The sequence below is a fragment of the Lytechinus pictus genome, chromosome 11 (genome assembly GCF_037042905.1).
Source record: "Lytechinus pictus isolate F3 Inbred chromosome 11, Lp3.0, whole genome shotgun sequence".
NCBI lineage: Eukaryota > Metazoa > Echinodermata > Echinoidea > Temnopleuroida > Toxopneustidae > Lytechinus > Lytechinus pictus.
This window is the reverse complement of record NC_087255.1, coordinates 25217602-25361780: the sequence shown is the minus strand read 5'-3', so window position 1 is coordinate 25361780 and position 144179 is coordinate 25217602. Positions and strand designations below refer to the sequence as shown.

General features: G+C 36.5%; 3 protein-coding genes across 6 annotated transcripts in view; 1 reads left to right on the top strand and 2 right to left on the bottom strand.

Moving 5' to 3' along the window:
- Positions 1-34094, top strand: part of LOC129271070 (lysine-specific demethylase 4A-like) — a 35323-nt gene extending 1229 nt beyond the window's left edge. For 2 of the 4 annotated variants that reach the window (XM_054908423.2, XM_064106204.1), the window contains exons 2-19: positions 1827-1980; positions 4775-4947; positions 6695-6873; positions 7272-7401; positions 8027-8076; positions 14619-14722; positions 16458-16595; positions 16937-17109; positions 17487-18307; positions 19701-19823; positions 22235-22398; positions 23895-24099; positions 25108-25184; positions 27146-27310; positions 28368-28562; positions 29381-29554; positions 30101-30313; positions 30949-34094. In XM_054908423.2, coding sequence (XP_054764398.2) covers positions 1846-1980; positions 4775-4947; positions 6695-6873; positions 7272-7401; positions 8027-8076; positions 14619-14722; positions 16458-16595; positions 16937-17109; positions 17487-18307; positions 19701-19823; positions 22235-22398; positions 23895-24099; positions 25108-25184; positions 27146-27310; positions 28368-28562; positions 29381-29554; positions 30101-30313; positions 30949-31545 — 3816 coding nt within the window. In that variant the 5' untranslated portion in view covers positions 1827-1845 and the 3' untranslated portion in view covers positions 31546-34094. Of the gene's footprint in view, positions 1-1826; positions 1981-4774; positions 4948-6694; positions 6874-7271; positions 7402-8026; positions 8077-8646; positions 8697-14618; positions 14723-16457; positions 16596-16936; positions 17110-17486; positions 18308-19700; positions 19824-22234; positions 22399-23894; positions 24100-25107; positions 25185-27145; positions 27311-28367; positions 28563-29380; positions 29555-30100; positions 30314-30948 lie in introns of all 4 variants that reach the window. The other 2 variants (XM_054908424.2, XM_054908425.2) reach the window with 2 other exon arrangements.
- An 18217-nt stretch (positions 34095-52311) lies between these two features.
- LOC129272025 (uncharacterized) lies at positions 52312-90559 on the bottom strand. Its single transcript, XM_054909265.2, has 4 exons — positions 90223-90559; positions 66964-67299; positions 59673-59750; positions 52312-56342 (listed from the first exon to the last, which is right to left on the bottom strand). Exons 1-4 carry the CDS (start codon positions 90557-90559, stop codon positions 53635-53637), a joined length of 3459 nt encoding a protein of 1152 aa, XP_054765240.2. The 3' UTR covers positions 52312-53634.
- A 12468-nt stretch (positions 90560-103027) lies between these two features.
- On the bottom strand, positions 103028-109476 carry LOC129271069 (uncharacterized). Its single transcript, XM_054908422.2, has 3 exons — positions 109323-109476; positions 108304-108382; positions 103028-106260 (listed from the first exon to the last, which is right to left on the bottom strand). The coding sequence occupies exons 1-3, from the start codon at positions 109435-109437 to the stop codon at positions 105168-105170; spliced, it is 1287 nt and encodes a 428-aa protein (XP_054764397.2). The 5' UTR covers positions 109438-109476; the 3' UTR covers positions 103028-105167.
- Between the last annotated feature and the right edge of the window lie 34703 nt (positions 109477-144179).

The window sequence follows — 144179 nt, the reverse complement described above, 5'->3', positions numbered from 1 at the left end:
TGTTAAGGGAATAATTTCACTCCTCACATTTGATTCATATTGTTTTGGTTGAAAGATATATACATGTATTTCACAGTTTTTGAGAACTGAATTCTGATGTACATACTACATGTAAAGTATTGCTACATAAAATTCAAAAGCAGTCATAATGTCTGACTTAATGTGGAGCAAACTGCGATGGGATGCCAAGAGAATTATTCTGGATACAAGAAGATGAAAGTCCATGGAAATCCATATTTTATTGTTCGAAATAGACATGAAATTAAATGCTCCAAAAATTTGTTTTGCCCAAATGATCGTGGGCAGGCAGCCGCTGTGCAATGTTAGATTGACGAGGCTCTATCCCTTTAATCTTGGAACGCCAAACAGGGTAGCAGCAACACCCATCTTTTAACGCCTTTTGGTCTGATGCGGCTGGTGTTTGAACTCCCAACCTACTGGTTGTGAGATGGACGCTCTGTTGTTTGATTTAAATCATGTCGATTTAAATCATGATTTAAATCGCGATTTAAATCACTTGATTTTTTTCAAAAAAATCACTGATTTAAATCAACTTTTATGAAAAAAATTAGTTTTCTCTATTTTCTCTTCTTCTTAACAGATACTTTCAATGTAATCATTTTCATTTCTGTTCCACATGCTTTAGAGATACTTTAAAAGAATGATACACCCTCATGGAGTCTGATTTAACACCACTGTTTTATTTTCAAATTGTAAAACAAGCAAAACTGATGAAAACAACAAGTTTCTAACGAAGTAATGATAAATAACTCTCTGTATGTACACCAAACTGTTAAATCTTCAATAAAATAATATATAAAATCTACAAAGGTGCTCAAAGTCCACAACTTGGATACTTTTACAAAACAGCTGAACTACTTGTATGTACCTCCTTCTTGTTACTATTAATACCCATTCTTTCAATTACTTAAGTTGAAGGCATATGTGTACATTTGATAAGTCATAAGAATTACATGTATTTTTGCATGCTTGTGTATTTTCTTATCAATACCCATACATTCAATTACACAATTTTAAAGTACACATGTATACTTAATAAGTAAGAATTTAAAAATGGGAAAGTTGCTGGGCAAGTGTTACTGTATGCAGCAATACAACTGCTGTGCTTGCTTGTTCATGTAATAGTTTGAAAAACAGCACATCAATGATGTGGTGGACAGTGGTGCTTATCCTACAGGCCTTTAATAATGTCAATTTTGTTGGAAATTCTCAAGTTCTTTGAGTACTTCATGCATTGGAGTAACACTTCGGATGTTTTGAACTGACTGATATAAAAATTTCAAGAGTTTAAATGTATACATAATACATAACATTACTTGGGCTTCCATAAAATGTACCTCTCTATAATGCAAATAAAAAAAAAAAAAAAAATTACCTGTATATAAGTGGATTATTGTGTCAAATAGTACAATACACAATGTTCAAAAGACTACTTGACCACTATTATTGGTGTAAAACAGTTTAAATATAGTTTAAAACTTGTTAAGTGTGACCATTATTTTTCTTTGGAAAAAAATCAAAAAAATCTGATTTAAATCATAAAAATCCGATTTAAATCAAAATAATCCGATTTTTTTTATTTTAAAAAAAAAATCAAAAAAATCAACAACCCTGCGTCCAACTGAGCCAACACACCGGTATGTTTGATGCTAGAATCTAATTTTAAGTAATGTGAAAAACATGGTGGTGCTCCAGAGTCTTTGCTGCGGAGACATAGGTCTAGACCCTATACTATATTTGACATTTTAATTTCTTTGTGAATGTTTACTTTTTATATTTCTTTTGTCTTTGTATCCCGTCTTTAGCCCTATGTAGTTGTTCAAGATGAGTCTGACAGCATCGGCCCAGAACATCCCCAAGATCATGGTCTTTCGACCAACCTTGGAGGAGATGAAGGACTTCTCTGGCTATATCTCCTACATGGAATCCCAAGGTGCTCACAAAGCTGGTGTTGCCAAGGTAAGCCTTTAAATTAGGACCAGCATCCATTTCTTGAAGGGATATGCCTGGATATTACCGTAATAGGACTAGTGCTGCAAGTCAGGCGCCATGTTCGGGTTCGGTTTGGTTCGGCAAGGTTCGGCAGAAATTTGCCGAACATTGGTTCGGTTCGGGGTTCGGTAATTAATGATAGACTGATAAAGCTATAGTTCATTCAGGCATACGTAGCGTACCGGTAGACAATTTGTACTTGATTGACTGCATGTGCTCGCGTGTACCTCTGTCACATCAAACCATTTTATCTCTATCTTGTTGACATGAAACTATGAAAGTTATAGCGCTCAACGAATCAACTGTTATCTCGAATTTGATTATCTGATGACAGATTTATTGGGTAACTCCCAGTTCTAAAATGGCGACTCTTCCTAGTCGTCCATACCTGGACCACACTTTGGATACTTGCGAAATTAACTACGCTCGCACTCGGATCGTACGTACCAGCTAGGCCAGCGCATGCAGTCCACTTGTAGCGGGACTCTGAGCTCATGAATATTTATATATACAGTCCGGCCAAACGTGATTGGCAATTGCATCACATACGAGGCGGCCAGCGCCAGTGCACTGAACTGTAGGCATAGTAGGGCCAGGGGCGTGTCGAAGAAAGCGTGCTTATGTAATGCGCCTTTCGCTAATTGGCTCGATGGGTGAACTAAACCACCAATCGCATGTCGCTGATTGTCGCATCGGTACATACAGCCACGTGCTTTGTCTGCTCGCGAAACTCAGCTCACTGATTGAAGAGCAATTCCCGAGATTTCTATGATTTCATTGGTCAGATTTCATTCGACCATGAACATACAGACCAAATGGGACGCAAAGTTTTACGACTGTAATGGGACAGGGGGAGTAGAGTCTCAGTGATCATCGAATTGTTTATGGTTAATTTGAGAAGTTGATAAGAAAGCAAAAAAAAAAGTAAAGATTGGGGGTCATTTTCCCCCAAGAGATGAATGTTTCCGCATGGCTTTATCTTCATTCAACTTGTCAACGAGGGGAAGGGGATCTTGCTATATGCTATACCGTAATCATTCATGAGTGTTTGATTTTTATTTTCATCTGATAGTTAATAATAAAAAAGATAACTTCACCTCATCTCATTTCTATATTATTTGTTTTGCGTCTCTCCTTTTCATCTCTAACAGTCACTCACTTTATTTCCCACTTTCACTGGATCTCTCGTTTTCAAAACTCTTTACTTCTCTCTAAAATCATGAAAACTAGACAGTAGCGAGCCGACACCTCAATAATAATGTCAATCACCTCAATCGGATCTTTATTCTCCGCCGCAACAATACACGAGTTACGATCTTCACATCGTATCGTAATTCGTAATATTAATGGTACTTCATCTTTCACTTTCAGTTTATTGAGCTCGTTCATTCAAAATACTTTGAAGATTTTCAAACAAGAATCTTGTTCGCCACCTAAAAACAACAATATTTTAGATAATTAGATTAACCAATGAACACTCATACAGTTTTGGTTTTCTTTACCATGCTTCGGCGATTCGGCCACAGTCACAGAGCGAGAGATGATGAAAGCCAGTAAAATGATTATAGCGCAACATCATTCATCGGATCTCCTTTCTTAATCAGGGCCGTAAAAACCACAATGTCAACATGAAAATGAAAACAAAATCTAGTAACCGCAAAATAAGCGCATACTTCCAACATACAATTGCAAAGAAGATTAAATAGAGAATGCGCAAATATAATGATTAGAAAGGGTGTAAACTTAGAAATTTATTAGCTGAAAGCCGTTTTTTTTTTTTTGCCGAACTTCCGAACCAAGTCTTAGTGTTCGGTTCGGTTCTGTTTGGTTCGGAAGTGCCATGTTCGGCGAACTACCGTTCGGTTCGGCTACAGCACTAAATAGGACACCAATTGATGCATAAGCTATAGAGTTATATATAAAATCAGCATTTTTTATGGTGTTGAATATAATGTAGTGTGAGCACTTGATCTTGTGTCAATAATGTCTGATTATTTTAAAAAACAAAACCAAAACTGTTCACAATATGAGTATTGGATGAACAATGAAAGAATTTGGGGTAGCGTTGGGGCCCGGAAGGAAAACAAGGCTTGAACCCGGACCGGAAGGTTTAGCAAAAAAATTTCTGGGTCCTGTATCGGATTCTCAGGTTTAGGGTCTCAGTCTGCCGTATATTTTTTCTGATGTGTTGAAATTAGCGATTACAAACACGATGACGTGTTGCTGCCTTCTGTGTTCATTTAGTGATATTTGACTAAGAATTTTGTTTCCGATGCTTGATGAGGCTGAAATTCATGTTAAAGTTTGATTAAGATTATTTGCGAAGAAATATGAGCTCAGTTCACTCATCGAGGTAAATGGTTGCATTATCTTGCTTTTAATTTGGTATTTTTCCATGACTTCCGGTCTTGGCTGTTTTAGCTCTCAACCTGGACCGGCTTGTTTCGGGGGAAATACCCCCAACTCGCCGGGTTCCGAGTTCCAGCCTGGCCCTGCTCCCAGCATTAATTTAAAGAACTTATTGCTGGTCAGGCCATATATACTACTTCATTTGGTGAGGAATTAAGAAGAATAAGAACTGATGGAAAATGCAGTACAGAATGTTGGAGCCTGACATAAAAACTTTATTCTTGAAGAATTATTAGGGCCTTTATTTTATTTTAGTTTTATGTACGCTAGATGAATATGTAAGTATGATGTAGACTACATGTATGTGCTGTAAGTTCATGCTGTTGCTGTTGGATCTTGTGTTGTCATGTAGGTGATTCCACCAAAGGAGTTTGTGCCTCGGAAGAACTATGAGGATCTGGACTTGATCATTCCCGCACCAATCCAGCAAGAGGTCATGGGTCATCAAGGCCTATATACCCAGTATAACATCCAGAAGAAGGCCATGACTGTCAAGGAGTTTGCTAAGCTAGCCAACAGTGCAAAGTAAGTACTAGGGAACAAGATACTCAAGGACAGATGTGTCGGGCTACTTTAATCCTTTCACATAGTTTGTCGAGAGAGATTTTAATAGAAATCAAAGTTTAACACAGCTTATATGGTTTTGTGATGTCTTGTATGAAAAATGTGAGATGAGAAGTTTAATAATCTAGCCAAGGGAGGGGAACAAATACATATACTTACAATTTTTGTCTCGCCTGCATAGCAGAGCGAGACTATAGGCGCCGCTTTTCCGACGGCGACGGCGGCGGCGGCGTCAACATCAAATCTTAACCTAAGGTTAAGTTTTTGAAATGACATCATAACTTAGAAAGTATATGGACCTAGTTCATGAAACTTGTACATAAGGTTAATCAAGTATTACTGAATATCCTGCTTGAGTTTCAGGTCACATGACCAAGGTCAAAGGTCATTTAGGGTCAATGAACTTAGACCATGATGGGAAAATTATTTTCAAAATCTTAACCGAAGGTTAAGTTTTTGAAATGACATCATAACTTAAAAAGTATATGGACCTAGTTCATGAAACTTGGGCATAAGGTTAATCAAGTATTAGTGAACATCCTGCTCGAGTTTCAGGTCACGTGACCAAGGTCAAAGGTCATATAGGGTCAATGAACTTTGGTCAAGTTGGGGGTATTTGTTGAATTACTATCATAACTTTGAAAACTTATGGATTTAGTTCATGAAACTTGGACATTAGGAAACTTGGACATTAGGTTAATCAAGTTAGTACCACTGAATATCCTGTGCGAGTTTCAGGTCACATGACCATGGTCAATGGTCATTTAAGGTCAATGAACTTTGGCCGTGTTGGGGGTATATGTTAAATTACCATCATAACTTTGAAAACTTATGGATTTAGTTCATGAAAATTGGACATTAGGTTAATCAAGTACCACTGAATATCCTGTGCCAGTTTCAGGTCACATGACCATGGTCAATGGTCATTAAAGGTCAATGAACTTTGGCCGTGTTGGGGGTATTTGTTGAATTACCATCCTAACTCTGAAAGTTTATGGATCTAGTTCATAAAACTTGGGATATAAGAGTAATCAAGCATCACTGAACATCCCCTGTGAGTTTCAGGTCACAAAACCAAGTCAAAGGTTAGTTAAGGTCAATAAACTTAGGCCATGTTAGGGTAATTGTTGAAGTGCCATCATAACTTTGAAAGTTTATGGATAGAGTGAATGAAATGTGGACATGGGTGTAGTTGACAGTCTTAAGTCTCCGTTCAAATGTCATTTATGGTCAATGAACGTGGTATTATGTCATTATATGAATGATGTTTTTGTGAATGATTATTTTATAGTAGTTTTCAAAGTTAGCACTGCTGCTATATTAAATTGCGTAATGCAGGCGAGACTGCCAGAGGCGTTCCACTTGTTGCTAAGAAGGAAGAGTTAGTTCATCAAGCTTGTGTTTGATATGAAATAAAGCTTTCTGGTAAAGAGAAACAACTGATGGTGTAGTAAACATCGAGAGAATTAATGGGCAATAGGTAGAAAAGCAAACCTTCAACTTGTGTGTGCCCTTCACTTCCAAAAGGAAGATTATAATATTGTATTGTTAATAGGTCTCTTTACTACTTAAGAGATCACACTTCTGTATTCCCTTGAATAGCAATTGTTTGTGACTTTGGAATTGTGTTTATTTTGGTTGAATTGATATTTTTTCATGCACATGTCAAGAGCAGGTTTAATATAGGTAATTCTTATTTCATTGACAGGTATCAGACCCCACCACATTTTGGCTATGAAGATCTGGAAAGGAAGTACTGGAAGAACATCACTTACAACCCTCCCATCTACGGAGCCGACATCTCTGGGTCTGTGTACGATAAAGGGGTGGACATCTGGAATATCAACAGCCTGAATACAGTCCTGGATATCATTGAGGAAGAGCAAGGTATGACCAGTAAATGTGAAAAAAAAGGTTGTCCACTAGGAGCTTCAACCAGTCTATTCTGGACCAGCCGCTTTGGCTGAAGCGGGCCTATCCTTTGGACAGCTAATAAATGAATGTTAAATCCTCGCAAGCATCGAAATCCATTGGGACTTGGGTTGTTTACCTGGTAACATGTGCTGTCTATCACCCTTGGGAGAACTGAGTTTGATGACCACTAGGTATTATGCAATGCTATGTGTACTTCACCCATTGCTATCGATGCTAAAGTCATTATAAATTCATTAATTAGCAAGTCTCGGTCTCAGGCCTCACAAAGTTCTCAAATTCACTCTTATTGAAACATTGATACAGTGTGAACTGCTTCTGAAATTATCCCTATCACATTATTTTTGTTCCAGGTGTGAAAATAGAAGGGGTGAACACTGCCTACCTGTACTTTGGAATGTGGAAGACGACGTTTGCCTGGCACACTGAAGACTTGGACCTGTACAGCATTAACTATCTCCATTATGGTGCTCCAAAATCTTGGTAATTATACAGGAATTCACAACCAACTACGGTAGGATAGATTGCTTTGGAAGCTTGTAGGCCGAGAACCTCCCCCCCCCCCCTGAATTTCAGTACCTAATATGGGCCTTTTGTTATTATCGGAAAGTGATCATATTATTTAGTGGTTCTTGAAATCCAACTAACGACAGGGTATTTTTCATTTAGGTGTTAGTCTCTGTTATTGGCAGAGCTGAAGTAGGCAGTGCAAATAAACATTTGTATTGAATGCTATGAAAAATTTTCATATTATTATTACAATGAAAGCAATTTGGAGGGCTGAATTTACTGACAATTTTTCTACTGGATGATGTTGATTTATATTCATTAAAGAAATAGGAATGTCAAATCGTTTATTATTTGTGATAAATGGAAGAATGATGAAAGAGTTTTATGTTCTGGTATGTGTTTTATGATTGATTTTATCAGTTATTTATCAATCCTAATCTTAATAGGATTGACCTCCCCCTTATTAAATGCACAAAATTGTGCACAAAGACTTGCAATCCATTGTTAATCTGTCACGGCTTATTACACTGTACATATTATAAGCTGTCGCTAAACTTCTATCCAACTTTTGTTCCCTCAAATGAATTTCATAAAACAGGTATGCTATCCCTCCTGAGCATGGCAAACGCCTGGAGAGATTAGCAACTGGTAAGTGCTCTATATGACTGTGGTAGGATGGGGGCTTCACTGGGTTCTGTTGTAACTTCACATCTGGTCAGACAGTGCATTGTTTTCCACTAAACATTGATCATAAGTTAACAATAAATTCATGGAAACCTAGTAATTTACTTACTATGCACTGGTGCTACTACATGTACACTGTAGTAGTCACTATTAATGGCTGAGTTATCACTTATAGATTTTAGGCAACTATGCCATTTATTGAATTCCATTCACTTAAATCTTCAAATAGATTGTCAATATGAATGCCACTTAGAATCTGTAAAAAAGTATTAGCATATATCTGTTATCATTCTGGTGCTCATTTTTTTTTAGAAGACTTATGTGTGAACTTTGCAGTTCACTATCAGATGAACGACAACATTCTAGTTCCAAGATGGATGATATTATTCATTGGGCTGTCAAAGAATGTAATGTTTCCACCAGATCCTGAAGTTACAAAAGACCAGTGCGGCCTGTATCCTCTCACACGTGTCTGATGTGTTTATTTTCTATTTGATGTGCATAACCTCTTGTGTCCTGTGTGTGTTGATCTAGGTATTCTATCCCCACTGAACATGGTAAACGTTTGGAGAGACTGGCAGAGGGTACGCACACCTTATATTGCTTTCAATTTCCAGTGTTTACATTCTGAAATTCACAAAGTTTGCTGCTTTTTGTTTGAAAAAAAAAATCATTTAACACAATTAGAATGACATTTGAAATGCAAGCCACGTTTCATTTAGCAGGACTCTACAAAACTACTTTCCCGCTTGTCTGAGGCTAGTTAATTCATTGAACCTATCAAACAAAACAAATAAGAGACTCCATTTCTAATATGCTCAAAGTGCAAATACGTTTTTATCAGTAGCTGGTGGAATAACACTATCGCAATCGCAATAATCAAATCAAATCCTAATGACTTTTTTTTCATTTAAAAAATAACTAAGCAAGAAAGATACATTTTCAGGCAAACCTGCCCAACAAGCAATAAGGAAAGAAATTTATGTAGAGACCTTCACAGATGTACACTTTCTTAGGTCAAACCTGCTACATGTACATGTAGGGCAGATGAAAAGCTTTAGTACCAACAACATTCCAATTGCATGGTGGATGAAATAAAGAGCTGAGAATAAACGAGCGATTAAAAGGGCCTGTTTACTAAAGTGATTGATATTTGAGGATGTTTCTTTCTGCAACAACACAGTTTTCATTAAACTAAAATACTTATATATATATATATATATATATATATATATACACTACTCAAAAAAAGTTAAGGACCACTTTTTAAAACGTACATAAAGATTTTATACAAGGTGTTTTATTTCTGGAAATACCTCAGTACAACTGTCCTAAATGTCCTTAAACACGCTGTAATCAATTTCACGCATGGGTGGTTTCAGTTGTTGCACAATGTCTCTCGCATCACTGCACATCCTGAAAAGTGGGCCCCGAGGGGTATCAGCTACCGACATGAAGTGGTAAAAACGAATGTCTGAGTGTCTTTCAGGCAGTTCAGTAACGAGTGTGACCACCTCCTGCAGCAATAACGGCTTCACAGCGCTGTCTCATGGAGCTGATGAGGCGATTGATGTCTCTGACGTCCAGTGCATCCCATGCAGCCTCCAGAGCCACACCCAGCTGCTGCAGTCCAAGTGGATGGGCTTCGAGCTGCTCGAGACTCCTCCCCATCATGTCCCAGACGTGCTCTATCGGGTTTAAGTCCGGGGACCTCGCTGGCCACTCCATACGCTCAATCCCCTGGCCCTCAAGGAACTCGGTCACCACCCTAGCTCGGTGGGCACGGGCATTGTTATCCATGAAAATGATGTTTTGTCCCACATTTTCTGCAAATGGCACCACTATAGGTTCAAGGACCTCATCCCTGTACCTCACTCCTGTCATTGCTCCCCCTGGGACCACGTAGAGACGAGTACGGTTGGCGTAGGTGATGCCTCCCCACACCATGACGCTGCCTCCCCCATAACGGTCATGTTCTGCAATACAGGGGTCTGCAAATCTCTCTCCTGGTCGCCTCCAGACTCTCGAACGTCCATCATTGTGGTCAAGGGAAAATCTGCTCTCATCTGTGAACAGAACTCTACGCCATTGCTGTCTGGTCCATCTGACATGCTCCCGGGCCCAGTTGAGACGAATTCTTCTGTGAGCAGGGGTGAGTGGGACACACTGAGCTGGCCGTCTGGCATGCATATTGGCTCTGTGAAGTCGGTTACGGATTGTTTGAGTGGAAACAATCACTCCAGTTGCTGCAGCGAAGTCATTGTTGAGGCGGCGTGCACTGTGAAAGCGGTTGCGGAGGCTGAGATTCGTCAAGTAGCGATCATCTCTAGGGGTTGTCGAAACTGGTCGGCCACTGCGGGGTCTCTCGGAGTATAGCCCTGTCTCTCGGTGTCTTTGATTTGCTCTGCTAATGACACTGTGTGACACGCCCATCATTCTGGCTACTCTTCGCTGACTGAGGCCAGCTTCCAGCATCCCTAGGGCTCTGGCTACATCTGTTTCACTTAGGTGGTGTCTTGGCATTGCTGTTGTAGGCAAGTTGTTGATTGTACAGACTAAAGACGGAATGATGGGCGTGTCACACAGTGTCATTAGCAGAGCAAATCAAAGACACCGAGAGACAGGGCTATACTCCGAGAGACCCCGCAGTGGCCGACCAGTTTCGACAACCCCTAGAGATGATCGCTACTTGACGAATCTCAGCCTCCGCAACCGCTTTCACAGTGCACGCCGCCTCAACAATGACTTCGCTGCAGCAACTGGAGTGATTGTTTCCACTCAAACAATCCGTAACCGACTTCACAGAGCCAATATGCATGCCAGACGGCCAGCTCAGTGTGTCCCACTCATCCCTGCTCACAGAAGAATTCGTCTCAACTGGGCCCGGGAGCATGTCAGATGGACCAGACAGCAATGGCGTAGAGTTCTGTTCACAGATGAGAGCAGATTTTCCCTTGACCACAATGATGGACGTTCGAGAGTCTGGAGGCGACCAGGAGAGAGATTTGCAGACCCCTGTATTGCAGAACATGACCGTTATGGGGGAGGCAGCGTCATGGTGTGGGGAGGCATCACCTACGCCAACCGTACTCGTCTCTACGTGGTCCCAGGGGGAGCAATGACAGGAGTGAGGTACAGGGATGAGGTCCTTGAACCTATAGTGGTGCCATTTGCAGAAAATGTGGGACAAAACATCATTTTCATGGATGACAATGCCCGTGCCCACCGAGCTAGGGTGGTGACCGAGTTCCTTGAGGGCCAGGGGATTGAGCGTATGGAGTGGCCAGCGAGGTCCCCGGACTTAAACCCGATAGAGCACGTCTGGGACATGATGGGGAGGAGTCTCGAGCAGCTCGAAGCCCATCCACTTGGACTGCAGCAGCTGGGTGTGGCTCTGGAGGCTGCATGGGATGCACTGGACGTCAGAGACATCAATCGCCTCATCAGCTACATGAGACAGCGCTGTGAAGCCGTTATTGCTGCAGGAGGTGGTCACACTCGTTACTGAACTGCCTGAAAGACACTCAGACATTCGTTTTTACCACTTCATGTCGGTAGCTGATACCCCTCGGGGCCCACTTTTCAGGATGTGCAGTGATGCGAGAGACATTGTGCAACAACTGAAACCACCCATGCGTGAAATTGATTACAGCGTGTTTAAGGACATTTAGGACAGTTGTACTGAGGTATTTCCAGAAATAAAACACCTTGTATAAAATCTTTATGTACGTTTTAAAAAGTGGTCCTTAACTTTTTTTGAGTAGTGTATATATATATATATATATATATACACACACATGTGCGAAATTATACAAGTACAACAGCTTTGGCAACTCTTTTATTTAAATATTTTGTGAAAGGAATTGATGAAGAGAACAATGGTAGGCGTGGCTTAAATCAAGGTTCCCCAGAGCTATCTGCCCTTTTGGAAAAATTGGTGATGCCGAAAAAATGTCTCTGCCGGGAATCGAACCCGGGCCCCCAGCTTTGAACGCCGGTGCCTTAACCACTAGACCACAGAGACGGGTTAGTGGCTAGGGCGACCACGATCCGATTGACCATCAGATAGACAGATTTTCGACACTACCAATTATAATTTCCTTTGTCGGGTGTAGGTGGGTTTTGAACAATGACAAGCCGCCATATATATATATATATATATATATATATATATATATATATATATATATATATATATCCACTTGGTATGGGATTGGTTGATATATATATTTATACATCTGGCAAGAGTACACTACAGGATACTGGGAATCACTAAATTGTTCCCCCCCCCAAAAAAAAAAAAAAATGCAGAAAATATTGTTCAGTAAACGGGTCTGTTGTTGCAACAAAGTTCATCTTGTGTGAGGTTGACTTATGCAAGTTTGATTTTTTTCCTTCATATTACAAGTTAATTTCGTTTATGATATTTTCTTTGTACGTGTGATTTAGAAATAACTTGATTAGTAAAGCCAGGGCATTTGTGTGTGTATTGTTCATGTTTCATCAAATAATGATCTTAGCATGTAACATTAATTTCTGCGTTGGCTGAATATACATCATAAATAAGCAAACACAATATTTAATGTCTATTCTTTGATGATAATTTCTATTATTTACGCGTTTCCTCAAATGTAATTTTACATTTGGAATACACATGGTTGACAGACATGATTTCAAATAGACCTGAGGGTAACTAGATACACTTTCTCTCATTACCTGATCACCATGACCAAACCTGCCAAGTTTTCCCATAGGTTTGACATCTTTTGCTTGTAAAACAAAACAACAACTCTTTGTATCTTGCTGAGCAAATTTGTCTTAATTTGTAAAATCATCTAATATTTCCTTCCAATTCCTCCACATAACCATTACTTCATACTTGCTGATTTTTTAGTACGGGTGAAAATTTCATGCATTAGAAGCTATGTGTAATAAATTTTTCCTGTCTTGTTGGTCAGATATAGCTCTGTGTTTAATTGTGAATGCACTCCAAGCTTTGTCTTAAGATATTTTTTTTTCTCTATGAAGTCTATAAAGATTATTTCCCCATTCTAGTTGCTTTTATTTAATCATTTTACTTGTTAAAGTAAAATAGTCACAAATGCACTGTTTCTAGAAACCTTCATTTTGTGTTGAGTCAACATACCATATTTCAAGAAATTCTTGCACCATTTTGTCACTGTAGGGGGAATTCTGTATTGTTTGTTTGTGTTTGTGAGAGTGTGTGTTGTTCTTCCCTCAAAATATGCCCGCTTCCTTTTCCCAACATTTCCTGTAGATATTGAACGCTCTTCCTTTTTGATAACAAAGTTTTGTATTTCCTTTCCTTTGAGAATGCATGCTTGAAATAACTATAAGAAAACCCTGTATTGATGCAGGGGATATTTTTTAGTTGAAATATATTTCAATTTCCCTATTGTATGTTACTATATTTCTATATTCACAATAATGATTTAAGATAACACATATATGCATGTAAATATGGCACACATTTATTTACTAATTGGCAGCTGAGAATACCTCGTCCTAGCTGATAATATCTAGGGCACTATTGTGCTTGACAATCAAACATTTCTTTCTGAATTTATATTGTGTTTGATGTTTTGGTTGTTCATGTGTATTTTTACATTGCAAATGTTGGTTTTATCATGGGAAAATTGAGTTTTCCTGTTGAGAATATGTCTTTTGTGACATTTGTGTTAACTTTGGAGCATATGTACAGCTCATTACATTTGTTATACAAGTAAACTGAGCCAGATGAATGTGTGTATTAAACTAAAAATGAAAACAAACAATACATGTACCCATTCACCATTGCGATGGGGTGTATATAATACATGTATATCAAAAGTAGTACATGTCCATAATTTATTCTTTACATGATATTAACACCCAAACTCCAACTCTGAATAAAATGATAGTTGTATAGATAATAGAATTCTTTTCTTTTTCATTTTCCATTATGGTTTGTGTTTATGTTTATTTTCTTGAAGCGTCATGAGCACCGATAGGTGGACCTGTGCGCTATATAAGTAGCCACCATTATTATTATTATAATCATTAGAAAAATAAAAATCACCAGTGTTCTAGTAAAGATTCCCCTCCCCCATGAAAAAAAAACAGACAACCTTTATGTTGTTGGTAGCATATGAACCATATGAACTTCCATTAGTTCAGTGGAAACTGAAATATGTTATGGCAAGGAGTAAGTTTAGGAGGTAGGAAAGGAAGCCCTTTTACAATCTTGCCTTATTTTTTGCCATGGGGAGCTTTTGGTGAAAAGACACGTCAGTTCCCCCCCCCCCCCGACAGTGTACCAACAGACATTTGTGCTTCTTAGCCAATCAATATCATGGAAAGTTGTCGGATCTGATAACTTGTTAGACCACAAATGTTGGTGGTACACTGCAGATATGCATGTAATTTCCCATTTTTTTTTTACTACAATGATGTTTTTAAAAATTGTAATTGCAGCATGTATCCTATATTTTTGTATTTTATTGTAGGTTTCTTTCCTGGCAACTTCAAGATTTGTTCTAACTTCCTGAGGCACAAGATGTCCATCATTGCCCCTCACATCTTGAAGAAGTATTCCATACCCTTCAACAAGGTAAGTGCGTCATTTATCTTGTATGGGCCCTGAAACTCAAAAGGTTAGCAATTGATCATGGGTTGATTTCTGTGACTGATTGCATTGATTAGTGTATGGTCTGTTAGTGTAAAAGTCAGCCCTTACTATCAAATGCTAAGCTTTACATGTATGTTACAGGGTCCTGGTTTTCACAAAGCATACATGTACCTGCAGACCCGATTTTTTTTGGAAAGATTGTGCCATATCAACCACTGTCCCTATTTTTTGTGAAAAAATATAAGAAATTATTTAAATTTTCAGCCCTTGTCTTCCCATTTGCATCTTTTTCTTGGGATGCAGGGTTAGCAGGTATGCATATAGTCGTTCTGATCAAATTCAATTTTTTGGTGGTTTTGTGTTGCTTTTGGAAATGTTTCTATTATGATTTATTGAATCATATTCCCATTATGCCTGATGTTTGAGGTATCTTTGGTTGAAGTTATTTGAAAATTATTGTATACTGAAGTTATATTGTATTCAAGAGGTTATACTGTGGAGACTGAGCTGTGGGCAGGGGTATTTGGAAAATGCATGTTGAAGCAAAATCATTCCAGAGGTTGCTGCTGTCACTCCGCCAAAACCAAGTCCAGGGGCCCATTTCATAGAGGACTTGCAACTGTTGTAACTTTGCCATTATGGCAACTACCATGGTAACAGGGCTCAGCAGCCAATCATAATCAAGGTTTCCATGGTAGTTGCCACAAAGCCAAAGTTACAACAGTTGCAAATCCTTTATGAAACTGGCCCCAGATCAACCAGAACTTCATTCAGGTTGGAGTTGGTTTCGTTTATATGACTGTAGCATAAGGAATTGTCAAAGCAAGTCCACAGCACCAGCAGAAGTGAGCTATCAAAGCAGGAATTGATTTCAGACTGAAGGATTAACTAAAACCATGGTGTATGTCTTTCAGTGAATATGCTGGTATGATCATTATGTGTGTTAGACTTCAAGGCACCGTTGCATAAACACAACTACTATTATCCACTGGTAACTTCAATAGAATGCTTGATTGGCATAGGCGGCGGAAGCGGGGGGGGGGGGGGGGGGGACAGGGGGGACGTGTCCCCCCTAAATTTTAGGTGGGGGGGACGGTCCCCCCCTAAATTTTGTGTTGATAACCTTTTTTTTTTTTTTTTGCTTGTCAAAAAATTTTTGTGGTCCCCCCCTATAATTTTTGGCTTCCGCCGCCAATGTTGATTGGGATTTACTTTTGCATATTTTTACCATGGTAGTTACCATTGGATGGTAAAAAAATAGATACCAGAACAATAACTTTTATGAAACAGACCCTGGTGGGTGTTCATTAAGCTGTTCATAATTTAAGAGCTTGGTGAACCTTTCCCACGTGCTAAGTAATAACCAATGAAAATTTATTGGTGAATATCATTTACCACAAGAAAGGATCACCAGTCGTTTTTAAAGTCGCTCTTAACTTACGAACAGCTTAATGAAATGGCCCCTGGGCTCTGTAATTCAAAGATTTGCAATCTTTTGCTAATTGGTATTAGCCTCTGTGTAACAGTGCCCTGGGTGCATGCTTTAATGGCAAAAACCCAACTGAAGTGCAAGTGTTATTCTAAGCTGTTTGTAATTCTACCTGCTGGCAAATCGGACATCCACAGAACTTCAGATCTGTGAAATATGAAATCCATGGTTTAAGTTCAAAGTGTATTCAAATCTTCATCCTTAATTTCCCTTTTTGTTCTTTTCTAGATTACCCAAGAGCAAGGAGAGTTTATGGTGACATTCCCATACGGTTATCACTCTGGATTCAACCATGGATACAACTGTGCAGAATCTACCAACTTTGCATCTCTTAGGTGGATCAACTATGGCAAGAGAGCAAGCTGTGTAAGTGACCACACTCACTATCTTTTCTGAAAAGTAACATTTTGATAATGTGCTTAGGTCACTCCAGTTGTATGTCACTCCTCTTGTATATAGTGTGACATAGTATGTTTTGCCATAATAATAATGTAATAGCTCTTGTCTGTTGTAGAGGAACTGTTTAAATTGTTCTGGGTTCAAAACAAATTTTCATTTAACACATATCAGGCAGGTTCTCTCTCCTTGGCTAAGAAAATATTAATAATTTCTAATGTGTACCATAATTGCTTATTAAAATCATTGTAAACATAGTTATTTGAATATCAAATGACATCTGCCCTTCCTGTTTATATTGGCTCCGACAGTGCACTTGCCAGAAGGACTCTGTTAAGATCAGTATGGAGCCATTTGTTAGGGTGTTCCAACCAGACCGCTATGAAGCCTGGAAAGCAGGAAAGGACTCCCTCTACATAGAAGAAGTGGATAACCCCACGGGACATGGCAGCAGTATGAGGAATATGAAAGAACCCCCAATGTTGTAAGTCGCAAATTCTTTGATCTATTTCCTTGTATGAACTCCTTAAACGTGTATTTCATAGTCACTTCGTTGAAAGATGAACATGTGTTTATGTCAAGGAGTGTTTATGAATGTTCATTCTTTGTTGATGTGTTAGAGAAAATTGTAGGCAAAAAGGAATTTCAGTAATGGTAAATTGTACATAATTGCAAAGATTAACATATGTTGTCAATAAATGTTTGTGTTGTAAATGTAGTCCAACGACAGTACCAATTTCAGCTACTGGGCCAGATTAGTACAAACTCCACATTAGTGCACCTACTGTTTTCTAGTAGCCAGTGAGCCATGAAATGCATAATGATGTGCAATTGCACCTTTGCTGTTTGTTCACTGCACAGGCCATTCACCCCAAAGAGTGATGAACTACCCAGGAGACACCCAGTCCACAAGAAGGATGGGAGGCGTACAAACTCTCCTAATGCACTTCCCAAGAAAAAGAAAAAGAAAGTCAAAGAACCTGATATTACTGTGGATGGAGTAACCCTCGCTGCTCTGAAGAAGAAGTACAAGAAGCTGAAGAAGAAAGCAGAAGCTGATGCGAGGTCCAGTAGTAAAAATACTGATGGAACTGGTAGCAACCTGAAACTGAAAAAGAAGAAGAAGAAGCTTAAAGATAAAGATGGTGTTTCAAAGAAGAGAAAATCTAGCTCAAGTGGGGATGGGGAGTCGCCAACTAAGAAGAAAAAGATGGATGCCAAGAGCAAGCATTCAAATGATGTCTCAAAGAAAAAGAAGAAAAAGGACCCAGTTGGACACCTGGTCATTGTTTCTGATGCTGAGAAGCTTAACAAGGAGCACAGCAGTCCCAAGAAATCCAAAGACATTGCCAAAATTCCCAAGGAAAACCAACCTAAAGGCAGGCCAAAGACAGCGGCCATGGAAGGCAGCGGTGATGCGCCTGCACCAAGGTCATCAACTAATGGATCAGATGTCAAGCCCAAGGTAGAGGATGGTGTGTCAGAAGGGGAGGAGGAGGAGGTCAACAAGGAGGTGGAAAGTGCTGTGGCCAGTAGGTGGGTCATGTTTGACCATCGGTACTCATCGGTCAAGTCACCATCGCAGGTCGTCCCCAAGAACACATACAAGCACAAGCACCAACCTAGACCTTCAAGGGAAGAGGAAGGACGGAGACAGATGGTGCGAATGAGAAAAGGCAAAGGTAAGCTCACATTTTGTCCTTATTTTTACCATACTATATAAATTTGTCTGCATTTTTTGATCTACGGTAAACCCCTCCTTCAATCAAAATTGTAAACAACAGTATTTGAAACCAGTTCATCATTTTCATGGACCAAATTGTGTGATAGATTAAGGCACTTTGGATTGGATGATTTTGGATCACAGTTGGGTCACTAATGTTGAAAAGTTACAAATTGATTAAAAAAAAGGAATAAGACAGATTTTGTTTGTGGTAAATAATTTATTATTTCAAACGCAGGCAAGTTACTGTGTGAAAGTTTTTTAATGAGAGAGACATTTGTATTAATCTAGCAAAATGCTTGTTATTTATTAGGATTTCCCTTCTATTAAATTTAACAAGAGATTTATCAATTTCCATTGTGATTAAATGATATGGGGGTTAAGCTTTATTTAGTTTGTTAAACCTATTTTACATTTTGTTGAGTAAAAAACCTGACTTTGCTAGAATTCAAAAAGTTAACTACATTTAGCATATTTTTGCAGGAATGTAAAAAAATTAACTTGTTTTTCACATTAAGCAAAAAAGAAAAAAATTGATAATATATTTAGCTTTCATCTTATTTTCATAGAAGAAAATCTCATCTAATACATAATGTTTGACTGTTTTGATATCACATTGATTTGTTGTAGACAGAAAAGTATTGGTTTCTGTCATACTGGTGCAAGGACTATGATGATTGAATGTAGATATTGATTTTACTGAAGAAGATAAGGATAGAAAGAAGGGTACCAAGGGTAGAAGCCAATGACTTTGTTTAGGGGTAAATACTTGTTTTACAGTGTTTGTCCTTGTCTTGTGTGTTTCGCAGATGTTCTAATTTGTTTGAAAAATATTGGCTTTTTTATTACACTAACATATCTTACAGTATAAAAAGAAAGAGAGGTTTCTACATGAATCTTTTCTTCTGTGTGCTTTTAATGTACATTTATGTTGATTATATTATTATTTATTAATTCTGTTGTAGGATTTTAATTTTAAAGGGAAGATAAAATATGCTAGTACCAGGAGCGGGATAGTGAATAACGTAATAGGATTTTTAGAAGATGATCATTCGTCCACTCAAGTTTAGTATATTACATTTAGTACATGTACAGCTACATAAGGGTTTATTTTGTGTTGAATGTTATTTCATTTAATAAGTTTCTTTAATACTCCTTTACATTATCCTTTCTGAGCTGCTTATTTCCCTTATGTGGTGGGTTATCTATCATTACGCGACTAATTAAAAAAAAATCACCTTCCCCTAGCTCCCATGGGAATTTGGTTAATCTCTTTGACCTCTGCATACCAATATGCTTTCATACTGATCCCCTGTCACTGGTCCTTCATGTACACCCTCTCCCTCACACAGACCGATGCCCATCACCCCCTCGTTCAGCAGTGGCCATGTTGGAATATAGGCGGGCTCTGGCTATGCCTAAGCCAGGCGGCTTACCTGAAGTGCTACCTCAAGCTCTGGTTCACACTCATTCTGGTAAATGCTCAATCAAACAAAGAACATTAAGAAAAAAAGAAGTAGCTCTTGAAAGATGGGCCTAGTCTTCTAGAGGAAGATGGTCTACGTGGATCAGGAAATTGCTGCTGCTTGTGCTTCTGCCACGAAAAGCCTTCAGACTCTTCAGGCTTTTGCCATGTTATGACTTGTGGTGTCTGGAAAATGGGCACCACCAGGCTCCATGTTCTAATTGCATTGAATAGGGTGTTTTTGCACCGTGATGCAGAATGCTTTCAAGAACCTAGAAAATGTATTGCCAATACCCTTCGTGGCAAAGAGCAACCAAGAAGTCTTTGTCAAAAATTGATGAATCAAAACAGCAGTTTTGTCCTGGACTCTGACAAACGACTTATTTGCAATTTTTTGTCAGCTCCGAAACTTTGGATGAAAGTGCTGTTTGGGTTCACCAAGTTTCAACAAAAACCTCCCAGCTGTTCTTTGTCATTTGATGGGCATTTTCAATACATTTGCTCTGTTCTTGAATTTGTTTTGCTGGTGCAAAAACTCATGACTTTCAATAGCCCAAATCAAGCACATACCGTCCATTCCGGCTTGTAGATGTTCCTGGATGTCCTTGATATTTTGGTCTTTGCTCAATGAATGTCATGACCATTGGTTGCTGATGTCACTATTCCACTTTTAAGGGGAAGTCTACCCTGACATTGGTTTTGATTAAAGTGGAAAAATAGGAGAAACATTGATGAATGTTTGACTAAAAGGCATTAAAGAATAATGTTCTTCAATTGCTGATTAATTGTGACATTACATGCAAGGAGCTGCCCATATGCCATATAAAAAAAGAAATCCATAAATTCTTATAAGTGGAAATGTATTATTCATCAAATAGAGCTTAAATCATTTGATTTTCTGAGAAATGGCATTTCATGGAATTGGGAATAACATGACAAATGGAGGAAGCTGTTTACATACATATTCATGTATGATGTCTAAAAATGAAAATTTCACAAAAAAAAAAAAAAAAAAAAATCCAGAACTCTATTTGATTGATGTATAGTCTTCAATACGATAGCTTGGTTGCAAACTCTTACTTTTTCGTTGCTATCTGTTTCGATTGGCAAAATATACTTCAAGTTACCAAAGTAGCAAATTTGCAACAGAATGTCAAATAGGCAATCAGTGGTCACAAACATCATTTTGATATGACCTAGGTCATCAAGCGCACTCCAAGGCAAACGCAGAACATTGCTGCAAGCTGACAGATGCAATCTGTTAGTTCTAGCTTGAAATGGTGCAACTACAGATCAAAAATTTCTCACAAGAGTAATAACAAAATTATTATGGAAACTTTGATACCTGAAGTGCCATTCAGAACAGAAGAAGAAGTAAGGAAGGCATAAATAAAAGGCAGTTGTCTCAGCAGTAGCAGCAGCAGCAGCAGTTATTTCCATCCCAGATGGATACAGGCGTATAGTTATACTGTACATGTATTGCAGAACAAAAATATTCTAAGCTCAATTTCTCTCTTCTAATTTGGCCACTGCTTGATGATAGAATGCACCACCAAACTTCTCCCTTTCAGCATCAATCCTCCTCTCCTTGTACTCATTGCTTTCTGTCCCTACTTTAGTTTATATTGTATGGAAGCTGAAATCATTGCAAGTTATTTGGAAGTGGGAGGTATGAAATGCAACCCTTTATTTCTGGGTTTAAAGTGCTGGGACCATTCACGAACATATTTTTTACTCCTTAAGGCTTAGGCAGTGAATTAGCCTTTTTAGAAAAGAGAAATTGAAATCAGTTTGTACATGTAGGGCTTGTAAAGTTGTATACATATTTTTCTTCCTTTTCATTTTTTATTCATGTGTCTCTTAGTCTTGCTTTTCTTTGCTACTAATAATGTTTTTTTCTTCCTTTTTCTATTCACTTTTTATTCATGTGTGTTCAAAAGGTTGTTGATTCCATTAAAGGTCAAATTATTTATTTCATATTTAGAAATTTTATTATTTATTATTGTATTTGTATTATTATTGTTACTTCAATTTTTTTTTTTTTTTTGGGGGTGTAATTTATAAGTAATGTCTTTGTAGAGAATGAATTGGCTTATGAACCTTAGTGTTTCAAATCAACATTCATTTTACTTATTTGTAGTTGTGTTCAAGTTATTACTATTTGAGCTTAGACTCTTTACCACCCACCAAATAAATAAGACTACTTGCATTCAAATCAGTATATCTACTCAAACCTGGGCACATCTCTTCATAAATTATGTGCATATTTAACTTCACATATTTTGGTTTTTGTAATTTAAGAAGTAAATCATAATGGTAGTTTGCAAATATACCTGTTGATGGCTTTTTTTTTCAGTCAAGTCATTAGAAAAAAAAATCTGTGATATTGCAATTCACATGTGATTCTCTGTTCTTTTGTAGCCTTTACAATCAAAGAATCCAGAGCAATGAAGGACTGGGCGCGTTCCCTCAACGGTCTTTGGGTTACTCAGCCTACTAACTTCATGATGGAGAAGGTTCATAATGCTTCCATGGCTGATCAGAAGCCAGGATGCTGTGTTTGTCGGATCTTCTATCATGACAAGGTGCATTTCTTGTTAGTTTTCTTGGGTTTCATGTTTTTCTTAATGTCTGCAGATACAGGTACAGTATCAAAATTTGTATTTATAGGCATTATAAGTGCCTGCTTCTTTTGATTCATGAATATACAACGGGCTGCCAACTCTGACTTGAGTCACATTTCATTTACAATGATTTTATTTTCCTACACCCACACACATGCAATTGGTGGTTGCATACATATCCAGTATCCATTACCCAGCTTTCGCTGAAACTGTTTAAATTGCGATCTTTAAAGAAAACTTGGAATTTTCAAAAAGCTTACAGAAATGTTCTGATGAACTAAGATTGACCTTACCATAGTAAGAGACCACAGTATGATTTATGTAGAAGATTATATTTCTATTTCACTTTACACCAACTTTCTACTATTAATAGAAAGTACTTAACAAGCATACATTTTGTTCATGACTCAGTAGAGAAGAAAATTAATAAGCTCTGCTATTCATTCTTTTCAATTCTATTAGCTTGCGCAGCTTTGCAAGTATTAAAAGAACGATACAAAGTGATACTTTAATATAACATGAAAGTATGAATAAACAGCAAGTCTATTCAGAAGTAACAAGGATATTACAAATGTATGGGAGTCTATTCAGTAGTACCCAGAGTAATGCATGAATAGATGAAATGCAGAGGATTATTCTTTGTTCATGAGGGGGGGGGGGGGCATTGGACATCTATTGTTGCCCCCCCCCCCCAAAAGATAATCCTCTATGCTGACACCAACACCCATGATTTAGAAGAACTCTGAGGTATGTATGAATATATGTGGGAAGGTACCCTTAGTCTATTCAGAAGTACCCTGAGTGTATTACAAGTACTCTGAAGTACATGTATGAATAGATTGGAAGTCTATTCGTGGTAAATTTTAATAGGAGTTAATTGAAAGCCTTTTTTTTTCAATACTATATTTGCCAGGTTCTGTATCACCTTCAGGGCATGGCTTTGGTATACTTAAGGGTTATGAATACATCTTTTGAATGAACAACAGCAACAAAAAAAGAACCTTTGTTATAAAGTATTAGATAGAGGTCAGAAGTACCCTTCTAAACAATAACTGGGGTACATGAAACCAATAGATAATAAAAATTACTCTATTGACAGGTTTATTAATTTCTCTGATTTGGTGCAAGAACTATTCCATTCATTCATCAGGTCTTGCGTAACTGAAGCTTATTGTTATTGTCTCGCCCACCAGAGGTGAAGGCGAGACTTAGGGATCCAAATGTCGTCCGTCCATCGTCTGTCATCTGTCCGTCGTCTGTCCGTTTACATGCAAGACTCTTATGACAAGTGTTATTCCATCCCAGTTATTTCACAATGAAGTTTCGATACAATTCTTTTGCGTGCCCTCATAAATCAAAATATTTCTGGTTATTTTCATAAGTGGGCGAGACACAAAATCGCTTTTGCCTTGTATATTATTTAAGTTGTAACGTTTGAACATCTTCTCTCCATACAGCTTGGTATCTACGATGAAGATGACTCGGGCAAAACCGTGCTGGTTGGGTCTTCCCAGGACTATAGGAAGTTTGTTCTTACACCAGAAGACTGCTTTGCTGCTACTCAGGAGAATTCCAACCCATCGTGTCATAACTCTCTCATCGATGCTGAGGCGTGTAGCCCCATACTCACATGTAGTTCTTGCAATATGGCTGTCCATGCTAGTAAGTGGGTTTCCAGATTTGTAGAAATTGTACAAATTTGTACTTATAGTGAATGGGCATGAGCAAAATGATGCAAAATTTCACATGAGGTGAAAGAAAGCTGCTCTGTTCAAAGATGCTTAATTTGTAAACAATCTGTTTTCACTTAATTCAAATCTACAAATGTTGTAAAATAAGAGATAATAAAATTACATTTATTATCACTATAACAAAAACAAAAATGAAAGTGAGTCAAGCATGTTAGTTACATAAACAAAGAATTGTCAACATTGACTGTGTTATAAATCTTAGCCGAGTCAACCCTGAGTAAAGATCAAATGACGGAAAGGAAATAAATAACACAAACAAAAACATAGCTAATTAAATATAACAATATCCAATGAGTCTCAAAGTTGAATACTTAAATTCAGGCAATATCCGTGTACTTGCATCGATATGTGGTTTTTCTTTCATCTATTGAGGGACTGTATACCTCAAAATTTTAACCAGCATAAGCCAATGCATTGCCTTCAATTGAATCAAATTCTTTTCTTGTTGTTTTCTGGAAATCAGGTTCTTGATAACAATATATTGATACCACAAAGTGATTTCTCTTTGTATAAATGGCAATTATTGATATCAAGAAGTAGAATGGAGTGGTAAAATGACTTGCCATATCAAACTCAACAAATTACTGTCCAGGGCCCATCTTATAAAGAGTTGCGATTGGTACAATCGATTACAACTATGGAAAGCCATCAACGACAACATCTAAACTAAATACTTGTTCAAAAAAATTCTAGATACGATGTATATTCATACAGTCATCGTTTTTGTGACAATTCAGTGTGCTACCCTTTGTTTACAATAGATATTGTTGAATTTCCTGGAGGAAAAATTATGACATTGATGGATTTCCATATAGCTGAGGTTGATCGAATCCGTCATAACTCTTTGTAAGACGGGACTATTGTTTCCTACCTTGAGACATGATTGAATGGTAACAAACTAATGTTGTTATCCCAACAGGTTGTTATGGACAAGCCCCAATAGAAGGTGAATCACCATGGGTCTGTGAGAGGTGTCAAGAAGAAGACTGGTCAGCAGTAAGTATGCATGGGTCCCGGTGACACAAAGCTTAGCAATTGATCGGGTATTTGATTCATACGCTTTATTGCATGTAATAGTAATCAGTGCAATGAAGAAAGAGTTAAGTGAAAAGTAGCCCCATCATCGAGAGCTAAGCTTTGTGTCACAGGGCCCTGATTTAAAATTCACATAGAACACTTGTGGGAAAATTGGCAACAATTTTGAGGTTACGCATTCCTTGATGTTATTTATGAAGAAATTTTTAATAAGGCCCACCCCACAGAATTGCTTTTCAGATTTCCTCACATTAAAAATGTGGCGGAAAAAAAAACCCCAGGTGAAATAGTTTGATTTATTTAAACTTCAACTAGAAAAAGTGACTCGCACATATTTTGTTCGTGCTGAAGTGCCCTCCCTCACTAACCATTCTTCTCCCATACAGCATGGCACCTTCAAATGCACCAGCAACAGGTGCATCATATGTGAAATACACCTTCACGAGGGCGATACTTTCACCAGCAACTCTACCAGCCTGTCTCACCAAATCAAGGGCAACATCACATGCACTACCACTAATGTTGTATATCTCATCACTTGCAGAGTTTGTAGGGTACAATACATAGGGGAAACCAAGACCACACTCAAGAAACGATTCTACGGGCACAGATCCACCGTCAACACAGCAAAGCTGGACACTCCAGTTGGCCGCCATTTTAACCTCCCCAACCACTCCATCACTGACATGATGCTACAGGGCATCGAATCTTTAGGTACCCGTCCTGACTCAGTCCGTACTAGCAGGGAGAAGCTCTGGATGAGACGACTTCGCACCACCCAACCTCATGGCCTGAACATCCAAGAGGGGAACGACTGATTTTTCTTTCCTATCCACTTTCAATTTATATATACATATAATTTTTCCCCTCAGCTCTTTTGAATAGTTACATTATAGTTTCTTACTCTACTTTCCTCCCATATCTCATACAAGCTCAGCTCCAATTTTTCCTTCCTTATTCAGGCGATATAATAATTATTATATATATATATATATATATTTGTTTTTTCTCCACTCACCTCTTTTAGATTTACCACATTTGCTTATTTACATGTATACTATGGTTTCTTCATAATACACCCCCTCTCTTCTATATTTGCTTTTACCTTCTTAGGCAATTTGCTTCCTCTTTTTTACATATACAGGTTTTTTTTTTTTTTTTTTTTTTCCCCCTACTATATAGTCTTATGTTTTTTTCCCGTCACACCTAGCGGATTACAATATCAGTTACACCATATGTGTATTTATATATTTTTTCATATACATTTCTTTTTTGGATATATTTATATACATATCACTTATAGATACATATTTACACTTACCTTCTTCTCTTAGTTTGTTTAATGCTTTATCATATATACTTATATGTCTTTTGCACATTATCAGTTGTTCCCCATTCTTTTTCTTTTTTTCCCCCACTCTTATGCACCAGTTTATTAAGCCTTTCTTTGTAACCTGTTTGACCCACCTCTCACTAATTCTCTTGTTTTTCATCCCATTATCACTGTTTTGTTCCAGATCCTGTTTGATGTTGCCTGCCTCATTATTTTAATCCCTCTTGGCTTGAGGTCTTTTACTGGCCTTACTTACACTAACTTCCCTTTGCGTCTGCCTACTCCTTTTCTTTCATCCCCTTCACTAACCTGATTGGTCTTCTCTACTCACTAATGCCCCTTTTGTCTCCTTGTTTCTAGTGTTGCTGTAGCTTGTTTGTGGTCTATATTATGGTTGTTCCACTTTATATGTTTGTCATTTTGCCTCCGACGAAGATTCTGCTAGGATCGAAAGCTTAGGCCCCTTTTTGACTTTCTAATTCGCACATATTTTGTGTAATTTGGTTTTTATAGAAAAGTGTGTTGTCTGGGGCGATTTTTTTTTTGACCTATGGAAGGTGGACTGATAATTATTTTTTATTGACTGTAGGTCTGTTGTCTGTGCAACCTTCGGGGCGGGGCACTGAGACATACCACTACCGGGAAATGGGCCCACATCATGTGTGCTATGGCTATCCCAGAGGTCCGCTTTGTCAATGTAGAGGAGAGGAGTCCCATCGATTGCTCGAACATCTCGGAAGCAAGGTTAAAACTGGTAAGAACTCTTCAGTTTGGTTGATTTGCTAGATCCTGGGCTCCACTGCAAACTGTTAATACCGTAATTTTGTGGTTGAATGTGAACTGCTACCCCAAACCAATATTTAGTCACCAGGGAAGGTTCTCTGGAAAAAGGCCAAAATAGTAATTTGGCCATCAAAAAGACAAAAGGAAAATATTAGCTTATCTGAAAAAAAAGTAATTATTCTTCTTCATACAGTCAAATCTTGAAGTTGTAAGACGAGATCCGAGAGTTTTTTTATATCACTTTGTTCAGACAGCTTGGAAGTTCACGGAGATAGCACAATGTGCACATCTCATTCTTGAGTAAACCCCTTTCAACCTTGTTTTTTCTCCTTATTCCTTATTCTTGAAGCTCTCATAGAATTTCATCTACATTCAATCAAATAAATCTGTGGGTTATTTCAGTTTAAAATATTACTTTAAAGCTAAATGACACTAGTTGCAGTAAAATACTGATTTTGTGAGAAAGTCTGTAAAACCAAGGTTAAGTATTACTATATCATCGTGGATCTAGATCTGGTACAGTTACATAAACTGAACTTTGTGAAATCATAATATCTAAGCTAAAAAACGATCACACTGAAGATCGCCAACACAGATAGGCACACGTGGGACAGTGTATTATTATTGCTGGAATAAAGACCCGACGGAAGTGAAAGAATCCGCGCTTATTTTGCTTATTTCTCAGCAATTACACAATTTCTTCCAGAATCCTTTGGCACATATTTTTTATTCATACAAACAGACACTTTGGTGATCATTATATTAAATTCTGTAAAGTCATTTTGAGATCGTCCCCACAACTGGAATTTATCTTTAAAGCTTACGATGTTCTTTATCTAGGTCATTAAAAATATATTTTGGGTGACTTATTGTTGGTATTGAGGTGGCTGGTCACAAATCATAATATCATTGAAGTCCTTAATTTTGATTGACAGTGAGCATCATTACCGTTGTTACCCTTTGATTTCAAAGTTGTTATGGTGTAGTAATCAATTTGTTATTATTCTTTTTGAATACTCTCTTTCCAGAAATGTTTTTTCTGCCGATCGTTCATCAAGTACAGCCCTAAGTTTGGATCCTGTATCCAGTGCTCTGTGGGCAAGTGTGCCATATCATTCCATGTAACGTGTGCCAATGCAGCGGGGGTGATCATGGAGCCGGGGGTCTGGCCATGTGCAGTCTTTGCCACCTGTATTAGACATCCTGTCAACGTCAAAGATTGGGTGAGTGTCCATCTATTCATTGTGCTTTGTTACCCTTCTGCTGTACTGACACTGGTGTTATACATGTATGTTAGCGATATGATATGTGTTTGCATGGTGCTTTTCGAGGCATTGGTGATTTACTTGTGATTGTTTGACAGCAGAATATTGTTGAAATCAATGAAGATGGGCCAAAGTTATTTGGGGGAGGGGGGGGGGGGGGGGGTCTGTAACAACAAGGCATTGATTAGAGAGTTGATAATGTAAAATTGAATGCGTATAATGATCAATTTAATCAATCATAAAAATTAACCCTCTGATCAAGCGCTGATCTTTTTGTGATGGGGCGCAGATGTTTTCCTGTTATACACAATGGTCCTGTATTCATTTGTCCCGTTCCCTGTATCAACACCCTTCCTGTTCGCCCCTTCGTCCTGTATTCAACACATTTCATTAGTTCATGTTATAATTCGAGGACTTCTACCATTTACCCCCATGATAGATGGAAAATTGTAGATTCGATGGTGAGTCTGCATCCATGTGTGAATATTTGGTTAAATGGAATCAATTATCATACCATGGTTTTGTTTCTTATAACAGATTTGCAATAATGGTTCACTGAAATCATTTAATTTGATCTGGTGACAGCAAATTCATTAATAGAAAATGTGCATTTGTTATAAGAAGTCTTAATAGAGCAGGATGTATAATGTGCAAAATGTCCACCAGATTTCTGTTGTTCTAAAAAAAATTGACCCAGGCATACTTGCCCTGTATGTATATTCTGTGTTGGTTGATGACTCCATAATAACAGTCAAACTGCTCTCTTTCTCACACAGACAAGGATTCGTAAGATGAAAGAGATCCATGCAGGAGACCAAGTAATTGCCAAGCACAAAAACAATCGCTACTACAAATCAGTGGTGAAAGGGGAGAAGGCTCAGCTGTTCTGTCATGTGGAGTTCAAGGAAGACCAAAGCTTCTGTGATAATCTCTACCCTGAAGACATTGAGGTAATGACCAATTCCATCAAAATAACCTTTTTATACATCTGAGCCCACTTTCTCCATTCTAACTGCACTTAATGACTCGCCAGACTCATCGTATTTTGAGAGATTTGTAACTTTTGTATGAATTGAAAAAGAGAGAAAAAATATTTTTAGGAAGGCCACAAAATTATGGCATTTGAATTAAGTGTAGATCATTTAAACATTTGTATTAAATCCAGGTTGTGCAAGACGCAAGTCTGGTATATTTACAGTCACAACATAGCAAATGATAGGGTACACTTTATAGAATATTTACAAAAAATATAAGGATATTTTCACCTTCATTTATGAATATATGGCACAAAAAATAGCATTAAGCAATTGATCTTGTGACATAGTCCTGCTCATTTTGTATAGTCAACATAACCAATGATAGGGTATACTATATAAAATGTTTATAACAAATATAGGTAAGAATATTCGAACCTTCATTTAGGGATGTATAGTGAAGTGTGATTTACGAAAACACCTGATTTATTTTGTAACATTGTCCTGCTCTCTCTTTTACAGAGTCACAACATAGCCACTGACGGAGTACCTGAGGTCGGAAGCGACGTTGAAGTGCGCTGGGTAGATGGGCTCCTCTACCCTGGAACCTTCATTAACAGCTACTCTACTAAGATGTATGAGGTCCTCTTTGAAGATGGGTCTGTTATCACCGTCAAAAAGGAAGATATCTACAAGGACGGCGAACCCATGCCCAAGAGAGTTCGGTCTAGACTGGTGAGTAAGATTACTTTTTGGGGTGGGATAGGGGCATCACCGTCAAGAAGGAAGATATCTACAAGGATGGTGAACCCATTCCAAAGAAAGTTCGGTTTAGACTAGTGAGTAGGATAGCTGAAAAGGTGTGTTGTGCTTTTAGGGTTGGGATGGGAGAAAGGGCTTCACTGTTACGAACATAGTCATCTATAAATGACACCAATCCTGGCCCAAAAGAGTTTAGTTAAGACTGGCAGGGGGTCTTGGCCTCATGTTCTTGGATGATCTGCCAATGACGATGCTCTTATCTTTGCAAGAGCTCAACTTGAGCTCCTGTTCCTTGATTCCATTTTATCTTTTTTCTTGCCAACAATAACATTCTTGCAAGAGAGGGTTTGCTAGCAAATTGAGTATCTAGGCCATTCTCATTTGTAAAATCCTGGATCTGCTGCTTGGTAAGAGTAACATTACAAGAAGATTTTGAGAATTTTTTTTAATTTCCTGAGATATCTTTTGAAATGGAAATTGTGTTGGTGATTTCATTGGGATGCACGTTCCAGGTGGAATCAATATTTTGGATGAATGATTTTATGACTGGGTAATGTTTAAGGCAGGTAAAAAAGTAACGGCTGTGTCATTTTCTTTTCTTCCACCAGTCTGAAGCTACAGAAGTGCGGTATATTGGATTCAGTGATCTTGCTGTACTGTCCAACCAATACAAGGCAATCAAGACGGATGGTGACGAGAGAATGGCAGCAGGGATTTCAGCCACAGGAGCATCGACAGGATCAGGCATAGGATTAACCTCGGGTGTATCTTCTAATATTACCCCTGTCACTTCAGGAAATCAGGAAAGGACTGATTGCACCCCTGAAAAGGGATCAGTAACTCACAATGCATCCTCGTGGAAAACTATGTTTGGCCCGTCGACGAGCTGCGACATCCCAGACAGGAAGGAATCGACAGACGGTGTGAATGCGGGTATCGTAGAAATCAAAGATGAACCGGACTCTGTTTCTGTCACGACACTTTCATTGCCGTTCGATGATAGCAGTATTGCGAATCCCACGTTGCAAGGTGGTGTTTTAATCGCTCCGGGTGTGACAATAAAGACTGAATCAGACTCTCAAGCAATACAAGGGTCTAGCAGTGAAGGCCAAGTCTTCTTCCCTAATGATGCATCGCTGAAAATTGATACAGTGTCATTCAGACCGGGAGAAACGCCGCAGAATGGACAATTCTTTTCGCAGTGATTTCTGAAATAGCCATGTATAGGTTGTATAGTCAAGGCAAGTTGTTGAATAGCCACAGGATTGTTTTTACCCTTTTTTGGATGCTAGTTGCAGGGATTCATACATCCTGGCAAAGGACATAGCTTGAAATTATCGGTGAAGCCAGCAGCCAAGGAGAAATATTTATAATGCAGAGGTGTAAATGTACAGATGTGTTGTTCCATAAACAAAATCTACATCATTTGAGCATACATTCAGCAGACAGAAAAGTGAAAGTTAAACTCCACATGGAATTTCGCAGGAACTGAATGTCTTCTAGACATTCAATTTCAAATGCATGCTAGGTTTTTTCACATGCAATATATAACTTTGATGCATGAACACTTCAATGCATCTGTCCTATTTTCATTTCAGACCATTGTGCACTTTTCATTTTGTAACTACAGATACATGTTAGACCCACCATTCAATTATGAAAAAGGCCATTTATATCTTTGTGTGTCTTCCGAGATGTAGAATTGTCAATTTTACAATAACTCTTCTGATTTTCTTAAAACTAATATTTCTACCAGTGCCATCAAATAAAAAATCTCAAAATTTAAAGGCGATTTAGCATGTATATGTATCAAGTACTCTTGGTGTGATTTTGTAAACTGGTTTGTTTACTGGAATACAGAGTAGATTGGCTTAAGGGCTTGCACAATATTGAAAATTTTGGTATAGATTATTGCCAGCTGTCAAAAACGCAGTTAAATGTCAAATATTGTCAAGTAAAATTCACTAAATATTCTCTCTGCACTGAAATTTTAATGTAATAATATTCTGATATTATTGCCATATTGTGCAGCCGTATTTGCTATTCCATGCTAAAACTTACATAGAAACCACCTCTTTGTTATTTTTTAACTTGAATTTTTAGCAAATTGTTTCAGAGGTGTTAATATAACCTTGTATCTTAAAATTTAAGATTGTTTAAGACAGGTCATAAAAAGTTTAATTTTAGAATTATGACATAAGCAGCAGCTTTCTTTTGCGTAGAAAGAGTTTACTACAAGAATTAGTAGACTGTTTTCAGACAATGTTAGGTTGCCACCATTGCTATATTTCTAAAATAAAACTTTTCTGAGCTGTCATTGATTTTAACATTTTGAGATACAAAGTTTGAACAGCACTGCGATGAAACATCAACTCTTACCTTGAATTGCAACTTTGGAATTTCAGAAATTTGACATGCTGATAAAAATTTTTCTTATTAAACTTAAGATATTCTGTGTCAGAGGAATGCCATTGCAACAGCTTACACAATACACTTGTACACATAATTGTTTTCTCAATCGTTAGTACCTTTTTCCCTAAATTTCACTTTACAATGAAAATCCTAGGGGGTGTTTCACAAAGATGTAAGTATGACTTAGAGTTGCACTTTAATGCATAGTTGAGTGCGGTATAAAAGACATCACCGCATTGGTCAGATCATGCCAAAAGGACGCGCACTACTTTGTATTGATCAATAAGATTGTGTGTTGCATATCATGTACCCGTCGGCATTTAAGTACGATTTAAGTCATACTTAAATCTTTGTGAAACACCCCCCAGGTCGTGGTTGATATTGTCTTTTAATATTTTTGTATAATTGATTACCTCCAACTTTTAGACTGATATTTTTTTATACTCTAGGTCATAAGAATTCACTACAGTGCACATTAAATATTTGATGACCTCGTTTTGTATAGACTTGTACATGAAATGTATATACAGCATATAAGAAAATGTGCAGTTGTGCTTGGCAGTTTTAATATTAAATTAATGCAGCATGAGCTAGATATTCTAGCAGCTTTTAGTGTTGTAATGCTTTAAATGTCAACTGCCATAGGCAAAGTATGTAAAAGGTCTGTTCAGTATTCATACATAGATGCAGTCATGTGTTTTCACTGGCTGAAAATGAATTAATTTGGTTTGTAAATTATGATAAAAATTTCTATATTTATGGTTTATTTATAAAATGATTTACTTGAAATAAGAATGAAAAAAAAATGATTTTGAGAGTTTACTAAAAGTTGACTGTGAATAAAGTGGGTTTATATGAAATTTCAGGTATCAAGATTACCCCTTCAAGCATCAATTTATATGTTTCTATGATAATGAGACTGGTCAATGTAGAAATTATTGAAAATGTAAAGAACAGCAAAATTCACCATCCAAAATTCAGTTGCTGTATTCATCGAATTATTTTCTGTGTCGACTTCGGTCCCTTGCTTTTTAGTGTTTGGAGCTGTGGATTTCTCATCCACAGGGATCCAATGGGACGGCAGTGAAAAATGAAGTGGTGCAAAACCATTTGCCAGCGCTGTCGACTTTGAAATTTCCTATGTCTTGCCTACAGTTAGCTATCTCTAACCATTCCCTTGAATTTGAAACCATGTTGAATTGTATCATGAAAACTCATCCTCCCTAGGTTTTTACTTTTGAATTTGTTACATGCTTTTCATTTTCTACCATATAGATTATAACCATGAGAAACATAATGTATAGCATACTGTAAATACATGTAAATTCATTTGTAAAGATTACATTTTGATACAGTGTTTCTGTGTTTGCTTGCATTATGGGTATGTGGTATTTATTTAAAAAAAAACAAAACAAACTTATGTCATGTTATTGCCAATGCACTGTGGAGTCCTTGTTAAGTTAACGCTATGTGCAGTTGAAAAGAATTCTGTGTCCTTTGAGATTTCTTATGGGCAAAGAGTATAGTGAAATACAGAAGAATATGCAAGCAGATAGTTGACTCGTTTGATATCTATAACACATATAATATGAAATGGCCTGAGTTTGAGAAAACTTTTTTTCAGAAAAAACTACGAGCTGCAGTTGTAAGTTACTGATGTGGTGACATTGTTGAAATGCATCATTTACACCTTGCTTATTTTGCAGATAACATTTTGTTGATAATAATTGGTCAGTACTGATAAGAATTATTTCAGGACAGCCCAATATTTGACCAGTTTCATCCTTTTTTCCTATCTTATTAAGGCCACCGCACACCTTACAACCCAACTGGTCTTCGACTGGCTTGCGACTGAGTCAGGGGAGATGTGACGTCACAGCTCTTGTCAGCTTGATAGTCACAGACCGGTCAGAGACAAGTCGCAAGGAAAATCGTAAGGATTTGACATGTCGAATCCTTATGACTGAATCGCAAGCTCAATCCAACTTCCAGCCAATCAGATAGCAGTGTTGCACGACGTGTATATGATAAACGCGCATACGCAGTAGTAAGCGCATTTTCTCAGTTGCTATGGCTAAAAGTAAAAAGCGCATGCGTGAGTCGCATGGTAATCGGATCGCAAGGTGTGCGGTGTCGAGGCGTATGACTACCTAGCGATTCACTTCCCCTCAGTCGCAAGCCAGTCGCAGACCAGTCGGGTCATAAGGTGTGCGGTGGCCTTTATACTGCACATGACATTTGGATATTTCATGCAGCAAAAAAAAAGGCACAGTTCATGTCATGCCACAGTCACACCAGCGAAGCCTACTCAAGGCAGACCTAAGCTATTATGTTATTTCCAATTGCATGCCATCGTTCAATCTGGAGCCCGTTTCGTCGGTGTGACTAAAGCACTAGTGATAAAGCATCACCCATATGTGAGTTACATTGTACACCTTTTTGAATTAACGTATCTGCCAAAAGATTTTTGTTTTAACGCAAATAAAAAAAGTCCCAACACAACTCTTCTGCATACGCTCTGACTGGTTTAAATGAAGTTCCATGTGCGTAGGGGAGTGCTGTTTGATTGCCACTTATACTGCTATGGGTTGTCAATGTCCTTTACTTTACTATATTTTAATGCAAAACCCTCTTTTTTGTAGCAAAAGTGAAAGAAAATGCTGGTTTTCTGATACTCTGTACATGTTCAAATAAATATATAAATGTTGAGAGATTTTTTATACGTATTGAAATACAACAAATACAGTAGATCTGTATACCTGTACATATATGTTCTTTAAATGTTTAAGAATTATGTCAAGTATTTGCCAAAAGCTTTATTTTGTTTCCCCTTTTCTTAGAATAACCGGTTTTATAACTTAAAAAGAACTTAAAAAGAGGAAACAACAACCCTTGAATAAGGAATCTGGGAACAATGTGTAATACCAGTTTTGTCAATAATATCAGAACTCCAGTCTTATTTATTCTGTAATTTCATAAGTGCTTGCTTGGTAGAACTTACACTCGGGCAAGTACTAGTACTATTACAACCACATGCAATTTCTTATGCACACAAGTGAACTGGGGATATCATGATTCCTTGGTACATGTATTCGATAAGCACATAAATGAAACCACCAGCTACAGCACAGGATTTGATGTGAGTGGGTAGATCCTGGCTCAGACCTGTTGCATGTAGCTGTGATCAAACACAACTAAAACATCGGATAAAAATTGTTTTTGAAGTTTTATTTTATTCACTGTATGATTGATTGTATTGATTATTGTGTATGATTAAAATTGTACCCATGATCAACTGTTAAGTTTCATGTAATTGGGCCAGGGTTTCAAAAAGATTGCTATCCTATGGTATCTTACAACTGTTATGATGATCAACAGCTTATCAAAATTAAGGATTTTGTGCAACAAGAATCTAATTTGTTTGTATCAAGTTGTATTTGATTCAGGTGTTCATATTTTGGAGTCAATAAAATATGCAGGGGCCCAATTTAGACCATTTATTTGTAAATGTAATTCTGAAACCTCTGCAGAGTCCAGTCATTGGGTGATATCAAGTTTGGTGTTGGTGCTAGCATTGGTGTTAAGCACAATCAGTGTGCCTTCTCTAGTCTCAAAACCTAACTTGAGTTTACAAACTTTCAAAATCATCAACACCTAGAGACATTTTCCCCGGACCAGCTTTCATTTTTAGTCTGGTGCTTAGCTGATGCAAATATCTGCACAGCAGGCCAACAACACCAAAATGTCAACACCGAACTTGAGATTGGCCATTGAGGCTGTTTTAATCACCCTTGATAAGTTTGGCAGCAATGCTGAGGACATTACTTGGAATAATGGAAGTAGACATAAAGTTATCTGCCCATGTGTTATTGAATAGCGTTAAAAAAAAAATCAATATTGCCCAGATCGGTATTACAACTTGGGCATCAATCACTAATTCATTTATCGGCCAACTCACAGAGAGATACACTTTATTATTCACCAGCGTCACTTCTGAATATTTTTGTTACCATATATATATGCAGATGAACAACCTGTGTAAATTGATAGATTTTTGATTAATTCAGTGTAAAATGAACTTAATTTGTTGCGTGATGACATGTTAATTTATGAGGAATGGCAGCAGGAGGTATATCATCCAGTGATGGTTAATTTTTAAAATATTTTTCCCTATTGATGTGGATGGAAAAAAAATACTTCTGTTGCTGTGATGTTTTTTTTTTCTGTGAATAAAAACCTTCAGGAAAATAATCATTTATGGAACTGTGTTTCACATTTGATTGTGCTGGTTGTAGGTCATGAAAAAGTCACAATTAATGAAAGTCAAGTATTTAGAATGTATTACCCCACATCCATGCATGACAAAAGACTGAACTGAATCAGAGCTTGGCTAGCAACTTCCTGCCCCAAATACAAACAAGTGGGTTAAGAAAATGAACGGCTCATTCAGACATGCTAAAGGTATATGTATCCTCTGGTGAGTGTTTCATAAAGTTAGAGCGACTTTAAGAACGACTGGTGATCCTTTCTTGTGGTAAATGGTATATTCATTGGCGATGGTTAAGTGCGTAAGAAAGGATCACCAGTCGTTCTTAACTAACGAACAGCTTTATAAAACAACCCCCTGGCAAAACATCACTACTACTGTCATCCTCATCACCGCCACCACCACCACCACCATCATCATCATCATCACTACCATCATCATGATCATCACCACCACCACCACCACCACCACCATCATCATGATTATCATCATCGTCGTCTTCTTTATTATCATGATTATCATCTAATATACTTTGTGTATTCAGTGTGTGGAGTCGGTTACATTGGTGTGACTCCGTGACTATAGCATTATTATTAAGTAAGCAAATTTGTAGATAAAGAATATGAGCATGTGCAGTAAAAGGCCACGACTGAAACCCTGACATAGCAACGCTTTATTCATGCAAAATAGATGCCAACCACTGCAGCTTCTATACCTCGTTCACATTTGCTCTACGGCGGCCGTACGGCGAGTCGAAAACAGCCGTTTCAACATTTTTGTACCAGCTACATAATAGGCGGTTTGAATAAAATTGAATAAAACAGCTGTTTTTTTTCGATTCGCCGTACGGCCGCCTTAGAGCAAATATGACTAAGGTATTAGCTGAACAGCGGGGAATAGAAGAGCTGATCTTTATGTGGAAACCATGGAGGCGGGGGGGGGGGGGGGGGTCGGGGTCCAAAAAGAAAGGCATTTTCCATGGGTTATGCAATGAGCCTGCTTCGGGGTCCAAAAACAAAGGCATTTTCCATGGGTTATGCAATGAGCCTGCTACATTGCTATGTCGGTGCATAAATAATATTTTGTGTTACGCATACTTGGAAGTCCCACATTATTCGACAGTCATACCGAGGCAGCCACGAAACCAACTCCAAACCGACTGCATTTCATTGGAGATAACACAGCTTTGGTCCGTCTCGGGTCTTGTTTTGCGTTGTGACTTAACTGACACTAGGATAATGGCGATGGTTGTTCCGCAGGATAACGCTGACTACTATGAAGGCAATGATGTGGATGGAAAGGCCGTGACGTTACTCGCGAGAAGTGGTCATTTTATGGTCATGATTTGATGGCCGTCAACACTTTACCTTACACTGCAAAAACTCCGGTGTTGATTTAACACCAGCCCGGAATCTATATCTGTCCACACCAGAGAAGTGTTAAACAACACCAGTTTGGTGTTGGTCTAACACCAGATATGTGTTTATACAACACCAATTAGTATTAAAACAGCATCGGTTTGATTCCAAACTGGTGTTATTTCAATACTTCTCTGGTGTGGACAGATGTAGATTCCGGGCTGGTGTTAAATCAACACCGGAGTTTTTGCAGTGTACCTCAACACCAAAGATGGTGGTTTAGTGTAAAGGAGTTTTAAAGGACGGACTGGGAGTAATGGCAAACTCGAGCAATTTGAACCATGTTCCAAACAGACAGCAGAACGGATTTATGTCGGACATGTGCTTGGTAAGTCTTCTTCACAATTCGATAGAAACAATTTAATTGGATCGGATGTTCGATCAAAATAGAAAATTAACGTATTTTCTAATTGTCAGTGCAGACGAAATTCGAATCATCTTTAACATTATCCATCGTACACAACACAATGCAAAATAATGCATGCAAAGAGGCTTAATGATAACCCCCTCCGCTAAATAAAGAAAATAAAATCATACGCACGCAAGTCCCAAAATGTGCGCCTCTGGCACTGGCGTAAATCCGGGGGGGGGGGGGGGATGGGGGGATATATCCCCCCCACTTTCGAGGAGGGTGGATGGCCTTTACAAACATCCCCCCACTTTTTACGAAAGAAATTTAAAAAAAATCACAAGAGATAATTGTTTTATTGGTGAAAACTCTTCCTAAAATACCGCTTAACAAATAAAACAATATTATTGAATCATAAAATGCAAATAAAGAGCCAGTTCACCATTTCCAAACGAAATACTTATGTCCTTATTATAACATTGAAGAGAAACCCCCGTTTCTTCCAATTCATCAATGTTGGGGTCTTTGGGAAGGGATTAAGATGGAATGTCAAAATTTTTTGAATGTAATCTCTAATAAAACCATTAAACCATCATGGGGTAAAAAAGATAATAATATTGGAGGGGGGCATTTTCACGGTAACTGACATTACACGCCACAATGTTTTCACACCTTCCATTGTGTGTATCTCTAAAACAACAAATGATGGGAGCTTGCTTTTGATAGAGTTAATAAAATCATGGACCTATGAAAAGATGGACGATTAACGCGAGCATTTCTTTGACCCAATGATAGTCACCGTCACCTGGTTATGCGCATCTTAATGAGAACATACAGGTGTTGTAACAATAGCAATTACCATGACTACCAAGGGTATCTGATCACTCAAAGACGGAACAGTTTCCCGGTCTTGATTTTTGTTGGCTGATCCCCTGTTTCAGTATGTGCCTTTCAGTCAATATGCTTCATATATGGATCAGCAAACTTGAGAAGCAGACGATTTTTATGATATAAAATATGATATTATTCGATCCGCTAACTACCGCTCACACATAAGGACCTCAATAACATTGAAAGATACACGATCTACACATGTTATGTGCCACGTATATCTGGAATATTATGGAGAAACTTGGGAAAATTGAATTTTAAATGGTAAACAATCAATCACGATATTGCCTCTATATTAAAATATGCAGACATTTCTCCAAATAAAACACATGGAACTAAGATTAACAAAGGTAAACAAAAACTGCACATCGATTATCCATTATTTCATTGATTTTCTATCAACTGCGCATATAATTTGTGAAATATAAATGTCCAATCACGAACTAATTCAGTCCCTTCTCACGGTGACGATCATAGGACCAAAGAAGACTAGTATGAAGAGAATGTTATTCAGATGACAATTACCGTCACCTGTTAGTGAATTCATTATCTAAGCGATGAATGTCCATCTCTTCATAGGTCCATGATAAAATGAACCTTGCTGTATACTCTGATACTAAGTTTTCCTATGCAACCACATTTTTTTACGCATCAGCAAGCAAAAATGTGTCGGTAACTGACATTACGCAAAAGGACATGCAATTTCAGGGTGTTCATTAAAATTGAAATATCTCATGTCCCTGAGTAGATAGAGAAATAATTTGAATATGTAAATATACCTCCGTTACTAGGTTAAGATGTGTCAAAATATTAAACAATTTCTTTTTGTCTTTTTGGGACTATGATAATTTTTCCACAACCATGCTGGTAACTGACATTACACTTAATTTGCCATAGAGATAACACATGGAAGTCAAATGTGTGGAATCATTGCATTGTATCTTCTGTGCAGGGCTTCACATGAAAGTGAGCTTGATGTGGAAGTACACCCGAGTTTTTAGGAACATTTCAATGAAAATTTTTTTTCTTTTTCTTAATTCCTTTCTTTGATTTGAACATTTTTATCATTACTTGTCCGTAACTGACAATACACATTAACATTTACCAGTGCTATATGATTTTCAAAGGCATAATTTTCTTGGTACTTATATGTAAGGCTTTTTAAAATCATAAAAGTTTCATAATACTTCACATTTTTAATTATCAAAAGATAAGAAATGTATGTTTTACTTACTCGGGGGGGGGGGGGGGAGGGGTCATAGCAGCTACATGTTTTCCTATAGTAATTTAATATTGCATTGACTGTACACATGGATTTTTCTGACTATACACCCATACTATATTTATCAGTTTTATATTGACTTTTTAAACCTTTTCCTTCTCCAACCTCCCCCTCCCCTCAAAAAAGGCAAAATGAATAAGGGCCTCCCCCCTAGGCTACATGTACCCCTCCCCCGAATCTCATGCAGCCATGTAGTTTTATTGATTTCTATTCTGGTCAGTGCAAGCAATGGTTGTTCATATCTGTCGGATTTCAATTCTCTTCATAATTTGTTTAATCATTTACTTTGCTAATTTCTTTTATAAGCTGTCAACAAAAAATAAACTCCAGCTTCTAAACTGAAACTGAACTAATTGTAAATTAGAAAAAAACACCACAGTTTTAGTAGATCCATGCAACATTGATCAGAACTGTCAAATTTCACTTTTCATCTATACTTGTAAACCAAAAACAAAATTGTATCACACATCCACACTACTAACAGGTATAAAATCCAGGAATTTACTTTTAGCGAGGCAATGCTCAAAAGAATCCTAGAAACTAAAAAAGGGACCCTGGAAATCCCCTTCATCACAATGTTAAGCTTAAAAAATGTTGCAGATTTAGGCAATAGGTTGGGAATAGTACCCCCTACCCCCCACCCCCCCCGAAAACCAAACAAAAAATTGTCTGATACAAACAATTAGGTACTTGGTAAGTGCATGTACAAAACAATTTCATAGTAATTTTTTTTTGCACGATGGGAATGCAACTGATTCAGCCCCCCTTTATGATCTCGGCACGCGCATTACCCATGGCATTATCTACAAAACTATAAAATCAAATTCTGCAAAAAATCTCATTGCTGATTAATTATGCTAATTTATGCGTAAAATCATAAGTTTGATCTAATTAATAAAATAATGACCCTAAAATGCTAATTTTTGTTTCACATACTCTAGATAGGCATCTGATCAAATTTATTTTTCAAAAATTTAAACATCACATTTATTTTCTTATGTATTCTATTGTTTTCTAAATTTCTTATGTATTTCTATGTTTTTTGACTTTTTTTTTTAAATTGTTTTTTCAATGGAAATTGTCAGGGACTTTATTTTGGCCCTATACAAGATAAAATTAATTGATTTTAGCAGTAAAAGGAAAAATAATGATACATTTTATGAATTTTGGCTGAAAACACTATTTGCATTGGATTTGTACACAAATTCACGTTTTTGAGTAATTTGGGGTCTGCATGCACTTACAAAATGTTGCGTAATTTCGGAACCGTGTACCCGGGGGTCACAATTTTGGTCTCAAAAGTTGCTCGAGACTTGAGGTAAAAAGTCAGCGAGCGACGCGGTCAAAAACATTTGAGCAGTGGATTTATCGCGAAAAATGTCGAGGGGGGCTGAATCAGCCCCCCCAGTCTTCTTAGGGTTAAATAACAAGTATACAATATTTCTTCACCAGAAAATTGACCACATATTTGCATTTCAATATTGGTAACCAACGTTTTATCATGGTAACTGACATTACATCTCGGTAACTGACATTACATTTTCCACTTGGTAACTGACATTACATATAATTAATGGTACCCTATGGCTTCATTGTTAATTGGTAATCTTTAATTTTGGTGTAGAAGGGAGGGGTGTTAATCTACCAAGTTTCATATAATATATCCTCTTTTCCAGGAAATGAGAAAAAAAGTTCATGTTTTCGGTAACTGACATTACATACCATATCAAATACTTCATCAATGTTTTTTTATCAGATGAATGAATTAATGGTGTTTCTTTCTGTGGGATTTTAAAAAGTGTTATAATAGCAAGCTAAATCACAGGCGAAAACATCATGATCAAAACTGTTCTTTAAAAATCTGTCAAAACAAAATATGTATCAATATACTATTTTCAACACTAATTTGTATCCATGCTTTGGCAGCCATTTTGAAATAAAAAATGGCTGCCAGAGTCGGAAAAAAATTTTGTCTCAGAAACTTCAGGTCTTGTTTTATTAAAAAACATAAAGCATTTGACATGATTATCAACTTGATTTTTTTGCCTCTGTGTCCATCTGTGGTGAAAATGCCCAGGGGTATTTGCCATATGGACATACAGTGGCGTAACTATGGGGGGCACATCCCCCCATCGGCTGACCAAAAAAAAAAAAACGGGGAAAGGGGAAAAGGGGAAAAGGAGAAAAGAGGGAGAAAGGAAGAGAAACGTAGTGGGAAAGAAGAAAATATTATTCATTATAATGTTATATCATATTATAATTATGTTATGTTACATTACATAAGAAACATATTTATCATAACTTTATGAAACATAATTTGCCCAGGACCTACGTCTTCATTGTTCATGGTGCTCGCATTGTCTGTTTAACGTGATATATAATCCTGTTGTACTAAAACATCCCGTTTTCAAGTCAATATAAACCAAATATATTTCCTAGCACTTGAGTTATCATTGTTTTATGTAGTGACATATGCTTCTTTTTCACGACTCAAAAAGTGATTGCCCCATGTTAAGGTCTTCGTATATATGAAACATTTCCTGTCCGTGATTACGTTCGCATTAGTGGATTGGTGAGATATGTCTGCTTTTCATAAATTCCTAAAATCAGTCCTTAAAATGTCCCTTCTGATCTGAATATCAAAAATTTTCAGCTCGCGCTTCGCGCTCGCATCATTTGATTAATGAAATACGTATGGTCCTAGTTAATTCTTACAAAAAAACCTTAGAATGCCCCACTTCAGGTCTGAATTATCTGATTGATTGATTGATTGGTGGGGATTTTTTTACCTGATTGCTAAGAAAGCATGAATGCTTGTAAGCAAGCAACCAGAGGACCGACGGCTTAAGGTCCTCTCCGAATGACCTGGTAATGAGGATTAATGCCTTACCAAAGGGCACTAGCGCACCAAGTGTGAATCGAACCCGGGTCACCAGAATACGATTCCCCCGCTCTACCGACTGAGCTATCGCGCCTCCTTTATCTAAATTTTCAGCTCGCGCTTCGCGCTCGCATTGTTTAGCGAGACAGGTACCTATCATGATTACACAAATTTGATTATAATGTCCCTTTTTAGGTGTGAATATAAAAAAATTTCAGCTCGCGCTTCGCGCTCGCATTATTTGATCAGTGAGATACATATCAGTTTAATGACATTGTCCTTAAAATGTCTCTATTAGGTCAGTATAACTGGCAACTGAGCGCGCTCACTAGCGCACTCACTCAGTGATTCAAAATTTTTGCTGGTGCCCCCCCCCCATGCCGTGACCCACGGTACGCCACTGTGGACATATCAATGGCAATTCCTTGCATATCTAAAAACATGATTGCAAAAAAAATGCCAAAATATTTCAGTCATCCCCCCCACCCAACAATACGGATTTACGCCAGTGGCCTCTGGGCCCGTCTTACATAGAGTTACGATTGATCCAATCAATCGTAACTCTGGAAATCCATCAGTGTCACATTTTTTTCTACAGGAAATTTGCACTTTGTCTTTCGTAAACAAAGAGAATATTCAGAACAAACATGCATAATAGATATTGATGATGGCTTTCCATAGTTGCGATTGATCGGATCAATCGCAACTCTTTTTATGACGGGGCCCAGATATGACGCAGTCACGAAAACAGCCGTTTTAACATTTTTTTGTACCAGCTACATATAGGGGGGTTTAAATAAAATGAATAAAACGGCTGTTTTTTGCGACTCGCCGTACGGCCGCCGTAGGGGAAATATGTCTGCAGTATTAATCAAGTTACGTTTGATTTTCAGAGTTTCGACTAATCGTAACTCTTTTTAAAGTAGACCTATGATTCTGATGAACTGTTTGAAAATTGGCAGTGCCCGAAATGTATTCTCCAAAGTGTATTACCTTTTTGGAATGATCCTGATCTATCTACTGAAGTCGTGTATAACTGTAATAATATTTCTGTCGACGCACATGATGATAGGTCAACCGAAACTAATGATTTTGCTCTAAAAGATATTAAAGGTATAAAATTAGCTCATCTTAATGTCAGAAGCATTGTTAATAAAGTTGATGATTTACAATGTTGGCTGAATAATAACCCTTATGATCTACTAGGAGTGTCAGAAACATGGTTAACAAAAGAACATTCTGATAGCTTGATTTTTGTTAAAGGTTATAAGTTTGAGAGGAAGGATAGATGTACTCATGGAGGTGGAGTGGGATGTTTTATATCAGAAAATTTATCGTATATAAGGAGATTGGATCTTGAATCTGTTGCCTTAGAAATGATTTGGTTGGAGTTGCAACGTAGCAATAGTAGCTCATTATTTATTGGTATATTGTATAGAAAAGCGGATAATCATTTAGATTTTTTTGACAGTCTTAAAAGTAATCTTGAGAAATTGTATACAGTTACAAACAACGTTTTAACTGTAATATGCAAGCCATAAATAATCTTTCTAGAAAAGTTTCCAGTCTCCTTACTACAATGCAAATGACACATATATGAACCCACTAGAATTTCACCACATAGCCAGTCAGTAATCGATTTGGTATGTATTTCTGATGCACTTGTTGACAATATTATTAAGTCAGGAGTGCAGTCAGCTGAACTTAGTGATCACTCTGTGATTTTTACTGCAATTAAAGGGAAACATCAATCCCTTTCTCCGAAAATAACTAAATGTCGTTCATTCAAGTACTTTGAGAAATTTAAAGATGATGTAAGGAAAGTTGATTGGCATGAGTTTTATTCCTGTGGGACTGACGTTGAAAAATTGTGGCACTACTTTAAAAACACACTCCTGGACATTTGTGACAGGCATGCCCCCGTGATATCAGTGCGGCAAAAACAAAGAGGGGTACCTTGGATAAATGACGATTTTTTTTTGTGTTAGCACGCGAAAGGGATTATTATCGAAAGCAATTTAGAAAAACAAGATTAATTTATTGGTGGAATAAATTTCAGTTTTCCCGTAACAGAGCTAATAACTTGATTAAAAATTTGAAAAAGAAGTATTATCAGGACAAATTTAAGGACTGCGAAAATGACATAAAAAAGAACTGGAACATTTTATCGAAGCTTATACCTAAGAAAAATAAAACCACGAGTCATGATGTTAAATTAACAATTGATAATGATCAAATACCTAACAATGAAATAGCTCACGTTCTAAACAAAGCCTTTAATGAAGTCGGCTCAAGGTTGCAAACCGCTTCGGGTAATTTCTCGAAAGATTTATTAAACAATTTACAAACTCTGTTTATTCCAGATTGTGAATTTAAATTTTATGCAATCAAAAAGGAGTATGTTTTGAAAGAACTATTACATATTGATTGTTCGAAAGCGGTCGGAGTAGATGGCATTCACCCTAAGTTTCTTAAGCTGGCAGCAGAGAGTATAGCTGGCCCTTTAACCCATTTATTTAATGCAACTTTACAAACTAGTGTTATTCCAGAAGATTTCAAAACAGCAAAAATTACTCCTGTACATAAGGGAGGATCATTTGATATTGACAATTATAGACCAATTTCTGTGCTTCCAGTCCTGTCCAAAATACTAGAGAGAGCAATACATGATCAATTGTATAAGTACTTAAATGTAAATGATCTACTTGCAAATTGTCAGTCTGGCTTCAGACCGTCTTATTCTACTGCCACTTGTCTAACTGAGATAACAGACTTTTTGTATGATAAAATGGACCGAAAACATGTTACTGGTGGTATTTTCTTGGACTTACGCAAAGCTTTTGATGTTATTCCTCACAGTTTTATACTTGCAAAACTTAAGTACTATGGTATTACTGGCAATGAATACAACTGTATGGAATCGTATTTAACAGACAGAAGGCAATTTGTAATGATTAACAGTTGTCGCAGTGAATTTTTGAAGATAAAATCTGGTCTTCCACAAGGATCTATACTGGGTCCATTGATATTTTGTATTTTTATTAATGACATGTGTAATTTGAAATTGCATGTACATTCTAAAATGTCTCTTTTTTTTAAATTTAAGTTTTTATTGAAATAAATCATAACAATCACAATATTTACAAATAAAATGTCTCTTTATGCTGATGATACCGCCATTTTTAATCACGGTGAATCAATTAAGGAGGTACAAAAGTATTTGCAAGATGATTTTGATTCAATAAGTAAATGGCTAGACTTAAATAATATGCATTTACACCCGCAAAAAACAAAAGTCATGGTATTTGGTCAAAAGAAAAAGTTGAGGGGTGCTCATTTGTCAGTGAAATTCAGGAACATACAATTAGAAAATGTAAAAAAGATTAAATACTTAGGTGTCATGCTCGATCCGGGCTTGACTTGGTGCGAACATATTACTAATATCGTTTGTAAAATATATCGGGCAATAGGTTGTGTAAGGCGGATTAAGCACTTACTGTCCTTTGATATCATGAAGAAGCTGTACTTTTCTATGATTTTACCTTACATTGATTACTGTATTACATCTTGGGGAAGCAGTGCAAAAATACATTTAGATAAGATACAAAAACTTCAAAATAAATATGCCAGAATGCTTTTGAAAAAAGATTATAATACATCACAAATTTCTTTGTTGCAGTCACTGAAGTGGCAATCAGTAGATCAGCGTATAAAATATCAGTATTGTGTTCTTGTATATAAAATAATGAATGATTTAGTTCCAAATTATTTAAAACCTTTAGTATGTAAACGGCCCGTGAAATACAGGACACGGTTTTCTTTACGATGCCCCCTTCAGCTTCCCAAAGCTAGAATTGAACATAAAAGAAAATCTTTCGCATATGTCGGACCCAAATTATTTAATGCACTTCCTTCAAATTTACAAGTTTGTACCTCCTTGTTAGTTTATAAAAAAATTATGCAAAGCCTTTCATACGAATTGATAAAGAGCGAAATGATATTCCATTGATTTACAATGCTATGTATGTTTAAATTGTCACTTCCCACTCTATATTTTGGTGTTAATTGTTTCTGATGTTAGATATTTTGTATTTTATATTTTTGATGTTGTTTGTTGTTGTTGTTGTTGTTCATAGTTATCTTGACATGTATTTTAAACTGCAGGGCGCCTTTGTAAAGCAGTTTTAAGAACTGAACAGGCCTACCCTGCAGTATAAAATAAATAAAACAAAATAAATAAATAAATAGACCCCAGATGTCGAAAGAAGTGACACAAAACAAAAATTACAAGACATTCTTTTGAAGTTAGATAGCGTGTTATTTATTTCTATAAGGCAAGATATTTAGCTGAAAAAAAAATCAGGAGAAAGTCCGCCTTCAACTCGAGTCTATTTAGATATGAAGAGTAAAATTAAAAAGGCAAATTCGAAAATTCCATCCAAATCGAAAAAAAATGACATTTCTATACTTTGTATTATTTTATCCTTTTATATTCACTTCCATGAAATCTGAAACATTTAATTTTTCCTTACATGATTGTGGATAAAGAATCTCCTTTATCTCAATTAATGGTCTCATTTTTTGCAGTAAAATACAAATGAAAAAAGTGTCTAGTTGTCAATTATACAAGTAGATTAGATTTTGGATCTAAGTCTAAGATTAGCTGGACTTAACTAATTCTTCATAGCAACGTTTCACGAAAAATGGGTTTGTGACATGATGATTAATATATTCATTTGAACATAAATTCTTTCACCGAGATTTTGTTTTCTCTTTTCTGAAGTAAATGCAAACTTTAGAATGCTTTAATATTTTATTTTATCTGATTCGATGAAAGTTGACTATTTTTTTCAACATCTTCAATTTAATCCATTCCACTTGATCAGGGCGTGGTTCCCCTTTAAAAGTATTCGATGAATGTTAGTTTGTTTACATCGTACAATTCAATTGAAAAAATACAAATTTTACGTAATCAAAGCTATATACACATTTCATTTCACTATATGAATATAGAATTGCACATTAGAAAAATATTGTATGCTGATACACTGACTTGAGTTTGCAAGATAACATTGCTTTATACGTAATCAAAGCAATATACACATTTCATTTCACTATATGAAAATAGAATTGCACATTAGAAAAATATTGTATGCTGATACACTGACTTGAGTTTGCAAGATAACATTGCTTTCTTTCAATATTGTTCAAAAATTTGTAACGTTTTATTTGTTCTCTTAATGCATTTGACCATTGACGGCGGAATTTTAGGGGGGACCACCAAAATTTTTTGACAAGCAAAAAAAAAAGAAAAAGTTTATCAACCAAAAACTTTTAGGGGGGGGGGTGCAGGAAACAAAATTTTTGGGGGATCGTCATCCCACCTCAAATTTAGGGGGGACACGTCCCCCCGTCCCCCCGCTTCCGCCGCCTATGCATTTGACTAAAATTATTTCGTCTCCTGCAGATCACTTCTCTCAATAATAACTGCATATACATTTATACAAAAGGAGAAAAAGTTTCTATATTTCGGTAGAAATTTCCTGACTTGAAATAAAAAAAAATATATATACATAACTTTAATATTTAAATGAAATATTACAATAATTTAAAATCACTCCTTTAATACATGATGTCTAGAATAAGCTTAAAAATATCCAAAAGCAAACTTTAATTTTATTTACATGTAATTATTTATTATTTATTTCTATGTAAAATACATTAAGTATGAAGGAGGCTCATGGGAAAATCATGAGGATTAATCAATTTGCATAGCTTACAAAGAATTGTTAAAATCCAGAAAATTAATAAATTTTGACCAACCTCATCCAGGACAATGATTATCACTGGCACAGAAAGAAATATGATTTTAAATCTAAAAATGACGTTTCTTTGTAAAATATTTGTTCTTGACAGCACGTGACAAATACAGAAGTAATAAAAGTCACCTGCATTCTACAGTTGACTCTGATGTCTATATGGAAATGGCACAACACTCATAAAATTGCATATGGCAAAATGAGGCAATAATAATTTTGTTCTGGTTATTCTTTCATTCATGAAATATAAGCAGGTTTTATTGCACTTCATCTTAATTATTGCACTTGAGGTAAAAAGAACAAAAGTCAATAGACGATCATTATTCTATTAAACTACGAATATTAATGGAGTATTTGCCTGATTCTGTAACGAAAATGTTTAAAGTTCTTGAAAAAAACATCTTTAGGTCTATAGAAATACCAAACCCGTCGATGTATGGACGTATGCTGTCCGTTAAACATTTGAGCACTTATTGCCCAAAATGTGGATCCAGCCTTCGTCAATAGGGGGGCCCGGAATTTTTTTTCAGCCATATTTTCCCCGATCGGCCGCTCGAAGATGATTTTTGGTTTATTGGTTTCTTTGAAGGGGTAGTCCTAATAGTCACTTCTTAGTTTAATTCTTATAAATCAACATAAGTATATGATATCATAATCCTTATTTATGTAATGCGAGCGCGAAGCGCGAGCTACATTTTTTGAACATTCTGGGCAATGTTTGTTATCCTGAAAAAGATGTGTAACTAAATAATTACTACGAACGCAAAGCGTGAGCAAAAATGAACTGATGGGAAGGTATACCTGTTGAAGACTGCATGCAGTTAGCCATGAAGACGTTACATATTAAAAAAAAAATTTTACCTAAAGAATGGAAATTCTAAGCTCTTTTTGTAATTTTAACAGAATAGGTATAAGACCAAACACGTGATGCGAGCGCGAAGCGCGAGCGGAAAGTTTCGAGATTTAGACCTACTGAACGAGACACTCTATTCATAATTTGTAAATCATGAATAGGATGAGTAATGGGGAATCTTCATTACATTAATAATGCAATCGCGAAGCGCGAGCAGACAATTTTTATATACGTTTTGAACTGATCGAAAAGGTACCTATTAAGGAATGCTTGCACTTAGCCATGAAGACGTTACATATTTCAACAATCAAATAATGCGAGCGCGAAGCGCGAGCTGAAATTTTTTGACATTTCTACATAAAGAATGGAAAATTTTAATAAATTTTTCGTGAACAGGATAGCTATATAACTAAACAATTGATAATTTGATGCGAGCGCGAAGCGCTAGCGGAAAAAAAAATTCGAGATTTAGACCTTAAAACGGGACACTCTATTCATGTTTTGTAAATCATGAAAAGAATCGGAGTAATAGGGGGATCTTCGTACATTAATAATGCGAGCACAAAGCGCGACAGAAAATTGTTGATACTGTGATCTGGGGAGTGTTTCATCATCATTTTCATCCGACAAGTTGTCAAATCTGACATCTTTCTCTGATGTTGATTCGCTGAGAAGTACTGTTACTATGGTAACTGTCGGATAAAGTGGGACTTGTCGGATAAAACGTCCGACAAGTCCTTTCATGAAACGCCCCCCTGAAACTTGATAATGATTTAAATTAAGAGAACAAGTTGAGTATCTGTATGAACATGCGAGCGCGTGTTTCATATTTAGACCTTATATGATATTTAATTTCAGCTCTATATTTTGAAGCACTTTGTAGGAAAATTTTGAGGTGGATATGGATCGCACTTAATAAAGAGCTGATTATTCTTCATCAAAATTACTTTGAGTTTTGACATAGGACCGGGACATCCTTAGGACATGTCATCATATGAAAATAATGACTGTCTTCCTATTAATCTTGCCAAGCGCGAGATGAAACAAAAGGGACAATTCAATTATTAAATTAATATCTTATTCATTAATGCCTATAATGAGGGCGCGAAATATGATATCATGGTCTGAAAACTGGACATTTCAAGCACTTTTGTAATTATAAATAGGATGCATCAGTTAATATATTTTTAACCATTAATGCGAGCGCAAATTGCGAGCCTATATTTTTTTTATACACTGTCATGGAAAGGGGATTTTAAGTAGTTTGTTGTTTAATCAATATTGAGACAAACATAACTCGCCAATCAAAATGCGAGCTTGCAGCGATAGCTGATACGTTTTTACAATCAGACCTTAAAAGGGAAATTTTGAAAACTTTATGGAATACACGAAAATAATAAGTACCTGATAAATCAAAATGTGCGAGCGCGCAGCGCGAGCAGAAAATGTTAATATTCATACCATTAAACTGATATTTTTTACAGAGCACTTTTAAAAAATCAATTTGTAAATCACACAAAATAATGAAAGTTCGATTTCCGAGATGAAATATTTTTTGTATATTGACTTCCAAACTTGATTGATATTTAAACTGCATATTGAACAAGATATGAAAATCACCTAACAGGCAATGCGAGCGCGAGCGAAAATTTTATACAGTGATATGAAAAATCCTTTTTATTTTCCAAGTCTTCCCCTTATCTTATTTTATTCACTCGTCTTCCTCCTCTTCTTTTTTCTCCTCTCTTTTCCCTCCTTTTCCCCCTTTTTTTTCCTTCTTTCCTCTTTTTCCTTTTTTTGCTCCGCCAATAGGGGGGGGGGGGGGGGCGGCCCCCCTGGATCCGCCTATGCTTCGGGTATACTGAAAATTACCTATCATGTGATATTGTTTATTGGCCAATACCTAATACAAATTAACAAACAATCAATACACATTAACATGTAATGAACACACATTTTGTTCACAACTCCGAATAAAAAAATACAAAAATCATGATAATTAAACGCCGAAGAAAAGTAAAAAGGAACATGAATTACATGCCTTGCATAATTATAATAGGACAATCACTTTTTTCCTACGCAAATATTGCAGCGAATTTACCATCACAAAGAGTTTAAGAATGCATACAGATTATATTCAATAATATCGTATTGCAGCTCACCTGTAGAGTGCCAAAACATCAGCATAATGCATTATTCATCCTAATTTTTGGCAAAGTGTAATTTGAGTAAAAACTTTTTGTTCAAAATATAATATGCATTCATGTTCTTGCATATTTCTCATTTTCTGTATGAATTTCAATTTGAATTTATTGCAAACTGGAAAATGGTTCTGTTCATCATGCTTTTCCCGTCATTGTAGAGTTTATTAGTATTCCTAAAACAATAATAGATTAGACTGTACGATCCCGGGTGTACGATACAGCATTTCAAGGTATCTTTGATAGTTCTAGGAGAATCAAACCCGGGAGAAGTACCCATTTTAATGAAAAGAGAAGAATAAAGGTTCCATCAAATTTGGTAATGAAATGATATTAGTAATAATAGTAATGCAAATTTAAAAAGCCTCGTTATTTTTCTGGCGATCCTCAATTTGGCGATTATTTCTTCAAATGGCGGGTTCAGTATAATTATGTTCTGTATAAAAGACCTTTCTTTCAATAGTATCCTGAAGTATCTTTTATTTAGATAGTTAATAATAATAATAATAATAATAATGATAAGGGTATAATTACCCAGGGTAGCCACTTCAGCTCCGAAAACTCTTCTCCCAGCGGGCCCTGCTATTATTACCCGACTAAGCTAGGCTATCGATTCAAGTGCACACAGCTTTTTGAGGAATTATTTCCTGCCGGTTCCCATTTACCTCACCTGGGTTGAGTGCAGCACAGTGTGGATTAATTTCTTGCTGAAGGAAAACACGCCACGGCTAGGATTCGAACCCACGACCCTCTGTTTGAAAGGCGAGAGTCAGAACCACTAGACCACGACGCGCCCATTTCTATCATTGGAATTGCTAAAGCTTACATCAAGATGAATGCCAAGATTTTTTAAATCTTATCTTATTATAGCCCGGTTAAGCACTGCAAAAGCTAAAAATAATGTCCAACATTGAAAGACAATCATTTTTGAAATGCAGAGACATTTTGAAGGTGAAAGGTTGTCGGGTCTGTTCTCACAACAAGGACATCAGATCTTTTGACCCCGAATGACTTGATGGCCCTGGTAACTGTTTTAAGCTCCTGGTCTCCGTGCATCAGATGTATGTGCCTCGTGTGAATATGTTTATTCTTCTTTTCCATCTTTTTGCGGATTATGTCCTTGACAACCTTGACAGAATGCCAGAGCTCGACGTCATACACCAACACATTCCTGTCTCCGTCCAGGATCAAGATGGTTCCATGGTAGAGATGGACTGGTTCACCAAGAGTGAGCTCGTCTATAATGGGCTTGTTGTCGTTCAGGAGTCGCCAAAACGAACCGTCTTTCCCATCCAGCACTTGATGCACAAGCTTTTGAAGGTGGACCTGGAAACTACGGAACTTGCAAATCTGTTCCTTGATCTTTATGCAGTAGGCAAGAGGGTCGAGGGAAAGAGTAAAGGTCTCTTTGGTTGGCTCGACTACGATAGGCAGGACGAAGGAAACAAAGATTCTCGAGCCTTCGGTGACTCGATAATAACCAATGGTTCGCTGGTCAGCCATGGTTGTTGATCCGTAAGTCAAGACTTGATAGTTAACATGGATACGGGTTTCTTTCCAGATCCGACCTTTCACCGAAGCAACCGTATCAAGGTCTTCCACGGTAAGGCCAATAAGACGATTGTGAAAGAGGGCCACGACTACATTGTAACGTAACCTCAGCAAGAGTTCCAAGATTTCGTTTTTCGGATTGATAACGTATTCGCTGAGACGGTATTTATTCTGCAGCTCTAAGTCGCCGTAGTAGAGAGTCTGCTGGTGTGGAGGGATGCCTTCTGACTTATAAATTCGCGTTTTTGCAGCTGCTATGGTCTCGTCTTCCTTGAACTCAATTTTCCTCACGACGGTGCTGTTCATTCTGATGGCGAGAGTTATTGTTCCATTTGGAATAGCTAATCGTAAATCCATGACTCCACTTGCCAGGGTTTCGGGTGCTGGGAGCATTGACGTATCTGGCAAGCGTTTACCGTTGAAATAAAATTGTTGCCAGTCAATAGGTATTCCCTCTCTTCTGTAGATGATGTTTTTCATTTCACCAATATTTTTGACGTTACCTGTTTTGATGTTGAAGATCTGGTTACGATGCTGACTGCCGGTGACACCTTTTTGGAGTATTCGGTACTCTGCTGCATGACTTTCGGAGAAACCACTTTCTGGGCTCGAGCCGTGATCTATAGATTGTGTATAATGCCTTCCTCTCACCGACGGTGTATGCATCTCTGAGACATCTTCTAAAACCATCTCATGATCACCGCTGTCTCTTAGCTGATTATCGCCCTGAAACCTAAGTTGAAATGCACGTTCTTCGTCTTCCTTCAATTGTTCCTCTCGTTCTCTTATGTGTTGTTCTTTCCTGTGCAGGTCGCTGATTTTTGCCAAAAGTTCATCTTCCTTAGACGTAATCGAAGAGATCATTTTCTCTCGTTTTTGCTTTTGTTCCATTTCAGTCTCGCGCAAGCTTTGTGCCAGTTCGATTCGACGCTGTTCCATCTCTATAGCTTTTATAGAGCGCTCAATCTTGTTTTGATCTTGCAAATGCTTGTCAAGAGCATCCTTCACTGCATGCCTTTCCTTGTCTTTGATTTGCAATTCACGCTCTTTTGTTTTGAGATCCATGTCACGTTCTCTCAGACTTTTCCGCTCCCTTTCAAGATCATTCCTAATCTTTGCAGCTTCAGTGTTCCATTTTTTCTTGTCAGAATAGAACTGTTTCTTTTCTCTCTCGAATTCACCCGTCTCGCGACTTCTTTGACTCAGTCCCCGTTCTTTCTCGTCAAGTTCTACCTGTCTCTGTGCAATCTCTTCCTCCATGTCCTCCAACTGTTCTTCCTTCCTCAACAGCTCTGCCTCATCCTTCCTTAGAGCCATCAGGGTAATGCCTACTTCCTTTTCTTTGACATCGATCTCATTCTTTTTCTCTGCAAGCTTTATGGCCACTTCTTCGTTCTTTCTCTTGACACCGTTCAGATTTTCTCGCTTCTTCTCCAGCTCATTCATGGCCTTTACAACGTTAGTTTCCTTATTCTTGAGTTCTTCGAGATTTCTCGTCAAAAGATCTTCTTTATCTGCAATGACAGATTCACGGACGGTCAGAGCTCGATCGCGACGTTTCAACTCCTCATCCTTTTTTCCCTGTGCGCGAACTCTCCCTTCAAACGACTTATCCTTGTCCAGGACATCTAGAAACTGTCTCTCCACGTCGGCCTGCTGCCTCCTGACTTTACTCACCCTCTGGTCAAGTTCCAGCTCTCTTCTCCTCAGCTCGATCTCCCTGCTCGCCATCATAGACTCTTTGGTCTCCAGCTCTTCCTGGAGTTCCTTTAGCTTACGTTCTCGCGACCTTCTCAGCTCGGCCTCCTTTAAGTTCTTCTCTTGCTTTTCTTTTTTGAGATTTTCCAGTTCTGTTCTGAGACTGTACGATTCCCTGAGAGCAATTCGCAGTTTGTTTTCCAAATCGGTCCTCTCATTTTCCAAGGCTGCCACGCGATCTTCTGTCCTCCTGATCTTTGCATTTGCTTCGCCGATCACCCCAACTGCGTGGTCAAGCTGGGAATGGTAGTCCATGTCTCCTTCAAGAGAACCTTTGGAATCGTCTCCACTAAACAGCTTATCGTTAGACAAGGAATCCCCTGCAATGAAAGGGTTATATAAAGAGGTAAAAACATCTATTATCAACCATGATGCTTTACTTTTATATTGGCATATCAACCAAGATAACCATAAGTATTTGGCAGTCAACAATATGTAGAATATGGAGAATATGAAAGATATCCAGTATGTGCAAATCTGCCATTTGCACGCTCTATAATCTACGCCACATCCGTGAATATTTAGATCAGAAAAACACAGAGAGCCTTGTTCATGCCTTAATTAGAAGTAAACTTGATTACCGTAATGGATTATTGTTTAGTTTACCATGTGCACAAATTTTAAAATTGCAGCGTGTTCAAAATTCCTGTGCTATACCAGTGGGTACCAGTGACAAACTCACCAAAGTTGTCGCATATCACACCTATTCTGAAAGAATTGCATTGGTTACCCGTTAATTATATAACGTTCAAGACACTTTTACTGGCCTTTAAAGCATTGCATGGCCAAGCCCTTCAGACAAGGTATACAATATCTCCTAAAATTTGAGATTGCTTTGGCGCATTGAGAGATACCCCCCAAATAAAAAAAAACCCAGAAAATACCGCAACATTGATTCCGGTTACAAATTCTCCTGTCTTGGGTTTAAGAAAATCAAAATGCAAAGATTAGGGTTGGATTAGATTTGAGAATATTCGTCATGTTTGGCCAAATTTAATATTCTTCATTAGAGCAATTATTGTCTCTGCAGCAAATTACACGACGAACAATTGAGACAATAATGTAACGTGTCATTGAAAATATTTGTCTCACAATAAGTCAATGACATCAATTCGTCGTGTCCTATATCTTCTTTTTCCTTCGATTGTGACTGTCCTATATTTACCAATCGATATAACAACTGGTGACGTTCAGGCAGACATTATTTAAGGCATGTTTCATGTAAATGGTTTTATTCAAACTGACATTGCTTTGTTGAATGAATCAGTGACCTATTTCATAATGTTCACAACCATTAGTTCATGAAAAACATTAGTGTCAGGTCGATATGTTAGCTCGTATAAAAGCATGTCATCCAATATTGGTCAACAGTTGTTAGTATAAATAAACAATGGAAATCGATTGTACTCTCCATAAATGATGTTATATTAATATTTCTCGAAAGAAAATGAATGTGTGCTCGAGCCATCTTTATCACGAAACAAAACTGCGGTTCTCACTTTTCTGGATGCAATTTATTATGTAAATAATGACAGGTCCCTTCGTATCATATATATTTGTGTGTGTGCGTGTGTGTGTGCGTGTGGGTGTTTGTGTGTGTGGAGGGATGGGTGGATGCTTGGGAGGGTGTAGATATACTGTTAAAAAACTCTGATTTTACAGAAAAAAAGAAGATTTTGCAGAAAGCAATTACAGAATCATTCTGTAAATTCATAAAACAGGAAGTTTTCTGCAATTTAACAGAACAGGTCTGTTTAAAAAGGGGAAAAGGGTGTTTTTATTAAAGGAAATTTGTAAGGTTCCATTCACCAAATACCAATTTCCTGTAGGATTACGCAATCTGGTAAGATTACAGGTATTCTCGAGACTCTGCTGCGGGAACTTCTTTTATTTTAAGGATAAATTTTCTAACAGTGTATAAAGAGCATGGAAACTAAAAAAGAAATAATCGATTTCAAGTAGACGGAGTTTGTGTTTAAGAGTATGATTTCAATCAGACTGCCGGGTCCTGTTGCAAAATAAAGAAACAAACTAAAAACAAACAAACAAATACAAAAACAAAAACACCTAACGCAACGTCAACAACGAAACAAAACAAATCAACTATGCCATCGTGGTAAACTCTTGCAATTTTAGTCCACTTCCATTTTTTTACATTCTCTTTCCAGTCGATTCTGGGCCTCGCTATTGGTCTAGTTCATTCTTTCCCCTCCAAAAAATATCTTTTCGGGGCTGTGATGACATATGACATAGTTGAAGTATTTGATTTTTTTTAAATATCCGTGATGTATCATGTACCAGTAAATATCCTTTTCGTCCTTACAATTATTGTGCAATATTCTTCGTCATTCTTCAAATCCACACTATGAAAGTAGTTATTCTACTTTATTAGTCTTACTTGTCCAAAGTTCAACTTCAATTATTAATCCCCCAACACTGACAGACACCAATCCGAACACCAACCTTGCCTCAAGGTAGATGGTGTATCAGGGGCGTCGATCCATTTTTCAGATTGGGGGGGCAAAATCATGAATCAACTTTCCAAAGGCGCTCGATCACACAGAACAAACAGACTCAAACACACACACACACACATATGCCTATATGTATATATATATAGAGAGAGATTATATATATATATATATATATATATATATATATATACACACACACACACACATCTCACCAACAAATTAAATTAAAAAAATAATCAAAAATAATAGATGCGAGCGCGAAGCGCGAGCTGAAAATTTTGATATTTTGATCTTAAAAAAAAAGAGTTTAATTGACGTTTTTAATAAAGAACAAGAAATTTATCCAACAAAAGATTATTGCAAATCGAAGTGGGAGTTCTTTTGAGGTATAGAACTGAAAACGGGACATTCTATTCACCTATTCAATCATGAAAAGTATGGGTTTTTGCTACAGAAATGATGCGAGCGCGAAGCGCGAGCTGAATTTTTTTTATATTCTAATCTGAAAACCGGACATTTTGAGCACGATTTTAGATGAAGAACGAGTTGTGTATCTCAATCTCGCTTGCTGATTTCTGTGTAACATTACAATCTTATTTTAATTTTTGCACATGCGGAATTATTGGGGGGGCAAAACAATATGTTTGCCCCCCCAATATTTTCATTGGTGGGGCGGTTGCCCCCCCTGCCCCCCATGATCGACGCCTCTGTGGCGTATTACCCATGTTTGTTGTTTGTTTTACACCAACCCTGAAACCAGCTTTTAACACCATTCGTAAATTTTCGAAGACGAAAGCATTAAATTCAATCAAACTTATAAGAAGTAGTTTAGAAATATTCTTCAGGATATTCGAAATTCTTACTGTTAAGCAGGTACATTTTTTAATGTAATTTTTTAAGGATTTTTTTTTTTTCTCTCAAATCAAAATACACATTCACATTTCATGAACAAGTTGTACAAATTATTTGAAACATGATTACAAAGTATACAATAAATCCATATGCCATATAATTATACAAATATACATCAAACCTCAAAGATACCGGAAATTAATACTGACAATTATGCGTTTCAACAATTTCAAAATGAAATATCAAAATGATGTATTAAATGACAAGAGAGAAAAAAAAAATCCAATAATCGATAATATTATGGAGGGGTGAAAATATACTCACCGGGTTTTCCCTTGTTGGTTATTCGCCCTTTTGCTCCGTTCGTCAGCCTAGTGCTCTTCCCACCGGCTGCTTTTGATGCTGGAATGATAAAGCAAAGGAAATTTATTTTCAAACTTCATTTTTTTTCAATATCTAGAATGTTCGCAACCGTTCCCGCTATTTTCTTTATTCTGTTGGTTGTGACGCGTAAAAACGTTATACATCACTGCCTCATACGCGGATCATGCTTGGATGAACGTGACATGCATGGGCGGCCGGTGCCAAGGAGGAGGGGTGGGGGGCAAGTGTACAGCCGCCCGCTGTGAGTTTTCAATAATTTAGATTAAAAAAGGAGAAAAAGGGGAAGAGGGAGGGGGGGGGGAGGTCGAAAAGAGGAGAAAAAAGAAAGATCTAAGAGCATGAAAGGAGTATTGTGTCCCATATAATCTATAATACCCTTACAGGATTGTTATTCAATCGAGGAAAATAAAGTTATTTTTAGGTTATTTTGCCGCCCTTATCAAAATAACGTGGCGTCACCCCTGGTGTAATGAATATTATATGTTCAAAAGCAGTTGCTGGAAGCAAAATGGATTACTTCCTATTTCAATGAGAAGGGGTTTGCTTTTGTAAATTAATCAATTTCAACAATGAAGGTCGTTGACAATGCCTAAAATATAATATTGACAATGGATTTTATACGATGTATGAAGCGTGAACAATTTGTAATGCGGTGTGCGAAATGGTGGGATGATTCAGTTTTAATGGTGCAGTGGCGTACAGATGGGGAGGGGGCTTGGGAGGCGCTTGCCCCCTCCAAGTTTTTATCACCAAGAAAAAAAAATGAAAGAAAAGGAAAGAGAGAAGGGTGAAATAAATATGGTATTATTTTCAGAACTCATGTCAAAATCTATCACAAAATTTGATGTTTGTAATAAAATATCGAAATTTTTGCTAGTTTGCTGAATTCACTCGCAACTTTTTATAAATTTTGCCTATACGCCATATAGTGCCCCTCGAACTTTGTGGCTCATTACGCTGACAGAGTGAAAACAATGTATACAACCTGTGAAGTAGTCATGTATTCTTTAGAATTAAACAACACATTTAAAATCTATACAGCAATGTTCAGTGTCTAATAATCATTGCTTAATGTTGAAAATTGCTGTCTCTTTAGGGTGTTCAAGGGACAAAGAAGAATTAAGTAGAAAATAAAAAAAATTGAAATAATAGCAATTTAAACCAGGTTGTATGAAGTTCATATATTTTGTTTAATTTAGTTGTGCACTCTTTTGTCGTGATTGTGTGTGTGTGTGTGTCGAAATTCAGCCCCTTAGATTAAAGATGTTCTTTGTAATATTTTGTTTGCTTCTATTTTCTAATAAAAAAAAAATACATTACAAGGATTCAATTGATATAGCATAAACCTGAATTTAATACTACATGACGATGCTATACCATTCGAAATGATGTAATAGCTTTGATCTAGCTGGATTCATTTTGGTGGGTGTGTCTAAATACTAGCCGGCCCACTTTTGAAATATGTAATAAGATTATGAAGCTTATAGAAATAGACGATGAACTAGGGCAGCAATAATAGGAAAATTCCATGATTGTTTGAGGTAGGTTATCATATTGGTTGTTGCTCCTGTTTTGGGGTAAATTATTCATGCTTTGGCTAAAAATCGGGAATCGTGATGTACTTTAATAGGGTCATGACAGCATCATGCATTTTTAAAGTCATTCGAAGTGCGACATTGTAATTTATCAATGGACTTTGGCAATAAGGAAACAATACGAATGAGAATAGACATTACCTCGCTTTTCTCATTTTACGTTATAGAATTGTTATTTTCATCGTTTTATGTTATCAATTAAAAGAAAAGCTTTTGTAATTTTTGTACTCAAGATTTAATTATATTAATGCAGAACTAATGGAACTATTACTGCTACTGCTACTACTACTACTGCTACTACTACTACTACTACTACTACTACTACTACTACTACTACTACTACTACCACCACCAGCACCAGCACCACCACTGCTATTACTACTACTTTATAGTACTACTACTACTACTACTACTACTACTACTACTACTACTACTTCTACTTAACATGAATATAACAGTGCTTTTCCGATCGAGCTTGGAATCTTTTTCATTAGAAGTCCTAAGTATATCTAAAAGGCATATAATGAGTTACGGTTCCTTTGTCATCTATGCCAATCAAATGGTATTTTTCAAAGGGCATTTTTCAAAATGCATATTGAGAAAATTAATAATATTGATTACAAAGTGACAGGACATGAAGTAAATTGAATACTGTGCAAGGATAAATCAGTGCAAAGTATTTTGAGAGATAGATGGAGAGGGAGAGTGAGTGATAAAAGAAAACAGAGAAGAGAGAGACCGAGAAGGAGAGAGAGAGAGAGAGAGAGAGAGAGAGAGAGAGAGAGAGAGAGGGGGGGGGGAATTTTGCATTTCAGAACTACAGTGCCATTTCTATTCATATTCTTAATGTCACTTTCTACACCTCTCTAGAATAAGCACATTTCCTTCAATGAAATATAGTTTCTTTGTTCTCAAGACGAAAATTACTATCATATCTCTTGAAATGCTTGCTGAGCAAATAAATTTTATTCATTACAGAGTGATATGACATGAAGCAAATTAAACAGAATAATAATTGCTGAAGGGAAAATCATTTGCATCGTATCGTGATCGATGGGAGCTAATGGCACTGCTATTCATAAATTTCACCTCCAGAAAGAGAGGGGGATGGAAATGGAATAGAAGAGCGAGAGTAAGAGAGAGGGAGAGAGACACACACATAGAGAGGGTAGAAGAGGTGGAATACATTTTTCTAAACGTTCATGGATTATTGTCAAGTGGTCTATCATTGTTGAAGAATGATTTATGGACTATTAAATGCATAAAACATGGATGAAAGGTTGGACAATATTGAATATTGCTTTCCTTGCTCGCAACGCTTGGTATGAAATATAAATGAGAAACATGCCATTTTTATGGTTCGATCAAACCTTAGCTGGTTCAGAGAAATTGGTGTTTAATAAATGATTACATGCGATAGTGACATGTCATGGGCTGATCACTTATCCTGTTCATGTGCACATTCACTATTACAATATAACCCATAGTCACAACGACGATACTGATTTCAAACCGATCGATGGTATGTCATTGGAAATAACGCAATCATATCGGTCGGTTTGGAGTCGGTCTTGCCAATGTCACTGGCATTACGGAAATATACCGGTGTATATACGCTGGCGGACACGTCGTCGCCTTGCAGTAATGGTGAACAACTTTACGCGAGTAATACAACTGTAAATCATATTTGACAGAATTTTTATGGAATAAAAAAAAAAATGTTCAATACATATATGTATATAACTCGTAAAATTTCACTATTTGTAAAATGCAAGAATATTTTTACAGACATAAATTGTTTTTATAGAAAAAAAATGCAAATCACAAGACAGCTACCATAGTAGTCCAGGATAGGCCCCATAGAAACTTGACCAAACCTTGTTTTTTTATATATACAATATATTTTGATGGTTTCTTGTCAATTGGAAGGTGCTGATTCCGAATCTGGATGATGCCACTCGTGTAACCTTGAGCATTTCCCGCAAATTGGCAAAATCCAATATGGCCGCCAAAATATGCAAATTACCCATGAAATATCCTAAAATTGTCCGCACATTGGTTATGAACTGCATGAAATCGTGTGGCAGGAGTGAAATACTCTCTGAAATTTTTTTTTTGACAAAATATTTATTTTCCTGATATTCAAAATGGCCGCTATAGGCCCTTGTATACTCTATTATGTACGATGTGAATAAGGAAAACTAATTTTCACAAAAATGGGCACTAAACCGCTAAAAATCGCGATGTATGTAAGAATATATGCAAATCATCATTACTAACGAGATATATCTTTTATTATGTCATATATGGGAACATTGTTGTATTTTGATATCTAAAATAGCCGCCACTGGCCCAAAGAGTATTATGTACAATCGCAATGGCCGGGGCCAAGAAAATGACAAGAGTGAGCACTAAAATGCATATTATTAAGATAAACGAGTGAAATAATGACTAAAAACATCATTGTCAATATGCCATTTATGTGATAAATGCTGTATTTTGAAATTCAAAATGGCCGCCATAGGCCCTATATTTATCATGTACAATGTGAATGGAGAAACTAATTTTCACACGAATAATTGTGGTCTACAAGTAAAATATTGTCTGACAACATGTTTTATAGCAAGACATATCATTTCTTTTGTCATGCATGAGATAAATGTTGTATTATGAAATTCAAATTGGTCCCTAGAGGTCCTAACAGTATTATCTACAAAGTGAATGGGGACATATAATTTTGTAAGACTTTGGATTTGCTTGACTATGACATCCATATAATCCTGTTGTATAAGTAAAATATTATTTGAAAACATATATTTTTTTAATTATAGCTTTTCTTTTGCCATATAGTGATAAATACTGAATTTTGACATTCAAAATAACCTCTACAATCCCTAACTAAATTATGTAACATACGAATAAGGAAAATAATTTTCTCAAGAGTGAGAATCATGAAATGCATATAACTGTGATGAACGAGTTAAAATATTGTCTTAAACATGATTTCTAACTAAATACATCACATATTGGTCGTGGAGGTAATAAATGTTGTACTTTGAAATCCAAAATGGCTGCCATAGGTCCTAAAAGTAGTGTGTACATTGTAACATGGGACATCTAATTCAGAATTTGGCTTTGCTCGACTATAAACATTGCATATATAAATTGTGAATTGTGATGTAAGGGTGAAATATTGTCTAAAACCATGGTTTCTAACGAGATATATCATATATTTTGTGCAATTAAGGTGATAAATGCTGCATTTTAAAATTGAAAATGGCCACCACAGGCCCTTATCGTATACTACACACCCGGACTACACAATTTGAGTGGAGACAAATAATGTTCACAAAAAGGGCATATGGCAGCCATTTTGAATGTTGAAATACAGTATTTATCACTTAAATTACATAAGATATGATATATTTAGTTATTAATCATGTTTTCATATAATATTTCACTTATACATCACCATTTGACCAAGCAAAGCCAAATTCTTTTGAAATAATTTGTTCCCATTCACATTGTGCATAATTCCGTAAGGGCCTGTAGCGGCCATTTTGACTTTCCGATAACAGTATTTATCACCTAACTGGCAGAATAAATGGTATATCTTAATAGAAATTATGCTTTCAGACAATATTTTACTCATAGATCACTATTACGTGCATTTATGGTGCTCACTCCTGTGAATATTGGTTTCCTACTTTGCATTGTACATAGTACTGTTAATGTCTATGGCGGCCATTTTGAAATTCAAAATACAGTATTTAACACAAACCTGAAACCTGAAAGATATATATCATTAGAAAATACGTGTTTAGACAGTATCCCATTAATTTATCACATAATATATGCATTTTAGTGCCCACTCTTGTGATTTCTTTGCTCCTCTTTCTCATTGTGCATAATACTTTTAGGGCCTTTGGCAGCCATTTTGAATATCAAAATACAACATTCACCACATACATGGCATATTTATAATATATTTCGTTAACAATTATGTTTTTAGTCAGCATTCCACTCGTTTAATCTTAATAATATGCATTTTAGTGATCGCTCTTGTGATTTTTTTTTGGCCCCCATTGCCATTGTACGTAATACTGTTTGGGCCAGTGGCGGCTATTTTAGATATCAAAATACAGCAATGTTCCCATATATGACATAATAAATGATCTATCTCGTTAGTAATGATGATTTGCATATATTACTTCCTTCATACATTGCTAATTTTTTGCAGTTTATTGCTCATTTTTGTGAAAATTAGTTTTCCCTATTCATATTGTACATAATAGAGTATACAAGGGCCTATGGCGGCCATTTTGAATATCAGGAATATAAATATTTTGTCAAAAATTATTTTTTCAGAGAGCATTTCACTCCTGCCACACGATTTCATGCAGTTCATAACCAATGTGCGGACAATTTGGGGATTTTTCATGGGTAATTTGCATAATTTGGCGGCCATTTTGGATTTTGCCAATTTGCGGAAAATGCTCAAGGTTACACGAGTGGCATCATCCAGATTCGGAATCAGCACCTTCAAATTGACAAGAAACCACAAAAATATATTGTATATATAAAAAACAAGGTTATGCCTCTTCTATCCTGAACTACCGCCCTCGCCCAACGACATGCCTTGTCGTTTTTACTCAATGCATAATTTAAATTTTCGTGGGAGACGATCTTCCATAATTTTTTATAATATAATGAGGGATTGACTAGTAGGGGAAATTGGATAGCTCTATGAAAATACTAACACACTTTCATGTATCATGTCAATGTAGTGTTTGATATAATGCATTAGGCGGGGCGAGAGTGTTGATCAAACGAGAGGGGGGGGGGGGGATTCCATAGAGCCCTTTGAAATCATGATTTTTCGATTTATATAAAGAGGGAGAAGACAGAAACATGTGGGCCTCCCCCTACTTGGTTTGAGTAGGATTTTATGTCTCTTATTTTGTTATAAGAGCGTAGCAATTCTTTGATCTCTTGAGCCGCGACTGTGAAATCTGGCTTGCAAGCAAACTATTGCTTTACAACTGTTAATATCTTTGTGAAGAAGATCAAATTTTGACGCATGACTAAAAAAGAAATCATCCTTCCGTGGGAAGGTGCTACCCCTCTCCATACTTGTCTAGTTCATTCCTCGTTCGCTCATTTTGCCCCCTCGCATTGGTCCTGTCTTATTCCTGTCTACGCACTAGCGTACCTAGGGGGGGGGGGGGGGGCAGAGGGGGCAGACTGCCCCCCTGACGAGTCACAACCCATGCAAGGGACATATCCCTGCCCCCCTTGACGACTCTTGAAGACCTTTTTTTTTTTTTTTTTTTTTGCTTGTCAAATTTTTTGGCGGACGAAATTGCCCCCCCCCCCTGTGGAAAATCCTAGGTACGCCACTGTTTTTTCCATACTCGTTTTATTTTGGATAGTTTGATATGTCCCAAATAAATTTTAGGCTCAAATATCTGTTTTGTACATTAACTTTTGCCAAATTTAGCTACCCATCATCGGGTTTTAAACGCAATTTAGTTAAAATTATGTATTTAAACAAAGGTTGTTTTTAACAAACCTTGCATCTAAGTTTAAATGATTGTTTAGAATATGAGTCTACAGTTTTAAAACTGATTTCTTACCCATTTGTGAAGGCTCCTTGGTGACTGCGATCGTTTGTAGGTGGTTCCAGATCTCCTCTGCTACATGGGGGTAGGTGCATTTCACGGCGTCTAGGAGCGCGAAGAATGACCGGTGACCATGCTTGTCAACTTTTCGAATCAGCCAATCAAAGAGCACCTCGGCCTTATCTTGGCGCGTAGGGCCGTCGAGTACGCGCTGTCGTATAGAATCTGTAGGGTCGATGGGAGGCTTGAGTAGCGGGAGTAGATGCTCCACCCAAACGTCGCTAGTGAAAGCTTCGGCACTGTTTCGGCAAACATCGACGTAAGACTCAGGAGTTGGGAACTTGGACGTCACTGAGAGAGAGAGGGGGAGAGGTGGAGAGAGAGAGAGAGGGGGGGGGGGAGGGGGAGAGAGAGAGAGGGGGGGGGGGAGAATGAGCAAAATTATTATTGCTACATTTTGTCACCATTACTATTCGTTTCACCCTGTACATTCTTTAAGCTTTCCTGGATGCTTAACGATCTTAAAAAGAGAGAAATTCTCACTTAATCGCTCTCGCTCTTTCTTTTTTTTGCTACCCATCTCTCTCTTTCTATGTGCATCTTTCAATGTGTTTCTAATAAAAAGAAATTATAAACAGAAACACATAACATGTCTCATGAGTGGTTTAACGCGCTCGTTCGTAGTTCGAACGATCATTCCAGTGACGCGTCACTCGAATGTTAATACGAATGACGCAGTTTGAGCATGTTAATGCAAAAAAGAGTAGTTTGAAATGACGGTATCAAGGTGTTTCCATTGACGATATTTGAGAATGACGGAGCGGAAAAGACGTGTCTCAGTGTACGTCAATTTTCACCTCACGTAGGTTGTCATACAAAATTATTATGAGCATATAATTATGAATGCATTTCTATTTTCATATTTCCTTACTTTTCATGTTATCACCCATGTTTCTACCATTCCGCTCTTCCCGGGTAGTATTTGTCATCCAAAGTTTTTTGTCTATTATAGCCCTGATACTTACAGTTTTTATTTTGATATAATTCCCTTATTCCTCTATAACATTGATATTACGTTGATATTATTTGTAATGATCCGACCTCTTAAATATTTTCTAGTTTTACACACACTATCATTGGCGGCGGAAGCCAAAAATTTAGGGGGGGGGGGCCCACCTGAAATGTTTGGATGGACACGGAAAAAATTTGACAAGCCCCCCCCCCAAAAAAAAGGTTATCAACCTAAATTTTAGGAGGGGATCGCGAAAGTGAAAGAAAGAAAAAAAAAGGTCATCAACCTAAATTTTAGGGGGGCCCACGTCAATTTAGGGGGGGGGGGACCGCAGGAAAAAAAGAAAGGTTATCAACAAAATTTAGGGGGAGACAGGTCCCCCCCGTCCCCCCGCTTCCGCCGCCTATGCACATTATTACTTATTGTGATTGTTTCAACCAATTTTCTATATATTTCCTATAGTGCCACTAGTTAATTCATTAATATCATTTTAGTGGGTTTTGTTTTATCTGTGAATAAATTATACCATTGCTAGCTTACATCTGTTCTGTTCTGATAACTTACTAACAAAAATAAAACGTACATTTAAAAAACAAGTTTTGTTCATTCTATAATTTATGTAAAATATTTTTTTATTTATGTTTCGAATCATTGCGTAGAGATTTTTTATTCAGATTGTGATTTTATTTTCATGTATGATGATTTTTTGTTATACATCTTTGTAATGTTTTCATCAGGTCACAGTTTTATACTGATCTTTTGTACCTGGATAAATATATTCCAATAAATAAATAAATAGATAAATTTTTCAAAAAAATAATTTTTTATATTTTTTATGAATTAATTATCCAAATAAGCACATGAAATTTGCCGGAATTTTTTGTTTTTGTGTATGTTTTGCCTTTAATGCAGTTCATATAGCTAGTAGAATTCAAATTTTTGGAGTATCAATTTTTACATTTCCAACAATTATCTACAAAAAATTGCCAAAATATAATTAATTTCTTATGTATTTTAATGTTTTTTTAATTCTTATGTATTTCTAAGTTTTTTTCGAACCTTTGTTTTTTATTGTGTTTTCCAATGACCTTTTTCGGGGACCCTTTTGCGATCATAAATAGCATGAAATAAATCCATTTAAACCAAAAGAAAAGTAAAAATGATCATACATTTATGATTTCTGGTTGAAAAACACAATTTGCATTGACGTTGTACACAGAATAAATGACGGCTGTTTTCAACTCGCCGTACGGCCGCCGTATATGTGACTACAGCATTCATAAAAGCACCTATAGAAAGTTTTTTTTTCAGCGAGGACAATTAATGAACAAAGCATAATAATTCATTCATCCACGCGCTTGTGATGTTACATTCAATGTTATAATGTTTTCATGAATCCCACGTTGTCCTTGTAATGTTCGTTAAATCACTTTGATAACAACGGTTCATTAGGAAAATTCAACTCTGTTCAATGCCAAACAGCATTATTCATTATAGGCATATTCCAATAGAGCTGCTTCGCATTATCATGATTACTGCGTTCATATCTCGGAGAGAATATAGCTACAAAAAAAGACAAAAGCATAAAACTGATGACTTTGTTTTGATTGTAGGAAAAATACGCTAAATATCAAGAAAGTGAAAACCACTTGGATAATAATTTTCATTCATAGTCATGGAATAACAATAGATGAACTCTCAACACGTTTTATATGATCGTCAAGGGAATTGGTTAATGAGTTGTATTAATGTGAAAATGAAGCAATCTTTGTTATACCGAATATTTGGAATATCTTCGGAATATCGATCGTTCAGAATAACGAACTTTCGGAATATCGAGCTTTGACAATTAAGTTCATTTTTAGCAATGTTATGGTAAGGCAATAATCATAATTACTTCTGTATGACTGTTACATTTTGACTGGATCATTTTATGATGATGAATTTTGCGCTGAAAATTAGGCATTTTTAACCTTAAATTTTCGGTATAACGAACCATCGGATTAATGAATCTTAGGACAAATGATTCTTCTGAATATCGATCATTCGGAATGACGAACTTTCGGAAACTTGAGCTGAGACCATTCAGTTAATCTTCAACAAAGTTAGGGCAAGGCGAGAATGAAAAGTGATATGTGTGAATTTGTTACACTATCGGTCGGTCACTTCATACTTTATACTTCATTAGATTTGATGAAGTTTGTGCATGAAATTAATGCACCTTTTTGAAAAATATAATTACGGATTGATCATTCATCCTCTTCAAAGACCTTAGACATACAAACCTGCTATATGGTACTGTTTCCATGATATTGGTTGATTAAACACAATAAAAATCACTTAACCCATATAGGTTTATGTGTAGGCGCCATCGACGGAAGGCGTACTATTGGCGAACCTATATCGCAGAAAATGAAAACAAACTTAGACTATTATTGATTTCGTTATAATGAGTTTACTTTTTATATCTAATCTGATAACAGTGAAATCTCTTGCCTTGCAGAAATAGTGGTTTTCAATCACACATCTAGTGGAAATTGCACCGATTGTTTTACACCAAGTGTTTATACCGGTTTTCAATTCAGTGTTAATTCACGTACACCTATTTGTTTTATAACACTGCTCTGTATTATGTTCTTACATTATGGTGTATTTTAACACCAGAGGATGTGCGATGTGGTCTTCTCAGATTACCCACTGGTGTTGTTCTTAACACCCGTAGTTTTAAACAAGAGTGTCGCTAAGGCGAGCACATAAATGGAGTTATTGGTCAAGCAAGAAAAGTGGAAGGTTGAAACTTCACCTTTGACCTTCTGACCTAAAAATCAAAAGAATTCCTGGGATCCATGCTAGTATCATACACACCAAATTATGTAAGTTAATCTAAAGTTATCGCTTTTAGAAGGACTGCAGAAGGGTAAGATGAAAACATGTCATTGTGACCTTGACCTTTGACCTTTTGACCTCAAAATCAATAGGCTTCTTCGGATTCATGCTAGAATTATACACACCAAATTACATTTTATGAGCCTATGTTAAAGGAGAATGAAACCCTTGAAACCAGCTGAATCAATATCAAAGAGAAAAATCAAAGAAACATAATGTGAAAGTTTGAGGAAGATTGAATGAATAATAAGAAAGTTATGAGCATTTGAATATTGAGATCACTAGTGCCATGTAGATCCTCCCATTGGCAATGCGACCAAGATCTGTGATGTCACACACGTACAACTCCCTCATTACTTGAGTACTTATTTCACTTATATTCTCACTTTTATAGAGTCTATCACAAGCATGACAAGGTGAGGTATTTTCTTTATGAGATGACAAGTACAGAGGTTTCACAACATTATATCATTGATGAATCATTTGTCATATGATTTAAATGAGCAAAAAGATATGTTTTGGGGTATATTTTCAGTGTCCAAATGGGAGAGTTGTACGTGTGTGACATCACAGATCTTGGTCGCATTGCCAATGGGAGGATCTCCATAGCATTAGTGATCTCGACATTCAAATGCTCATAACTCTTTTATTGCTAGTCCTATTTTACTCAAAATTTTGTTGATCTTATTCTTTGATTTTTCTGCTTACACAAAAGCTAACTTGCTCCAAGAGTTTCATTCTCCTTTAAGTTAAACTGAAGTTATCGCGTTTACAAGAAAAAGTTAACGGACGGACGGACGGACGGACAGACGGACGGACAACGAGCGTGATACCATAATACGTCCCGTCTAGGACGGAAGTATAAAAATGTAGTTGATTAACAAACCGATACAACGGCTTATGCATTGGCGCCATCTCGAAGCCATGTTAGAGGTTCAAGCCCTTGCATGCATTGGAGAGCTGCAGCTGCAGCATCTCTGACAACGCCGTTTACGCATATTCCAATATCCTCTATATAGCCCGGATATATATATATAGGGAGGGCGCTTTGAGATTATGACGTCATATGAATAAGGTCTATTTTCTCGCAGAATAACACATACTTACTTTCCCCTTATCGGTGTTTTAAATGTAAAAAAAAACAACAACAACAACATATAGGTACTTCCGGTTTGAAGCGTTTCTTTCGACCGAGTTTTATAGCTTACATCTTGATCAAGTATTATGTGAATACAATATATTTTTTTTCAGAATGGCCAGAAAATTACTCTCGGGAACTCCAAGGTCTATCAATTCAATTTACCAAGATGAAATAGTCTATCAAAGTGAGCCAATCAATCACATTGAGCTAATGTAGTGAGACAGAGGTAGTGGGGTAGATCAAGCTTACAGCAGTGTGAGGGCACGCCATGCATGGGCACTTTCCTAAATTGAAAAAAGAGAGAAAAAAGTCGAGGCATACAAAGAACTACTATGGGTGTGCTATTCTAGTCAGGGGTGTTTTTGCAATTAAATATTATCACATAAAAGTTAACTTATAAACCGACAATGAATAGCCTGTCAATAGGAATGAACGAGTTCATCTTTAGAGCACTGCAATATCACATTGGAACGATTTAAAACAGTTTAAAAAGTTTAAACAATAATTGTTAGAGTGACGGGCTTGATCAACGTACTTAAAATTTTAAACAGCGTTTTTACAATGTAGAGAAGCGTTGTTCCCCTAACATTTATTTAAAAAAAAAATCAAAGTTATAATGTATATATCAGGGCGATCCATATGCCTTCAAATCTTCCCCCTCCCATTATATACATACTGTTAACATTTCCCCTGTCATAAGTAGGCCAGTAATAATGGAAGGCAAGACCACCATCCTATTATTTTCTTTTATGATTGTCATTTTGTTATAATGGTGTACATGCATGCTTTTTTAAATTTGTAATATTTAAACTTGCCTTTATAGGTGATAGTTTTTGTTGTATTTAGATGTGCGCGCCTATCGGGAAATATTTGTCTATCCAAATTGTGATTGGGAATCCCGGGGGGCCACTTACATTGACGAGTGGATACCATGCGCGACCAAAAAAACACGTAAAAAGGATGTCCTTTTCACGATAGGGCACGTTACGTACGTAACGTGATAAGGGTGTCAAAAACACAAAAATAATGAAAAAAGGGTGTCTATTTCGCTAGGAAAATTACGTGTTTAGGGTCGAATTTGCGGGAATGATAAAACAAAATTAAAATGTTTTATAAAGGATGTCCATTTTGCCCCAACACTTCGTGTTTAGAGTCCGATTTGCGCGAGGTGTAGAGGGTGGGGTCGTACTAAACCAAATAAGGTAAAGCCGACGACCGAAGGACCCGTAACAATTCCTGTACTTGTTTAGGGGTTCATTTCAGGGAATATTTGCCAAGAGTATCGTTTTGTTTCCAATACTTGTTAAGGGTAGGGTTTCACACGCCAATACTTGTTAAGGGGTGCATTTTCAGAATATGGAAATTACGTGTCTAGAGTGCTTTTCGAGACCCCATGGTCGCGCATGGTATCCACTCGTGAATGGAAGTGGCCCTCCCGGGTTGGGAATATAGTGTATATTTATAGCATGCATCGATTTGTTTGTGCATCTCAACACCTATTATAATCTCGATACACAAGAGGTCTACCCATACAAATACCGACGGTTATTAAGGAATTTATATTGGAATAGCGGTCATGCATGTTACTCTACACTATTAACTTGGTCACAGATGCGTGAGAAGTACAGACGACATGTGATATGGGAATATGGAAAATAATTCATCCATGTATGGCAATGTATCACGCCTGGAATCAGAATCTCCTGTACGATACGATTAAAAATTAAAACATATATTGAAAGTCATGTTGCCAGAGTGAGCTTTTAGACAAAAAGTAAGGAGAATAACTCGAGTGACGACCCTAAGGACCGTTTAAAACTCCAAAATGAGGGACAAGAAAAGGTTTCCATTTATGAAATGGTTTCCATTTATGAAATGAACTTTATTTTGAAGAATGTGTGTGCGTTATATCACTTGACCAAATTTCAAACAGTTTCACTCTTAATATACCAACATATTTTTAATCAAATATTTAACATACGTTTGTCTTATGATAGCAGCGTTCATTTTACCTGATACATGAATTCAAACCTTATTAAAATGAATATTGCTCAGATTTCACGAAACTGAAAATGGGATTTACAGCATGAACGTGTGATGTGCCAATTCATATTAATCGCCCATAGCAGATTTCATAATATTCTTCCCCTGCTTCCGGCTTTTGATATAATTTTGTTCAGACGATGATCCTTTTATCCTGTTATGCCAACCCATTTCATATTGCCAATTAGTACAGAGAGTGTGTTAATCTTCGAAATGCTACACTTCGTGATAGTGGCAATCTGAATATATAGGCTGTGGTATAGTAGATGATTACAAGACAGTGCCATGACAATTAATTATTGACATGTTTGCCGCATTCATTTCATTTGTTTTCACGGAATATTGTTGTATTTGGTTATATTTTATCGCTAATGATTATTATTAACATTCATCTACAAAATCATTATCATGATTATCAATAGTATTACTGTTATTCATATCATTGATGTTATCATCATTGTCATTTACACTAAAACATATTGGGTAAAATTTTTACCACCACGAGGGTAATTATGTGCCCAAGCAATTTGGGGCAGTATTTTACCCAATGCGGGAAGCATTTTGTCAAGTAAGGTTAAAAATAAGCAGCAATCACTTTAGAATGGGCAAAATTTTCATCACACTGGATGAATAAAAATGCTCAAAAGAAATGCCCAATGTTGGTTGCACACATAATTACCCTCATGGAGCACTTTTACCCAATAATTTTAGAGTGTAAAACAATCGTTATCACCATCATCGTCATTTATTGTTATTATCAACATTACTATTATTATGATCATTAATATTATTGTTGTTCTCATTATCATTATATTATCGATCTACTGATGTAACTTCTGAAGGTTTCCATGGCGACGATGAAGAGTGTAGTGTCTTCACGGTACACCATTATCCTTTCCTGGGTATATAATGTTGGTCCTCATAAGGACTATCCAAACTCGACAGTTCGACAAGTGTATTCTTGTCGTCTTCAGGAGAATGAGCCAATAAAAAAGGTCATATAAAGCCTGCTTTTATCGATCTTTGTTATCATTGTAACCATTTTTTATCATTATGAATATGACCATAATTGTCATTATAATTACTATTCATGTAGGACACTACGGTATACTGCTCTAGCATAATGATAATTTCTCCACTATTCACAAGACTCTTGATTATTGCATGTATTCAACGCATTACTTACTCATTATTCATTTAGAAAGACAATTCATTCATTCAAAATTCTGGAGGCGATAGTAGTCACAATTTCAGTGCAATATAACATTCTTATTCTACCGCTCTTTCGTCTCTCTCTGCATGCCCTGTGAATGATTTCTTTGTATCTATTTCTCTCTCACTTACCCTGTTTTATCATTATGATTATTTCCATTATTTACCATTAGTTGTTTTCCAGATTTAGAATTAGTTATCAAACGTGGTACAGGGTATACCACTCTGGTATATTATTAGGAAGGTCTATATCTATCTATCTATCTCTATCTATCCCCTCTCCCTTTTCTCTCAAAATGAATTAATTAAATGTGTCAAAGAAAATTTCCAGCTTCTCTGGTTTATTTCAAATGACGCCCAAATTGTTTTTTCTTCCATCGTACATAAACAAACAAACATACTTCACTCTAATCTGTAACGTAGCATTTGAAATAGAAGTTGAGCTTTAAAGTCAAGTCATGAATTAAATAGAATTTATAAGTACGTCACTGGCATTCGCCAATATTTTGTTCAAAACAAGAAGTACAAAATAATACAAAACAAATATACACTTCAAGGAATATAAGCAGATAAACAAAAACAAAATAGTATTTCGTCAAAAAGAGAAACAACGTCTACAATGTCTACTTATAAATAGTAAATGCATCATGGCACAAATAATAGAAGGGAGTGATAAACATGCAGGTGACATATATACACATAAACATAACCATACACATATACACATACACACACACACACATACACACACACACACATATATATATATATATATACAATATACAGATATGTATATATATATACATATACATATAATGTATATACACGCATATACAAATATACACAATCAACATAGGAATCATTCGGATAGATATTTGTAAGTCATGTAATAACTTGCTTTGTATAAATTTTACTACCAGACCTTCGTCTGACTACGCAGCAAGGCTGCTCGGCATTCCCTCCTTAAAAATGGGGGAAACTGGTTTAAAATATAAATTACAAGAATAGCAAATATAAACGTGTACACCATCTCTAAAAAATATTGGGTAAAAGTGCTCCATGAGGGTAATTATGTGTCCAACCATCATTGGGCATTTCTTTTGGGCATTTTTATTTATCCAGTGATGAAAATTTTGCCCATTCTTAAGTAATTGCTGCTTATTTTTTAAGCTTACTGGACAATATGCTTCCCGCATTGTGTAAAATGATGCCCCAAATTGATTGGACATATAATTACCCTCGAGGTGGTACAAATTTTACCCAATATTTTTTACAGTGTATAGGTACATAGATGAAAACAAAATATTATAGTGTACAAATATACGAAAGGAAATATATTTACTATTTGCTTATGTCTCTGTACCTCTGATTTATGCTATTTTCAGTCAACTCTTCACCTAATATCTTGTCCAACAGAGGATGCCGAAATTGTACAGTGATTGCAACATTTAGTTAATCCGCCATGGGGCTTGTTCATGGTAAGTACATGTATATTTATTTGTTAGTTAATAACCATGATAATTTTGACAACTTGAAAAATTTAAACTATGCAGTGCAAGTATGTGTTTTTTCAAAGGATTATGAAGTACTGTAAAACCATTAAACTTGAAATGAAACTACTATATCATACATGGTTGTCAAAAATTGTAAAAATGTCAAAATATTTTTGAAATTGTCCAGAAATGACCAACATCGTCATTCGCTAGAATCAAACGCTATTGTGTTTGGTAGTAGGTATATGGATACAGCAAGTGTTAACCTAATATCTAAAAATGTTGTCAATCCATACCACATTTCAGTGTTGATTAGTTTTGAGAGTGTGCCAGTTGACATGCGCCGTAATTTTCTTATCATTGGTAAATTATCGGTAAAAAATGTGCATATACCTGGATTACTGCTTGGCACGTCCGTGTATGCAATGAGTGTGCATCAGATATTGGGTGACTTTGTTTTAGGGTAGTTACAAATGGTTGCAACCGAGTACACACACACCCACACACAGGTGCACCCTACACACACCCACATACACTCTCTCACACACACGGTTCTTAAATATCACATATGAGGACACAAACGCTTTAAGGACGTCCTCGAACCATTCCTAAATGATGTACTTTTGCATATAGAGGTCCAAATAAAAACTCTCGAATCTCGATTCGCGATGATAAGATACCCTCGATTGTATGGTAAAATTTCAAATGATCCTCGATTTACTAGATTCCTACTACAGTCAGTCCGCAAGCCCCTGTGTTAATGAGCAAATGAGCAAGATTTATCCAAGTCCTCTCGTGGCTGAATTCATGTCCCTGCAAAATCTCGTGAATTGTGCGACTTTCTTTCTCAAAGAATTTAACCACTTTCTCCTTGAGTAATATTGATTATTTTTGTACCATGGGCAAGAGTAAATGTTACCCTTTTATATTGGTCATTTCTTTTGAATGAAATATTTTGATAAATAAGTGAATTTTTTACCTGAAAAGATGCATCAAACAGAATTTTCTTCCTCTGTTTTCACTTGCAAATTGTGCAACATTTTGTGTTTTAGGCACCAACATTATTTATATCATCAGAAAGCTCAAACTCTATACTTTCTTACAATGTCATTCTTGATATGTGGCATCTTTTAGATGGGTCAGCAGCCAGTTATTTCCATCAAGATGCAAGACGAGATTTCTGAAATTTCTGAGTAACATAAAATCCAGAGTTCTGATTGGCTGAATACTGTTTTCAAAACAAACAGGCGCGGGTAATTTGAAGAGATTACCACATGGTGAGTGTGACCTTGCAGAGGCCCAGTGTGGGGAACATTGGAATTTGCGTGGGTGTGTGGTCTATGACCAATCAGAGCGCAGTATTCTTGTTTTTGAGCTGCAAAATGTACTTGGCCTATGAAAAGCTGGCTGCTGACCCATCTAAAATACATCTTCTTATAAAAATTGTATTATATTAAAGCTTAGATCTTCAGCTTTATCATGATTTAAAAATCATTTGTGCCTAAACAGAAATTAAGTATGAAAACAACAACTTTTGTTGCATGAAAAAAAATATTTTGTTTCATGTTTTAGATCAAAAGTTTTTCCTATATTACAAAATTCTTTTAAAAATCCAAACACATGACCTAAAAGAATGATTCTTCTTCTTTACAAAGATACCAAAAACATGAAATTTTGTCAATATTTAGAGCAGCAATGGCCGAATAAAAAGAGGTGTTTTGGTTCGCACCAAGCTCATTAACTATGCAAAAACCCTCTTGTCATGAATATCACTTGGATAAAATAAGCTACTTTTTCAGGGCTTGCGGACTGACTGACTAACACACACATCCACGGTTATAAAGGAAAAAATGCTTTACTAAAAATCAGGGGTGGTATTCTGGAAATTGTCTTAACTTTTCTGGTAACTTTTCTTGTAAGTCAGCAAGATAACAGATCGCTAAAACTCTCTTAAATTGGTATTCTTTAAATTGTCTTATCTCTGTGAGGACGTCCCCTATTTTATCTCTGACACGCCCAATATTTCATCATCAACCAATCATTAAGCTTGTTATATGCTAAGGTCAACCAATAGAAGCGTCTATTCTGAAAAATAATGAAGCGCATTGTTCATATATGGGGCGTAATTTCCTTGCGCCCCCGACGCTTATGCTTGTGCGCTTCTGTGCTAAAAATACACATGGCTCTTCTCTAATACCGTGTTTACACTCAATCGGCATTTGGTTCTGAACCAAATGCCGATGCAGAATCGGCATTTGGATTGCGTTTACACGTTGTTACAGGTCGCGGTTCAGAACCGCGAGCCGATGCAAAAACCTGAAATGATACGCATACCTACAATATACGTCAGAATAAAGATAACGCTGGATCAGTGCGCTTACAATTACGTCACAATGGTAAAGTAATTGAAATGCGCACAAATTGCCGGTGCAGAATCGGCTTTCTGTTTACACGTAGTAAAAAAGCCGATTCTGCATCGGCTCGCGGTTCAGAACCTAGTACTTTGGTGGTGCAAATTGCCGGTTCTGAACCGCGAGCCGATTCAAGTTACTCGCGTTTACACGCTATGAAAAAGCCGATGCTGAATCGGCTCACGGTTCAGAACCGCGAGCCGATTCAAATGCCGATTAAGTGTAAACACGGTAAGATATATTTTCTCTGAAAAGATTCATCGTCTCGAACACCATTTTTTAATTGCTGAAAAGTCTACCAATCCGTCGTTATAATGTCTTTGGAATGTCTCCTTTTGTAAAACATGATGTTCTTGCGGGATGCAGCAAGAAATGATTATTGCAGACGGACAAATATCGCATGCAACAATAAGTTACAATAGCCCCCTACCTCTTGTAAATTTTCTTGTATTTTGCAAGGAAGTTAACAGAACGCAAAGATAAAATAATTTTCAGAATATCTTTTATCTCGATATGTTTTCTTGCGCAAAGGGATATTTATGCGCCGTTTTTAACTTTACGCATAATTCTAGCTCTGACATCATACGCGCTCAGCGAAAGTTACAAGAAAATTAACAAGAAAAGATACAAGAATTTTCGGAATACGGATTTTATTGTAACTCTAAAGATACAAGATTATCACCTATACGAGGTGTTTCTGCGTGGCAATCATTATCCATATTTTGCGTTCTCTGATTTCGCAGCGGTCAATATCGTGCCGTATTTTCTCTCTTCCGGGTTTTCCCATTGACTTTGTGTGTAAATTTAACAACGGGCAATATTCGCGAAATCCGATTGGAACCAGATTGTGAAGAGACCGCAGTTGTAGCGCAGCGCGGCTCTATTTACAGCGCAGCGCATAGTGCGATGCATGCCATGCACATAGACCAATATCTATGTGTATGCGCAGTGTGTACCGGTATGTGACGTGAGAAAATGGCTACTTCTAAGAGATTCGCTAGTTATGGTGCTGAAGAATTTGAAAATATAGTGACAAACAAAGATGCTGAAAAAACCAAAAAGTCTACGAAACAGGCCGTTGCTGTAATCCGTGAATATCTGCTTGAAAAATCTCTTCTTGGCGATTTCGAGACACTGGATAAAGAGACCCTTGGAAAGATTTTGGGGAAATTTTATGTGTCAGATTTTGGGGAATTTTTTTGAATCAATTTACTATATAGGTAATAATAATAATATTAACTGGCATAGAATGAGACACGAACCTATATTTCCCTCTCTGAATCCAATATTGCCCGCGCCTTCGGCTTGGGCAATATTGGATTCACATCGGGCAATACAGGTTTGTATCTCATTCTATGCCAGTCAATATTATATAAATATTTCTCTGAAGACAATTTTCAGAATACGGCCCCTGTCCTCGATTTTCACCATAAACGTGTGTACGCGCGAGGGAGTGTGTGCGCGAGAAGTGTATGTGTGAGTGCGAGTCGTGAGTTTACACACGTTCGTGACTGTATGGACGTTGTTGATATACATACTATTCTTAAACCCTTCTAGATATTGCATTATTTTTCTAAACTTTGACATCATCTTCATACTAATTTTAAATTCAAGAAATAGAATATTAAGTATATATATATCTCTCTCACATACACACACACACACACACACGCACACAAACAGTCTGCATGAGAACTGAAGAAATGAAGTAACCTTGTTCTTAAATACGAGAATCTGTTTTTTATAGACAAATGTTTTTGTTCGTTTCGTAGAATTTACAGTGAAATCAATTATACTAATTTTCGAATGCTTGTTATTTCGTTATTGGTTGACAAAAATACCGAGATAGATATTTTTATTAGGTAAATATTTGATCGGACCAACTAGGTAAAAGCTGGCCCTTGTACTCTCTAAAATTAATGCCTGAATTATTGATCCTTTCATGGACACAGTCTCCTTTTCGTCAATAGCCATTTAATCTTGTTACCAATCAATGGTAGTATAAATGGAAGCCTTTTAATGGAAAGTAAAATGCCAGGCTCTCTTATCACGATAAAAATATGGCATGGGAGCGTTTAAAAAATCCTGGATTTAAATACAACAGTACGATTGTTTGTATGTTTTGTTATTGTTGTTACATTTCTGTGTCTACTAATAGATGCAAAATAGACCATTTTTTTCACTTCGTTTGCTATTTTTTATTATTATTCAAGGCTACCTTACTTGCAGGGCAGGACAAGCGCAACTAGTTTGGAACTGGGCTGAAGATAGTGGTTTGTTTTGGGTGAGATTTTATAAATGCATATTTAGAAAAAAAAAATAGAGCAATTAACTTCATTGTGAAATTATTCTCCTTTTAACATTGAAATGATGCAAAAGATAATGATAAAGGTAAAATATATTGGTAATAATATTATTATGTGAGAAGGAGTGAGAACATTTTAGATGAAGACAATGGCGATTATAATCTAATATGACTAATCGCCATTCAACAAACAGAAGAAGAAATTCATGCTTTTTAGGTGTGCCTCACGAGCCTTGTATTTTAGAACACAATTATTTACTTTTTTCTAGTGTGATGATTGACTTGTTTTGTTTTGTCTCTATATATTATCTCTGTGATGAACTGTTACATAGTTTGTTTGTATACAATTGTATATATATATATATATATATATATATATATATATATATACATGTTCAAATTTAATAAATCGTATAAATCATATAAAATATGGAGGATGACCCATTACAGTGGTATTTGCAAAATACCACTGTTCCTTCATGGGGCTCCTAATTATGTACGCTAGAGTCATTGTTCAAATGTTCATTTTATGTTGTTTTATTAGCCTATTCACTAATAGTTTGGCTTGTGATATATAGATGATAAATATATAGATATATATTTATATATATTTATGTATATAAATGTGTGAAATTATACATGTACAACAGCTTTGGCAACTCTTTTATATAAATATTTTGTGAAAGAAATGAATGAAGAGAACAATGGTAGGCGTAGCTTAAATCAAGGTTCCCCAGAGCTATCTGCCCTTTGGAAAAATTGGTAATGCCGAAAAAATGTCTCTGCCGGGAATCGAACCCGGGCCCCCAGTTTTGAACGCCGGTGCCTTAACCACTAGACCACAGAGACGGGTTAGTGGCTAGGGCGACCCCGATCCGACTGACCGTCAGATAGACAGATTTTCGACACTATAACCAATTATAATTTCCTTTGTCGGGTGTAGGTGGGTTTTGAACCCCTACCCTAGGGGTCGCCCTAGCCACTAACCCGTCTCTGTGGTCTAGTGGTTAAGGCACCGACGTTCAAAGCTGGGGGCCCGGGTTCAATTCCCGGAAGAGACATTTTTTCGGCATTACCAATTTTTCCAAAGGGCAGATAGCTCTGGGGAACCTTGATTTAAGCTACGCCTACCATTGTTCTCTTCATTTCTTCATTCATTTCTTTCACAATATATATATATATATATATATATATATATATATATATATATATATATATATATATATATATATATATATATTATATACATATATATATAATATATATACATGTTCACATTAATAAATCGTATAAATCATATAAATATGGAGGATGACTCATTACAGGGGTATTTGCAAAATACCACTGTTCCTTCATGGGGCTCCTAATTATGTACGCTAGAGTCATTGTTCAAATGTTCATTTTATGTTGTTTTATTAGCCTATTCACTAATAGTTTGGCTTGTGATATATAGATGAATTGATATCATGCGCGTTTATTCACTCGGCCTTATACTGCTAGATTAGACTAAATAAGAATTAGACAAAAAGGGGTATAAACAAAGTGTAGGTAGTAGACTAAACAGTGATTAATCGGTTTAGGCCAAGCCCATGTGGTCTTGGTCTATCCAGGATATAGATCAACTGCTTGTGAATATAAATCGGTTTCGATGGTAACAAGGTGAAACTTACCTGATTTGTGCAAAGGTAAATAATTATTGATCGCCCGAACCCTTTTTCATATCATACCCCCTATCGCTTAGCTAGATATTGTTATATTTTGTGATTCTGTCTTTTTCGATATTTAATCATCTAATTATTTATTACTGATATTTAGACAGGGTTACTCATTTAATTTTTTTTTTATTGGTTTGTATTAAACTTGTTTGTTTTAGCTATAATTATTTACAGTATGTTTGAATGTTCCATGTAAGGACATGCTGAAAACAGCTCGATAGCTGATTGTAATTTTTCCTTTTTAAATCTAAATGCAATAAACTGAAAATGAATATCATTATTTTAAATGTCATTATGTTTTTAATAATATACACATCATTATCATCACCACAATCCACGTATTTGACATCAAGATTTTAATCATCCTCATCATTAATATCCTTTTAGCACGTCTCTTCCTCTTGTTTGAACAAAAATCGTTTCCTGATATGTCATTTCTGTTCTATTAAAAAAAATCACTTGTACATTAAGAGTACCGTTCCATCAAAAGCATACTTCGTGAATACTATTTGCAGCGCTCAAGCAATTAATATGATAGTCATATATTTGCACAATCGTTGAGCCTCAGTCACACACACTCCGTACCGATCAAAGTTATTACGTTATTTCAAATGGCATATCATCGGTCGGTTTCGTTGGTGTGACTGCAGTATTACGGTCTTCATGAATTATAGATTGCCGAGACGATATATAGACATACTGTCATCTTGACAACCCTTCAACATTCTCAGACAATGCTTTCCAGACGTCTCCTATTCTCGAAATCTCATGGAGTAGTAAGTAATTATACCACTCGTCACATAACGCTAATGGGTATCGAAATGGAAGTTCTGTCCTGCTTGAAATTGCAGTGGCCGTAAAGAGAATCGGGAAATGAAAATTTTGTCGTTTATACCAATTATCCATATATCTCTATGATAGCAGCCGACTTGTATTTTTGAAGTAGTATATAAAGGGATATGATCGGTAATGGTGCAAAGTCCTGCTGAAAAAAATACCATATTAATTTCCATGCATAAGAAAATACGTGTGTGAAATTAAGTGACATTTCTTTCTTAAATTCGGGTGAATTTATTTTTTCCCCTAGACGAATGCAACATTGGTCAAACTTAGCAAATGCTCAGATGTCTCTGCACATCCAGGCTCAGAGTTGATATAAGACACATCTCTTCATGTACTTACATGTATGTGGGCAAATTGAATTCATAATTATGTTAACGTTCGCTGTGACGAATAGACTTATTGATATAGGACGTATGGATATACAACGTAGAGCATGGATGCTTCGAAATGATGCTTTGGCATGCTTTTATGGATTAGCTTATATCAATAAGATGCCTATTCCTGTCTAAGTACTATCACATGATAAACATACGCCGTAAAGAAAGTGGGCATATATTCACTGGAAGTGCGTTTAGGACTCATTCTATAACAACTCACCGGCCAGTATTAAGTCAATGCCCCGTCAATGCACACATCTTGCACGGGGTCTGTAGATCATGAGGGACTCGTACATATTCATAAGCTTCAATGAAATATGAATGCCGCCATGTTAAAGCAAGGCAGTTCTTTATTCCGAAGGTTCGTAATTCCGGAACACGTAAATTGCCTATACCTTGATGTTCGTTAATCCGAAAACAAAATAAGGTTCTTTATTCAGAAGGTTCGTTAATCCGAAAAATGAAATAATCGGTGGCGAATTAGGAAAACCGGAAGGGTAAGCGTGGTGGAGGGGGGGGGGGGGGGAGAAAGACCGTTGCTGTTCAATTGTTAAGAGGATATGGGGAGGCAAAAAGAAGGTCGGCGAACCAAAGGAGAGTAAGGAAGAGCAAAGCATTTTTAAGTGATATCTGATTATGGTAAGATATATATTTAGGCTTTATTTTTCGCGAGAGAGTGTAACGAGCGAGCGGTTTGGAAAAAATGTTCAAAGCTGATGTTGTTAAACTCGTTTTTTGTCAATTACTGTTATAAGGGCATCCTTGGGAGGTGTTGCGAGCGTGAATCGCAGGCTCAAACTTTGGACATTTCTATAAGAAAATATAACATTCTGATCAGTTTTTGTAATCATTAAAAAGATGTGCATCTAACTAGAGAATTAACACGACAGCGAAACGCCAGCTGAAATATACTGACCAGAAAAGGAACCTGTTAAGCACTGCGTTTAGTGACTCATGAATAGGATACATCGAATAATGCGAGTGCGAAGCGCGAGTTAAAAAGATATTCCAGCCTGAAATCTTGACTTTCTAAGTCTTTTTATAACCAGAAACGGTGAGTACCTTACTAAACCTTAACTGAAAACAAAAAAATGGATTTTCTAATATAAAATGTATACTTTAAAAAGGGCATTTCTTTTCGAAAAGCGGCACATTTCATTTGGGGGAAAAAATAGGGAATTTCCCATTTTAGAAAAATAGTATTTCGTTCCCACTGGGATTTTTTTTGGGAGGGGGGGGGGGGGGTGCAATTTCCCCCTGCCCCCCCCGCTTTCACCGCCCTTGTGGGAAGGGGCTGATCTATCGTTACCAGGGGCGTTGACGTATGCAGAATTCTCTCAAAGGGATGATCAAAGGCTTATCAGGCTACTTCATGTTTTTCTCTCATTGCTAGACATGCAAAGATTGATTTATTATTCATTTCATTTATTAATATTAATGTAAATGATACAAAGGTACAGGCCCGGGATACAGGGACCAAACTGAACATTCTTACAATAAGTACAACTTAAAAAACAGACTACTGAACATCAAATAAATAAAATATAAATGCATTCAACAAGAAACCTACTATTAACCTATTAACGAAAACCAGTATAAGAGCAGAATTATTATAGAAGTTATCAAATCAAATATCGATAGGGGCGTGTTGATGAATTTTGAAATTGTTTTGGTCAAAGTTCGAAATGTCTACTAAAAGATCCATTCTTGATTGAATGTTTACCACTTATAAACTTTTTTAAAAAATCGCTCTGCGCGGGGGGGGGGGGGGGTGTTGATTGTTTGGACCAGAATAGGGGTGACAAAGACCCCTTTTTTGGGCTGGGGCGGGGCAAAAATGCCATCCGCAGCCATCGTAGCCAGCTTTTCGGAATGGGGCGGGCACACCTATTTCACATTAAATTTATGTGTAGTGTATGAATACAGATGTGAATCGAGCTTTCGCCCATAAGGGGGGGGGGGGGGTTTCATTAAAATTTCCCCGATCGGCTGCTCAAAGCTGACTTTTTTTTCTTTGAAGGGGTAGTCCGAACAGTGACTTCTTAGCTTTATTCTTCATAAACAAGATAATTGTATCTCATAATCCCTGATTGAATAATGCGAACGTGAGAAGCGAGCTAAATTTTTATAGAAATTTCAGGAATTTTGTCCTAAAAATTGAAACAATTTGAGCAATGTTTGTGATTATAAACAAGACGCGTATGGAACTAATTACTTCGAGCGCGAATTGCGAGCTGAAATTTTTGATAAACTGTCATAAAGAGGGATTTAAAGTAGTTTGTTAGACTTCATATAGAAGTAGGCTCATACATACTAATGAATATGCGAGCACGCAGCGCCAGGTGATAAGTTTTGACGATCAGACCCGAAAAGGATTATTTTGAGAACTTCATGGAATACATGAATAGAATAAGTACTTCAAACGAACCTCATTTCATTTTCGGATTAACGAACCTTATTTCGTTTTCGGACTAACGAACCTTCGGAATTACGAACCTCATTTCGTTTTCGCTCTAACGAACCTTCGGAATTACCAGCCTTATTTCGTTTTCGGACTAACGAACCTTCGGAATGAAAACCTTCGGAATAACGAACCTTCGGAATATTCGAACCTTCGGAATAACAAAGCGTCGGAATTACGAATGTATGTGGGCCGATGAGACCGAAAAGTCGTATATTCATTCATCATATATACCCATACGTCATATGAATAGTTTGTGCGTCTATTAACAGCGCTGTTATTCAGTTTTCTGATAATCTAATCTACCTAATTAATTGCATAGCACCTGTAACACGCATCATCTGCCTACGGATTACGAAAAAAACTATTATCTCGTTGTCATGGTTACAACAACGTAATTATTTAGACAATTACAGTTCTCATCTTTCTCTTCACAAGTAGGTTCCTCTGGCCTCAAACGTCCTCGTTGAAGAAGTAGATTGATTAACTTTCATATTCTAATTTGTTAATTACCTAATTTTAATAGCTTGATAAATCCGTTTTCTTTTTGTGAACGCAAGATGATTATTCTTTTTATGTTGAACAAGCAGGGTTCAACGTGAAATGTTTATGAATGTCTTATCTATCACTTCAATAAGAATGATTTATTATTTTTATTTCTGACTCTTTTCCAGCAGCAATTTTGAGAGGAAACTGTGAAATACTAAAATAGATATTCAGATATTTTTCTCAAATTTTATACCCGAGTTTTATTGACATTGCAGTATCAATCCTTAAAAACAGGCCTTTGCTATTTATGCCTGTATACACTGTAAAAACGCTGTTTAAAATTCTAAGCACGTTGTTTAAGCCCGTCACTCTAACAACTACTGTTTAAACTTTTTTAAACAACTGTTTAATTTTTTAAAGAACTGTTTAAACTTTTTAAACAAGTTGTTTAAAAAGATTAAACAATTTTAAACGAGTTTAAACAACTTGTTGTTAAAGTGACAGGCTTAAACAACGTGCTATTTTTTTTTTACTGTGTACCTCCGCTTTGAGGTCTAAAGTTTTTACCAACATGTTTTACCCAAACACGAAATTTGATTATATGTGAGTACCCAACATTACACTGGGAAGCGGGGGTGCTGCACCCCCAATATTTTCCTATGGGGTGCTACGTGTATTATTTTCCATAGGTAGCACCCCTGGAAATCTAGTAGGTTTGACAAATGGCTGAAATGTTACGAAAATGAACCACATTTTGTAGGAAAACCTTCTTTTTTCCTTCTCAAATTTCTCTGGACCGAAACCACAGGTCTTTATTTTCTAGTGAAACCCTTTTTTTTTGCTTGTCAATTTTACTTCAGCTCCCCGAATCAAAGAATCGCTCCCAGGGCCCTGCAGGAATGCAAATTGTATTCTCATCCTTTGAATTTGATAATCAATTTATCATTCCGTCCCTTCACACTTTGGAGGGGGTTACCCCCCTCCCCTCCGCCATACTTTTCATTCATATCCATATAGGCGTATTGTATTCTTACCAACAAGTCATTTTATAAAGTAATAGCCGGTTAGGCAGGGCTCTTTGTCTTCAGTTACAGTCACTGAAAATTTTCTCGATGAACGAAAATGTAAATGATTTCGCTCGCTAGCTGTGTTTGCTCGTGAAATCTATTACGATATTGGACAACAGTCACGCTTACTCCAGCGATCACTTAAGTCGATCGCTTTGCTCGTTGGTAAAAAAAATCATTTAATGGATTGTATCAAAATTTAAGAATCAAATTTTATAATTTTGTCTTTCCTTTGCTCACCATGCTTATTATATCCATTGCATAATTTGATAATGAAAAGAACTTTAAACCTACCAATTTGCCGCAATGCCGCTCCTTGCTTGTGTGATATTAAAGTAAACGAATATCAGCGCCCGAATTCATATTGTGTTGTATACTGGAGTAAATATAATGGTAACTATATAATGGTTATGGAAGGTTGACAAAGTCTGTAGTTAGGTGATCAATGCGATGGTGAAAGTGGATGAAATACACCTGTACAAGAAAATGTTGCTTATTTTCCTCGCTTGCTACGCCTGTTCGAATGCTACCAAGACGCAAAATGATCTAGGGGCCTGTTTCGTAAAAAGTTAAAACTCTGGTAGCGGCTGCCATCACGACAAATACCATACTAACATGGCTCAGCATCCAATCATAATTAAAGTTTCTTTGGTAGTTATACCTTAATGATAAAGTTGCCAGAGTTGAAAGAAATGGTTCCATGGAAATCACAAACAACACCCCCTAAAACCCAAACAAACAAATAAATAAATAAACAAACCAAAAACAAAACGAGATGCCAAAATACTGACCGAGTCGACAACAATTTTACACAAATAAAAATTTCGTTTTTTGAGTTTCATATCTTTTCGCTCATTTAATTAGGAGGTAGCCTATTGATTGCTGTCACGGCAATATATGAATCCGGGGACTGTTTCATAAAAGTTTTAAGCACTAAAAAGTTGTCAGGGGCACTTCTCATCCAATCAAAAGCGAAGAGAGCTGTCAGAACTGACAACTTTTTAGACGACCGATTGAAGTTACTGAACTGCTTCTCTGATGTCTATGAAGTAATAATCATGAGTCACATGCAGTAAACTTATTTCGAAACTAACATTTCAATTGGATTTTCATAAGAATCGATAATGAAAAGTTTTCATTTTTTGATCATTTTATTGTAAACGTACTAATGAATTATGACTAAATTTATGTTTTTTGTTTTGATTTTATTTCTTTTACTTGAGTCACACATTATATTAGTCACATTTCCCCTACGGCCGCCGTACGGAGAGTTGAAAACAGTGGTTTTATCTAATTTATTCAAACTACCTATAATGTATAGCTGGTACAACAATGTTAAAACGGCTGTTCTCCACTCGCCGTACGGCGGCCGTAGGGGAAACGTGACTGAGGTATTACTGCTGCCAATTGGATCCTGTGATCTTGTTAAACCATCTAGATTTTTTTCTTAGAGTTTACAAAGCGTGTATTGATATCTCATGGAGAAAAAAATAATCAGAACGAGATGTAATGATAAATATGGAAACTTTCTTGATATGATTATTTGAACGAATTTTCTAGAAATAATCCTCCCACTTCCCTCCTGTATGGTTTTCCATAGGCCTTGGCCTACTACAATGAAAAAGAAAATGGTACAGATGTAACAGTTTTGTTGGCAAACTCTAATTTTCCATTTTTTTCTGAATAAAAAAAGTGTTTATTTTTTGTTAACAGAAGTACATTAAGCGCCTTTTGGAAATGAATAATTCAAAATTGATGTAACAATTATGTTAGCTATATACTGAAGACGCAGTGAGTTTGAAAATCAATACTACCTTACCTTTTCGGAGTTGCTGCAGGACTGCAGGATCTGCGACTCTGGTGTCCTTCTCTGCCCGACGGATCGTTTGAAGTAATTTATCGTGTCGATGAGTTTCCAGCGCTTCGCACAGCGCGTCAAACGCCCTCGGCCCGCACGAAACCAGCAGCTCAATCAAACGATACGCTTGCTTCCCGGGAGACGGTTGCCGGGCAACGTCCTTCAGCAAAAGGATTGGAAGAACCCGTTTTTCACGTTGTTGGTCGTTGGCCAGCGAACTGGCGATATCTCTCGGGTTGATATCCTTGACGATGTCGTCGATTTGCTTCAAGAGGACAAAACGGTGGTGGGTCTCCATTTAAAAGTAATAAAAAAACACAGATCTTTTAGTCCAATCCTCTTTACTTCGTAAAATACCAATTCAAATTGACTTCTTAATAGAACATTATGTTTGAAATATTAGGTAGAGTAATTATTGGTTGTCCGAAAAGATGGCCTCAGTCAGTTTAATTCATGACCTCTGCTAGTCTGCTTATTACCATTGGATAGATCTCTACATTCCACCGTCTGTATTAATGGCGTTATTAGTCGTTTTATTCTTATACCAACATAAATTCCACCATTTTTTGCTGATCGGTTGGAGAAAATATTCATAGGCCAATTTTTATTATAAGAAATATGACAGATGCTCCGTTGTTCTTTTGGGTCAGATAACCTTTGTTAAGACGAAATTTTGAACTTGATCAGACCAGTTCCGGAGCTTCGGGTTCCTTTCAAAGTAAAAAAAACGTTTGCCTTTCCAAAATCCACTGTTGAAATACATTTTCCTTGATGACAAGGCCTTTCATAGTCACTGGAAGGAAAATTGGGTGCCGCTGATCGAGAGCTTTTCTATGATCGGAGCGAGTAGTAACTCCTTGATAAGCACTGAAGGCGATATGATATGATATTTAAATGTTAATCACGTGACGCGGAAAGACTTTGGCGTTGAAGCAACGTCCCGTGTCATCTTCTACAATTGTGTAGCGATGCTGGCGTTTCAAACACGGTGCTGGTTATAAGCTTTAACTCCCCGTTTTCTGTGTCAACTAGCATTCAACTTGCACATGTGGGACGCACAATGCCAACATACATGCATTGCAATCGAATGTAACTGTGACATTCCTACATATCACATGGATCCCTCTGGTATACTGGCATAACTACGCATATAATATGCCGGTATATAATTGGTAGGTACCACGGTATTTATCAACGAATTCCACTCTCTAGACATGAAATATTACTTACTATAAATCCTTTCATGGGTATACTGAATGGGCAATATCCGCATATTGTATCTTGCCACTAGCCAATATTATTACGATAGTAATAATCATGATGATATAAACGTAGAACTGGCGGCGTGTTAATTGTGTTATAGAATGAGATGCTGTTTCGAAAACGTAGAATAATGTCCCCGTCCGATGCAGCGAGGAAGGGTTGGTCGGATTGGTAAGGCAAATTAGTTATTGAATTATTGTGTTAAAATCGAGAGTGTTTGTTTGTAAGCTGTACGCTATCATGCATCTTAAAGGGGTCATTCAAATAAAGTACACTCGACGAATACGTATATTTTCATTCAAAATCTTTAAATTAAGTTATGGTTTTGATCCCCTCCAAAGTGCATGTCACTATTTCATTTCATTACTAGATCACTTTAATGCACGTGACCCAAAACGGTTATGGTGTGAAGGCAATAAACTAAAAATGTGTTTTATCAAATTAATCAACCGATTTTTTATCAAAATGCCCCATCAAATTAAATACCTGCTAATTTATGTATTGTTTATGATATATATATAAAGATCTGGTCAAGCATGCAATGGGCTGAATATTTCAGGATATGATCTTTGTCAGTAGAATTATATTCAATTATGTTAGGTATATGCTCAAGTGCTGTAATTTCAAATAAAAACATTACGATAGAGGGAGCAAGATTTGAATGAAATGTTAATGACCGGGAAAATTTCCAAAATTAAATTCTAATGGGGAAAATGCATGCAATGACTATACTATGCGTTTGTAATATTGAAATATTCAATGATACTCAAGTATAGTTCACATTACTGACACTTTAACAAAGCTTTAGACAGGCTGTGAGAACGGGGTCAAATAATGTTACTGATTTTCTATATAGGCTGATAATGATTAGGGTGTTTTTCCGTCTATGGCGTTCATAGAACTGATCACTATACGCAAACGCATGAGTGGAATGTTCTTAAATGTGCCCGTCAGCTAACATGATATTTAACGCAAGAAAAGATCACCAGCCGTACGTAAAGTCATGCGAAACTTACGAACTGCTTCATAAAACACGCACCTGGAAGTCATGGTGTAGTGGTTCAGTCACTTGACTCTTAAACCAAGGGCCGAGGATTCGAATCCCACCCGGCGCTAATGTCCTTTGGCGAGGCACTTATCTACGTTTGCATGCTCACCACCTAGGTGTTAAATGGGTACCCGGTATGATGTGGAAGGAAGTCAATGTGATTAGATTGGCATGTGTGCACCGATAAATTACCGGTTGCCTGGCCAGGATATTCCCCAGGGAATGGAGATGGTGTACTCTATATGTGGAACAGTGCACACAACGTATAAAGCGCTATATAAATGCAAATATCATTTTTTTTTCATTATTATGCTGTTTCAGAAATCGTATTGGTGATTGAAGTGGCCTTTCAAAATGTATTGTCTAATCCAACGTTGTGTCATCGAAACTCTCGTTTAATTTTCCGTCGATCCTTTAAATGGTACAATGCGACTCAAAACGACCTTGGCTATCCTATTTGACAAAATTAACTTTTCGTTCAAGCTGATCAACTGAATATATTAAATAGAAGGAAGCTTCATAGTTACATTTATCCTCGTTGAAACGTAACCAGGGATACCGAATTTAATCAAAACGGTCTTCCAAATGATGATTATATGCTTAAGCATGGTTAGGTTGATAAATGGAGGGAAAGAAAAAGGGAGAGAAATAAAGAAAGAAAGAAAGAGAGAGGTAAAGAGAGAAAGAGAAAGAGAGGGAAAGAAAAAGGGGAGAGAGAGAGAGAGGCAAACAGACGTATTAGAGAGGGGGAGGAGGGAGAGAAAGGGGGGGGGGGGGAGGCCATTCGGATGAAACGCTGCTTAGTCTTGCTAGAGACACACTAACTTTACTGACTACAAACCGATCGATTGTATGCCATTGGACACAACGAAATACCACAGAAACAGTCCTCCCTAGGTGAGGTCCCTTTTATCTCTCTCTCTCATTTTCCTTCTTCTTATGCTTTATTTATTGGGGGTGGGGTGGTGGTTGAATGGGTGAAATGTGGTGGAGTGTGTTTTCTTTTTTGTGTGTGTGTGTGATTTTTTTTGGGGGTGTTTATTTATTGTTATAACTTCCTCAAATGACTTTGATTTAATTGTATTGTAAATGAAAAAAAAATCATGTTCAACTTGAAATCTATCTATAGATTATAGGTCTGTATTTTATAACTATATTCAGATAGATTTCTCGAAAATTTCATTTTTTAAATACTATTCCCTTGTGATTATAAATTGTTAAAGATATACATGTACATACAGATTATTTTTTTGTTTACTTTTGGAATAATCTTTTAACATTGTTTTTGCATGAATTCTGATTCAATTATGCTATTTTTTGTGTTATTCATTATTTGAACATGTTATGTGTAATGAGGAAGAAATAAAGTATGATGTTTAAACAAAATAGTAATATAGATTTGGTTGGTATGGATTCTGTTTCGCTGGCGTGTCTTTGGTATTCGACTTTAAGGTAATAACAATGTTCTGGCTGTACACCTGTACATGTATAGTGCAAAATATACAATGGATGGCAGGGGCGGGTCACGAAATTATTTTTCCAACCGCAGTTCTGGAAGCCGATATGAATATCCATGACTTGCGTCTTCGGAATAAGAGTACGCATGCGTGTGGACTTATCTTTACAACATCAATTGTCAGTCGTCGTTAAAAACGTTTCACGTTGCCACAAATGAATCAGCGCCCTCAAATTTCCGGTACCCTTACATTAGTTACATAGGCCTTACAGGCTTAGATCTATATCTAGATCAAATTCTCAAACTGCCATGAATGACAAGACAAAGTACTAGGCTAGAGCTAACTTAGGCTAGCGCAGTAACGTTATGTCAAATCTGGTCCTGTTCTCAAAGAGCTGTGTGCACCTGAATAGGTATAGCTTAGCCGGGTAATAATAATAGCAGGACCCGCTGGGAGAACAGTTTTCGGAACTAAAGAGGCTACCCTGGGTAAATATACCGTTATCATGGTCATCATTATCATTATTACCCGTCTAATGCCTAATGTCGACTAATGCCATGGTTAACTTCGAACTGGTTAATTCGGAACTTCACGTTTAATTAGGTTAGACCAATTAGAATTAGCTTAGTAGCCTTTAATAGGTCCGTATAAAGAACTAGTCCTAGATCTAAATAAATTTATCTGAGGACTAGTCTAGTCTCTAGACCTTGATAGACTCTGATCTACACTGTTAGAAAATTTATCCTTAAAATAAAAGAAGTTCCTGCAGCAGAGTCTCGAGAACACCTGTAATCTTACCAGATTGCGTAATCTTACAGGAAATTGGTATTTGGTGTATGGAATCTTAAAGAAATCCTTTAATAAAACACCCTTTCCCCCTTTTTAAACAGACCTGTTCTGTTAAATTGCAGAAAAATTCCTGTTTTATGAAATTACAGAATGATTCTGTTGTTGCTTTTTGCAAAATCTTTTTTTTCTGTAAAATCAGGTTTTTTTTTTAAACAGTGTACGCTGTACCCGCATGGAACGTATTCCAACGTCAGGCACAGTGAGCAGAACATGCATGTGATCTATGTTTAACGCACGGCTCTGCATACTATTGCAATCGCAGAGTAAACTCTTGATCTTGATCCCGTCTTGATCAACATTATAATAGATCGATAAAATTTTATTTACCAATTATTTAGTTTTGATTTCCCGTGCTCCAAATCGGCAATTGTGTAACTAGATCTAGTTCTATAGTACGGACGTACTAGACCTATTAAACCAAGCCGACCAAGCTCATTGGTAAACGTAAAGTTCGGAATTAACCAATTCTAAGTTAACCATGGCATTAGTCAGCCGCAAGCATATAGAAAGGTCCAGATTTGAGATAAAGTTAATGCGCTAGCCTAGGCTAGCCACAGCGCAAAGCGTGCGAGCTAATTTTTGTTGTTGTTGTTGAAATTTCATGTTTATTGTTCTAAAATTTGAGCATTCTGGGCAATGTTTGTGATCCTGAACAGGATGTGTCTGCAACTAGGAGTGGGCTATAAATGGGTAATTTTTGGTTTTACTGTGGCAACAGTTTTTTTGTATTCCTTTTACCTTATCTCAATATGAAATGACAATATTTTTTGCCTCCGGTCCGAGAAAAAAAGTGTGCCGGGCCAAAATACAAAATGGCCGCCAAACCCTCTCCCCCCCAAATCACAGTTTTGACCACAACTTCTTTATTTGGTGGTCTTTTTCTCTGATTTTGGTGTCTATTCATATTTTATATATTTCATATATTTGGGGGCAAGCAATTTATTTTTCCTACTATTCGTACTTTTTTAAAACCATTATTTGTAGAGCTAAATGGTGATTTTACCTATTAAAATTTACACATTTTTTTACCCCTTTCCCAACCAAAAATTCGGTTCGGTCATCTTGTGGTTCTTGGATATTATACGATACCAGTTGACCAGTAATAAGCAGTTTCATATAGCTATATTGCTTTTATTCCTCTAAATTGGGCTGGCGTATATTTGCAAAATACATCTTTAAAAAAAAAATGTCATTTATCCATAGGGGCTGTACGGTATACTATGTACTGTATATTCTACTGTACACTGCATATATCCACTTGACCACCACGACGTACATAATATAACAAGTAATGTATATAAACCATAGTGTCATAGTATAAACTATAATGTCATAGTAGTGAGCTCCTGAGGTTTAGAAATAGATTCTGACTTGTGAATTTGATTGCTTGTTAGCTGATGTACATGATGTAACCCGATGATAAACATAAATCGCACGTAAGCATCATGTACGTGTACATATATGTACATCATATTTTTAGCCATATCTCCTTCATTTGGAGGCTTGTTTTTACCTGGTGGTCTAACCCTGTGTTTATGGGGTCAAGATATACCATGGTAACGCTGATCAACAGCCAATCAGAATCAAGGATTCCATGAAAGTTACCATTGGATGGTAAAGTTACCATAATTAATCAGAATAGCCACAGTGCCATAATGTGGGGTTGACTATAATTCATTGTTAATGATATTTTCCTCTCCACCCCCCGAATGAGCATTATTGACAAAAACACATCTTTAATTATGAGACAAAACATACAGTATTCACTTTCTGAGGCATCTAATTCAAGAGCTCATTTCTATGACACTATAGATTATATACAGACCTTGTCATGATGGTAAACGGATGGACCTACAATGTGCAGTATGTACAATACAATGTATACTGTATAGCCCCTATGGATAAATAGCATTAAAAAAATTAATATGATATTTTTCGCAAATATCCGTAAAACCCAAAGTAGAGGAATAAGAGCAATATAGCTATATGAAACTACTTGCTGTTGTGGAACTCGTATCGTCCAATGTCCAAGAACCACAAGACGATGAAACCTATTTTTTGTTGAAAAAAGGGTAAAAAATGTGTGATTTTAGGTAAAATCACCTTTTAACTCAACATATAATGGTTTAAAAGTACTCATTTCAGGTAAAACAAACTGCCTGTCCCCCAAAACATATGACTAGACATCAAAACCAGAGAAAAAGACCACCAAATTAAGAATTTTTGGCCAAAACTGATTTGTTATTTTTATTTTATTTTTTTTAAATTTCATTATTATTATTATTATTATTATTATTATTATTATTTTTTTTTTTTTGTTGGGGGGGGGGGGGGGGGGGTATTTGGAGGCCTTTTTGGATTTTGGGCCGGCACACTTTTGTCTCGGACCCAAGACAAAAAATATTGTCATTTCATGTTGAGATACATTACAAGGAATAAATAAGAACTGTTGCCATATTAAAATGGCAAAAAAGGATTTTTGACCCATGTTTAGCCCACTCCTAATGCAACTTAATAATCATTGCGAGCGCGAGTGGAAATTTTTGAACTGATATAAAAGGTACCTGTTTAGGACAACTTTCAGTAAGCCATGAAGACGTAACATATTTCAACAATCAAATAATGCGAGCACAAAGCGCGAGCTCAACATTTTTGACATTCCTTCCTAAAGAATAGGAATTCTAAGTACATTTATGTAATCGTAAACAGAATAGGTAGGCCTTGTAACAGAAACAATTGATGCAAACGCGAGTGGAAAAGTTCAAGATTTAGACCTAAAAACGGGACATGTTTTGTAAATCATAAAATGGATGAGTAATGTATTTATTTATTATTTATTTATTTCACATATTTAAAAAGGGTGGCCCAATCAGTACAAACACTGGTTTTCGTTGGGGCCCTTTAATTACAAAGTAGATATACATAATATATACAGATATAACAAATTCATAGATACAAACTTATGTATACTAATAGACACACACGCACTCATCCCTATGTATATAAACTGTAAAAAATAAAATGCTAATTCAGCACATACAGCGCTGTTACTGCACCACAAGTGCCAGTTTTCTAGTTCAAATTTAAACTAGAAAATCAGCACCCGCAGCGCAGCCACTACGCTTGCACCACAGGCGCCAAATCAGCAGCTCATTCCCCACAGTGTACACATACCCATACACACCCACACCTCTTCACTTGGACACACACATAGATAATTGTATACATATAAAGACTTTATGGTATAAAACATGGTAATACAATTAAAACATAGGTTCATAGCATTAAGTGTATAAGCAAAACGTGGATATTGAGTGTGTAATCACGTGAGAAAATCCTTTAGAGCTCTATTGAAAATTTCTAGGCTTTGGGCTTGTTTGATTACAAGCGGCAGATCATTCCAGATTTGACTACCTGAATAAATAAATGATTTTCTATAAAATTCAGTTTTACATTTTGGTAAGCGTAACATCATCTTTTCAGTATTGCGAGTTGTTCGTACTGAGATTTCATCAGCAAATATGAATTTATTAGACATAATCTCAGGCGTTAATTTGTTGATACGTTTATACATAAGACAACATGTTGTTTTCCAAAACAGTTTATCGAGAGTTGGCCAACTCAGCTCTTTAAAAACATCTAATGATCGGGTATCCCAAGACTTTCTTGAGACTACATAACCAGCTCGTTTGTGTAGTTTATTCAAAGTATTAAAATTTCCTATACTTCTCTGTGACCACACATTACAACAATAAAGTATGTGAGGAATAATGTAACCCCAATATATATCAGACAATTGTTTAGTAGAGAAGAACATCTTCAATCTTCGTATTACACCTAGCTTTTGTTTCACAGTTAGAGCAATGTTTTCAATGTGTGCTTTAAAATCATATAAACATTTCCTTTACTTATATAATTGGGAAGATCATTTATCATAATGGTAAAGAGGAGGGGCCCAAGAATCGAACCTTGAGCCACTCCTGTGCTGACATCCATGACATTTGACTTTGTATTTTGGATTTTGACATATTGTTTTCTTTCATTAAGATATGACGTAAACCATGTAAGACATTTATCAGAACAACCACATTTAGCCAATTTACCAATAAGAATTTGGTGATCAACCATACCAAATGCTTTGCGTAAATCAATCAGTGCTAAGCCATTCAAATACCCTTTATCAACATTGTTTATTAATTCATCGACCATACAGATGAGGGCAGTCTCACATGAATGTTTGGGTCGAAACCCAAACTGTTTAGAATTTAGTAGATTATTTTCCGACAAATGTTCTAAAAGGTTCACGTGAACTGCCTTTTCAATTATTTTAGACAATATGGGAAGGATAGCTATAGGCCTATAATTACATGCATGAAATTTATTTCCACTCTTGAAGATAGGTTGTATCCTAGCTATCTTCCATGCAGCGGGTACAACACCAGTTGTCAGCGAGAGATTATATATATATGTTAAAGAGTCGATGACAATGTTTATATTACAAATATTTTTCAAAATCTTTACACTTATTCCATCATTACCCGTAGCCTTGGTAATCGGGAAATTATTAATTTCTTTCTTAACAAATTCTCTGTCAATAGTTGGTAGATCAAATAAATCAATATGTGATGCCGTACTGTGCTCAGCTCGATAGCCCTTTGAAGAGACATTTTTTTCATTTGTTTTAAATTTATCAGTTAGGGTTTTTATAGAGCTATCAAAATAGTTACTTAGAATGTTAGCAACTTCGCCTGAATCGGTGACTTTATTTCCTGATTCTTCTAACGTTATGCTTTTACATACATTTGTATTTGTTAAATTCTTTAAAGTTTTCCATAAAGCACTGGGATTACCAGCATTCGCCTGAAGTATGTTGTCAATATATGCTTTCTTTTGTTGCTTAACAATTCTGTTGACCAAATTTCTGTAATATTTGTACGCATTCCACATCACATCGCAATTGGTTTGTATAGCTTTCCTATGGCAATAATCACGTGTATTCATTAACTGTATCGTGTCGCCGGTAACCCATGGGCAGGGATCTTTCCGCATACGTTTGCTTTTAAGAGGTGTGAACTTATTTACAGATTCCATTAGCATATCATACCATTTCTCCCATGCCACATTTACATCAGTAATTTGAAATATAAAATCGAAAGGTTTCTGTGCAAGCGCCGTTACAAACCCTTCGTAATCAAATTGTGAGAAATCACGCCAGGTTATAACGTTTTCTAATTGCTTGTAGGGAATTTCACCATAAATTGTAAAGGTTAAATGGTGATCGCTAAGAAAAGTTTTATAAACACCGGTTTTTATATGTTTATCAGGATTGGTAGTATAAATATGATCTATTATTGATTTTGATGATATGGTTACTCTAGTAGGAACATTAATTAATTGCGTGAATAATAAACCAGTCATCATGGATAACAGGTGTTTTGAATCAAAGTTTTGTTTTCCATGACTTAGATCACAGTTAAAATCACCAACTAGAATCATTTCAATATTGTCGTTGATCGTATTTTCCATCAGTTCAGTAATTTTGTCAAAATAATTAATTGGAACATTAGGTGGTCGGTATAAAACACAAATAAGAAGAGTTTCATTCCTGGATATGTTAACTTTTATAGATACAGTCTCGAGTTCATTTTCGTAATAAACCCTAGTATAGGGAATGTCTCTTCTTACATAAAGAGCGACTCCTCCTCCATGTCTAGTTCTATCATTACGAATGATGTTGCAGTCTTCTATCAATAATTCGGCGTCTAATATGGATTAGTCACAGTGAGTCTCTGTTAATGCTACAATATCGAACGGGTTGTATTTAAGAATATATTTTAAATCATCCATCTTCATTGGCAATGAATTTATATTCATTTGACATATTTTCAGACCCTTTTCACTAAATGGCTGGATGTATCCATTTTCCAGGTCATAATATTCGTCGTGATTTCCAATGTTTTTTGTGTTAAATAAAACTGATCCACATCTGGAAATCCTCTCGGAGTCTCCAAGGTTCCCATCCAATCGCGTGGAAACACTGCTCTCGGTCTCCGTCGGTGATTGCTTGGTTGACGATTCTGAAAAGAACGCTGTGTGTTAATATGTGTATCTGACCGAATGTGTTGTATGATGTTCTGTGCAAACGCAGTAACTCCGGTTCTATTCAAGTGTACGCCATCTAGCGACAGGTGAACATCGGGGCGGATATCATCATTGTCAATAATCGACCAACCGCGCTCATTGGCCAAAAGTTTTGTGCGGGCGTTAACTCTCTTTAGGAAGGCTCGGTCATGGGGAGATTCGTTTTGTCGGTGGATTATTGTTGATACAGTAACCGATTTGATGTCAGTTTGGAAGACAATTTCATCACAGAGTGAGGACAATTTTGCAACAATTTCATCCTCATCATCATTGATCAGGTTGTTGGTGCCGAGGTGAACTATAACTTCCTCCGGGTTGAATCGTTTTGCGAGTCCATCAATGACTTCGTACGCGTCCTCTATTTTGGCACCTGGGAGTGTTTTACATTTCACTTTTGTTCGTTTTGAAAGTTTCGAGGGTTTAATATGTCTTATCATTGAATCTCCAACGAGAAGAACTTGGGCTTTGTCATGTTTGTTGGGGATCTTCCTGCATTGATAATGCGAGCGCAAAGCGCGAGCAGAATATTTTTGATATTCTGATCTAAAACTGGATAATGATTTAAATATAGAACAAGCTGCGAATCTGAATAAACATTCGCGCACGTGTTTCAGATTTAGACCTCGAATCTGGGCATTCTAAATACATTTTTTTAATGTAAATAAATAAAGTAAGCGCGAGCTTAAAATATTCGATATTCCGATCTGAAAATGGGTCAATTTATGGTCTATAATATATATTTCAAGCAGTTTGTATGAAAAGTGTGAGGTGGATATGGATCGCACTTAAAGGTCAAGTCCACCTCAGAAATGTTGATTTGAATCAATAAAAATCAGACAAGCACAATACTGAAAATTTCATCAAAATCGGATGTAAAATAAGAAAGTTATGACATTTCAAAGTTTCGCTTATTTTTAACAAATATATGAACGAGCCAGTTTCTTCCAAATGAGAGAGTCGATGATGTCACTCACTCACTCATTATTTCTTTTGTTTGTTATTGTTTGAATTATGCAATATTTCAATTTTTACGAATTTGACGATTAGGACCTCCTTGTCTGAAGCAAAAAATGTTAAAATAATGGAATTCCACGTGTTCAGGGAGGAATGAAACTTAATTTCACATGACAATGACGAGAAAATAAAAATATTTCATATAATAAAATACAAAAGAAATACCGGTAGTGAGTGAGTGATGTCATCAGTTCCTCACTTGCATACTGACTGAGATGTGCATACATGTATAACTGTTTTGTGAAATGAAGCGAAACTTTAAAATGCCATAACTTTCTTATTTTACATCCTTTTTTGATGAAATTTTCAGTGTTATGCTTGTTGAATTTGTCTCTTTTTCTTCAAATCAAGTTTTTGTTGGGGTGGACTTGTCCTTTAATAAAGAAGTGATAGTTTTCATTATTATAACTTTGGGTTTTGACATAGGACCGGGATATGCTAAGGACTTGATGTACTCATATGAAAATGATGACTATCTTCCAAGCGCGAGAAAAATCTTGTCGTTACTCCATTGTGAAAAAAGGGAAATTAAATTATTTAATATTTTATTCATTAATCTAATAAGCCTAATGGGAGCGCGAAATCTGTTTTATATCATGGCCTGAAAACTGGACATTTTAAGCACTTTTGTAGTTATGAATAGGATGCATGCGTTAATATGTTTTTAACAATGAATGTGAGCGCAATGTGACCGAAATATTTGATAAACTGTCATGAAATGGGGATTTTAAGTAGTTTGTTATAGAATCAATATTGAGATATACATAAAATCAAAATGCGAGCGTGCAGCGCTAGCTGATACGTTTTGACAATAAGACCTGAATAGGGATATTTTGAGAACATTATGGAATATGGAATACACGAAAATAATAGGTTCCTGACAAATCAAGTTTTGCGAGTGCGCAGCGCAAGCGGAACATGTAAATATTCAGATCATAAAACTTACATTTTTACAATTTGTTAATAAAAAAAAATGAAATTTCGATTTCCGATCTGAAATATAATTGTTGTATTGTATTGTATTTATTTTCCATTCATAAAAACATGCAAAATACAAACAAAATACATCAGATATAATTAAAAAATAAAATGAATGCATATGAATGGCTGGATTGCCCATTCAGAGGGGTAATTTTTACCACTCTGTTCTGCATAGGGGTCCAGAACATAATAATACTATTATGATTTGTGTATTTACTTCCCACAATTGATATTTTAAGCTTCATATTGAGCAAGGTATGTAAATCACCTAGCAGGCAATGCGAGTGACATGAAAGATTTTGTAAGTCTTCCCCTCATCTTATTTTATTCACTCGTCTCCCTCCTCTTCTTTTCCCTCCCTTTTTCTTTATTCTCCCTTTTTTTGCTCCGCCAATCGGGAGAGGGATGCCCACAGCCCCCTCCCTGGATCAGCCTATGGATGGTGTCAGAAAGAAACCAGGGGAGTGTTTCATCAACATTTCTGTCTGACAAGTTGTCAGATCTGACAACTTTCCTTGATGTTGATTGGCTAAGGAGCACTGTTACTATGGCAACTGTCTTATAAAATGGGACTTGTCGGATAAAACGTCCGACAAGTCCTTTCATGAAACGCTCCCCAGGTGACCGTTCATTGCTTTTTACACATTTTTTTTTTATTCAATTTGATTCGATTAAAAATTTATTCTCTTCCGATTGACATTTCACAGGTTACATCCAATTTCATATAAGATAAACATATCAATAATATAGTGATTTAACAATTTAACAATGAATGTAAATACAATGTAATCTATGTACATGGAAGAATGCGTAAAAAAGTCGTAAAACACGGAAGAATGCGTAAATGTGTTTATATCATACATTCGTTTTTTTATGGATGAACATTTGTCCTGTAAAAGATACGCAGTGCACCATTTGACCTGGATGTCGTCGGTTCTATTTATTCCACTGCTTCAGTAAAATGGGGGATTAAATAATTATTCTCGTTAAGAATTATATCCTTTTCATGTCGAATGCTGATATTTTGCATTAGTTGTTGATTTTAATGATAAAACATAAATATATTAATGCACATGCGAATTTTTGACCAAAAGCATGAACATTTGGGCATAAATTCTCATTTCCCCCAAAAAAATATTGACCTCTTCTGTCAAGAAAACGATTGCAATCGATTTCTACTGTCTAAACCATAGTGAAAAGCGTATTAATTTAATATTTTCACATTGTCTGTGGAAAAACTATAGAAATAATTGATTTTCATGAAAAATCTAAGATGGCCGCCAAAATTTCCAATTTTGAACCCCATATATATGGGACACGATTTAGCAAAGGGAACATGAATATTCATTAACTAGACACTTCAGGTAATACAAAAAAAAAATTGGTGGTGCACCGGAACCCCCATTTTCAACTGAACTATATACATTTTCTATGCTTTTGAATGCTTGGGAGAAGCGGAAACCCCCTCTAACAATACGCTGAAAGACACAGCAGAGGCTCTGTCAGTCTTCGGTCACAGCCCGTCACAGCCCAGAGCTACGACTGACCGATTAGTAGCCTGCATAAATAAATATGAATAAATAAATCAATGAAAAAAAAAACAAAATATGACTGATCAAAATTGGCAACGACACAGGCTTTTCTCTCCTTTTCATAATTGTGTCAACATATAGTTCATATGCTTCTCACACAGATTTGTCAATGTATAGTGTATAAAATAATGATCCCTAAGATAAAAAAGGTATATGCAGTATTAAACGTCTATACATCACTACCCTTTTATCCAACTTCGCGACCAACATTGGAGACGTGAATTAAGTAATTTTTTCAAGATTAGACTTAACAAGCGAAATTTCCTCATTGTAAATCCTGCTTTTAAAAGTGAAATAAATATAAGGAAGACATGGATGTTATTAGTTTTTCACTCTCTATACTCTTTTTATATTTCAGGACGATGTTCACGTCGGTTATGGTTGATAATGGCAGGGGCGAGGCCAGGATTGGTGTTCGCCCTTTGCCGCTTGAGCAGCGAATCTACATGATCAATTCCTGGAACTTTAATGTGTTCTCGATAAGAATATGGATATAAATCTTTCATCAAGGCTCAGTTAATACCAGAAGCTCCTATATTCATATCATCGTCAATGGAAATTCTAATAACCTAACATTTGTCTTCTATTCTTTATTCGAAAATATTCTTCTTTTTGACGTTTCATGATGTCAACGGCCTTCTCGTAAATCAAGATATCTTCATATAACGCCTCTCTTGCTTCAGCACTATTAAGTAAATCTTGTTTCATCTGTTTGATAGACGTGTTATCCACTTTTTTTCTTGCTTTTCCGGTATTAAGCCGGACTGAATATGCAGCCGTAAAATTCCTTTTGAAAGCTTCTCCAAAAAGTTCGAGGGATAACTGATATTCCTCTAAAAGTCCTATTACCCCGAACCAGTTTTCTAGGTTTTCAAGAATGTAGTGTAGAAGTGCATGACGTTGGTCTTTCGTTAATGTTTCTTTGTGTAGAGCCTTCTGTTGGAACCAGCATGCGTCTTCGTGTTTTTTTATGTACGGGATAATATCTCTGGTATGGTTTTGATAGCGCTTGACGTACTCATCAGATCTGGAATCCCTCTTACATGTGTCCGGGAGCATGAGAAGTTGATTAAAGAAGTGACTTCCTTGATGAATCGCCCAAGTAGTGATGGAAACGTCTTTGGATGACACCGGTCCACACAGGGTGTAACGACTGTTATAACAGAAATAGTACGCTGATATAATCCTGTCATATGGATTACGAAGAACCGCCATGTATGTACATGGTCTACCCTTTAGAACATCACATATGCCAAAGCTAAAACCTCCCATGAAAACTGTAGGTTTGGATGTCTGCCCCTTTTTTATGTAATGGGCAAAGACTTCAGTAGAGGTCCTATTCAGTTTTACTGCAGGCATTTCTGCTTTATTACGAACATTTCTTAATACAGCCTTAGTTGTGGTTCCTCCTGCCTTATGCAGGTGTACGAAGGCTATGTTGCATTTCGAATAATCTTCTCCCAGTCCAAGACTGGTCCCATGAATGTAATAGTTGGGCAAGCCTTTTCTATGTTGCGTGGCATTGGCCAGAAGAGAAAACGTCAGACTGGCACTTTTGTCGTCCATGAGTTGATTCAGTGTCCTGGTATTTTCCAATCTTCTGTCTTGGAAGCCATAAAGGCCCCAAGCTTCTCGACTTTTCGAAACAATCGTTCTTGACAAAAATAAAGAGAGAAAATTAAAACTTCACTAACATTGAATTTTAAAAATGTTATTTTCGAAATGTCTAAACTCACGTACATGCATATAAACATAATATATATATATATATTCTATTTTTTGAAAATCAATTATATTTCTCTCCCTTTTTCTCACACTCTAATTCATGTTTGCTGTCTTGACTTTGGCACACGTTGATCGAATGAATTCATCAGTTACCAAATAATCATCATACGGAAAATCGATTATTTTAGTTCCTATTTATAGTGCCTTAAATCGCATAATTTCTAATGCAAGCTCGGTGGATCCAGTGGTATGAAAAGAGAAAATTGATGAAACAACCGTAAGAAAGGGAAGATAAATAAAATTTTCGCCCACAGGGCTTCATCAGGGAATGATGAAATTATCAAATCAACAGCTTTGTAAGTACGCAGTGCGCAAAGCGCAAAGTGTAAAAGACAACGCGCTAAAAGTTAAAGCGTGAAGCGCAGCGGGTCATAAAGGAAAGAAAGAGATGAGAACAGAGAAAGAGAGAGGGGGACCTAAGCAAACGCACATGAGACAAAGAGCAAGGTATAGAAAAAAAAGAAAACGTAGAAAAGAGAGGGGAAGAGAAATTGAAAAGAGAGGCAAGTAAAAACAAGGGAGTAAGAGGAAATGAAAGAAACAAAGAAAAGTACGCGATACAAAATAAAAGTAAATATAGAATAGAGACAAATGAGTAAAAGAGAAAACAGGGAAAACAGGGGACGGGAAATAAAAGGAAACTAGAAAAGGGAAGGACAAATAAGTAGACGCAGATGAAGAGAAAAGGAACTGCTGCGCTTCGCACTTCTCTGCGCACCTTGTAACTATATTATGATACAGTTGATTACATAACAATTTCATTTCATGATGAAGCCCCATGGTCAAAAATCCGATTTGATTTGGTCTCTCTTAGACTTGTTTTTATTTACTTCGTCTTTTCACTTACACAGCCATACAGTGCGTCCCAGAAAAAACGAAACCGAGATTTAGCGATGATTTATCATAACTTAATCATAAATAAAATAGACAAATTACCTACCAATGTAAAGCTTAGAATCTCCTCTTTCATCTATTATTACTTAGATTATTCCTCATTCACGCATGATTGAGCAAAAACAATTCGAAGAAAGGATGCCAAAAACTCATTTGGCGGGGGGTATCTGAATTTCAAAAAGAAAATCACATGACTAAAAAGTTCCATATCTTCTCTTTTCCTTGATACCTAAATCACAGAAAATGGTCAAGTAGTAAAAAAGTTATGATCCTTCGAAACAATGCTTGTATTTCCATAATTTCATTAAATAAACGTGTTTTCACCGGTTTCCCACAGAAGCTATCGCACGGTAACAAAAGACTTAATGCATGGCTGATCGTCAACAAAACGGAGTGTCGAGTGAGTTTGAACGCTAGCCTGTAAAACCTCTTTATTTTATGAAATTATTGAAATTCAAGCCTTATTTCAAATAACCAGAACTTTGTTATTTCTTGACCATTTTCTGTGATTGAGGTATCAAATTAAAGAGCTGATATTGAACTTTTTAAAAATGTGGTTTTCTTTTTAAAATCCAGATACGGCCCGCCAAGTGACTTTTTGGTATCCCCTTTTCGAATTGTTTTTGCTCACTCATGCGTGAATGAGAAACAATCTAAGTAATTTCAGATGAAAGAGGAGATTCTAAGCTTTAAAATGGTAGGTCATTTGTCTATTGTATTTGCGATTAAGTTATGATAAATCATCGATAAATCTCGGTTTCATTTTTTGTGGGACGCACTGTATATGTATCTGGTCCCGCATCGAGTTTGGTTGTATAAAATATGGATTAATGCATAAATGTCTTGTTGCGCATGTGTATGAGATGAGAGTGATTTTGCAAGTAAAGTTCGTCGCAAAAATTACATTGCAAATTAAATGCACCTTACCCAACATGTTACCCATACACATAATGCACGCCCACTACCTCTATCTGTCTCTCACGTGACACAAACACACACACCCATACTCTTTACTTACCCTCTATCGTTTTCATTGTTATACCAGGTAGCTACAGGGTCAGAAGAAGACATTTCGTTCTTGCTCTGCATCCAAGTACCTGATTAAAGTGATTGTTTATAATATTTAGATTCGAAAAAACCTTTCTGATATATAGCTTAAAATAGTATGAGCATATAAGGGGCAGTAGTCAAAATTGATGGCAAGTGTGTTCGTAAAGAGCGAACACTTGTTTTATATTTTGTCCGTTTTTGAAAGCCCCTGCAACCCACAGTCAAGTCTATTTCAACCGATGCACGATGCTGACAGGAAAAAAATATTTTTCCACATGCTCAGATCATTTTAAGCAGTGACAAATATATGTATGTCAGTTAGAGTCAGCCTCACTAATATTTTAAATCAGACAACGATATGTAACTTTTCACAGCTCGGCACATGCTCACAATAATACTACTACTAATAATAATATGGTCCAGCGACGTTGCATATATACTCTACTGCAGTTGATTATTCCGGCTGTATAAGCTGAGCCGCCATTAGGTGCTAAAGCATTCAAGGAATAAATCTTGGAGTTAACCAGCTGCCTCACCCTTGTAGCACCGCCCTGGTGGTGCTACAAGGGTAGGATGCTACAAGGGTAGGGTGCTACATAGGGAGGGTGCTACAAGGGTAGGGTGCTACATAGGGAGGGTGCTACAAGGGTAGGGTGCTACAGGGGGGGGGGTGCTACAAGGGAGGGTGCTGTACGGGTGGGCCGCGCCCCTCAACGATACTGTAACATACATGAGTCAAAATATGCCGCAATTCCATGATAATATGGAACCTCGTATGGAACTCATTTCCTGTATAAGTTTAGCCCAAATAGTTATCTCAGTAACTACCATCCTATGATGACCATAGTAACAGAGCTCAGCAGGCAATCACAATCATGATTTCCACGCTAGTTACGACAAAATTACCATAGCTTTCCGAAATGAGCTCCAGGAATATCAGCCTTATCATCTGGACGAACAAATTTAAAAAGTGAGCTTTGAATTTACCGGCAATGGAATAGATGATGATTATTGAAGCAACCGAAAGAATGACCAGTATCTTTCTCTGGGATAGGTAACCTCTTATCAATCGGCAATTATCGGCAGCATTAGATTGATCCATCGTGCTTCGTGCTATGTAGGAGTCTGTCGAATGAAGATTTGATTCTGTCAAATGAAATGATAATGAAATATAACATATTCGTAAATTCACAGAGGGTCTTGCTGTTCGAGTAAGCATTGACATGATTTTTATTGAGGATTTTGCTTTGTTTTATCTTTTGGTTGTCAATGAGGTTATTTATTTATTCATTTCACATCCCGGTATTTAAAAAAAAGGTAGCCCAATCAGCACAAACTCTGGTTTTCCTTGGGGCCCCTTTAAAACACAAAGTAAATATTAAGATATACAGGCCTACTTAAAAATACATACTTATATATACAATCATGACAATAGACTGATTAAAAATGTTACAGAATAAGATCAAGTATATTGGCCGCTATTGGGTGTCACTGTTAATCTTAATTACAATAAGCCCTATTATCACCCGTATCAGACATCTAAGGGGTCATTTACAAAACCGTATTGCCCTACAAAACGTTTTTATTGTCTAAGTCTTAGATTTATTTTTGGTTCTCCCCCCCATTCTCATTTGGTTAAGGTTTAGTTAGGTGTTTGTTTGTTATGTTTTTTTTTCTCATTGAATTTGTGATTATATGATGTTTTTAATACTTCTTTAGTACAATTTTTGTTATGGGTTGGCCTCACACAAGGTTTCTTCCTTTTTTGTCATTACCTTCCTCACTTTCTTTAAATTTGATGTTCATTGTATTTACAATTTTACATTGTCTATTTTTTATGTATTTTTATCTTGATCTCTTGAGGAGAAATAAATGAAAAATGAAATGAATTTTTTTTTCTGAATATCGGGAAGGGTAGGTATATTGTTTGTATTTTCCTCGGTCTCAATGCGCGTATTTACTTTGCATGCAGAGACGACGCAAAATATACCTTTGTATTTTTCCTGGGCTCCGTAACACAAAGATTTTTAGTGGACCCCCCTCATTTCCATTTATGCTCTATATTATACTGTTTTTTCTGTTTTTTTTTTTACGAAGTAAGAATGCCCTTCTGTAAAATTGTACTTGATTTGTATTACTTTATATTACTTTGTATTATGTTTTGAATGGAAATGAAATAAAAGAATTGAATTGAATTGAATTGAATTAGCGATCAATCGCTAAACAAACTGACCAATCGGGGACATCCCGATAGACCGCGGGTCCGTTAGACCGCGGGTCCGATAGACCGCGGGTCCGTTAGACCGCGGGTCCGATAGTCCGCGGGTCCGATAGACCGCGGGTCCGATAGACCGCGGGTCCGATAGTCCGCAGTGTGTGTAAAATTATGATCAGATATATCAAATATCATCGAGAGGTCCAAAGGTCAAATGATACGAGGCCATGGGGTTCTATCAGGTGCGGATCCATGGGGGGTCCGAGGGGGAACTGCCTCACCCCCCACCCCAAGCTCAAAAAAGAGGGGGAAGAGGGGAAAAGGGAGAGATTAAAAAAAGAAAGAGGAAGATGGGAAAATAAGAGAATAGAAAAGAGAGTAAGAAGGAGAAAGGAATAGAAGAAAAAAAGAGAAGAAAAAGGGGAAAGGAAAGACAAAGAAAAAAAGGGAGAAGAAAAGGGGAAAGAAGAGGAAAAAAAGAGGAGGGAAAAGTAAAAGAAGAAAAGAAAGGAGAAAGGAAAAGGAGGAAAAAGAAGAAAAAAAAGAGGAAGGAAGAGAATAATATTTAAATAGAGAGGAAGATGGGAAGAAAGATAAGAAAAAGAGAGAGAGAGGAAGAGGGGAAAAGAAGAGAAGAAAGAGAGAGAGAGGGAAGAAGGGGAGGAAGAGAAGAAAAAAAGATTAAAAGAGAAAAAAGGGGGAAAGGAAAGAAAAAGAAAAAGGGAGAAGTAAAGGGGGAAAGAGAAAAAAGTGGAAGAGGAAAAAGAAGAAGAAAAAAAGAGGAAGGAAAAGAATAATATTTTTAGAGGAAGATGGGAAGAAAGATACGAAAAGAGAGAGAGAGAGGAAGAGAGGAAAAGAGAAGAAAAAAGAGAGAGTAAGGGGGGAAGAGAGGAAAAACGAGAAAAGAGAGAGGAAAAGAGGGAAAGAAAAGACAGAAAAAGAGAAGAAAAGGGGGAAAGAAAAGATGGGGGGGGGGAAGAAGAAAAGGGGGAAAAGAAGAGGGGGAAAGAAAGAGAGAAAGAAAGAGAAAGGAAGGAAGGGGAATGAGGATAAGAGAAAGAAAAAAGAAAGAAAAGGAGATGGGAAACGGAAGAGGGAGATGTTGACCTGGACGTCGATTTGATGGCGCCAAAATGACGTTCGAACTATGGGGCGCCGAATTGATGTTCGATCTAGCGGGGCACCAAATTGATGTTCGAACTAGGGGAGCGCTAATTTGAATTTTGACCATAATGCGACAAATACATGTTTCAGAGAGGGGGAGGGAGGGCAAAGTTATATTTTACATGGGGGCGCCAAGTTTATGTTCAACCGAGGGCGCCAAATTGACCTTGAACTTAGAGGGCTTCATGCAAATTCATTTTCGACCGGGGGCGCAACATTGCTGGTATTGCCTGTTTATAGTGACATACATGTCCTGCCCAAAAAATTTAAATTAATGCAGCTGAATTAAAATATCCCGTTTTTACGATAACAGAAAAAACAATGTTTTCGAATTTAAGTCTGTTTAGCGAGGTAGATGCCCTGTTCAGGGTAAAAAAAAGGGTTATTATCAAATTCAGCTCGCGCTACGCGCTCGCAATATTTAATTAATGAGGTATGCATCCTCTGCTTCAATCCCACATGTAAGTGTTATACCCCTTTCATAAACCCAATAAAACCCAATTATGCGGCTAATAGCAGCATAATTTGGTCGTAAAATCAGAGGAGGACAAGAGTTATCCGCATTATTCTGATGCTGCTATTATCCGCATAATAGCAGCATCGGGACAAGATTTTGAGTTTATGAACGTATTTCCAAATAATGCGGATAATTGCCATGGTGCGGTCACAAATTTCACTTACTCATTAGGCTTAACAGATTAATAAATATGAAATAAAATTTGTATTAATTCATAATAACTAAATTGTCCCTTTTTCAGAAATAAATATCAACAAGTTTTAGGAAAAGAAATAGAAGAAAGTCATCATTCTTATATGATGACAAAATGTCCTTAGGCCTAAAATGTCTCGATCCTAGGTCAAATAAATAATAAAATATCAGCTCGCGCTTCGCGCTCACATTATTTATATAGTGCTATCAAATTTCCCTATATACCAGTGCTGTAAACAGTGCTTAAAGTGACCCTTTTCATATCGGAATTTCAAATATTATTTTCAGCTCGGGCTCTGCGCTTGCATTAGTGATTTTTATAATGAAAAATGAAATGTATTCAGATTGCCAGGATTCTGTCTAACTCTAAAACACGCGCACGCATGTTTTTGAGATACAAAGCTTGATCTTAATCAAAACGTGCTAAAATTATCCAGTTTCGAATCAGAATGTCAAAAATTTTCGGCTCGCGCTTTGCGCTCGCATTATTATTGTAGGAAGATACCAAAATTACCCATCCTTTTTCATGATTGACAAACATGAATCGAATGTCCCATTGGGGGATTTGAAATCTCATCTTTTTAGGTTGGAATATCAAAAAATGTTAAGCTCGCGCTTCGCGCTCGCATTATTTAATCGTTGAAAATGTATCGTCTTAATGGCTAACTGCAAAACATCCTTAACAGGTCCCTTTTCGACCAGGCCAGAACGAATATTTAACATTTCTGCTCGCGCTTCGCGCTCGTGGTAATTATCTAGTTACATACGCTTCCTGTTCAGGTTCACAAACATTGCCCAAAATGTTCAATTTTCAGGACAAAATACATGAAATTTCATTTTTAGATTACATAGGGCTTAAGAGATGATTACACATTTATGTTGCTTATAAAGTAAAGCTAGGAAATGGCTGTTAGGACATGGGCGTTTTGCCCGCCCCCCCCAAAAAAAAGAGAGAATCAAGACTAAGAAAAAATAGAGAGAAAAGGAAAGGGATTAGGATGAAATATAATATTATTTTCCAAATATTATGTCAAATCTATCACAACCTTGTATTTTTGTAATAAAAATGTCAGCATATTTGCTTGCTCGCTTTGCTCACTGGCAACTTCTTATTAATTTTATGCGATACACCATATCGAGCCCCCTCGAGATTGTTGGCTCATTACGGCACTGGGACAACCCCTTCAAAGAAACAAAAAAAAAATTAACTTTGAGCGGCCGATCGGGGAAAATATGGGTGAAAAAATGGTCCCTCACCCTATTGGCGGAAGCTGGGTCCGCCCCTGACTTAGGCTTTCAGGATATAATACATAAAAAAATCTATATAAAAAAAACAGATCTCGCTTCGCGTTCTCATTATTTATTTAGGCCTTGTGAGATACCTCAATTTATTTTTTGAATGAAATCTCAGATTTTCTTTGACGGCTACCCCCCCCCCCCATTTCATTTATTTTTTTAAACTTGGTGCCCTCGCCACCCCCCCCCGTGCACCCATGCTAAATAAATACGCCACTGATGAGGAGAATTAGTCGATTGCTTCGAGATTGCATTATTCCCAAGAAGTTATCATTAATATTATTGAAGGGTATTCTAACACAACAGTACAGAAACTACAGCTCCCGTTCACACACTATTCTAGTAGGGCCTACTCTGGTTAGAAGTTAAACCAAATTGAACCCCCCCCCAAAAAAAAAAAAAAAAAATCGCTCGTGCTTCGCGCTCCCATTGATATTACCATGGACCTATAGGTCCATGATATTACATTATATATTCATGGATTTTTTTTTTAAGAACACATGAAAAAGTGGTCTTTGGTTTTTTTTTAAATGTGATTATAAGATAATTCAAAATCCATTTAAGGCACTTAAGTTAGCCTGGCCGGGAGGGAGTGGGCGCCATTTTTTGAAAAGTACACATATGGGCGCCAAAAATCAGGTCAAATTTGCCCCCCCCCCTCCCCACGAAATCCTGGATCCGCGCCTGGGTTCTATAACAATAACCCAATTAGGGCAATCACCCCCTGACAACTACTTCAAGGAAAATATTATCCCCATATTTTTACCGCCGGGGACTGATACCCCCCCGGAAATTTACCCTCCAGACAATTACCCCGGATAATTACCCCTAGTACGGAGCCTTGAAAATGCCATCAACGTGGCGACATGGCGTGGTACTTTATCTTGCCATGTCTTAATTAATCATTGGCGGCGGAAGGCAAACAAATTTAGGGAGGTCCACCTGAAATTTTGGGATAGACACAGGTAAAAAATTGGACAAGCAAATCAACCAAAATTTAAAGGAAGGACCACCAAAAAAAAAAAAAAAAAGGTTATCAACCAAAATTAGGGGGGGGGGGCAAAAAGATTTTAAGGGGGGAGGGTCCACCTCAATTTAGGGGGGGGACGTAGAAAACAAATTGACAAGCAAAAAAAAAAGGTTCTCAACTAAAAATCTAGGGGGACCGTCCCCCACCTCAAATTTAGGGGGAAAGGTCCCCTCCCCGCTTCCGCCGCCTAAGTAATTAATACGCTTATTATTTCGACAAAGCGATATATTCTATCCTGTCAAGTCGATATGTCGACATGGCGAGATATGAAGTGTACAAGTCCCGGCAAGAATCCCTATATATCTCTATGTTGACATCCCTTTGACATGTAACTTATTTAAGTCGACTTGGCAAGATAAAATATCTCGCCATGTTGACATATAACTTTTTATAAGTGGACTGACTTGGCAGGATTACGTATCGCGTAATGCGGACATAATAAACTTATTTAGTCGACATGGCGAGATAAAGTATCTCGCCATGTCGTCAAGTCGATGGCATTTTAGAGGCTCCGTATGGCGTCTAGAGGGTAAATTTCCGGGGGGGGGGGGGTGACAGTCCCTGACGATAAAAATATGGGGATAATATTTTCCTTGAAGTAGATGTCAGGGGACGATTGTCCTTTGGGTCATCGTTAAAGAAGCCCATGGACTCGTATCATTGGCCTTTTGACCTATTGATGGCATTGGATCTCACTATATCCTGATAATAATTTTACATACACCGCGGACTATCGGACCCGCGGTCTATCGGACCCGCGGACTATCGGACCCGCGGTCTATCGGACCCGCGGTCTATCGGGCTGTAACCGACCAATCAATATCAATGTTACATGCGCATTTAGTTTAAAATACCGACCAAGGACCAATCAAGGGTGTTCTTTCATATTTGTAATTCATCGCAAACCTTTGTGCTACTCACATCCGGGCATTTGTGGATGCGTATTTAAGAGATACGCTTCATAAGGATCCGCGCACCAACAATATACGTCATAATAAAGACAACGCTGAATCCGAGCGCTTGCAAGTACGTCATAATGGAGAAGTGCAGAGCCTAGACCGATATTAACATGACACAATAGAACTCTATTTTTATAAGAAATATCCCCATTATCATGGTTTTTGCTCTAGATATCTGATTTGGATGATAATAAAAATATTGACTGGCTCTTCTTTCGGGGAACATCAAATATATTGCCCTCGTCTAAAGACTCAGGCCAATATGATTCTTTTGCTGGCAATATATTTGATGTTCCCCTCAAGGCCAGTCAATATTATATAATTATTACCTATATAAGGCATTTTAGCAGATGAATAAATGTCATATTTCGCTTGCTACTTTCAATCTGAGACCAAACGGGGTAAACATTTTCCATTTTGTCCTCGCCGGGCGCGGAACTATTTTTCCCACCGTAGCGCCGGACGCGCGTTTCCGTTTTACACCCTGGCGAAGGCAATCTCCGCAAAAATAGCTACAAAGCGACTAGTGAAGAGTCTACACACGTCGCTGGTTAGCGAGTCTCAGTACCGCATGCAAACTACGGCCACTGTTCAGGTAGTGGCTACGTATACACGGCCCTGCATGTACAGAGCTAGAGAGCAGTCATACGAATTATATCCGAACATGTTTTACAGTGGCGTTTGTATACACAAGGAGGTAAAAAAAAACCCTAGAATTTGGGCAATAGCCAAAATTAATTTAGTAAGCGGTAATACTAATTATAACACAAGAAAATAGTACAAAACGAAGGAGAATCTACATCATCCAGTTGTTTCCACTCATAATTGTTTCAAAATGATTCCAATATAGCTACTACTCCTACTACCACCGATACTACTACTGCTTCTAGCTTCTACGACTGCTACAACAACAACAACTACTACTACTACTACTACTATACTACTCACTAATAATAATAATGTAATATTGATACTAGTGATGAAGAAGAAGATAAAGATGAAGAAGAAGATAAAGATGAAGAAGAAGACCGAAGAACAAAAAATACAATACTTAAAAATTGTACTTGATTTGTATTACTTTATATTACTTTGTATTATGTTTTGAATGGAAATGAAATAAAAGAATTGAATTGAATTGAATTGAATTAGCGATCAATCGCTAAACAAACTGACCAATCGGGGACATCCCGATAGACCGCGGGTCCGTTAGACCGCGGGTCCGATAGACCGCGGGTCCGTTAGACCGCGGGTCCGATAGTCCGCGGGTCCGATAGACCGCGGGTCCGATAGACCGCGGGTCCGATAGTCCGCAGTGTGTGTAAAATTATGATCAGATATATCAAATGTCATCGAGAGGTCCAAAGGTCAAATGATACGAGGCCATGGGGTTCTATCAGGTGCGGATCCATGGGGGGTCCGAGGGGGAACTGCCTCACCCCCCACCCCAAGCTCAAAAAAGAGGGGGAAGAGGGGAAAAGGGAGAGATTAAAAAAAGAAAGAGGAAGATGGGAAAATAAGAGAATAGAAAAGAGAGTAAGAAGGAGAAAGGAATAGAAGAAAAAAAGAGAAGAAAAAGGGGAAAGGAAAGACAAAGAAAAAAAGGGAGAAGAAAAGGGGAAAGAAGAGGAAAAAAAGAGGAGGGAAAAGTAAAAGAAGAAAAGAAAGGAGAAAGGAAAAGGAGGAAAAAGAAGAAAAAAAAGAGGAAGGAAGAGAATGATATTTAAATAGAGAGGAAGATGGGAAGAAAGATAAGAAAAAGAGAGAGAGAGGAAGAGGGGAAAAGAAGAGAAGAAAGAGAGAGAGAGGGAAGAAGGGGAGGAAGAGAAGAAAAAAAGATTAAAAGAGAAAAAAGGGGGAAAGGAAAGAAAAAGAAAAAGGGAGAAGTAAAGGGGGAAAGAGAAAAAAGTGGAAGAGGAAAAAGAAGAAGAAAAAAAGAGGAAGGAAAAGAATAATATTTTTAGAGGAAGATGGGAAGAAAGATACGAAAAGAGAGAGAGAGAGGAAGAGAGGAAAAGAGAAGAAAAAAGAGAGAGTAAGGGGGGAAGAGAGGAAAAACGAGAAAAGAGAGAGGAAAAGAGGGAAAGAAAAGACAGAAAAAGAGAAGAAAAGGGGGAAAGAAAAGATGGGGGGGGGAAGAAGAAAAGGGGGAAAAGAAGAGGGGGAAAGAAAGAGAGAAAGAAAGAGAAAGGAAGGAAGGGGAATTAGGATAAGAGAAAGAAAAAAGAAAGAAAATGAGATGGGAAACGGAAGAGGGAGATGATGACCTGGACGTCGATTTGATGGCGCCAAAATGACGTTCGAACTATGGGGCGCCGAATTGATGTTCGATCTAGCGGGGCACCAAATTGATGTTCGAACTAGGGGAGCGCTAATTTGAATTTTGACCATAATGCGACAAATACATGTTTCAGAGAGGGGGAGGGTGGGCAAAGTTATATTTTACATGGGGGCGCCAAGTTTATGTTCAACCGAGGGCGCCAAATTGACCATGAACTTAGAGGGCTTCATGCAAATTCATTTTCGACCGGGGGCGCAACATTGCTGGTATTGCCTGTTTATAGTGACATACATGTCCTGCCCAAAAAATTTAAATTAATGCAGCTGAATTAAAATATCCCGTTTTTACGATAACAGAAAAAACAATGTTTTCGAATTTAAGTCTGTTTAGCGAGGTAGATGCCCTGTTCAGGGTAAAAAAAAGGGTTATTATCAAATTCAGCTCGCGCTACGCGCTCGCAATATTTAATTAATGAGGTATGCATCCTCTGCTTCAATCCCACATGTAAGTGTTATACCCCTTTCATAAACCCAATAAAACCCAATTATGCGGCTAATAGCAGCATAATTTGGTCGTAAAATCAGAGGAGGACAAGAGTTATCCGCATTATTCTGATGCTGCTATTATCCGCATAATAGCAGCATCGGGACAAGATTTTGAGTTTATGAACGTATTTCCAAATAAGGCGGATAATTGCCATGGTGCGGTCACAAATTTCACTTACTCATTAGGCTTAACAGATTAATAAATATGAAATAAAATTTGTATTAATTCATAATAACTAAATTGTCCCTTTTTCAGAAATAAATATCAACAAGTTTTAGGAAAAGAAATAGAAGAAAGTCATCATTCTTATATGATGACAAAATGTCCTTAGGCCTAAAATGTCTCGATCCTAGGTCAAATAAATAATAAAATATCAGCTCGCGCTTCGCGCTCACATTATTTATATAGTGCTATCAAATTTCCCTATATACCAGTGCTGTAAACAGTGCTTAAAGTGACCCTTTTCATATCGGAATTTCAAATATTATTTTCAGCTCGGGCTCTGCGCTTGCATTAGTGATTTTTATAATGAAAAATGAAATGTATTCAGATTGCCAGGATTCTGTCTAACTCTAAAACACGCGCACGCATGTTTTTGAGATACAAAGCTTGATCTTAATCAAAACGTGCTAAAATTATCCAGTTTCGAATCAGAATGTCAAAAATTTTCGGCTCGCGCTTTGCGCTCGCATTATTATTGTAGGAAGATACCAAAATTACCCATCCTTTTTCATGATTGACAAACATGAATCGAATGTCCCATTGGGGGATTTGAAATCTCATCTTTTTAGGTTGGAATATCAAAAATGTTAAGCTCGCGCTTCGCGCTCGCATTATTTAATCGTTGAAAATGTATCGTCTTAATGGCTAACTGCAAAACATCCTTAACAGGTCCCTTTTCGACCAGGCCAGAACGAATATTTAACATTTCTGCTCGCGCTTCGCGCTCGTGGTAATTATCTAGTTACATACGCTTCCTGTTCAGGTTCACAAACATTGCCCAAAATGTTCAATTTTCAGGACAAAATACATGAAATTTCATTTTTAGATTACATAGGGCTTAAGAGATGATTACACATTTATGTTGCTTATAAAGTAAAGCTAGGAAATGGCTGTTAGGACATGGGCGTTTTGCCCGCCCCCCCAAAAAAAAAGAGAGAATCAAGACTAAGAAAAAATAGAGAGAAAAGGAAAGGGATTAGGATGAAATATAATATTATTTTCCAAATATTATGTCAAATCTATCACAACCTTGTATTTTTGTAATAAAAATGTCAGCATATTTGCTTGCTCGCTTTGCTCACTGGCAACTTCTTATTAATTTTATGCGATACACCATATCGAGCCCCCTCGAGATTGTTGGCTCATTACGGCACTGGGACAACCCCTTCAAAGAAACAAAAAAAAAATTAACTTTGAGCGGCCGATCGGGGAAAATATGGGTGAAAAAATGGTCCCTCACCCTATTGGCGGAAGCTGGGTCCGCCCCTGACTTAGGCTTTCAGGATATAATACATAAAAAAATCTATATAAAAAAAACAGATCTCGCTTCGCGTTCTCATTATTTATTTAGGCCTTGTGAGATACCTCAATTTATTTTTTGAATGAAATCTCAGATTTTCTTTGACGGCTACCCCCCCCCCCATTTCATTTATTTTTTTAAACTTGGTGCCCTCGCCACCCCCCCCCGTGCACCCATGCTAAATAAATACGCCACTGATGAGGAGAATTAGTCGATTGCTTCGAGATTGCATTATTCCCAAGAAGTTATCATTAATATTATTGAAGGGTATTCTAACACAACAGTACAGAAACTACAGCTCCCGTTCACACAATATTCTAGTAGGGCCTACTCTGGTTAGAAGTTAAACCAAATTGAACCCCCCCCCCAAAAAAAAAAAAAAAATCGCTCGTGCTTCGCGCTCCCATTGATATTACCATGGACCTATAGGTCCATGATATTACATTATATATTCATGGATTTTTTTTTAAGAACACATGAAAAAGTGGTCTTTGGTTTTTTTTTAAATGTGATTATAAGATAATTCAAAATCCATTTAAGGCACTTAAGTTAGCCTGGCCGGGAGGGAGTGGGCGCCATTTTTTGAAAAGTACACATATGGGCGCCAAAAATCAGGTCAAATTTGCCCCCCCCCCTCCCCACGAAATCCTGGATCCGCGCCTGGGTTCTATAACAATAACCCAATTAGGGCAATCACCCCCTGACAACTACTTCAAGGAAAATATTATCCCCATATTTTTACCGCCGGGGACTGATACCCCCCCGGAAATTTACCCTCCAGACAATTACCCCGGATAATTACCCCTAGTACGGAGCCTTGAAAATGCCATCAACGTGGCGACATGGCGTGGTACTTTATCTTGCCATGTCTTAATTAATCATTGGCGGCGGAAGGCAAACAAATTTAGGGAGGTCCACCTGAAATTTTGGGATAGACACAGGTAAAAAATTGGACAAGCAAATCAACCAAAATTTAAAGGAAGGACCACCAAAAAAAAAAAAAAAAAGGTTATCAACCAAAATTAGGGGGGGGGGGCAAAAAGATTTTAAGGGGGGAGGGTCCACCTCAATTTAGGGGGGGACGTAGAAAACAAATTGACAAGCAAAAAAAAAAGGTTCTCAACTAAAAATCTAGGGGGACCGTCCCCCACCTCAAATTTAGGGGGAAAGGTCCCCTCCCCGCTTCCGCCGCCTAAGTAATTAATACGCTTATTATTTCGACAAAGCGATATATTCTATCCTGTCAAGTCGATATGTCCACATGGCGAGATATGAAGTGTACAAGTCCCGGCAAGAATCCCTATCCCGGGGGGGCCACTTCCATTCACGAGTGGATACCATGCGCGACCATGGGGTCTCGAAAAGCACCCTAAACACGTAATTTCCATATTCTGAAAATGCACCCTTAACAAGTATTGGCGTGTGAAACCCTACCCTTAACAAGTATTGGAAACAAAACGATCCTCTTGGCAAATATTCCCTGAAATGAACCCCTAAACAAGTACAGGAATGTTTTTATTGTTACGGGTCCTTCGGTCGTCGGCTTTACCTTATATGGTTTAGTACGACCCCAACTTCTACACCTCGCGCAAATCGGACTCTAAACACGAAGTGTTGGGGGCAAAAAGGACATCCTTTATAAAACATTTTAATTTTGTTTAATCATCCCCGCAAATTCGACCCTAAAAACGTAATTTTCCTAGCGAAATAGATACCCTTTTTTCATTATTTTTGTGTTTTTGACACCCTTATCACGTTACGTACGTAACGTGCCCTATCGTGAAAAAGACATCCTTTTTACGTGTTTTTTTGGTCGCGCATGGTATCCACTCTTCAATGTAAGTGGCCCCCCCGGGATCCCTATATATCTCTATGTTGACATCCCTTTGACATGTAACTTATTTAAGTCGACTTGGCAAGATAAAATATCTCGCCATGTTGACATATAACTTTTTATAAGTGGACTGACTTGGCAGGATTACGTATCGCGTAATGCGGACATAATAAACTTATTTAGTCGACATGGCGAGATAAAGTATCTCGCCATGTCGTCAAGTCGATGGCATTTTAGAGGCTCCGTATGGCGTCTAGAGGGTAAATTTCCGGGGGGGGGGGTGACAGTCCCTGACGATAAAAATATGGGGATAATATTTTCCTTGAAGTAGATGTCAGGGGACGATTGTCCTTTGGGTCATCGTTAAAGAAGCCCATGGACTCGTATCATTGGCCTTTTGACCTATTGATGGCATTGGATCTCACTATATCCTGATAATAATTTTACATACACCGCGGACTATCGGACCCGCGGTCTATCGGACCCGCGGACTATCGGACCCGCGGTCTATCGGACCCGCGGTCTATCGGGCTGTAACCGACCAATCAATATCAATGTTACATGCGCATTTAGTTTAAAATACCGACCAAGGACCAATCAAGGGTGTTCTTTCATATTTGTAATTCATCGCAAACCTTTGTGCTACTCACATCCGGGCATTTGTGGATGCGTATTTAAGAGATACGCTTCATAAGGATCCGCGCACCAACAATATACGTCATAATAAAGACAACGCTGAATCCGAGCGCTTGCAAGTACGTCATAATGGAGAAGTGCAGAGCCTAGACCGATATTAACATGACACAATAGAACTCTATTTTTATAAGAAATATCCCATTATCATGGTTTTTGCTCTAGATATCTGATTTGGATGATAATAAAAATATTGACTGGCTCTTCTTTCGGGGAACATCAAATATATTGCCCTCGTCTAAAGACTCAGGCCAATATGATTCTTTTGCTGGCAATATATTTGATGTTCCCCTCAAGGCCAGTCAATATTATATAATTATTACCTATATAAGGCATTTTAGCAGATGAATAAATGTCATATTTCGCTTGCTACTTTCAATCTGAGACCAAACGGGGTAAACATTTTCCATTTTGTCCTCGCCGGGCGCGGAACTATTTTTCCCACCGTAGCGCCGGACGCGCGTTTCCGTTTTACACCCTGGCGAAGGCAATCTCCGCAAAAATAGCTACAAAGCGACTAGTGAAGAGTCTACACACGTCGCTGGTTAGCCAGTCTCAGTACCGCATGCAAACTACGGCCACTGTTCAGGTAGTGGCTACGTATACACGGCCCTGCATGTACAGAGCTAGAGAGCAGTCATACGAATTATATCCGAACATGTTTTACAGTGGCGTTTGTATACACAAGGAGGTAAAAAAAACCCTAGAATTTGGGCAATAGCCAAAATTAATTTAGTAAGCGGTAATACTAATTATAACACAAGAAAATAGTACAAAACGAAGGAGAATCTACATCATCCAGTTGTTTCCACTCATAATTGTTTCAAAATGATTCCAATATAGCTACTACTCCTACTACCACCGATACTACTACTGCTTCTAGCTTCTACGACTGCTACAACAACAACAACTGCTACTACTACTACTACTATACTACTCACTAATAATAATAATGTAATATTGATACTAGTGATGAAGAAGAAGATAAAGATGAAGAAGAAGATAAAGATGAAGAAGAAGACCGAAGAACAAAAAATACAATACTTAAATGATTAATAATACTATAACTACTACTACTACTTCAACTACTACTACTACTACTACTACTACTACTACTACTACTACTACTACTACTACTACTACTACTATACTACTAATACTGTTTATAACAATGACGCTAACAATAATAATAATGATGCCGATAATAATAATAGTGATAATGATAATAGTAATGATAATAATATTGATAACAAACTATGCAATTTATGATTAACAATCTTATAACAGTTTCAAAATGATGCTAATGATAATAAAGTATACTACTACTACTACTAATCATGATAAACATATGATAATAATAATAATAATAATAGTAGCAATAACAATGATAAATATATAACTACATTAACTACTACATGGCTATGACGACTACTACTACGACGACGACGGCGACCAACAACGGTGACGGAATGTCATCCTCTTCTTCCATGATAGTGAGAGGGCAAATTACCAGCAATTCGGCAAAAGCAAATGATCAAGGCAAACATTCGTGTTGAACCTGTATAGTTTTTTTTTGAAACATTTTTTTTAAATTTAAATATATAATCAAACATATCATGTATCACAAAACATTACAAGACGAAACAAATATTGCAAATAATTATTAGAGGTAAAATTTGATCACACTTACTGAAAATTACATAATAACATAAGACTAATATTACAAAACATTGTTTAATACATGTACATACTCGGAAAAGAAAAAAAGTAATAATAAAAATGAAATATACGCATCCATTCGTTACTCTAAAATCAACCTGTTCCCATTTCTGGAGATGAATTGCCAAGGTATTCCTCTCTTGTGCAATCTTATATGCCTCTTCCCTATATTTTCTACAATGTTTTATTATGATCCAACAGGTGGCAAAACAGCTTCCTGCCTCGAAGAATAAATCTCTTTTTTTAGCTGTTAAAATGACTGTATTTAAACATTTTATCCTATTTGAACTTCCATCAATCCCTAACAAAGTGTCTTTCATGGAGAGATTCTCCAATTCTTTTAACCTTAATTTATTTCCAATATTTTTCCAAAGTGCTTGAACATTCGGGCAACTTTTAAATAAGTGATCAAGAGCTTCAACTTGTTGGTAACAAAACGAACATTAATTTGTTAGATGAAATATAATCTATTGTATGAAGTTTATCATTTGTGTAAATAACCCCATGCAGCTGTTTAAACTGAAATTCCCAAAGTTTACAATGCACTGTAGAAAAACGCGGTCTCATGAAAATATGCCGAATTTGATTTACTGTTAAACCTGAAAAAATAAGATTGATTTTATGCATGTCATCCGTCTTTTTTTAAACCGTCAGTAAAATATATATACGATTGCTTTGAACTGATCTTGTCTAGAGTTACATTTCTTCCCAATAGTTGTAAGGAGATATGGTCGTCATGGGACTGATTACTTTGTAATGGATTAAGCCTGAATGAACGTTTCCATCCAATTGGCAGAGCATCATCATACCATATATTTTTAAAATATCGTTAGAGTCCAAACCGCGGTTTGAAAAGTAAGATGCTGACCTTATAATTGGCCGTTTCCATCAATCAAATGAATCGAAGTTTAAATATGTTATGAGTATAGAGTTTTATATCAAATACCATTTTGCTATCAATACATACATGTTTTTTATTAAATTTTATAGCGTTTGAAAGACAATCCTTCTCCTTTGTCCTAAATTCTTTCACTCCTTGCCAAACTCTTAACATTTCAACATCATAGTATGTTGGTAACCTTGCTTTGATCTTGGCGGTATTATAATTACATTGAAAAATGAACACACCACCAATTGATTTACATAAACTATTGAACAGCGTTTTCCATTTTATCTGATTGTTACAATATATTAATCTTTTCATCCACATTACACGTTGTATATATACTTTAATAAAAACTTCAAAATTTGTTACTCGTAAACCTCCATTTTTATAGTATTGATACATTGTGCTTCTTTTTATTTTATCTTGTCCATTCCAAATAAATTCGAATGTGATTCTTTCTATTTCCACATAAACCCACTTCGGGACCACGATCAAAGATGAGACATAAATCAGTTTTGAAAGTGCATACGTTTTTAGAAGATGAACTTTCCCTAATATGCTTCCACAAACTCAATAACTTTTTTATTTTGCTTAATATTTCTTTGTAGTTCATTTCTTCTTTGACCTTCACATCCATGGTAAAATATATTCCCAAAATCTTCACTTCTTTACCCATATTCCATCCTTTTGGGACAGAGTCCTGGTTTGTACTGGTTCCTAATCTCATTAAATTTCTTTTATCCTTGTTTGATATGAGACCACTTCATTTACCAAAAACATCAAAAAGTAATTCAAGTCTTTCTAAGGACCGTTTATCTCGTACAAAAATCGATACATCATCAGCATACAGCACTTGTTTAACTTCATTCTTAGCCAATACCCCTAACCCCTGTATAATTTGTTATAACATTTGCAAGCAATCAATAGATAATATAAAAATGTAAGGCGAGAGGGGATCTCCCTGTCTTACTTCCCTCTGTATATCAAAATAACCAGTTCTGAAGCCACCATTCATAACACAACTACATGCTCCACTATACAAATTTTGATCCACTGTCTAAAAGATACACCAAATCCAAACATTTCTAATACATTTTGTATAAACTCATGCGATACAGAGTCAAATGCTTTTTCAAAATCCACCGCTAATAAAGAGCTTTTTATATTGTTATTCAAAGCCTGAAACAAAATATCATCAATAAGACGAACTGCTTTGCCTATATTTCGATTATTAATGTATCCATAAACCTGGTCAACCTGTATAATTTCGAGGAGAATCTCTTCAATTCTTTTGGCAAGAACTATAGTTTTTAATGTATAGAGGGTTTTTACCTACTTTTTTTAAGGAGTGATTACTCCTTGTTTCTGTGATGCAGACAATTCACCTTTTTCAAAAGTTTCATTTAAACAATCAACCAATAGGTCATCATTTACACACCAAAACGTGGAGTAGAATTCTGTTTGGGGCTTCATTAAATTGCATGCTTTTCAAAGCCTCAAAACATTCACTTTTGCTTAATTTACCTTGATGGCTATTTTTATTGTCTTCTGATAATTTAGTAATATCTTGGAGAAAAGGGATTTTTTTCAGTAAATGTTCAACATCATTGCAAACTCCTACAAGAATATAAGGAACTGTAGAATAATTTGATGATTTTTAGAATTTCATCTTTGTCGCTATATGTGTCTGATTATCTTCACCTATTAATTTATGAATCTCAGATTTACGTTTGTTTGATAACACAAGTTGTTAAAAAAATGCAATATTTTTTTCCCCTTTTTCACTCCAGGCCGCGCGTTACCTTACTTTGAGACCATCAAGGCCAAAGTCAGATAACTTCTTGAGGAGTTCTCTTTTTCCTCCAAATTCTTCCGGAAAACATTATAGTTATTCACAGCAATTTGCTGTTTTAAGTCTTTCACTTCGGACTCTAAAATCAGCTTTTGCTTATTTCTTTCTCGTGCCTTTTCTTTAGAATATTTTCGAGTACACTCTCTAATCTTTAATCTAATAAAGCCCCAAAGCAATGAGTAATTAGAAAAGACATTTCTGTATTGCTTTTTCCACTGAACTAAGAATCTCGTTTTTCATAGCAGAACATATTCTTTATCATAACATAGACTGTAATTGAATTTCCAATATGAAGGACCTCGCTTCACTTCTTTTTTCCCACTACTACAGGTAAGCAAGATTCCAGAATGGTCTGGAGTTATAGACGGTAAAATGTCACATTCCAGCACCAATGTTTCAACTTCTATTGATATCATCCAATAATCTAGCCTATTTCCTCCAAATATCTATTAATTGAAATTTGTCCATGAACTCCAAAAATTCTGTATTAAATCTAGATTTCACCTGTATGGTTGACCCCTTATGATCTAATTTATCATCTAATATCATATTAAAATCACCACCTAATATAATAACATGCATGACTGCATGAGAGAAAACATTTTATTTATGATATTGATTTTTTTTCAGGACTCTTCTATTTGCTCATTTGCCTTGTTCCTAGTTGGAAAATAAACATTTCCTATTGTCATTCTAACTCCATCTAATTCACAGTAGAATGTAAGATATCTACCATCGTTATCCCTTTCCAATCTTTACAATAGTAATAAGCTCAGCTGCTTTTGCACATGTTCTGCAGATCGATATCTTCGGTGCGGACTTTTGCATCGCGCGCCCAGCTGATAATGTAAACAAACTTTAGACTCTTCACTAGTCGCTTTGTAGCTATTTTTGCGGAGATTGCCTTCGCCAGGGTGTAAAACGGAAACGCGCGTTCCGGACCCCAATATGAATATTCATGACTTGCGTCTTCGGAATATGGGTACACACGCGCGTGGATCTTTCCAAAATTAATTGTGGTTGTAAGAGTTCCTTCACGTTGCCACAGATGAATCGACACCCTCAAATTACCAGTACCCTTCATAGCACCAGGCTTAGACCTATATGTAGATCCAATTCTCAAACACTTATCAAATTGCCATTAATGACAGGACAATATGCTAGGCTAGCCTAGGGTTAGCCTAGGCTAGGCTAGGGCCAGCCTAGGCTAAGGCATTAACTTTATGTCAAATCTGGACCTGTCTAATGCCATGGTTAACTTTACATTTAGGAAGCCTACTTGCATGTACGTTAGACCAATGAGATTGGTAGCCTTGGTTTCACTAGCGTACCTACGGGGGGGGGGGGCAGTCTGCCCCCTGACGAGCCACAACCCATGCAAAGGACGTATCCCTGCCCCCCTGACGAGCTTGAAAGACATTTTCGCCCCTCCTGACGAGCTTGAAGACCTTTATTGCCCCCCCCCTGACGAGCTTGAAGACCCTTTTTTTTTTTTGCTTGCTTGCTTGTCAATTTTTTTGGCGGACGGTTTTGCCCCACCTGTGGAAAATCCTAGGTACGCCACTGCTTGGTTTAATAGGTCCGTATATAGAACTAGTAACACAATTGCCGATTTCGATCACGGGAACTCAAAAACTTATACTAAATTGTAAAGAAAATGCAGATCGATCTATTACATTTTGCTGATCAAGAGAGTTTACTGAGCAATAGTATGCAAAGCCGCCGTATTTACAAAAACAGTTTACTGCTCACTCGCGTTAATTTGTACCTGATGTTAGAATACGTTCCATGCAGCTGGTAGGCCTACAGTAGAGTCTATCAAGATCAAGAGACTAGTCAAAGACTAGATCTAAAATAAAATTTATTTACATCTAGGCAGTGGCGTAACTACGGGGGGGGGGGGGCATGGGGCACGTGCCCCCCCCCCCATCGGCTGGCCAAAAAAAAAAAAAAAACGGGGAAAAAGAGAAAAAGAGGGAAAAAGGAAGAGAAACGTAGTGGGGAAAGAAGAAATTATTGTTCATTATAATGTTATATTATATTATGTTATATTACATAAGAAGCATTTTTTCATAACTTTATGAAACATTATTTGCTTCATTGTGTCTTCATTGTTCCTGGCGCTCGCATAGACTGTTTAACGAGATATATAATCATGTTGTACTAAAACCTCCCGTTTTCAAATCAATATACAACAAATATATTTCCTCTCAATTTATTATTGTTTTATGTAGTTACATATCCTAGCCTCTTTTTCATGACTACTTAAAGTGATTGCCCTATATAGGTCTTAATATAAAACGTTTCCTGTCCGTGCTAACTTTCACATTAGTGGATTGGTGAGATTTCTGCTCTTCATGAACTCCTAAAATCAGTCCTTAAAATGTCAATTTTTTCTGATCTGAATATCATAAATTTTCAGCTTGCGCTTCGCGCTCGCATCATTTGGTTTGTGAAATACGTAGGGTCTTAGTGAATTCCTACAAACAAGCCTTAGATAGAATGCCCCTCTTTAGGTCTGAATTTCCTAAATTTTTAGCTCGCGCTTCGCGCTCACAGTACTTGATTAGTGAGATGCGTATGATAATCATGATTACAATGACTACAAAAGGTGCTTGAGTTGAGTTGAGTTGAATTTATTAACAACATTAACATATTTACATGAATGAATATATGTGTAATACATATTTACAAGAATGTGTTATATAACATGAATCATATAAATGCAATTCATAACATAACATAATCATAGTCTAAATAAAAACACAATATAATACCGCATGTGATATCAGCATATAATACAAAAGAGTAACATCATGTGGTTTGTCTTGATGCAGTTTCACCTGACAAGAAGCAAATCACCATAAAAATTGATTGTATGCATGAACATAAACTATAAATAGTATGGGTGATTTTGTACCAAATGAAATGCTGTTAAAGGGAGAACCAAAAGTTAGCACAAGTGCTAGTCGAGAATGGTTTCCCAAAAGGATCAAAGTTCAATGTATCTACTTCTAAAACAACTTTGTTTTATTTTATTTTTTTCCAAACTCATATCAATCATCAAACTTCATTAATCAAGTAATTTTTCAGATTTTTACGAAATGAAAACCGTGTTCTTTTCTCTCGTATACTCTGGGGCAAACTATTCCAAAACTTTGCTCCAATAAAAGATATAGAAAAAGTGCCATGTGTAGTGTTACATTTGGGGAGTCTTAGCATGGAATGTTCTCTGCCTCTGGTTTTGTAACTATGATTTAACATCTCAAAGTATTGCTTTACAGAATGTGGTAAATGTTCCTTGTGTAAATCATAAACAAATGTTGATACTGCAAGTTTATGCAAGTCATAAACACCTAATACCCCCAGACTGACGAATAGTGGCGTAGAGCTTGTTCTAAGTGGAGAAAATGTAATTGCTCTCATAGCCATTTTCTGCGCCAAATATATACGATTTAGGTGGCTCCTGTAGCTACTTCCCCAAACTTCAATTCCAAAAGATATGTGTGGTTGTATAAAACATTTATACAAAAGCATTAGAACATGCCGTGGTACATAGTAACGTAATTTAAAAAGCAAACCAATTTTCCGCCTAATGCATTTATCAATACATTGGATCTGGTTTTTCCACAACAAAGATTCATCGATTTGAATTCCTACAAAAGATGCCACATGTACTTTTTCTATAACTGTTTCACATAAAGTTAATACACCTTCAATTTCAATAGATCGTCTTGGTCCTTTTATTATCATATAATTAGTTTTCTTCAAATTTATGGTTAATTTATTAAGTATACACCAACTATACACCTCTTTTAATTTCTTACTTACATAGTTCATATCAATATCTTTTTGACATTTGGGGAAAGTATGGAAAATATTTGAATCATCTGCAAAAAGTCTAAACTGGAAAAAATCAGTTGATCTTGGTAAGTCATTAATATATAATAAAAAGAGTGTTGGCCCCAGGACTGATCCTTGGGGAACACCACATGTTATCCTTCAGGACTGTGTTTAGATGTAATTCTAACAAAATCAGCAAAGGATGGCACTAGCATTAGATGACTATAGTGAGATATTTATACTCTTAATGGATTCTAAAATATAGTCCTTAAAATTTCCGTTTAGGGTCAATATATACAAAAAATTTAGCTTGCGCTTCGCGCTCGCATTGTTTGTTTAGCGAGACAGTTACGTATCATGGTTACAAAAAAATTGCTTATAATGTCAATTTTTAGCTCTGAATATCAAAAATTTTCAGCTCGTCGCGCTCGCATTATTTAATCAGTGAGATACATATCCGTTTAATGGCACTGCATGTCCTAAAATATCTCTATTAGGTCAGTATACCTGACAACTGAGCGCGCTTCGCGCGCTCCCTAAGTGACTCGAAGTTTTTGCTGGTGTCCCCCCAATGTCGTGACCCACGGTACGCCACTGCATCTAGGACTAGTTCTACCAAGGAGAGTGAAATCTCCTTGGTTCTACATACGGACCAGACCTATCAAAGGCTACCAAGCTCATAAGTCTGCGAAGTCCCCCTTTACTGCGCATATACGCGTATCTGCACGATTCTAGTAAAAATAGATACGCAACGAAATAAAACATTACACATACATAATCAGATATTCATTAAAAAAATTCGACTCAAAATGGTGGAAAAAAAAGAATATTTGGCATTTCATGTGACGGCCTCAAAGTGCAGCCTTTCTCTTCAAAATCCCCGAATCGTGTGCAAAGTAAATGAGTGCGCAGACATGGGACACCAATCTAAAAATGACTGCCCGAGGTTTTTCCAAGAAAATAATAATCATTACCTTCAAATTTTAATTATTACCTTTAAATTTTGATGAGATTTTTTTGGCACACTTACTCATTAGAATAAAGGAACATTGCCAATTGAAAGATTTTGTCGAATAAAAAAGAAATTCGTGTTAAATCTTAACTCAAATCGTTAGGTGCGCAGACTTGGGGACCACCATAATAAAGTTCGGAATTAACTAGTTCTAAGTTAATGCATTAGCCGATGTCATAGGCGAATTGGCCCGTGTAGTCGATTTGTTGGGTGGTGCGATCGTCATAGCCAATTGTTCCGACCAGGCGATTTGTTTCGATCCGCTGTTAACACCCCTATAGCATAATGTGACAGTCTATATAGTCGTCATTTTCATCAAATTGGCGTCTTCAAATCGATCACACCCACAGAACAGACACAGTTGCCGATTTTAGAATCTTAGTGGGAATTAACGAATTATTGTAACAAGTACTAACAATGGAGGGAAGCTGTTCACAGTGCTCCCTCTGTACGCCCGTGTTATTGGAGGAAGCAAGATGGGGTTTTGAAGACATACAAGCCAGCCATGTTAGATATTAAAGTTAACTTAACTTTAATATCTAACATGGCTGGCTTGTATTTCTTCATTACTGACGCAAGAAAAAGGATATGACTGGCGACTGGGGCGATAGGGGGGGGGGGGGCTGAGGTTGTTAAAGCACTTCCCTGTGCTCTTCGAAGCTACCAAAATAGATAAGAATAAATGTTTTACATAAATACATTAATAAAAAGGGGGGAAAAAAATCTGATAAGTCCAAATGCGAAGGAACTCTCATTCACACCTTATTGAGACCTCATTGATACACACACACACACTCTATTCAAGCACACAACTGCCCCCCAAAAAGGCGGAAAGGGTCTTTTACCTCCTTGGGCGAATAATACGGATAACTTTCAGATATGAAAAACTCAAGAATAATGAAAAAGTGTATATACAGCCCCCTAAAATCATGATATAGACCTAATAGGCGTGGATCCAGGGGGATGGGCTTTGAAAGGGAGAAAAAGAGAGACGAATTGACCTTAAATATTGGTGACAACTTTTTCTTTTTTTATTTGCTTATTAATTTTTTGGCGGACGAATTATTGACCTAAATTTTGGTGAAAACTTTTAGTTTCACTTGTCAAATTTCCAACGGGTAAAATATGCCATCCCCTTTTAAAAACCCTGGATCCTGTAGTACCACCCTGTATAATTTCAACTCTGGATCCGCTCCTGCCTAATATATAGTAGCCTAAAAATAATATAAATAATAGTAATATTCATAGTTGTATGATGATGGTAATAATTATAGTAATAATATTAGTAACATTGAATATAATAATGATATTAAAAATTAATAATGATAATAAATCAATAATAAACTGGTGCATATCCAGTATTTTGCACCCCGTGGGCCCACCAAACCGCGTGCGCGAACCAGTGGCGCGAACAACATAACTCACGTGCAAAACAAAATCCTTCTTGTACGAAGCTGAATAGACCTACCTTTATTTCTATAACATATTATTAATAGAATTATAGAAATCATAGTTTATAAGACAATATTGAAATTAAAAATTGCACAAAGATATATTTTGAAACATTTATCAAAGAAAATAATTATAATCATTATACCTTAGAAAGATTTGATAAAATATCATGCTTTTGACATTGACATTTGTTACAGTAAATTAGTTTATTCTGAACTAATTTTGCTTTTATTGATTAGAAAGCTAGAACACAATGCTTATATTTTCAGGCACAACAAAGTCTGCGATTTATTTTCTTTGCATTGAATGATTGTCATTTACACTGTGTTTACATTTACATTATGAAATTTCAGGTCTAACGATTGTTCTGATGTCTTTTGTTTATGTATTTCATTCAGACAGCTTACTATACCTGTCACCATGAATATATATTCTTTCTTATATCATTATATAAATTTGCTATCCAGGTAAATGAATATATTATTCATTATTTCATGTTTATCTGTCATACACTAATACTGCAATTTTATGTTTTCTTATATGAATGTGCTGCGTGTATACTGGTGTGTGTGTTTTGAATATGTCAAGGTGTCCCCCCTCTCGAGGTAATGTATTTAATAATACTGATTTTTACTCATGTTGAATCATATATTGAGCAAGAAAATATTGATGACTTAAACACTGATGACAATTTTTATCTATTTAACAATCCATCAAGATATTTATGGATTTAATAATAACAAACATAATGTGAATGTAACAAAAAGAGATTTAGCATGTTTAGTATATGCTTCATTTTTATTCATTCCTTATTACTCAACTTGATTATGAATTTTCTATTTAAGATTTTAGTGAAACGTTGATACATAATAATAAACCATTTTTGTTTAATTTAGAGGGATACATTTTTTATCACAGCGAAGGACATGATCGAAGTAGAGGTCGTGTTGCTCTGCTCATTCATAACTCAAATAATGTCAAAATAAGATTCGATGTATGTTTATCAAATTGTTTTGTGAATCCCTTTTTGATAGAAATAGTATTGCAAAATATGAAGATCAAAATAAGCTTCTAAAAATCCACAGTACGGTTTTAGTTCAAATCACTCATGTGAGCTTGTACTTATTGTCCTAAATGGTTATTATCCTTAATAATGTGGCTAACAATCTACATTCACTTGGTATTTTTTTCGATTTAAGTAAAGCCTTTGTATCATCATAATATTTTACTTAGTAAACTAGCTCATTTAGGTATTCGTGGCATTGTCCTTGAATGGTTTAAGAGTTATTTATCTGATCGTTTTCATTACACTGTTTATAATTATGCTGTTTCGCATCATAAGAGGGTCCACTGTGGAGTCCACTAGGGTCCCACACTGGACCCGCTCTTATTCTGGTTATGTGTCAATGTTTTTTTAATATTTCTCACTTTTATCTCCTTGTGTTTTTTGCCGAAGATACAAATTTAGTTGCTTCCAATTGTGCTTTTGATTTTCTTGTTAATAATACAATTAAAAAATTAAGATCATTAACTAATTCAATGCGAATGAATTAGTAATCAATTATGATAAGACAACTGTAATGTATATATAAGTAAATAACATATAAAACGTGATATTTCTGATGTTAAATATTTATGAACGATCTCCTTTTAAATTGTTCCAAAACAATAAAGTTTCTTGGAATAACTTTAGATGATACACTTTCATACAACAGCCACCGTTCTAAAGTAACTGATAAGATCTCAAAAATGTTGATATTCTTTTTAATCTTGGCATTCTTTGCCACAGAATCAGTAATTTATGATACCCTATACCGTAATCTATCTCCAATATTGTAATATTGTTTGGGCGAATGCTGGAATAACAAAAGTTGAATCTCTTCATAAATTGCAAAAGAAGATTTTAAGAATCTGTACTAACCCCCCTTTTAGAGCTCCTTCATGACCTTATAATCTCAATACCCTTAATACGATTTTCATAAATTTCAGATAGCATCTGTGATGTTTCGTATTATTCATAACATAATTCCTTTTAATATGTCCAGTAAGTTTTTAATAAATAATTCCTTTCATTGTCATAATACTCGCTCAAGTAATAAATTCCATTTCCCAATGTTAAAACACAACTTCTCCTAAATTCAGTAAGTCATTATGGCCCACGCATTTAGAATAATCCCCCGCTGGAATTAAGTACTCAACAACAATTACGTCATTTACATATAAGTTAAAAAGAATGTATATAAATGAATATGCAAAATAATTTGTTTTCTTTCTCCTTGCCGAAATCTCATACATTTACCGCCCCAAATTCCCTGGATGTTTGCTAATGGTGTTTGTCGATGCCGTGTATGCATTTGTTTTGTCATTCAATGTTATACATTTGATTTAATTCAATGTACTGGGAACTACTGCTCACAAGTTTTTATAAACTTTTCTGTAGTTTCCATTTTTTTCTGATATTATTCATTTAATTCTTGTATATATTGTATATATACAGGGGCGGATCCAGCTTTCGCCAATAGGGGGGAGGGGGGCGAAAAATGTTCCCATCCATATATTTCCCGATCGGCCGCTCAAAGTTAATTTATGGTTGTTTTGAAGGGGTAGTCATAACAGTAAGTTCTTAGCATTATTATTTTTATTTTATTTTATTTTATTTTATTTTATTTTATTTTATTTTATTTTATTTTATTTTATTTTATTTTATTTTATTTTATTTTATTTTATTTTATTTTATTTTATTTTATTTTATTTTATTTTATTTTATTTTATTTTAGTTCTGATACTGAACAAGAATCGTATGAAACTAAGTAATTACTGCGAGCGCGAAGCGCGAGCAAAATGTTTTTAATATTGGCCTTCAATCTGGCCTAATAAAAAAGGGATCTGTTAAGGACTTTTGCAGTTACCCATAAAGACATATTTCAACAATCACATAATGCGAGCGCAAAGCACAGAGTGAAATTTTTTTGACAGTCCGACCTATAACTTGTAAAACTGGACACTCTAAGCACTTTAAAAAAAATCATGAACAGGATAGGTGTACATAAACTAAACGATTGATGCGAGCGCCAAGCATGAGCGATAAAAAAGAGATTTAGACCTAAAAACGTGACAGTCTATTATTATTTTGTAAATTACCCATCATGAAATAATTCGCAATTGGGTATCTTCCCACAATGTGAGCGCGAAGCGCGACCTGAAAAATTCATATTCTGATCTAAAACTGGATAATTCAAGCACGTTTTAAATAAAGAATAGGCTGTATATCTCATTAGACATTGTGTTTTGAATTTAGACCTAGAATCTGGGCATTCTATATACTTTTTTATTATGAAAATCAAAAATACGACAAAGCGCGAGCTAAATATATATGATATTCTGATCTGAAAATGGGTCAATTTAAGCACTATTTCAAGCACTGCGTGAGAAATGTGAATTGGATATGTATCGCACTTAATAAAATTATGCGAGCGTGAAGCGCAAGCTGATTTTTTTAAAATTAGTTTGATTGATGACAGGGACTTCCTAAATACATTTTGTCCTCATATGAAAGTGATGACTATCTTCCTATTCTTCTTCTTCCTAAGCGCGAGATGAAACTTGCCTATATTCCATTCTGAAAAAACGGGCAATATTTAACTACCGGTAATCGAAATTCATGAAAATGGTATCTTATCTGTTAATCTATAACTCTAATGAGAGCGCGGAATTTGTTGGTATTAACGCCTGAAAACTTGACTTTTTAAGTACTTTTGTAATTATGAGTAGGATGCACAATTTAATATATTTTTAAGTATTAATGCGAGCGCAAATTACGAGCCGGTTAGTGACTTGTCTTGAGGGTGAAAATGGTGATTACATTAATTGAAAAAAAACAAACAATCCTAATAAAAATATTTCAAAACTAATTTTCGAGAATTAAGGGATGATTCAGCGTATGCTAAGCGGCTCCACTTTTTTTCTGCTTTCTCCCCCCTCTCTCTCTCCCTCAAACAAACACAACATAACACAAGGTATAATATGGGCCAGAGGACGGACTGTAGTAAAACAGAAGCAGAAGAAAAGGATGTAGTAGGAGTAGTAGAAGAACAATCAGTTTAGAAGAAGGAGAAGTAGAAGTAGAAAAAGAAGAAAAAGAAGGGGAAGAGGGAGGAGAAGTAGAAGAAGAGGAAGAAGAAGAAAAGAAGAACAAGAAAAACAAGATGTAGTAGTAGTAGTAGTAGTAGTAGTAGTAGTAGTAGTAGTAGTAGTAGTAAAAGAAGAAGAAGAAGTAAAAAAGAAGAAGGGGAAGATGGAGAAGAAGACGAAGTTGTAGAAGAAGGAGAAGGAGAAAAGAAATAAGGAGGAAGAGTTTGAAATATTGGAAGAAGAAGATGTAGATGTATTTCAAGATGTAGTTATATTGGAAGGTGAAAGAGAAGAAGAAGAAGAAGAAGAAAAGAAGAAAAATAAAAACAAGATGTAGTAGTAGCAGTAGTAGTAGAAGAAGAAGAAAATAAAAGAAAAAGAACAAGATGTAGAGGTGGTGGTAGTAGCAGTAGTAGAATTAGTAGTAGTAGTAGTAGTAGTAGTAGTAGTAGCAGTAGTGGTAGTAGTAGTAGTAGTAGTAGTAGTAGTAGTAGTAGTAGTAGTAGTAGTAGAAGTAGAAGAAGAAGAAGAAGAAGAAGAAGAAGAAAATAAATAATAAATAAGAAGTAAAGAAGAACAAAATACAGTAGCAGAAGAAAAAGGAGGAGGAGGAGAAGACGAAAGAGATGTAAAAAGAGAAGAAGGCAGGAATAAGAAGAATTAGAAGGAGAATAAAAGTCAGAAAAGAGTTAGGAAAATTCGAAGAAAAATACGATTGCTCTATCCGGGACCTCCGAACCATTCGGCATATTTTAATTTAGTGTCTGTTAGTGAAAAAAAATCCTCCATGTATTTTCAATAGCTAAATTAATAAATGACTGTAAAAATTGTTCGAAAAATTTAAGCGCCTTTTCACAAGTGAATCTGGAATCATCATTGTAACGATGATTGCAATTCGCATTTAGAATAATCGGACCTTTCACACGCTCACTCGGAAACTGGGATTTGACAAAAACTTAATTGGAAATCACCCCCGGAGTGGAATTTGAATTCCTGATTGTGATTAACGTTTGAGATTCTAATCATGTAACTTCTGAAGGTTTCCGTGGCAAAGAAGAGTGTAGTAGGTTTCTCGGTAGACCCTGTATCTTTCTTGGGCAAGTGTTGGTCCTGAAAAGAACCACCCAATCTGGACGTTTCGACAAGTGTGTTCTTGTGTACGCCACTGATACTAATCATGTCCTGGTTTGGCTTCACACGTGCTAGAAATTCGTTATTAGCCTGCCTTTTCACTGGAATCGTCATTCAAATTACGATTTTTTTTTACCGTGTGAAAGGGCGATAAGTCGCTTCAAATCATGTTTGAATTGTTTCAACTTTATAGTTTCAAGCTACCCTTGAGGAAGTACAAGAAAAAGAATTGCAGTTTAACTTACCATTAACTTCCTGCATAAGAGACCATAGAATGATTTAAACAATGCACGGAATTATTCGACCTTCCAGACACTCAGAATAGAATCGTAACATGCCCAAAGTACGAAGCCGATTTAAGATGAAAGCAGAATAAGGTAAATTGGTGAAATATGGGTTGAAATACCGTTTTCTCTCCTAGCTCAAAGTGTGCATATACCATACAAAGTCTTAAGACGCGTTTCAAATGAATAGGAAAATACTGAGAACAAGTGTCATACTACATTGCACTGGGCTACCAAACAACAGGGGCTGCTTAAACGTCTATTGGAACCCCTCTCTAATCAATATTGTATTGTATTATATTGTATCTGGACACTGACGGGCAAACACACTGATCAATACTATTCTACTCTATTCAAACCATATGTATTTAGATTCAATTTTCGAGTTAATATTTTTTTTTACAAGAATACACATATGCATGAAAATCATAAATTAGATTATTACCATAGCAGAAAACCCAGCGTATTTCACCCCGGGGGGGGGGGTGCACTCAAATTATTTTTGATGGGGTTTTGCCTCACGAAGCTCTGAAATGGGGTCACTGACTAAAAGGTAAAGTACGGGGTCTTGGGAACTACATGTACACCGCACTGGCGTGAATCCGGTCTGAGCGGGGGGGGGGGGGGGGGGGGGATGGGTGGAAGCAATAATATTGACCCGAAAATATGAAATATTTTGGGGACGCCCTCACACCTATATAGGGCTATGTAACCGTGTACATAATCCAGTTAAAGGCTTTTAACTATTTTTGTTTTCAACGGCTAAAATTTTAATGAATTTTTTATCTTATAAAATACTGAACTACAGTTAATATCCAAATGCGAACGAGCAAATTTTCCATACATGTAGTTGGAAGACAGACTGATAACCAAATCGTCTTTCAGGAGTGCTATTATGGGAGAAATTGCGGCGGTGCAGTGAGCCTTGACAAGTTTCTTCAGTCGTTTGAAATTATGATAAGGGTATTATCAATAACGTAAACTCTTGAAAAATGTGAACAAGAACTATAAAAAGAGCCAATAGGGATTAAATAGTCGAGTTTTGTTCTATGTAAACTAATTTGCTCACTGGTTAAAGTGAGGTGAGAATAAAAAAAATAGAATCATGATTGTCGGGAATAAGGGTGCCATATAAAATGATTATAGTCCATCACAGCCATAATATAAACTTTAAAAAAGTGGTATCATTTGTCACAATAAAATTGTATATGAAAAGAAAAGATTTCGAATAATCTTTGAGATTATATTGGGAGATGACGCAACATTCAATATTTTGAGCAAACATTAGTGTTTCATTAACGTCATTGATTTGATCAATGTTATCAGTGGCTCATCGTACACTTAACTTGAAGAATACGGTAGGCCAAATAATTTTTAACAAAATCCCGCGCTTCCACGAAGAAACCATAAGGTTTTGACCTACTGAATTAATTTAGGGGAAAATAATACAGTGTTCGGCAGGAGTTCTTGATAAAGATGAAAATTATGTTGCCTTGGTAATACTTGAATTCAACGGTAAATATCAATGTTCCAAATGGCCTGTTGCCATAGCAACGGCTCATTTACCCAAGAAAAGTACCAGTTTTGATTAAAAGAAGACTGTATAATCTTATTTTTCTTTCATTTCCCCTAATATTAGGGTAAGAATGGATAGATTTGCTGTTAACATATAAATAACATCTAAAGCCATTGCCATGGCAACCAATTAACATATAATTTGAAAAAAATATAACATGGTTGACATGATAATGGAAAATGCAATTCATAACAATTGACGCAAGGTTTGACCCGTCATTTAATTTTGAACAAAGATTACAGTGTTTCGCATTAGTTTATGAGAATGATGAAATTTGAGGTTGCCTTGGTAATGCTTGAATTTAATGATAAATATCAATGTAGCATATGGCCCGTTGCCATGACAACGACCCCTTTTTTATTCCAAAGAACAAAATTTACAAAATTACAAAAAGTACAAAATTTGATTTAAAAAACAGTTTAGAATCTGCATTTTGTCATAAATTTCTCCTAATTTTAAGATGCAAAACATAGATATGTTTGCTGTTGATATACAAATAACTTAAGCCATTGCCATGACAACCAAAAAAAATCTAATTTCAGTGGCTTCATTTGGTTTCTATGCAGTGGTTTTAAGGGTGAAGTAGTACATTGGGACTAGTTACAAGGACAGCCAGTGGTCTGATGTGTCCAAAACCCTAAGACGGTTTCCAAAAAAAGGAGTTTGAAATGACTGTTGATATATAATTGACATAGCTCATTTCATATCCGTCTGGGAATTGATTTTGGTGTCTAGACCATGGTTTCAATGGTCAAATAATACACTATGACACGTTAAACGGACAGTCAGTTGTCCAGTATATAAAAAAAATCCAAGATGGCTTCCAAAAATGGAGTAAAAAATTGCTGTTGCTGCATTAAAAAAACATAGTTTGTTTAATATCCTGGAATATCTTATCTTTATGCCATGGTTAAATGGGTCAAGTAATACATTAGGACAAGTTACAAGGACAGTCAGTGGTCAAGTATGTCCAAAAATTCAAGGTGGCTTCCAAAAATGGAATATAAAATAGCCCCTGTTACTAACAAATGGACATATTTCGTGGATATCTGTCAAGGGCATATTATTTTGATATCTAAACCATGGTTTTAAAAGTCAGTAAATACATCATGTACATTGGAACAAGTTACAAGGACAGTTAGTAATCCAGTATGTCTAATCATCCAAGATGGCTTCCAACAATTGGAGTCTCATCGGAGTCTGTTACTTAAAAATGACATAATTCATTTAAATCCACCAAGGAAAAATGATTTTGGTGTTCACACTTTGGTTTCAAGGTTTGAAAAATACGTTTAGACTGGTTATAATGATATCCAGTTGTTCATTTTGCCTAAAAATCCAAGAGGGTTTTCAAAATGCCATGTAAAATTACTTCTCTCACTAAAAAAAATCAGAGTTCATACATCCACCTGTGAGAAACACTGTGGTATGAAGGTTCCACTATTACATTAGGACAAGTAACAAGGATGGTTAGTTTTCAATTTAATCCAAAATCCAAGGTAGATTTTAAAATTACATCAAAATGGGTGCCGTTACACACTCTTATCTGCTTGCATTTTGAATGTAGGCACCAAAATTATTTCTTACGAGTGGTTATTATATCCACTTCAAAGTAATAGTCGTCATTTTTATAACCCATTTATGGAAGCCATCTTGGATTTTCAGGCAAAATGGACAATTGTAACCAGTCCCAAAGTATAATTTGATCCTTGAAACCCTAGTGTAGACACCAAAATAACATCCACAGGTTTATTTTTAATGTACTATGTCCACAATAAGTAACATTAAAAACCCCATTTTTCAAGCCATCTTTGAATTTTTGGACACAATTGACACCCGACTGTCCTTTCAACTTGACCAAATGTACAGTATTACTTGACCCTTTAAATACTAGTGTAGACCCCAAAATCATATCCCAATGTATATTATTAATGAACTATATGTCCATATTGAAGTAACAACAGTCAGTTTAGACCCCATTTTGGAAGCCATGCATCTTGGATTTGTAACATACCAGTCCACTGACTGTCCTTGAAACTTGTTCTTATGCATTAAACCATGGTTTTACGATTATGGTTTAGACATCAAAATCATATTTCCCAGACAGATATTGAACATACTATGTCCTAATTTATTATTTGACTCTTGAAACTATGGTTTAGACACCAGAATCACATCTCACAGGTGGATATACAATGAGCTATGTCAATTTTTAAGTAACATCAGTCAATTTTATACCCCATTTTTGTAAGCCATCTTGCGTTTCTTAACATTATTTTTGATGGGGTTTTGCCTCACGAAGCTCTGAAATGGGGTCACTGACTAAAAGGTAAAGTACGGGGTCTTGGGAACTACATGTACACCGCAATGGCGTAAATCCGGTCTGAGCGGGGGGGGATGGGTGGAAGCAATAATATTTACCCGAAAATATGAAATATTTTGGGGACGCCCTCACACCTATATAGGGCTATGTAACTGTGTACATGATCCAGTTAAAGGCTTTTAACTATTTTTGTTTTCAACGGCTAAAATTTTAATGAATTTTTTATGTTATGAAATACTGAACTACAGTTAATATCCAGATGCAAACGAGCAAATTTTCCATACATGTAGTTGGAAGACAGACTGATAACCAAATCGTCTTTCAGGAGTGCTATTATGGGAAAAATTGCGGCGGTGCAGTGAGCCTTGACAAGTTTCTTCAGTCGTTTGAAATTATGATAAGGGTATTATCAATAACGTAAACTCTTGAAAATGTGAACAAGAACTATAAAAAGAGCCAATAGGGATTAAATAGTCGAGTTTTGTTCTATGTAAACTAATTTGCTCACTGGTTAAAGTGAGGTGAGAGGGGGGGGGGGGGGGATGGGTGGAAGCAATAATATTTACCCGAAAATATGAAATATTTTGGGGACGCCCTCACACCTATATAGGGTTATGTAACTGTGTACATAATCCAGTAAAAGGCTTTTAACTATTTTTGTTTTCAACGGCTAAAATTTTAATGAATTTTTTATGTTATGAAATACTAAACTACAGTTAATATCCAAATGCGAACGAGGAAATTTTCCATACATGTAGTTGGAAGACAGACTGATAACCAAATCGTCTTTCAGGAGTGCTATTATGGGAAAAATTGCGGCGGTGCAGTGAGCCTTGACAAGTTTCTTCAGTCGTTTGAAATTATGATAAGGGTATTATCAATAACGTAAACTCTTGAAAAATGTGAACAAGAACTATAAAAAGAGCCAATAGGGATTAAATAGTCGAGTTTTGTTCTATGTAAACTAATTTGCTCACTGGTTAAAGTGAGGTGAGAGGGGGGGGGGGGGGGGGATGGGTGGAAGCAATAATATTTACCCGAAAATATGAAATATTTTGGGGACGCCCTCACACCTATATAGGGCTATGTAACTGTGTACATAATCCAGTTAAAGGCTTTTAACTATTTTTGTTTTCAACGGCTAAAATTTTAATGAATTTTTTTTGTTATGAAATACTGAACTACAGTTAATATCCAAATGCGAACGAGGAAATTTTCCATACATGTATTTGGAAGACAGACTGATAACCAAATCGTCTTACTACTTGATGAATAGAAACTAAATTAAAGCCATTTTATCATTATGGAGGAATTGTGGATTTTTAGCCCACGGCAGCCAGTGAGGGCACCATCTTGGATTTTCCTGTTACCCTGGAGTGCTTAAAT

Bases quoted from the DNA above. Each gene is read 5' to 3' on its own strand.
- LOC129272025 (XM_054909265.2), bottom strand. From the start codon at position 90,559: ATGGAGACCCACCACCGTTTTGTCCTCTTGAAGCAAATCGACGACATC. The intron at 59,751-66,963 runs GTAAGAAATCAG...TTATCATTCCAG, and splicing joins CAAGGAGCCTTCACAAATGG to CATCAAAAGCAGCCGGTGGG. The intron at 56,343-59,672 runs GTGAGTATATTT...CTTTCATTGCAG, and splicing joins AACCAACAAGGGAAAACCCG to GGGATTCCTTGTCTAACGAT.
- LOC129271069 (XM_054908422.2), bottom strand. From the start codon at position 109,437: ATGGATCAATCTAATGCTGCCGATAATTGCCGATTGATAAGAGGTTAC. The intron at 108,383-109,322 runs GTAAATTCAAAG...CACTTTAATCAG, and splicing joins CATCATCTATTCCATTGCCG to GTACTTGGATGCAGAGCAAG. The intron at 106,261-108,303 runs GTAAGTAAAGAG...ATTTTTGTCAAG, and splicing joins AACAATGAAAACGATAGAGG to AACGATTGTTTCGAAAAGTC.